The sequence below is a fragment of the Neovison vison genome, chromosome 10, assembly GCF_020171115.1.
Source record: "Neovison vison isolate M4711 chromosome 10, ASM_NN_V1, whole genome shotgun sequence".
In the NCBI taxonomy this organism is placed as follows: Eukaryota; Metazoa; Chordata; class Mammalia; order Carnivora; family Mustelidae; genus Neogale; species Neogale vison.
Genome location: NC_058100.1, coordinates 70,146,493 through 70,278,517, shown reverse-complemented (window position 1 = coordinate 70,278,517; position 132,025 = coordinate 70,146,493). Strand labels below are relative to the sequence as shown.

General features: G+C 53.7%; 3 protein-coding genes across 5 annotated transcripts; all 3 read left to right on the top strand.

The window, feature by feature from the left end:
* The first annotated feature begins 23,456 nt into the window (after positions 1-23,456).
* Positions 23,457-42,883, top strand: TMEM9 (transmembrane protein 9). 3 transcript variants are annotated; one of them, XM_044267576.1, is made up of 6 exons: positions 23,457-23,487; positions 24,000-24,110; positions 25,209-25,300; positions 30,842-30,950; positions 33,298-33,429; positions 41,832-42,883. In XM_044267576.1, the coding sequence occupies exons 2-6, from the start codon at positions 24,036-24,038 to the stop codon at positions 41,982-41,984; spliced, it is 561 nt and encodes a 186-aa protein (XP_044123511.1). In that variant the 5' UTR covers positions 23,457-23,487; positions 24,000-24,035; the 3' UTR covers positions 41,985-42,883. The 3 variants fall into 3 exon arrangements, with proteins under 3 accessions (XP_044123511.1, XP_044123512.1, XP_044123510.1); XM_044267577.1 differs by lacking the exon at positions 23,457-23,487 and adding an exon at positions 23,499-23,571 and having other exon boundaries at positions 24,000-24,101; XM_044267575.1 differs by lacking the exon at positions 23,457-23,487 and adding an exon at positions 23,499-23,571.
* Positions 42,884-60,138: 17,255 nt separating this feature from the next.
* ASCL5 (achaete-scute family bHLH transcription factor 5) lies at positions 60,139-60,711 on the top strand. The gene has a single exon (XM_044266325.1). The coding sequence runs from the start codon at positions 60,139-60,141 to the stop codon at positions 60,709-60,711; it is 573 nt and encodes a 190-aa protein (XP_044122260.1).
* A 1,796-nt stretch (positions 60,712-62,507) lies between these two features.
* Positions 62,508-130,772, top strand: CACNA1S (calcium voltage-gated channel subunit alpha1 S). The gene is made up of 44 exons (XM_044267574.1): positions 62,508-62,659; positions 64,561-64,666; positions 79,862-80,001; positions 81,630-81,772; positions 81,954-82,106; positions 84,745-84,950; positions 86,341-86,444; positions 88,293-88,438; positions 88,874-88,955; positions 90,808-90,968; positions 94,098-94,323; positions 95,067-95,274; positions 96,012-96,132; positions 96,993-97,107; positions 98,079-98,172; positions 98,829-98,898; positions 101,147-101,279; positions 101,919-102,048; positions 103,247-103,306; positions 104,911-105,017; positions 105,460-105,547; positions 105,795-105,902; positions 108,460-108,512; positions 108,799-108,945; positions 109,414-109,615; positions 110,094-110,252; positions 111,569-111,679; positions 112,401-112,484; positions 118,235-118,291; positions 119,138-119,266; positions 119,462-119,527; positions 120,101-120,192; positions 120,919-121,078; positions 122,011-122,138; positions 123,142-123,238; positions 123,568-123,670; positions 124,635-124,736; positions 125,035-125,159; positions 126,279-126,407; positions 127,208-127,458; positions 128,714-128,799; positions 129,577-129,668; positions 129,875-130,018; positions 130,143-130,772. The coding sequence occupies exons 1-44, from the start codon at positions 62,508-62,510 to the stop codon at positions 130,392-130,394; spliced, it is 5,622 nt and encodes a 1,873-aa protein (XP_044123509.1). The 3' UTR covers positions 130,395-130,772.
* The last annotated feature ends 1,253 nt before the right edge of the window (positions 130,773-132,025 follow it).

The following is a 132,025-nucleotide window of genomic DNA, read 5'->3' as shown; positions in this document are numbered from 1 at the left end:
AGCTCTTGGATGTTGTGTATTGGTTAGATTGGAATTCGGAATTCCAATGTAATTCTGAAGCCAGGACCTATCTCCCCCATTAGACTGACATTCCCCAAAAACAATCCCACACCAGACTAGGGGCTTCTGGGGGCAGGGACAGAGACTCCCAATCCCTGCGCCTAAGCCTGGACACATACCCAGGGAAAGCTTTGTCTTGTGGACTGGTTTGCCTAAGATGGAAATTGAGGTCCAGATGGGGTATAACTTGACCCTGGAACCTCCACTCCCACTGGCTGGCTGAGACCGGTACCATGGGGATAAGACCCTATGACGCAATCCCCCGCCCCAGGTTCCAAGGGCGGTATGGCGCCTGCCCTGAGATCAGCTGTCCTCACTCTGGCATCAGCTTCCCAAGTTCCCAGCAGCCTGGACACATACAGATCGTGGCAAAGTTCAGGATGAAACCCCATCCCTGACCAGTGTCTTGGCCCTGGGGCCGCATGCCAAAGCAGAACACCATGGACAGGGGCCGGGCGGAGGGCTGGGGGGGGAGCTAGCCCGGGGCCTGCTGGACACTTCAAGTCCTTGCAAGATGCAGCCATGGGGAGGAAAGGTGCCCGTCAGTCTCCTGCTCAAGAAGCCCCCAGGACAGGACCCTCCCCTGAGGACTGGAGGGGAGACCATTCCTGCCCACATGGGGTTCATTTTCTGATGGGGTGGTAGCCCCCGCCTTCCCCACATGGTGGCAGAGCCACAGGCCCAGCTCAGAGACTCTCATCTGATCGGAGAGACTAGTCTCTACTGTTAGATCACCAATAAATGGTGTTTGTCATTGTTGCGGTTGGTTCTGACAGCAGCTCTCTGTGGCAGAGATGAAAACTGGCACGTACGAAGCATCCGCAGAGGGTGACTGAGCTAGGCACTTATTACACCATTGAATCATTTCTTTGACTTTGTTTCCACTGTGGATCACAGTGATATAAGCTGTTGTCTCTGTCCAGTCGACTCCTTGTCACTGGTTCAAACTTCTCTGATCATCCGGTGCCCAGAGCTAGCGTTTACTGATACTAAATTGATCCAATCTACATATTTGTTTATTGGCTCTTCAGTTTGAGATAGAAACCCCATGAGAGAGATTCTGTTTTGTTTACTAAGTCGAGAACAGTGCTTGGCGTTTGTTTGTTGAATGAATGCCCCCCAGTGCTGCCAGAGAATGCATGGATCACTTACCTGACTCTAACTGGGGAGTGACAAGCAACTTCCCACCACTATTCGATTTTAAGTGGGCGTGTTTGGAGACTCCCATGTAACGGAGATGATTAAAAGACAGGGAGAAGATTGTTCTATGTAATAACACTGCATGGTGGAGAAGGGAGAGGTCCCAAACAAAAGGGGGAACGGTGAGATTCAAAACAGAATGGAACTCACTAGGCATGACACCACCAACAGAGGAGCAGGCTGTTAGAAACGTGGTAGGTCATAGCCTCAAAGTTAGATGCTGACGGCCGAGTGTCAGGATGTGGGATTAATGGAGTGACTTGTCCTAAGGTCAGCCCTTACCACATCATTACCAAACTCTTACAGTCGCCAAAGCCAAACTCCTGCGCAGCTCCAGATAGAGATGAAGAATTGGTTAATGTTTGAAGACACAGAAGAGCCACATTCAGTAGTCGAAACTAACTTCTCTTTATCGATTTTGGTTCAAAAAGAACAATCGGGACGCCTGGGTGGCTCAGTGGGTTAAAGCCTCTGCCTTCGGCTCAGGTCATGATCCCAGGGTCCTGGGATCGAGCCCCATGTTGGGCTCTCTGCTCCGCGGGGAGCATGCTTCCTCCCCCCTCTCTCTCTGCCTGCCTCTCTGCCTACTTGTGATTTCTCTCTCTCTGTCAAATAAATAAAATCTTTAAAAAGAAAAAAAAGAACAATCAGGGACTCAGCTACCCAACTTGAATTTGAGATGTAAATTGTGAAAATTCCATCAAATTATTAAATATTCTCAAAGAGTAGAACAGCAGATAACCATTGAGTACAGAAGGATGTCAGTCACTTAATATAAAGGCAGGACAAGAATTCTTAGCTTACAAGAATTTGTCCTTACAAGGCATTTGTCCCCACACAGGGTGGAAAAGCCAGCCTTGTGAGTAAGATCTTACTGTTTTAGATAAACATCAAATTTTTGACTTGCTCCATACGTTTTCCCCACAATTGATCCCCCCTCATTTAATTTCCCAAACATGGCTCCGATACACGTTTGATTTCTTTTCCAAAGATGAAATCCAACATTCCAGGAGCTGTGAGCTGCTGTCAGAGTCCAGTGACTGACGGAGTAATCAGATGGATGCGAAGACATTCACCAGGCTAATGACCAAGAGCCTTGACTTAGTGACCCTGGACTCTTCCACCAATGGGCACCTTTAATCCCACAACTGTCTTATCCCCATTTTACCTGGAGGAGACCTGAAACATTGAGAAGGGAGTGAGTTGAGGTCACAGAGCAATAGTTAAGTGACGCAGTGGCAGAGCTGGGAAGGCAGCCAGGCAGGCAAGCCTATTTGCCCCTCAAAACTTGGGCTGCACCATTTCTAAAACAAGAGAGAGATCTAGATCTGACTGCAACCCTGTCCAGTTTGCTCTGTGGAGCTTCCATGGAGAACCTGAAAAGACAAAAAGGAAAGAGAGCAGGAGGGAGGGAGGGAGGGATAAAGGAAGACAGATAAGAGAGAAAAAGAGAAAGAGAAAAGGGAATTCCACCAGAGAAATTCTGTTATATCCATCACAAGGGAAGGTGACAGACCCTTTTGGTTTTGCTCAGTGTCACACTTTGGTGCTGTTCCTTCTAAAAGCTCAGGCTGCCTCGAGAGACTTCGGGACACAGAGTGTGTGCCTCCCCATCCTGTCTCCACTTTCCTTTTCCTGAAGCTCTCATGCCTCCCACCCTCCCTGCAGTTAATTCTGGAAAATGCCCCGGGGAAGTCCCTGGTCTCTACTGTAGACCATATCCCAGGGGCCACCTGTCAGCCTAGGTTGTTAGATGCTTGCTCCTGGGAGATTGACAGGAGCCGGCTGGATCTCATTAATGCCTAAAGCGGAAGAGGGATTTATTGCCTGGTGACTGACTTGTGCCCCTGGAGGAACTCAATCAGGAACCACTTGACAGAGCACTAGCATCGTGGCTTCATGGACCCAAGAACCTGAAGACCTGAGGTCCCTTCTGGGTCCAGTCTCGTGTCCATCCTGGAGATAGCAATGCTGGTGTTCATCTCTGTGCTGGAGAAAGCTCTCTGGGACCCTCTGGTCTGTTTCCTCTCTTTGCACAGTTGCGATCTGACCCACAGGTGGGGAAGACGGTGCCCTGAGCTTCTTGGTTGTCCCCAGGGCTACCTTGTCTGATAGGATTTCCTCTGTTCTTCCACAGCAGTTTCACTGTCCATACAGTGAAGGGGTTCACTGGTTTCTCCTGAACCTGGCCCTGAGGACCTCTCCAAAGGAGTCTCTGGAGGGGAAGATAGGATCTCAGACTTCCTGGGTGCTGCCCTCAGCTTTATTTACAATAATTACGGGGGTGAAAAATTATCCCTATGTTGTGGGTAGCATGAGAATTTAAAGGAAGAAAACTTTTCATTTCCTGGCTGACTTTCTGAGATAAATTTAATGATTTTTAGGCTTAAAGGACCAAGAGCATAGCTCAGTAGAACTAAAAGTTGAGGGGAATTTGGTATGGTGGAAGTGACTTGAATTGGCAACAGTATTATTTCCCAGTCTACACTGGCGGACACTTATGACCTCCCATGAGAAGTGCTAGGAGGGTCTGTCCTGGATTCGCCATTATGCAGATAATTACAGATTCAATTTGCAGTAATAGTCACATTTCTTAGTCACGTGACTCCAGCCTCGTCTTAAACTTCTAGCACGTCTGTTTCCTCATTTGCAAAAAAGGGATGATAACGTTGTTAATGGAGGGGACATGGACTCTTGAATTCAACGGACGCAGGTTTCAATATCCCTTCTGCTGTCTGGAGGCTGTTGGCCTGGGGTGGCTGGAGCAGAGGGAGAGTGGGAGATTTCGTCAAAGAGGCAAGGGGTCATCAATCCCACAGGGCCATCAGCCATGATAGTGACTTGCCTTTTACCCTCAGATGGGCGGCTGCTGTGGTGTTCTCAGCAGAAACTTCACAAGATCTGGCTCACGTGGGGAAAGGACCACTCTAGCTGCTGGGTTGGAAACGGACTACAGGGAGATAAGAGTGGAAGGAGGAAGACCAGACAAGCGGCCCCCACCATGACCTAGGGAGAAGAAGATTCCTTGGAGCCTCTTGGAGCCATGGGGCTGTGCGCAGTGGTCAGATTCTGGATGACTCTGCAGGGGGCCACGGTAGGATCTCCTGACTTGTCCTGGTTTATCATTATATATTCGAACAGTTATTTCTAAGTATTGTTGCACTAGACTGAAGTCTCTATGGGGCACGAATCATACGTGTATTTTCTTTATTGATGAATTTCCCGGGTTGAGCCCAGTTTGGCAACATCTGAGGGAGGAATGGAGGATCTGGGGCCTCTCCTTGATGGCGTTTGCCTATGGTACCCCCAAGCAGATGACCTGTTGCCCACCATTCCTACTCCTGCCAGCAGTCCTCTGAGGCCGGGGAGGGGTTGCAGGCATCAGCCGAAGGGACTGGAGATGATGGAGCCCATGGGAAGGGATGGGAGAAGGATGCCTGAAGAATCACAAGGCCGAAGAGGAGTGGGCGATGGGAGAATGAGTCAGGAGGAAGGAGGAGAGAGATGGACCTTTCCCAGAGAGTCGCTTGTCTGGGCACACGCTCCTCTGAGATGGGCCCACCAGCGACATGGGGTTGGGGGCAAGGTGGGGATGGACTTCACAGCAGGAATTCTGCAAGCCATGGGGCTGGGGGCTGTGCTCCTCCCCCAGCGCCAAGGTCAAAGGTCTGCCCCTTCTGTAGCCTGGTGGCTCTTGGGTGGGATGGAAGGGGATGTGGGTGGCTGGAGATGTGGCAGGGGCCAAGGTGAGGGAGATGGGAGGTACCAGCAGAAGTGCAAGGAGGACAAGGGAGGGAGCCGTGGTGGGAATCTGAAGAAGGCAGGAAATCGGTCTGCAGGTCAGGGACCTGGAGGTCCAGCACTGCCCCTCTCCTGGCTGACTTTCCATGCTGTCTTATTTTAAATTCGTGATCCTTCCGCGTGGTGCCAGGGTCATCACTCCTGGTCGCTGCCCTCCATGGCCATTCCAACAAGCTCACGAGCTCGCTCTCCCCTCATTCTTCCCACCCAGCTCACCTGTAGCACGCATGTGCACCTGACTTGCTTCTTCCACTGCCCCACAGAAGAATCCATACACTGGATTGTCCAACATGCATGAGTGCCCGTGCACGTGCGCACGTACACACACATACACACACATACACACACACACACACACACACACACACACACACCCTGGGCTCCAGGTCAGCGGGCACCAGGCAAATTAATCTCATGATCCTAAGTCCTTCCCTGAGATGTGAAGTCTTTCTGGATCATTCTTCTAGCTCTGATCTAGAGAGGAAAAACTTTTGTGGTTCTTTAATTTTATCCTAGCCCCTATACATACTCCAAGGACTTGACTTTACTGGTCCTCCCCATCAAAGGCCCCCTCTGCTGCCTCTGAGCCTTGTGTGGAGGTCACTTGATCTGGCCTGACTCTGGATCTCTTTCTTTCTTTCAAGCATTGTTCAAAGCTGGTTGAAAGCCCTTCTCTGCCAGAAACTTTCCCTGCTTAATTCCTCTTGACTCTTTCCCTCCTGCCCTCCCCTGTCATCTGCTGCCATCCTAGCATCCCGCAAACGCAAGCAAGTTTGCCAAGGACTGGGCCCGTGTGTCTTTCTTGTGCCCCCTTCTCTCCCTCTAGATTGTGTATTTATACACAATCTCTGTGAACTCCCTGAGGAGAGGACGACGTCTCCTTTTCCCTCTGGTTATCCCCGTACCACCCCATCCTGGGCTCTGCCCAGGAATTACTCAGCCTTGGGTGTTCTGCCAAGAGACGGGAGCCTTAAAGCGGAGACCTGAGCAGGCTCAGCATATGGCATGTTCACAAGTGACTGCCCGAGGCATGGGGAGGCCGGGGTATGGGGGCGGGAGGGTAAGAGGCTGACTCGTTCAGGACTGTAGGTGCTGGGGTTAAGCTCCCCACCCAGCAAGGCCAGTCTCTGTACTTGAAAGAGATCTTTCCTATTGAACGACCTACAGGTTGCCCTTGACAAGTTGGAGAAAATTTAGCACCTCTCAGCTCTAGCATTTAATGAGCTGCCCAGGCTGTTAATTGCTTTGTCAGCTTTCCTGCCAGAGACATGCTCCCTGGTGAGGAGAGAAGGTGAGAAGAACCTAGAACAACCTGGAACAGGGAGGGCAGGTGTCGTAAGGCAGGGGGTTGGGGAGTCCAAGGAAATCTGGGCAAATCAAGTCTCAAGAGCCCCCCTCCCCCCAGAGGTGTGAGAGCAGAGGCGAAAAGACCAAGAGTAGAAAGAGTAATCCATTTGCTTGCAATCTATTTTTAATAACACACAAACACGACTTGCTTGTAACCAAGGCCCAGCTAAGCCAGGCAGGCTCATTCCAGTTGCCCCCCAAGAATACCTCAGAAGTTATCCCTTCGAAGGCACAAAATCCTGAAATCAAGAGAGGTAGCAAGTCCCCAGTCACAGGCCTGGCACGGCCCAAGGGCTGTGTCTCTGGCCGTTTACAGCTAGCTCTAAAGCAAAGGGGGAAAGAGCAGAATGGGTTTTCTAAAGAGTTGGGGAGAGCTGGGCACGGACATGAGAAAACCATTAGGATGGAAACAAAGCTCTCCTCCCCTCCCCATTGTTCCCTTCTGCCTCTTTCTCTGCAGGGACCTGCGCTGGTCTGTCCAGCTGGGCAAGGGATGGGGGGTGGGAGGTGGGGGCTGCTGTTTGGTTTCAGATTCTCTCTGGCTTTCTGACCTGATCTTCCTCCACCTGGGTCCTGGTTTCCCTGGCTTTACAACACCCATTTCTGTCTTTTCCCTCCAGCTGGAGGGAATGGGGAAGATTGGTATGGTGATATCTGGGAAGATCTTCTTGTTCTTTGGGAGCTAGTTGCTGGGCCCAAGGGGTATTATCACAACCTTAGACTGCAAATTTGGCCTGTGTTCCCCTAGCTGGCAGGTAGGAGGGGGTTTGCTGTTAATTTTCAGTTTTGTGAAAATCCCAATCCCAATTACAGTTGGAGTGTTCTGAAGAAAATGTGAGCTCAGAAACTCCCCTTTCCAAAGAAAGCCCCTCAACTGCTCTAGAGGTAAACATTCACTCTCTCAAGGGTTCCTACCCTCATTTACCCCTCCCTCCCACAAACATGACACCCTCCTATTTTTAAAAAGTCATAGAAAAGTAATAGGGTACATTATTTTAGCGCATTATTTTATATTTAGCACATTTATTTTATATTTATTTTAGTACATTATTATAGCATTAGTACATTTATTTTATATTTATTTTAGTACATTATTATAGGAAGACAGGAAGTCCCCCTTCCAGAGACCAGGGAAATAGTCTTCCTGTCACTTCCCTCCCCAGACGAAGGCTCACTAAGACAAGATGTCTGCCTCTGTTCAAACAACCCTTGGAATTTATGATGCACAAATGTTCAGACTTAATTAACGGAAACAGAATCTCAGGGGGTAAGACCGTTTCAATGACCACAGGAAAGGACCTCGGCTCCCTCAATCTTCCTGGGAAGTTTATAGAGAATGTGATGGGCACATGTATTCCCACAATAGTTAAGGGAAAGCCTGGCCCAGTGACATGGGAGATATTATTCCTTTGATAAATATTTAATTGACCAGCTACTGTATGAATTTTAACTGGGCAGCAGATCTCACGCCAGGTGCTGCGGGCCCTCTAACAGAGGATTCAGGCAAGCCAGTGGTCACGATGAAACACAATAAAGGCTGTGCTAGGGGACTGTTGGCATTTAACAGGAGCACAGGTGGTGAACCCAACCCAGAGCTGGGGAACAGGAGCAATCGGAGGAGGCTTCCTGGAGAAGGCGGGCAGGATGAGCAGGCTAAGTGAAGAAGATGGAGGAAGAGCATTCTGGGTAGAGAGAACAGCGCATGTAGAGGTGCAGAGGGGGAAAAGAGAGAGGTGCCCGAGAGGCAGTGAAATAATTCTTTGACATCTGAGATGATTCCTCAAGGCCCATCCCCATCAAGGACTTCTCAAAGGCCATTGAGCACCAAGTCCCAGACAGAAAGCACTTTACCAGCCATACACAGCTGTATGGGTTTGGGTTTTCTCCTAAGTGCATCAGCCTTGGGCCTCTGTAACTCCAGCTGGAGAAGACAGAGGTGTTAATCAATGAGAAGGCTTGTGGGAACCCCTCTCTTAGGAAAACACTGTCTGCGCAGGTCATAAGGTCTGAATACATTGGTTAGAAGGCCAAGCGCGGGTGGGAGGGCTCTTCCCCCTTAAGACAGGATCCCAGCACCCCATTCCAGGCCGCTGCCGCGACAGCAGTCCTGACCCTTGGTCAGTGCTCTCCATTGGCCTGTGTCTACAGATGGCCTCGGTGGGGTGGGTGAGGTAGGTGTCCCTGCTCGTGCATGTCAAGGGTGCTCCCAAGCCAGTGGGAGGTATGACACAGAAGCTGCCCACTGCTGCCTTCTCTCGGGGATCAGCAAACCCTAGCTCATAGCCTGCTTTTGTAAATAAAGTTTTATTGGTAAGAGCCACACCTATTCATTTACTTATCCCCTTGAGGTGCTTTTGTGTTAAGACATCGAAATTGAGAAGCTGCAACGGAATTTGTAGGGTCTGCATAAAAGGCATTCACCACCTGGCCCTTTGTGCATCCCTGGGCTAGAAGAACTGAATACTTTAAATCTTTGTGTGTGCCCCCAACAAATTCCTGGAAGCTTGCCCCCAGAAATTCCATTTCACCAAATGCCTTGGCCTCACAACTTTGTCAGTGCTGGGACATGTTGACAAAGAACATGAAGCATTTCCTCCCACAGAGATTTGGTTATCTCCGTGGGAGATTTGGGATACTGTCAGGTGGGTACGGAGAAGGACGTAGGCTGCCGAGAAGCAGGACGTGCCCTTCTGAACCTTCCAGCCTCCTCTGGGAGCTGAGACCGGAGGACAGAGGCATGGCTTTGAGGGTCTAACAAAAAATGACAAAAATAGCAGCTGTGAGAGAAGGGGGGGATGGCAACCAGAAGGGCTGGGTCACAGGGAGGCCAGGGTGACCTGAGGAGCAGGAAGAGGGCTCCAGGCTCGGCCCTTGTGACTGCTGACAGAGAGAGGGCTGTCAAGTGATGCTGTTCTCTGGTGGCTGCCTCATCGGCACCCCTAATCCTGCAGGGGTTTGCACGCTGCTTCCCTGGTCCCACGGCGACAGCTGAACTCAATCAGGAGACCTAGACCAGCCTGCTGGACTGGCCAGAAAGAAAAGCAAGTGAAGACCAAGAGGGAGGAATTCTCCAGGGAGAGCTGGAGGCCCGTTTGTGTGACAGGACCTCCAGGGGTCATCTCGCTCTTCCCCTTCTCCAGGGAGGGCTGCGCACACTGGGCTGGAGGGGGAGTCTTGCGAGGGCATGACATCTGGGTCTGACAAGCACACCTGCAAGGTTCTTCCTAGGTCCCTCCTTTCTAGGTGGTTAAGAGCATAGACTCCGGAGCCTGATGGCCTGGGTGTGAAACCCAGCTCCGTCACTTCCTTGCTCTGTGACGTTGGTCAAATAATTTAACCTCTCTGTACCTCTGCTTCCACACTTGCAAAATGGGGATAAAACCATATCTGCTTCACAGGGTTGTTGGGAGTTCTAAGTGAGGTAATATTTGAATAATGTGTAATGCATAGGTCAGTTCCACATACATGGTAGCCATTAGACTCAATCAAGTTATTAAATCCTTCCCCTCACTTACATTCACTTGGTCTTATTCTAGGCTCAAGCTTTAAGTAATTGACAAAAGACACTTTTGTCTTTCCTCTGATACTTCCTCTGATTTAGACCTCAAGAGGCCTAACAGTAGGTTGGGTCCTGATGATTCAGTGTTTGGCACCAGGGCACAATCTGAAACTGGGATAGAACATTCTGGAACGTGACAGCTGGCTTTTCTATCTCCTCAGCACTGAGCACCGAGAACTCTGTTAGGAGGCCTGCCTAGAATAGTCCACCAGAATTCTGGTCTTGACCCTGAGTAAATCCAAGAGGGTCTAGAGTCTCCAGGTAGAGATGTTAGGGATGTCTGAGACTCCCAGCAGTGTGAGCCCCACCAGAGGCCACAGAAAGATAAGCAAGCTCTGAGACCTGAAGCTCACATCTTGAGCCCACTGACCGGGCTAGTGCCCCATCCCACTGCTCCCTTGCAAGGAAAACTCTGTCCCCAAGCTACAGACCCAGCAGCAGCATCTACTGCCCTGGAGACTAAGCAGCAGGCTTCTGCTAACCCAGATGGCAGTGGACACAACTTAAAGTTCTCCCTCCCTCTGTCCTGCTGTTTTGGGGCAAGGCCTCCCAAACACCAGACTCTTTCAAAGTACTCATGAAGTACCTAATATGTGCCAGACACCGGGTCAGGGATTTGACTTGGGTTGGGCATTTGGGAAACTCAGCTGGAAAGAGCAAGTCACCGAAGCTATGTGCCAGGGTCGCCACGGTGGGAGCCCTTAGTCCACTGCCTCCTTCCTGGGACAGATTTCTGGGCCTCAGGGGTAAGTGAAGGAGGCCCTGCCTGTGTCCTCCCACCTACCTGCCCCACCCGGGCAGGGTGAGCCCTCCCTATCCCAGGCGGAGCCAGCTGCACTTGGCTGTGATTAATGGCATCTATTAACAGCAAGTTGTAAACTGAGCGACTGCCTGTGAACATCTCACCCCGGCTGAATCCCACACCGGGGAATGCTCTTTAACCCCTGTCACCTCCTGCCTCTTGCAGGTTGAGAGAGAGGATCCGAAAAACGGCTCCACGGGGGCAGTTTAAGATGCTTTGGATCCCTTTGGGGAAAAGGCCCACATCCTAAAACCTGAAGATAGGGGGAGGCAAGACTGAGGTCTGGGTCACAGAAGCTAGTTTTAAGAAGCTGCAAAGAAATTCCAGAACCGACTCTGGTCAATTGCCAGCTGCTCTTGGGCAAGTCACTTCCCCTTGTCTGTACCTCAGTTTCTTTATCTGTTCTGTGAGGAGTTTCCTGCTCTCATCAGCGGACTCGGAAGCATCTCTGATTACAGGAATCTTTACAGAAATCACAAGGCAGGCTTTCCTTTGGTTCCTTCATTCCTTGAGAGAATCCCTACAAATGAAGCAGCCCTTCCCACACTGTCACCCTCCAAGCCATCTCCTGGCCTCATCTGGCCAAGCTATTAGGCTAATTTCCTTCAAGTCAATTAGAGATCCTTCCCCCCAAATTCATGTTCTATGGTGACCAAACACACATGCCAGAGAGAGGGCTGTGAGATTCATAGACTTCTGTCATGTTTTAATTTTCAAACACTCTTTGTTTGGATCCTCTCTTTTGTTCTTAAAAGGCAGTAAGATGCATCAGGCTTAGTTTAAACAGGAGAGAAAACTGAGGTCCAGGGAGATGTTGTGAGTGAGCAGCAGTTTTGGGATCAGAGACGGGGCCCCTGGTCCCTCCCTGGAAAGCTCTGGCCCACAGGGCCCCTGAGAACATGAGCCAAAACCTCTGAAACCACTAGTCCTTCCAGCTGTGAGTGCAATTTGAGGTACAGGTACTTAATCTTTCCTGTCTGAAGTGATTATGTGTAAAAACTGAGGATTAGTGTCTCCCGTGCTGCCATGCCTCCTGGGATCCGCAGGACACAGCTCCCACCCCCCAACCTCTGCAACCCCTCCCGTCCTGGGCGAGAACTCAGAGACCTGACCTCAGAGCTCAGTACATGCCGCTGGCGCCGGGCACACCACCCCCCGCTGTGGTCCAGGCTCACTTTCTTTGACCTAAGCCTCGTGCTTCTACCTCGCCACCTGCTCCCGCACCCGAGAAAGGGTAGGGTCTGCTCCTCCTCCCACTGGATTGCTCCCTGAAAGCTTCCAGGCTCCCGACCTGTCTAGGAGAGGTTGGAGGGAGCGACCAACCCACCAACCGACCAACCGACCAACCGGCTGGAGGGCGGCTGCACCAGAGATTTGTCACATTCCCCCCCCCCCCGCCCCCAGGGTTAATTACTTCGGGGAGGCAATCTGAGCTGTGCCTGTCTCTCGGCTACAGCAAGCCTCGTCACCTGGTGGGCGGATCTCAATCTTTTCTCAGGTGACAGCTGCTGGCCCTGACCGAAATGTCCTCACTCTGGGGGTGTCACCTCCTCCGGAGGGCTGCGGACGCCAGGGGCTGGCCAGACGGGGTGGGGTCCCTGGTGATTGGACTGACGGCGGGAGCGGGAGGTCCCTGGTGGGTGGGGCGAGCGCGGGCCACCTCGTGAGGGGACCAAAGGACTCCCTCCCTGGCCAGCCCCACACCGTTGAGCCCCAGCGCATGGCCCTCCTCCCCCTGTGCATTGACACAGGGCAAATATTTAACCTTTCCATTTTTGCACTGGCTTACTAAGTGTTGGTGTCTAGTACAGGGATTGACACATCGTAGGCATCTGATACCTGTTTGTTGATGCGCAAGCCCACATCAGCGTGTCTGTCTCCCTGGGAGAGTCGGGTTCGTAGGCTTCTAGCTTTTCACTACACAGTTAAAGCATGTGTCACATCTGCTCCTAGTAAAAAACGTACGCATCCAGATGGGTGCATGTTTCCCTTTTAAAGATAAAGCCGAGTATGTCGAAGATTGTTTTTCTCCTAACGTATCAAATACTCACTCTCTTGAGCTCTTGATGTACGAATCTGAGTAGGAGAGAAAGGGGTGATGTATACAGGGGACACCGTTGTTTGCCCCTTCTGATAATAGCTTCTGATTTCATCTTGGGAGATGACCTTGGGGTGACAACCCATGTGTCCTGAGTTTTCTTGCCAAGGGGCAGGTGTAAGACCTCATTAGAAGTCCATGGCACTCTCCCTCTCCTGGACTTGGAATACAAAGTAATGGCTGGGAATGGGGCTAGCAGAGACCATGCGTTGCCATTTCAGCCCCGTGGCGAAGCTCTGTGAGGATGCACCAGTTTTCTGCTCCTTTATGCTGCATTCTTCAGCTCCCTCTTACAGTCTATAGATTTTCCCCTTCTTTCCAACAAATTCCCTTTTTTCCTTAGGTTAGCCAATCAGTTAACGTTGCTAACAACCAAAGACCTCTAACTGCCAGAGTCGCAGCTGATGATGTGGGAGCGTGTATCATTCACCCGCTAGTGCTTGTGGGAAGCAGCTCACAAGGAAACGTGTTTGGTGTTGAAGAACCCTTAACCCATCCCCAGTTTTATAAAGACCTGGGGTTCCAGGAAATCCAAAGTCACATAGCCAGACTCATGGGATCTCAGAGCCAAAAGGGAACTTAGAGTCATATGTCAAACTTTTCATCAGATGCTTAAATTCCCTTTGAGGTAGCTTCTGCAAGTCGCTGACCAAAAGATACGTGAACACCGCCAGTGCTAGAACCGTCTCCGCGGGCAATACATTCCTTCCTTAGCCAACCTTGGTAAACATCCTTCCTGCTGCCATACTAAAAGTTTTCTCTGTTAGTGCTGACCTTTTGGAGTCATGCACTGTGAATTCTATTCCTCTTCCACGTGACATTCCTTCAGATGGCCAAAGACAGCTGTCATACCTCTGCGGCTTCTCTTTCCCAGAACAATGTCCCATTTCCTACAGCTGTTCCTTGCATGGCAGGGTTTCGAGGTCTCCAGCGTGCCAGCCACTGTGCTCTGAATGCCTCCTGTCTGTGCTCCTCGTAAGCGTGTATCTCCAAAATGGAACAGAACACCCCAGAAGTGGGCTTCTGGTAGAGAGCAGAGCAAAGATAAAATGCTCTGTTCTAATCAAAAGGATTTCGTAGGTCTGCTGCAAATTCAGCCTGAGTCAAATGAGTTTGCCGGTCACTTTACACTGCATTAGTGTACAGTGCTAACATATCTTTGGCTACATTATATCTCTCTCCCATCCTGTATTTGTGTAAGCGGGGAAACCTATCCAGCTTTCATTGCAGTGTTACAAGACCTTTTAGACCCTGACTCACATCACCAAAATGTTGCTTTTTCTTGGACCATCTTCCCTACTCCACCTCTACACAAACACACAGTTTTGTGGCCTCTACATTTTGCTAAGCATATGCTCTTTCTTCAAGTTCTTTACCCGTATATGTCCTCTGTAAATTCCTCCTTCTTGGGCTGTGTTTACCAGGACACTAAACACCCCCCCTTGAGTCAGAAGATCCCCGCAAAAATCTTAAAAGTTTTGAGATTGTCTCTGTTTCCCCCTCCATCCACGACCACTGTGCCTCCTCAGATTCACACAAGATATTATGTAATAACACTGAGTGTTGGCGACAATGCAGGTCACCTAAAACTCTCATCCGTTGATGGAGTGGACACTGGTACGTCCAGTTCGGAAAACAAAAGTACTCTATCACTCAGCAATTTCACTCCTAGGAACATACCCAAGAGAGATGAGGACATACAGCCACCGAAAGACATCTACAATAAGAGCAGCTTTGTTCACAATAGCCCCAAATTAGAAATAATTCGAATAACCAGCTGCCGTGATATAAATAATAAATATACATATATATAATATAATATAATATAAATAAGTATATAAATATATATAATATAATATATAAATATATATATATAAATAACATAAATAAATTGTGATATATTCATCCAAGGGGATACTCTTTGGCAATGCAAAGGAATGAACTACCACTACACGCAACAATGTGGGTGGTTTTCACAGACACAGTGGTGAGCAAACAGCTAGGTAGAGATGAAGAGTAGATACTGTGTGATTTAATTACGTGATGTTCAAGGACAGTCAAAACCCGGTTAATATTGCTAGAACTCAGCATGCTGGTTACCTTGGGAGCCAGGGATGCATGCTGACCGGGGCGGGGGCACAGAGAGCTTTCTGAGGAGCTGAGAGTGGTTTATATGCATTATTTGTTGTATACCTAGGTAATCCACAAAGCTGTTCAATAAAAATTTTATGCATTTTCTTGTAAGTGAAGTATAACTTCATAGGGAAGTTTAAAAAAGAAACTGCATACCTAGCAAAGCAAAAAAAAAAAAAAACTATTCTTCTAGGTATACTTTGAATCATCTTGCCTATACACATCACACTTTGGGAAACACTGATCTAGTTTTTTGTTGTTGTTTTTTTTTAAAGATTCTATTTATTTTTGACAGACAGAGATCACAAGTAGGAAGAGAGGCAGGCAGAGAGAGGGGAAGGGAAGCAGGCTCCCTGCTGAGCAGAGAGCCCTATGTGGGGCTCAATTGCAGGACCCTGGGATCATGACCTGAGCCAAGGCAGAGGCTTAACCCACTGAGCCACCCAGGTGCCCCAACACTGATCTAGTTTAACACTGTTGCCTTATAGTTGGGGCAACTGGAATTTAGAGGAAGGGACATGACCCCTTCAATCATGCAGAGATTTAACAGAAGAGCTGGGGACAGGACCAGGACCCCTGACTCCCAGGCCTGAGTCTGACATAGTAAAAATTGAGATGAACCCTTTACATATTTTACTATAGATTTGTTTTACCCCTGGGGCACCTGGGTGGCTCAGTGGGTTAAGACGCTGCCTTCGGCTCGGGTCATGATCTCAGGGTCCTGGGATCGAGTCCCGCATCGGGCTTTCTGCTCAGCAGGGAGCCTGCTTCCCTCTCTCTCTCTGCCTGCCTCTCCATCTATTTGTGATTTCTCTCTGTCAAATAAATAAATAAAATCTAAAAAAAAAAAGTTAAAGAAAAAAACAAAATATTTGTCAGGATAAGGTTTTCTTTTCTCCCTTAATGAGTGCTTCTGTGAACTAAGGTATTCCCTATTAGACTGACTGATATGATTTTTCTACATCAAATTTTTCTAGGTCAAAACCAGTCCTACAAAAAAAAAAAATATATATATATATATATATGAACGTATCACTATTAATATAATTGGTAACATTCTTCCTACTTAATTTTCAGCAACTTATCTAGAGGCCAAATTTTAGCAACCTGTGGTTCTCTAAGCCCTCGACATGACTATCATAAAGTATCTGTATTAAAAGAATCAAAAGGTGTGCATACAGAATTTTGTTTAGAGAAAATGGATTCCAGATGGTAGAATCTGATCTGTTAATACTCAGAACAAGTATCCAGGAGTCGCAGGAGCAGCCTTTCCCAAATTATGTTCCCTGTTACACTAGTCTTTAAAGATGCTTCTCAAAAAAAAGAGTTTCTGGCTGAAACCATAGGGAAATCCTATACACAGTAGTATTTTTAAAAGAGATTCATAATGTGTATTACCATATCGAAGCATCTAAAAAGTCTGCAGTAAAATCCATCCAGATAATTTACTTACCTTTTAAAGATTTTATTTATTTCTTTGATAGAAAGAGAAAGCACAAGTAGGCAGAGCAGCAGACAGAGGCAAAGGGAGAAGCAGGCTTCCCTCCGACCAAGGAACCTGACATGAGGCTCCATCCCGGGCTCCATCCCAGGCCCCTGAATCATGACCCAAGCTGAAGGCAGACGCTTAACTGACTGAGTTCCCCAGGCGCCCCCAACATAATTTACTTTAAACCAAGCCTTCTCAAACTAATTTACTCACAGAAACCACAGTTCCCTACATAGGGTAACATCCCATGAAATTATTCCTGGGAGTGGGATCCTCAAAATATATTCTGAAAAACACTACCACAGAGCGTTCTCAGAAAGACCACAGAATGTCAGATCTCGCAGACGTGTTAGGGTCTCTAGGACAGCAGTTTTCAAAGTGCGGTCTGAGGACCAAGTGGGCCCCCAAGACTCAGGGCAATCATGAGGCCAAACGATTTTCCTCATCACCTTTTCCACTCTCGTTTTCTTCCAGGCATACGGGGCGGGGTGGTGGGGGGCCGGTTTCCGGAGGCACGTAATTCACAACTGTCTGAGTGCAGAAGCAGATGTGAGAACCCAGCTGTCGTCTATAAAACCAGACAATAAGGCGATCGAACAAAAAATGAAAAACAATACCGATTTCTTTCTCTTTTCTTTTTGACAATACCACTCTTCTCACTGTTCTTTTGAAAAATACAGGCTTTTTTAATCAAAAGATATTTATGCACCCCCATGAGTTTATTATTGTTATTTTAAAACAAATTGCTTTTAAATGTCTCTTTTAATTTTAATACTGTAAATAATGATGGAAATGATAACGTAAAGTGCTTCGGGGGTCCTCAATAACCTTAAATGTAAAGGGGACATGAAAATAGGGGGAAACTCCTGTTTCCCCTTCTCTGCTCACACTCACACATCAACGCTTCGGATGCCAGAAGTGTGGGCCTTGCTCACGCCCAACAATTCCATGACAATTCTATTCGATGCTGACGCTAATCAGTATTAGCGCAGACCCCACAGGCTGTGAACTCAGTCCCTCAAGACTGTCCCTTTTGTCCTGCTTCAGATGCCAGTTGCAAGTCGCCTGATGTCCCTCGTGTTTCCGGCCAGCCAACTGTAAATCGGGGTTCCCATGACCCCCTCCTCAGGTTCAATAATTTGTTCCCAGAACTCAGGAAAGCACTTACATTATTAGAGGACCGGTTTATTATAAAAGGACACAAGTGAGGAACAGCCAGATAGAAGAGATGCAGGAGGCCGGGTGTGGAGACATGGGCAGAGTTTTCTGGTCTTTTCAGGCATGCGTCCTTCACCAGTACCTCTATGGGTTCAGGAGCTCCGAAGCTTTCTGAACCTTATACTTTGAGATTTTTATGGAGGCGTCATCATGCTGGCATGACCAATTATTAACTCATTTTCCAGCCCCTCTTCCCTAGGCAGATGGTAGGGGATGAGGCCGAAAGTTCCAGGCTTCTAATCCTGGTTTGGTCCCCTAGTGATCATCCCTCACCCAGGAGTCCACCAAGAGTCCCTTCATTAGAACAAAAGATGCTCCTATCGGCCAGGAATCCCCAAGAGTTTAGTAATATATATGCCAGAGGTTGCTGACCTTCAGAAAACGAAAAGATTTGAAGAATTTTGTGCCAGGAACCATGGCAAAGACCAATATATATATTTCCTGTTATTTCCCAGGGCGTGAGACCAGAAAGATTTAAAGCTGCTATTCCAAACAAATCCAAACAAATTCCAAGCTGAGACCCTGGCGGACTAGTGCTTGGACAGGAGTGAGTTCAAATTAGAATCCAGATCTTGTGATTTCCGGTCCAAGGGACTTACCTGCAATCCCATCCTGCCTCATGTCCTTTTGGGAGCTGATCAAATAGAACCCAAGATACTTGATGTGGTTAAGAACATTGAAACCCCAAGTGAACTACCATTCCATACTTCCGTGATGCTGTCAGGCCTGTGTCCAGAAGAGGATGTACAGTGGCAGAAGCTGAGCCAAGAAAGGTAAGACAGAGCGAGAGGGACACACAGAACCGTGCCTCATTAATGACTTCTGGTAGAACTACTGGCATAAAGTGAATCAAGAATTTAAATTTTACATTTAAATATTTGTGTACTACATACGTGTGTGTGTATATGTGTGTATGAATGGACAAAGTTTGCATCATATATTACACTTTAGATGGAATCGTATTTTCATTCAGAGTTTTTTTTTTAAGATTTTATTTATTTATTTGACAGACAGAAATCACAAGTAGGCAGAGAGGCAGGCAGAGAGAGAGAGAGGGAAGCAGGCTCCCCGCTGAGCAGAGAGCCCGATGCGGGGCTCGATTCCAGGACCCTGAGATCATGACCCGAGCCGAAGGCAGAGGCTTAACCCACCAAGCCACCCAGGCGCCCCTCATTCAGAGTTTTACTCAATTAAATATAATTCCTCTTTGACGAGCTGTCTTAATCAGTTGGTTTCCAGACAGCAGCCTGACCGCGACTCCGGGGGCCCAGACAAAACAGAGTACACACGTTCAGGATGCCGCCAAGCTGGGAGAGTCTGCTACACAGCGTGGCACCCTCCACCCTCAGCCCTGGGCCCCCTGCCACCTGAGGAATCCTGCTGTGGTCAGAGAGAGCAGACCCCACTCAGGGTGTGTGAGGATGGTTCCCACCCAGTCTCAAGGACATCCCTGGGCCCCTGACCTGCCAACTAGCGGCGGAGGGATGACTTCCCATTAGAGAGGGATCTAGGGCTTCTCTGTACTTCAAATCGCCAATCACTGCCCCTTGGAGCCTGTTACAAGTGTCTGAATTCTAGCCCTTGAGCTTTATTCTCTGCTTGGGTTGGATGACACCTTAGTGTAGCTATTCCCTGGGGGGACTAAAACATGGGTGTTGGTTCACAAATGAGGAAGTTAATCTTCTCACGGAGCTGGAGGCCATAAGGCACTGGACAGACAAGCTGGGGGGTAGAGGAAGAGCAGGGGCACATCTCCAGTGCCAAGGACAGTAGGCACAGTTTGGGGGTGATGACAACAGTCCACTTCCTCTCCAGGAGAACCAAGAGTGGGGCAGGGAGTGAGGAGGACAGCAGACCTTCAGCTCTGGCACAGATGTCAAGACCTGGCTCTTTCAGGTCAACTAATATTAGGGTTCTTGGGGTAAAGGCAGGTACCAGAGAGGGGAAACCAAGGCACTGGGCTGTGGTCTAAGTTCCAGAGCTCCAAATCTAAGAGTAGGGAGCAAAGATTCCAGGATGGAGACCAAGATTCCCAGGAAGAAGCAGCAGGAAGCTCGAAGTTACCTTCAGCTTCATTCTGCTGGAAGCAGCACATTCCTGAGGTTGCCTAAGGTCCTATAGCCCTGTCTGAGGACCCCCCACCCCTCCGAGCCAGGAGTCTAGGCTCATTCCCTGGCTCACATCAACCCTCTGCTGTCATGAGGTTCTGGCCCCAGTTTATCTTTCTGCTCTCCCTTCCCATTCATCTGCCCTGGGTTTGAGGCAAACTGAACTATTCACTCTTCTCCTCCTGTGTCTTCCCAGGGCCATCTCTTTTCTCCTCCTACCCCTGAGCTACTCAGAATGTCCTTCCCCACCTTCACTGGGCTCCTGAATTCTGTTCCAATCTTGTCCATCCTCCTGGCCGTATTTGTTTTCTGTCTTTGTTATAACAAATTACCATGAACTTAGTGGCTTCAAACTACACAAATTTATTAGCCTACAGTTCTGTAGGCCAGAAGTCCACACAGATATCCCTGAATTAAAGTGAAGTTCTTTCTGGAGGCTCTGGGAGTGGGGAGGCGGGCAGAGGGAGGAATCCGATCCTTGTCCTTACCAGCTTTAAATGTCATCCTCATTCCTTGGCTTACTGCCCCTTCCATCTTCAACGTCTCCTTCACTGTGTCATCTCCTTCTTGGACCACAACCAGAAAAGTCTTCTGATGTGGTCCTCTGACCAGATTCGGCTCATCTGGGTAATCCCAGCTGCTTTCCTCAGCCCAACAAACTTCATTTAACTACATCTGCAAAATCCCTTTTGCCATGGGAGATACCGTAGTCACAGGTTCTAGGGATTGGATGTGGACACTTTGGGCAAGGCCACTCTTCAGCCTTCCACTCTGGCCCAGCCCCAGCAGATGTTCCCCACCATAGCTCAGATCACCTGGAATCGTAATTATGTGTGGACTTGTCATTTTCCTGCGATAAGCTTCAAGGTCCATGAGAGCAGGGACAGGGTGGTCTTGCCTGCTGACACATCCTTGGCCACTATCACACAGGCTGGCGCACGGTGCTCAACAGTATTCGGAGGGGAAAACTCTCCTGTGACACCTCACTTTCTTTTTTTTTTTTTTTTAAAGACTTTTCTTTTTCTTTTTCTTTTTTTTTTTAAGATTTTATTTATTTATCAGAGAGAGAGAGGGAGAGAGAGAGAGCATAGGCAGACAGAATGGCAGGCAGAGGCAGAGGGAGAAGCAGGCTCCCCGCTGAGCAAGGAGCCCGATGTGGGACTCGATCCCAGGACGCTGGGATCATGACCTGAGCCGAAGGCAGCTGCTTAACCAACTGAGCCACCCAGGCGTCCCGACACCTCACTTTCTATTTTAAGTTATATCCTGACCATATGATTTCTCCTCTATGAGACTACTCACTTCTTGAAAGCAGGGTTCACATGTGGCTTATCTCTTGCATCTTGACATGCTTGGCACATCTTTGTGGAATTGCATCGAATAAATAGGTTCAGACTCATGTCAACGGTCTGGTTCTTGAGCAAAGGGCATGGGGAGGAATGGGTGGGGATGGGGTACCCTGGGTCAACTTAAAGTTTCTGGAAGAGAAACGCTTGGGACAATGGTTGGACAGAAATGAAGGGTAAGGATGGGCAGGGCTGAGGGGATGAGGACATCCTATGGAAGGACAGGTGTAAGCCAAGTCAGATATGGGAAAGATGGCCGGTGGTGGGGGAGTAACCAGAGATGAGATGGGGGGGGGCAGAAATGGCGGCCAGGGCTTTGATGCCAGGTGGCAAGATTTGGATTTGATACGACAGTGTGGTACTGGGGATTACTGAGCAATGAGTGTTGTGCTGAAAACAGGGTTGGAGGAAGACAGGATGGAAGCAGGAGGACAAATGAGGGGGGTGTATTTCAGGGAGTGAAGTGCTGGCTGTGGCAGGATGTAGGCAGGGGAATGTAGCTGTCCCACGGGGACACCTAGATAGGCTAGATGTGGAGACAGGAGATTGTGAAGTTAAAGATAATTTGACACCACAGCCTGAGAAAAGCAGGATGATGGAGACCTGGCTTCCAGTAGGTGAGCAAGACGGTGAACTCAGCATTGGGCACCTTTCGTGCTGGATATCGGAAGGGCAGGCCTCAGAGGTGACTGAGACTCAGCCCCATTGCTTTTGTCCCTGTGGTGAAGACCCTCACCTCCACAGAGCAGATGAATCGGGAGAAGGAGGGTATTTTTCCAGGGCCTGAACTGTCCTTTCTGCTCCCATGTGGCAGGCACCCTGCCTTTGCCCCAGTCCATTCACCAAAGCAGACATTCTGACCCCCACAACGAGCTCTCATTTCCATTTATAGATCCCTCTCCCATCTGGGGCTAGCCACTGTTCTGGGGCTTTGCCAATATTGATTCATTATACTCTTATAACGACCCTGGAAGGTAGGTAATATTAGCCCCATTTTATGGATGTGGAAACTGAAGCTCCCCTAGAGGAGAAGCAAATCACCCAAATCTTTACAACTCGGAAGGAGTGGGGGGAACCAGGATTCATGCCCTAGTCACTGAGCTCACTGAGCTCTGACTTTGTCACACCATTTTGACTCCTGCCTGCTGTCCAGTGAGGTTTAATTTAATTCTATTCAATTCTGTTTAGTACACTTTTCCTGAGCGCCCATGAAGAGTACGGTGGTCTGCCAGGTGGTGAGGAATTAAAGAGGCGTGAGACATGAGTAGGAGAAACAAATATAAACCCAACTACGTCCACACAAGGAGCCCACCACAGTCCACAGTGGCTGAGAGGTGTTTAAATCTGCCCTGCTGGCACCCACCCCATATGCCGGTTCTAGCCCCCAACAGCCGGTGTGGGCCGCTCCCAGGAATCCCCACATAGAAGAGACCTTCTATCCAACTGATTGTTTTTACAGATAAGGAAACTGAGGCCCAGAAAGGGGCGGTGGCTTTTCCAAGCTCACATAGCTGCTCAGTGGCCAAACCAGGGCCAAAGCCTGGGTGGCCTCATTCCACATCTGGTACCCTGGACTCGGATGGCTCCTCTGTCCTCACAGCTGGCAAGAAGTTCACATCTGCCCCTCAGCACCGCAGACTTCCCTCCCTCCCTCCCCACCAGCTTCCCACTCCCCACTCCCCATGCTGGCTTTGCACACCTCGCCCCAGTCCTCCAGGTCCAGATAGCACTCAGGGGCAGAGAGACCAGGTAAGCAGCAGCTGAACCCGCTCCTAGCAGGCCCAGCCCACCACCTCACTGCCACCCCTGGTTTCCTTCTCCTCAGGGCGCTAAGTGAGGGGAGAGCAGAGGTGGGGCCTAGTTAAAGTCCTCTGCAGCAAAGATCTGCATCCCTGACTAACATTTCCAAATTGGGAGCGAGGACAAAGCCCTTTACTGGGTTTTTAAGGTTATCGCTTTTGTTACTAGCTTATAAAGTGCTTTCTCTTTATAAAACAACACGATGAAACACACTTAGCCCCTCTCCGGACCCCCGAGTTGTGTAATACGAGAAGAGGCGAAGCACTGCTGTGGGGGTTTTACACGCCACACAAAGGCAAGACCCTTCCTTGTTTCCGTCTGGAAGGTTGACGCTCCCTTTTCTTGTTTGGTCGGGTTTGAGAAATGCCTTCCTCTCCCTTGCGCGGGAGCCTCCAAGCCCAGGCGAAGGTGGGCCTTGTTACCTTGGCGATAGTGAGGTTGGGCTGAGAGGCTGCTCCGGCAGCCAATAGAGGCCGGGAGGGGGCGGGACCAGCTGGATCTTCTGCGGCGGCGGCGGGTCCCGCAGGTTAGCGGACTGGGCGTTGGGGGTGGGGTACGGGGTCCCGGGGGCACGCGGGGGGTCCCAGGCCGGCCCGAGACCCCTGATTAGGTGGGCATTGGCCTTGGCGGTCGGATCAAGGCTCCCAGCCTGTACCCCGAAAGTTTTCATCGGGCCTTGAGTGGGGAGGAGCTGCTGAGCGAGCGGGCGGGCGGAGGCGGAGATGGCGGAGGGCGGTGGAACGCGCCGCGAGGGTCAGAGCAGGGCCTGGTCCTAGGAACTCCTGGCCCCCGGCGGCCGAGGTCCCGGGAGGAGGCCCCCTCTTCCCGGGCGCTCCAGGGAGGAGCTGAGGTGGACGATGGAGAACCGGAGACTTGGGGAGGGAAGGCAGTATTTGGCCACAGGGTTTTAGGAGGCCCTGGAACGCTGAATCCAGCCCCTCACTCCATTTCTACGTCCCCGCGGGAGGATTCAAGGGCCGAGAGTGCCGGCTATGGTGTGGCCGCTTTCCCCTTCCCGACTTCCTGTCTCCTATGCAGGTGTCCGGTCTAGCTGGCCTCCCAAGCCCGATCAGCATGAAGCTCCTATGTTTGGTGGCCGTGGTCGGGTGCTTGCTGTTGCCCCCAGCACAAGCCAACAAGGTGAGGGAGGTGAGCCAGCAGCACCTCGTGCTCGACCACCGTGCCTGAGGACAGGGCCTCCGCCCCCTCACCCCCCACCCCGCCCCGAGAGGGGGCTGCTGCTCCGTCCCTGTCCCTCAGTCATCAGAGAGGACCATAGGTTCGGGAGTGTTCTCGCGGGTGCCACACCGCAGGCCTTTGTAAGGGTGGAGTGAGGGGAGAGGGCTGGAGCCCAGAGCACGGGTTCTGCATCAGAGCAAACCTAGGTGGGATCCTAGCGAGGGAGTTTGTGTTTGGAGGAATTACCTAAGTTCCCCACACCTTCCTTTGTCCCTGGATAAAATCGGGGGTGGTTATAATGTCTACTGGTCTACTTAAGGAGAACCAAGTAATATAGTTTGTGGAAATGCTCCTTCAGTGTGAAGTCCTATACAGCTGGGAGTTTCTGTTACCCAACCTAAGTGCTGGGACTCCTGAGAAATTTCCATTCTTTAGGGGTAAATGACCCGGAACTGGCCTTGGGTAGCTCTGTGGAATGGAATTTAAAATTCTGAAGGTCACCAAGGTTTTGAATAAGGTTGAGTCTGAGGGTTTGCTTCCAGCCCCTCTGGGGAATTCCTGATTGGTATGAAAGTATTTGTTGTGGTGTCTTATACCCATTTCAGAGAGGAGGAACTTTCTAAGGGGTTGCTTGGGTATTCCCATGGAAGTGATCCACTTTTTGTGTACCCCTGACCTCTACCTACCCCCTAGTCCTAAGCTCCGTAGTTGGAGATGGGATGGTGGTTGGGAAGGGGCTCACCTTTGCTGGACCAAGATGCACACAGCAGGTGTGGGGCCCAGTATAGAGGGCTATCACTTCCCTTGTCACATGCACACCCCCTGCTCTCAAGCACCCTACTAGGGCATGCAGCTTTCTGTGAGTCTCATTTGCCACCTGGACAGTTTCTGTCTTGAGGTTCCTAGGATATTAGCATCCTTTTTGCAGAAGTCCTTTCTTTATGAACTTGGAGATGGGAGAGGTCAAGAGCATTTACATATGGAACAGGGAACTCAAAGTTGAAAGTCTTGCTAGAACCTGAAGCCAGGGACCCTGCCTACCTGCCTACCATGCACTTTCTCTTCCAGAGCTCTGAAGACATCCGTTGCAAATGCATCTGTCCACCATACAGAAACATCAGTGGGCACATTTACAACCAGAATGTGTCACAGAAGGACTGGTAAGGCGCCATATAGGCTGACTCATGGTTGCTACCACTAGTTGAAGTTAAAAGTGTTTAGTGGGATTCTTGGATCCCTGGAGGATAAGCTTGCTCCTTCATTCCCACTAGAGCGTACAAGGGACTGTTTTGTCCATGGTCACACAGCCATTTGGGAACAGGACCCAGGTGTCTTGAATTCTAGCTGAGAGGTTCCTGGTCAGAGAAGTGGATTTTGTTATTTTGCTTTGATTTGGGTGTTTCTTAGAAATGCAAAATGGTAACAGAAATTGGGCGAGGTAGATAGCATGCCCACATACAGAGGACCTTTGGTGTACTTTTTGCAAAGCTCTGTTACGTGTGTTATTCCGTACCGGTGTCATTAATGCCTTGTTAGGTAGATGGGGTAGATTGGGATAGGTAGTGTTTCCTTTTTATAATTGCAGAGACTACAACTCAAAGAGGATATTTCAGTTATACTTCTGGAGTCCTGAATTCATTTCTGGATGCTTCCCTTTAAAAAGGAGAAAAAGAAGCTCAGATTCATTCGGAGAAAAGAGACCAGCTTGGGGAAGGGAAGTTTTAGCACCGTATCCTAGAAGGAGTGATGCAAGGGAGGCTTGAAGAGGAAAGGGCTTGGAGACATCTGGTGGCTGGCAAAGATGAGGAGCAGTGCTGGCATGCTCTGGGAAGTGGGGCACATGGCAGTGGGCATCAGTTATATTCAATGTGGTTTTTTAGTGTAGAATTGGAGACAGTAGAAACAGCTTCAGGAGTAGCTTCAGGGAAACCGATGTCAGTGTGAGGTGAGGAAGCGTTTCTAATCCAGGCTATTTTAAGAGCTGGGAAGCCCCATCCTTGGAGGGATCTGAGCACAGATGGGGTGATTCTTTGCTAAGGGCGCTGTGGAAAGGATTCGCATCACAGAGAGGGGGTGTCCCAGTCAGGTTCCCTGCTTGGTTGTGTGTTAATATCAGGTTAATATCAATTTCCTCAATACAGATTCCCAGCACTACCTGCTCTCAAGATTTGGGGTTTCGTTGTTTTCTTTCTTCTCAGGTTTAATGAGATCCATTAGACATAGCATTGTAAGTTTAAGGTGTACAACCTGATGGTCTGATGGACATACGTTTGGTGAAATGTTACTATGGTAAGGTTAGTGATTACCTCCGTCACCTCCAATAATTACCGCGTGCGTGTGTGCGTGTGCACGTGTGGTAAGAACATTTAAGATCTGCTCTTTTCACTTTCAAGTGTTAACTATAGTTTCCCTGCTGTACATTCGATCCCCTCCCACTACGATTTGAATTCAGGAAATATCAGGGAGCAGGAGTAACATTTTCTTAAAGTTCCTTTGGTGGTTATGGGGTTGGTTCAGCACAGCCTTTGGGAAATTGGAATTTCTCCAGTTCCGAGATAGTGATTTTCCGAGAGGCAGACTGGCTAGACATGTGGACTTGGGATCTGGCCTGCCTGGCTTCAAATCCAGGTTGGCCCCTTGTTCATTGTGTGACAAGTGATTTCTTGATGTCCAGTGTACCTCAGTTTCCTCATCTGTAAGATGGATGGCAGTATTTTGAGTATTGAGAGTGTGTGTGTGTGTGTGTGTGTGTGCGCGCGCGTGTGCATGCGTGCTTGTAAATGCCTGTGTCATTAGAGCGCTTAGGACAATGTCTGGCACGTAGAAGTGCTGTATAAATGTTAGCTAGTATTAATATATATTATCAGGCCTTGTTAGAGGTCACATAGATACTCATCATAAGACAGCCCAGCCCCAGAAAACTGGAGCTGCTTGCACAGCAGACTGTTTGCGTCTTGTTTCGCCTGTCCTGATGGATTCACAAAGCCCTAAGACGTGAAGTCTTCGAAGGAGCCCCTGTGATCTCCTTGTACATTGCAGTTATAGCTCAGATGACATGAGTAAATAAACTGAGAGACTGTCTGAGCCCCACAGCAGATAGTAAGGCTGCCTCCCAGAGGCAGCAGCAGATTTTAGTAGCCCTGTCTCTGGCCCCGGGGGATAGTATGGCCTGCAAACCCAGGCTTGGATGCACGAGAGAAGGGAGTGCTGTCCAGACCTCTCAGGCTAGAATTTATTTTCTTCTCCTTACAAGTCAGAATTAGGGGATCCCCCAAAGAACAATCTTAAATTGAGAACTTGGAGACAGTTCCGTTAAGGATAGTAGGTGGAAACTGAGGCTGGGCAGGATTCTAGGACCCAGTGACAACATTGGTGACATCCCTGTAGCGGTGGGGTAGGGCTTGACCTGTGGTCTTCCAGCCCCCTGGCATGGGCCAGAAGAGACCAGTCTTCAGGTCTCTGCCACTGTCACTGCTCTGCTTCACCTGGGTCCATGGCTGCGAGAATACGTGCGCCCTGTGTTGTGGGGAGCAAAGCCAGAACTGTCTGAGCTGCGGGCTTCACAGGTGACCTCATTTATGTTCCCACGTTGCTCGTGTTCTACCGTCTAGTCCTGGGAGTTTATAACCACCCCTGCAGGAGGGCAGAAACCCTAACAGCGATGCTCTGTTGATGGGTCTGCCCAGGAGAGACATGGCAGAGGCATCCCAGAGTGGGAAGAAACCAAGTAGGTTAGTTCAGTGTCTTTCTGACTTCTAGAGATCAAACCTTTCTAAAGACAATCTGCATTGGAAACAGAATATGTGAAACAAAATCAGACCTGGCGCCGAGAGAGACCGGTCCCTCAGCCCCTCCATCCACTGCCTTCTTGCCCAGTGGCTCCTGGGGTACCTAAGGGAACACAGCCTGAAAGGCACTGATGAGTCCAGCCTCTGTTTGTAAAGGAGGAAATGGGGACCCAGAGGGTATAAGTAAATTATTTGCCATCACAGAAGACGTGGCGGAGCAGAGAATTAAACCCAGTTTATCTTTCTCTGTAGACCTTGCCCTTAATGTCCTCTGACCAGTCCTTGAAGTCTTTCGGTACCACAGGTCCCCTGGAAGGTAAATGAAATCCTTAGAGAGCAAGATCATGTTTAGGGTTTTACTGACTCGCAGGAGGCCAGAAACAGCAGAAAGATTTCAGCTTTCCATTTACTGTTCCCCGAACCCTTTTACAGCCTATTCCCGTAACAGGATTCCAGTTGAAGAACCTGGGTTCACTCCTCCCAGCTGCCACTGCCACCCCACCTGGCTTGCCCTTGGTGGGGAGTGCACATATCCCACTGCAGCACTGGAGTGGCCTTCTAGACCAGAACCCCGTGTGGCTCAGAAAGGGAGGCATCTGGTCCTCAGAAGGCTTATAGGGACTTCCTGGAGAACAGAAGGTCCCAGCAGTGATCATCAGTGCTGTGCATGAACCTGGCCTTGTCCATCAGCTCCTCCCAGAGGGGCAGCGTGTAGGGTCTAGAAATGGTGCAGTTAGTTACATAGGAGACCCACTCACGCAGCAGGGAGTGATGTAGTGAAGTTGTTACCCAGGGGTGGAACTGGAATCATCAGGGGTTTAGAGGAAATCACGGGTGCTACGTACTGGATTTTTAAGGGGAACAGAGGCTTTTAGAGGACATCTCATTTTTATTTCCACACCTGATCTTCACATCATGATACTTCTGCCAGCAACCCAGCCCGAGTCTGGAAGGACCCTGGGATAGCTCAGAACAGGCCTGGTTGTTTGCAGAGACCTGAAGGACCTATTATGCGGTGCTGTTAATTATAGTCACCCGGCTGTACATTCGACCTACTGACCACAGGTCAAGGCCCCTGACCACCACCAACTACAGGGGTGTTGCCAGTGTTGTCCCTGGGACCTAGAATCCTGCCCAGCCTCAGTTTCCACCTACTACCCTTAATGGAACCATCTCCAGGTTCTCCCCATTGACCCTTGCAGGGTTCCTGTCAGAGCTGGAAGGGCCTTAAAGGTCATCTGGTGCAACCCCTGCAGCCCGGAGAGGAGGACATAAGCGCAGAGCCCCAGACCTGGCTGTCCTTTGCAGTGTGATGCCTGGTTTGCCTCTGCGAACCTCTAAGAGTGTGGTTGACTTGCCCCAGTGGTAATGATCAAGGTGCATTCTCGAGGTCATTTGTTCACTGTGGTCTTGAACCGAACCTGTTGAAACCCACTAATCTGAAGAAGGCCGGGACCGATTGAGAGGCCCAGCTAAAGAGCTGAGCACAGGCACAGACCCCTGAGACGGAGCGTCACATGAAGGATGAGCCGAGGATCGGGATTTGGGTCCTGACCACATTGTGGTGGCAGTGCCACTTTGCCCTCCTGAGCTCACTTCCCTCTTTCTGAATGTGGGGCCTGTGATCTCTAGCTCACCTGGGTCGGGAGTAGTGTTCGGTAAAGGCGGGCTAAGTGGCTGCGCCCTCAGAACACCCTTGGCAGTAGCTTGCTCACTGGGCCTCCTCCCCGAGCCCTGCTCTGCCAGCCCTGCGCTGGGTACTGAGGCCTCTGTCCTTAAGGAACTTAGCATCTCCCCAGGGAGACCGTACAAATACAGGTGGGATGACAGCACGGTTCGGTCAGTGCTGTGACAGGATGCGCATGGGGAGCTGGCTGCTGTGCGGAGAGGTCAGATCTCTGGGCTGGAGATCCCTATACGAAGGACGTATAGGGATTCAGAGCATGGGAAGGGGAGGTGGCAAAGCCACGGATTCCAGCAGGAGGCAGGAGACGTGTCAAGGAGAGGAGCATGGCTCATTCAGAGAAGAGCCCAGATCAGCAGAGCTGGAGGAGGGGGTGTGGGGCGAGGAGTGGCAGGGATGGTAGGGAGGGAGGAGATGGAGCCGTGGGCACCCCAGGGGCAGCAGCTCAGTTGGCCTCAGCCTAGAGGCCCTGTGGAGGCCTTGACCAGCTTTAGACTTTAAGTGGGGGGTGAAGTGACGGGAGTTTCGTTCGCTCACACCGCTCAGCTGCCGGGTGAAGAAGGTGATACAGGCGCAGGCCAGGTGAGAGGCGTGAGGGCAATGGGGAGTCTGGGGCATTGGTCCGAGGACAGAACCATGAGATCTTGAGCTAAGACAGGACAGTGGGAGCCAATAGAGAAGGTGGGTCTTCGGAACTTTTAAGGAGGTAAAATCTCGGGCCTTTGGTGGCTTCATAGGTGAGGGGAGAACGGAGCGTCAGAGGTGGTTGCTGGTTTGGGCTTGGTCAGCGGAGTGGATGGTCGGGGTTCTCTGTGCCATTGGGGACATAGCCCCGGGAGCTGGGGCGGAGCGATGGAAGGGTGACTGGGGAGCGTGAGACCCCTGTGGGCTGTCTCTGTGGTGCCTGGTGGGCAGCTGGATGGAAGGGTGCCAGAGGGTGGTCCTGACTAGGGATTCCAGTCTCCAGCTCCACTCGAGGCCTCCCCAGCTCTGACTTGGAGATCTTGGGACTGGGTGAGCCCCCATGGAGGGGGCAGAGCACACCATGGGACACAAAGGCAGCTGAGGGCGGCGGTCCGCATGTAAGTGCACTTCTGAGAGCTGGTTCCGGTGGGCTGGTGGGTTGGGAAGGGGGTTGGGAAGGGGATTTTCACCTCCGCCTCCCCTCCCGCCCTGGCTGCCGGCTGCTGGTGGCCCTGCTCCCACCACCCCCGTCTGTCTCTTTCCAGCAACTGCCTGCACGTGGTGGAGCCCATGCCGGTGCCCGGCCACGACGTGGAGGCCTACTGCCTGCTGTGTGAGTGCAAGTACGAGGAGCGGAGCACCACCACCATCAAGGTAGCCCGGGGCTCGGGGCATGGGCCCATCCCACTCCCTAGCTGCCCAGCACCCTCAGTCTTTTCCTGTATCCTAGAACGTTCCAGTTGGCTGTGGGTCTGGCTTCTGGACTGGCTTGTCACAGACACAGGGGCCTGCTTCCCATATCTGCTTGGAGCCAGCTCTGTCCTCAGACATCTGTCCAGTGGCTCCTGTTACATGGGGGGCTGGGAACCTGAGAGCGACGCTTCATGTCACTTTTTTCCTCCTGTTCTTTCCAATTTCCCCCGTTCTCTCTTGCATTCATTCAGTAAGCCTCTTTCAGTGCCTTTATGTTCCAGGCAACATGCCAGATGCCGCTAACAGAGCAGTAAGGCTGCCCTCCCAGAACACCCCATCTAAGTGAGCTTCCAGAATGGCCTCAGTCTCCTGAAAAGCCCCCCGAGAGCTGTGCACCAGGACGAGGTGTCCACGTGGTGGGACCTGGGCAGGAAGGGCTTCGGCCCCGAACCTCATTCTTGCAGGCTATTGGGTGAATTTGGGAGAGAAGCAGTAGACCTGACCACAGTAGCAAGTGAGGGCGGGGAGCTTGTCCTTTCCTCTGCCCCTGGGTGGGCTCCGCGGGAGCACCGCAAATGCTAGCAGACGCTCATCCACCCAGAGCCTCCTCCGGTGTCTCCTAGTCTGGGCTCTAACTCCTGAGCCGGGCCCCGTGTACTGATTTCTAACTTGAGCTCTTCCTGGCCAGGTTTTCAATTTACTTCTGCCGGTCCTATCCTATGGAGAGTTTAAAAATAGCATCCAGAAGGGAATTGAGGAGTTTAACGGCACTGCCTAATCCCTCAGGTTTCTCCTTCTGAGGCTCAGGAAGGGAGGTGGTGCTCCCTGCTACTGTCCTGCCCAGACCAGGGAGCTGGCAGCTCCTTCCCTGTCCTGCAGTCCTCTGTGTTCTTGCCTTTCTAATGGGAAGCACCTGCCTGTCCCCCACCTCTCAGTCTTCACCTCATCGAGCTGTGCAGACTCAACTTCTTTTATCTTTCCTCCTGAGCCAGCCCCTACGGGAGCGTCTTTCTCCTGCTCTGAACATGCTCCAGGGCCCACCCTCTGGGGACCAGATGGCTGAGACTGAATGCTGAGCCAAGTGTCGCCTCTCCCTGTTTGGCAGAAAGGGACTTCCCAGTACAGGGACCTCATCAGACACACCTCCTAATCCCCCAGGTTTCCCTCCAGTCCTCCTCCCTACGGGCCCCACCATCCCCCAGCTTCGGCCTGCTAGAGACTCAGCCTCCCTTCCCCTTGCCCTTCTCGGGGTATTGGCAAGAGGTCTGACCTCGCCTTATTTAAAGAGTTGTGAACACGGAAGCCCCAGTCAGGAAGGAAGCTGGTGTAGTTGACCTTGACCTTTGAGCTGAGCTTTGACCTGAAAGTCCCAGGGTTTTTCTCTTCCTTTTATCGCTCATCACAGTCCCTTTGGGGCCAAGGCTGAAGTCACAGGCCAGTGATGGCCAGGCGTTGTGGAAGTAGAGAAAGCATATGAGCCAGAGTTAGTAAATCTGAGTTCAGGTTTAAAAACCTCTACCATTTGCTGACCTTGGGACCTAGGCTCCTGGTTCTCAGTGAGCAGTGGCTGCCCAATGGGCACTTGGACACGAGCAAAGGTGCTTCTTTGGTCTCAGTAACAGGTGTATTCGTGATGCCACTGTAGGGGCTGTGGCGCTGAATGTCTTGGAGAGTTCTGTCTTAAGTGCCCAGAGCACCGCACTGGGAGGCACTGAATTCGCCTCACTGAATCTGTCATTTCTGTGAAATGGAAGTTACTCCAGCCTGTGGGACTCTGCACGTACCTAAGAGGTTTGCCACTCTGCCACTGGCTGTCACCTCCATGCAGGACCTCCAGCCTTCAGGGCACACCTTCCCCCTCCGCCCATGGGTGTGCCCTCTCAGGACTGGAGCTCCCCACCCCATCCTGCTCTTGGCAGTGGGGAGTGAGCCCCCATGCCCTGGGGCTTGGCCTCAGGCCTCTCTCCCAGCGGGTTCTTTCCTGTTCTTACTTTGTGTCCCTTTGCTTTCCCCCCTTCCTTAGAGATAGCCAGGTAGGCCCCATTTCCGTACTCCCCACCCCAGGAGCATCATGCCTTCCTTCACGATCTATTCTTATGTCCGCTGTTCTTGTGGGGTCCCCTCGGTTTAGGGCAGAGCTGATATATATGTGAAATAGGGCACCCTGTCCCTTCTTTCTTTGCCTCCAAGCCTGCAGCCTCCAGGCCCTTCCCCAGTGTGGCACTCAAGACAGCCACTGTCCCTGAATGCGTGTGGCCACCCTGGCCTGGGGTGTTAGTTCACAGGGCAAGCTGTCTCTCTCTCTTAGGTCATCATTGTCATCTACCTGTCAGTGGTGGGGGCCCTCTTGCTCTACATGGCCTTCCTGATGCTGGTGGACCCTCTCATTCGGAAGCCGGATGCTTACACTGAGCAGCTGCACAATGAGGAAGAGAATGAGGTAACTGGGTTTCTGGGTGCTGGGGCCCTACCAGTCCCTCTGCCCACACACATGGGGGTCCTGGGCTCCAAGCCTGTAGGTCCCCAGGGCAGAACCACAGTAGCATCGTGGAGGCCCAGGCGGGGATCCGTGGCCCTCACCGCCCCCATGCTCCAGTTGGCTCTTCTCCTGTTCAGTGTCCTACACGTCATCCAGACTCCAGAATTTTCCTCAGCAGGGAATGGATGAAGCAGGACGTGGCCCTGCAGTGTTGCTGATGTCTGGCATCAGCCTCCATGTATACGTTGGCGGAGCCCTCTGTCCCCGTCATGCTGCCTTTCCAGGCTGAGGGGAGACGGACCGAGCTGGGCCAGTCACGCGTAGACAACCATGTCCTGGGCGCTCAGATGCTGGTGTTGAGTCGGTAGACATGGAGAGAGCAGGTTTGTCCTGTAGGGACTGTGGACGTCTGTTGAGTGCCTGCTTGAGGCAGAGTGCAACCTGGGTACCTTAAGGGAAAAGCCAGACTTTAAGGGCCAACGAGGAGTAAGGTCGACAGCGGTGCTGAGGTGTTTGAGGAATCTGGAGCATTTCGAGGCTAAGGTAGGCATGTAGGAGTAGCGTCCAACAGAGCCGGCCAGATTAGGCCAGATTATTATTGGCCTCGAATGTCAGGCTAAGGAATTTCAGTGCGATTAGATAAAGAAGATGGGGACCCATTGACTCTAGGCCACCTGCAAATGCCTCAGGTCAAGGTTGCTGGGGGTCAGGCCAGGCCCAGCTAGCAGCCACTGTCACCCTCCTCCATCTGTCCCCATGCTGAAGGGTTACAGGTGCCCTGCACAGGAAGCCCTCGGTGGGACAGAGGAGGGTGGTGGTGAACGGCTCTTGCTGGGAGTGAGAGGCCGTGTGCGTGCACAGCTGGCCCGGCAGGGCTGTGTGCTGAGTCCTCACCCTTGTGCCCGGAGCTGTCCCCTTCTGGGACCACACAGCCCCCACAGTGGCCTCAGAGCAGAGGTACCCAGAGGCAGGGCAGGCCTCACTGCCCCGCTGCCCTGAGGACGGGCTGTGGGCAGTTGGGGAAAGCACAGAGCAGTCTGTCAGCACCGACCTTAGTGCCTGCCTGCTGCGAGAGGATGCTGTGTGTCTCCAGGCTGAGGGTGGAGCGCGCGAACCCGCACACGTACAGCGGGGCTGATAAGGTGATGCATCTCAGCCACGTCCTGGGAGAATAAGTTGAAGCAACTGAGGCATGTTTAACTTGAAAAAAAAACCAAACCAAACTCGAGGAGGTTCACGAGAGCAGCCTTCCGATGTTGGTGGAAGAGAGCTTAGTCTTACCTCAGTAAAGCCAAGGGTACAAGGACCCACAGTTGGGAGTTAAGAGGGAGATTTAACAAGAGTCTTAGTGACTCCTTCTTAGTGACACAGTTAGCTTAGTGTCCCTTAGTGACACAGTTGATAATGGGTTGGGTGGGCGAGTGTTTGGGGTCACTAGAAATCACCAGGCATCAGCTGAACTCACAGTTTAGACCAGTCAAGCACGGGATTGGAGATGGGAAAGGTCGGGTCTCCCACGGAGCGGGTCCTAGGCTCAGATCTCTGTGTGCAGCCACTGGGTGTCGTGGGTCTGGGCCGGCGCAAGCACGAGAACGAGGCTGGCGAGAGGCCGGGCCATCTCACGGGCTCTGTCGCTTGTCCTGGGTGTGTGGCTGGACTGTTCCTGGCCTGCCCCCAGTCTCCTGCTGATGTGAGTCCAGCCCGAGCGGGAGCAGGGAGGATGGGCCTCGCCCCTTGGAGCTGGGGCCTGGGGGGTTGGCGCTGGCAGTTGGGTGGTCTGTGTTCAAGAGGAAACCTTGCGTGCCTACCTGGTTATTAACGTGCGGTAATAGCAGCTCTGATGGGGAGGAGCTTCGCTAATAACACTCGGCGATTAGGGGTAAGGTGGTAATTGCAGTCCTGGCTGGGGGAGTAATTGAGAGATGTGGCCCGTGATTACACAGCCCATGCTGCGATTGTTCTGGAATGCATGGCTCTTGGGCATGGCCTTGTTGTGTCTCCTGCCGTCCTGGATGTGTTGCCAGAGGGGAGGGCAGCCTGCCGTCTCTGGGTCTGGGCCCAGGCCCCTCTCTCCCAGGAGACTCCGAGGCTTAAGCCAGAGCTGCTTCTATTTGTGTGAGGGGGCACTCAGGGGAGAGGAAGGGTTGGATGTGGCCATCCGGTTCTGAGAGTAGATCCCAAATCCAAGGGTGTCCATTCCCTGGGTGCAGACTTTGGCTGAGTAAGGAGGATTGTCCTACCAGGAAGTGCTGTCAGGCCATATATCCTCAGGGCCTGCAGGGGTGGTGGGGGCACCGTAGGCAGCTCAAGCCGAAGCTGGCAAGCCCATGCTACCCACTGTGGGGGAGACTCCCGCCCTGGGAGTGGGGGGCGATGACACCCCCTCACCTGCTACCCCGATGTTCTAGAAGGAAATAAAAGGTGTTGAGTTCTGATGCCCCTGACCTGAGGCGCAGCCATCTCTGCACAAATACGCAGTGGATGGGGCAGAGCGCAGCTCCCCGGTACCTGGAGGTGATTAAGGGACCCCCTCGGGGCAGCTGTGAGTGGGGTCTGCCTACCAGCTTAGCACCCTTAGCAAGCGTTCCCCCCAGCACTTGGCCCAGCTCTCCATCCCCTCACGTCATGATTCCGTGCAGGGCCCCCACCTTGGGCATCCCTAAGTCATCCCTCCCGGGGGTTCAGCAGATCCATTTTTCTCCCATGCATGGGGCTTCTCCTCTTCCCGCTGGCCCCTCAACTCCACTATGTGGGTTTACGGAGCTCAGGTCTGCCCTGGGTTGTTGAGGCCCCAAGACAGAGCCCAAGCCAAGTGAATGAGCCGGGACGCGACGGGCAAGATCAGGAGTCCAGCCATGGTGGTTGGGGAGAAAGCGAGGGGCTTGGGAGGCTTTTACTAGACAGGGACTGGGGACTTCTTCTCTTCCGGTTAGTCTGGGAGGGAAGGCTTCCCTGCAGGGGGTCTTCCGAGCCAGCTCAGGGAGGGCATAAGGAGAGTGACAGCTCTGCTGCTCTGGGGACACTAGGATCAATAGATCTCATCTCTGCAGAGACCCAGTGTCCCTAACCTTGGATGGTCGGGGGTGGGGGGCCTCTGGTGACCCACCTGTCTTGGTGCACATGGGGCAGTGGGGTGGGGTGGCGGGCAAGGAGAGCAGGTCCCAAGGCCACCTGGCCAAACAGTGGTAGAGCCAGGGCTGAAGCTGTGTCTTTGGGGTTTTAGTGTTCTGCACAGTGTTTCCCTTAAGAAGGAAGTGAGAAGGATGGGGTCTACCCTGGAGTGTAAGGGATCTAGCGTTCACTCCAAAAAGAAGGAAGTTGGAATGGGACCTCTCAGGTTCTTTGGAAGTTTGCCCAGGCCCGTGTAGTGTAACTCAGTGACCTTGAGGAGGAAACTGTCCAGGCTCCCTTGCCCCTGCCCCACCCCCTACCCCAAGTCTGGGATCCAATCAGACATGAGATCTGGGGATTGGACCACTTCCCAGGTTTGGGGGCCCTTGGCTCCATTCCCCCAAATCCTGTAGCCAAGAGCTCTCCTGCCCTGGGGCGAGAGGTCTGGAAGAGGAAGGGAGGCCTCCCCCACAGCCCCAGCCCCAGCGCCGAGGAGGGAGATGAAAGCCTGTCGTGTTCCCTTTGAAAGTGCTGGCAGGCCTCAGTGGGCCCTGATTGCTGAGCGCTGCCTCCCCTGGGATTCCGGCAGCATTAGGCTTAATCCCCAGGCTCAGACACCCTTTGAAAGGAGGAAGCAAGCGTGTTTGCTGGGACAGAAACGGCAAACAGAGCTTTTTAGATGTACGGGTTTGGCCCTCTTTGAAGAGCGAGAAATAAGGTTTTCCATGAGGCTCTCGATGTCTCTGCTACTTGCAGCGTTGGGCCCCCTGAGCTCTCGGGTCCTCAGAGCGCTCAGCTCTCGGGGGCTGGGTACGGTTCTGCCGCCACCCCCCCCGCTGGGGTGAGAGGGACGTGTGGAGAGCCCAGAGAATGGTGGTGGTAACCTGGGGTCGTGATGGAGCCGGGGGGACGAGAAGGGACGGCCTCCCTTCCTGTCCAGGGCTGGTCGGGCAGCACTGTGTGCCGAGGGCCCTCGCCCCGGGAGGCTGGCAGAGAACCCTGAAGGGGACACTGATGGGGACAGTTCTCTGGGGACGGACGGAAGAGTGTGTGATTCAGTAGCCATTTCTAGAACGTCCGGTGGGAGGCTCCCAGCACCATTGTCAGGAGAGGACTTGAGAACCACAGCTCTGGGTCCGACTCCGACTCTGCCGTTACTGGCCGTGGCCTGTAATCTCTGAGTGTGCCTTTCCCCTGTGGATTGGCTGTAGTCGTTCTCACCGCGCCTCACCGTGAGGATGTGCCGGCCAGCTTGACGGGTGTTTGTTCGTCCTTAACCATGAGAGACTCGGTAGGGTCTGAACACATCAGCAGCGCGGTGGTTACTGGCCGGGAGGCCTGGCGCAGCTTGAGCAAAGGCTGGGCGGTGAGGGGCTGCCGTGTGGACCGGAGGCGCTGCGGAGCTGGGGCCGCGGGAGCATCAAGGCCGGGGGTATGTGCTTCAGCCAGAGCTGGGGCCAGGGTGCTGTGCCCACACGGGTTCTATCTGTGGTCGTCAAGTCAGCAAGCAGGATGTCTGCGGGTCCATGGCATTGTGGGCTCTCTTCGGAGGGTGGCTGGCAGCTGTGGGAGTCAGAGCTCTGCAGCAGAGAAGCAGTGGGGTTTGGCTGCAGTAGGAAGGATTTGGATTAAACTTGGAAAACTGAGGGAGGCCATGTAGTCCCCTTTCGGGAGGGCTTTGTGCCCGGGCCATTCTGAGCTGTGTGAGCAGGTGAGTGACGGTGCTTCCTGTCCTGCCCCCACTCCCGGGTCTGGGGAGGGCTGGGGGAGTGCAGCTCTAAGTGGCGGTTCTTTCCCTCCATCCCCTTGTCCTCAGCCCGGTGCTGGGTGCTGACTCGGAGGCAGTGCTCCTGCGGGGGAAGGCCAGCTTTCCTCCGGGCTGTGTTGATGGTGTTCATCAACTCTGGCCTGTGCACACTAGGATTTGGGGCCTCCCAGGCCCAGAGAGAAGGGTCCCCGATCCCCGGTGCCTTTACCAGCACTGTGTGCTTATTCTGACCTCGTGGAAAGTTACTGGCTTGCTTCTTTGTTTTTCCATGTTGGCTCCCTCCTAGGAGCCACCAGCCAAAGAAGCAGCCAGCACAGTGCTGGGGCGAGAGAACACAGACATGAGTTCCAGCTCCCACTCAGCTGCCACAGGGCCGTGTGACTGGGGCCGTGAGGGGACTCCTCTCCCGTGGCCTCAGCTTCCTTGTCTGCAGACGGGAGTAGTGCCACCCAGTCCCCCCTCGCCTGGGCGTAACCCACGTCAAGTACTTAACAGAGCCCCTGGCACACAGTGACACTTGTCATCACCATGCTATTCTGGTCCCTTTGGGCATCCCTTGACACCCTGTCAGGACTCAGGTGCCTTCCTCCCCTCTGAACGGCCCTCCTGCTGCCCTGTGTTCCCCAGAGCCCCCGCCTCAGAGGGAAGGGGCTCGACGTGGTGCAATTTCTCTCTGGCCTCCAGCTGCCGTTCTGCAGCAGAACAGGCACAGATGAGGCCCCACTCTGGGCTTCTCTCGAACAGACGTGGAAGCTCTAATACCTTTTAATCAGACTATTAGCAATGGAAACACGGAGCCTCTCAGCGGCAGCTTTCCCCCACTTAGGAGCTGTTTGTTAAGACTTTACATGAAGGGGAAACAAATGACGCTGTGGTCATGCGGTGAGTTTCAGCGTGTTCCCTAATGCTCTGCTCTTGGCTTCCCCTGCCTTCCCCTCCTCAAGACGTTCTCTGGAGCTGTAGAGCCGACAAGGAGGAGCTGGGCTGGAGTCGGCCCATCCCCCGGCCTGCCTCCTGGGCTCACACCCCGGCGCTGCTCATGGGACCCGGAGGGACAGGGATGAGAGGTGGGGAGGGAGAGAAGCCCCTTGGGCCCCCGAGGCCAGGACAGCAGGGAAGGGGGCCAGCTGGCCAGCACAGCCAGGTCCCGGTGGGCTCACAGGTTCCCCGGGGGACTGCAGTGCCCACCTTCCCTCCCTGGGCACCCAGAGGCTTGTCCTTGACCCCCCGTAGCTCCCAGCTGGTGCATCCGAACCAGGGAGGGACGGGATTGACAAGTGGCGCGGGGCCGTGGTCCTTCTTCAAAGGCAGCTCCCTCGAGCCGTGGTCTGCGAGCATCTTCCCCTTCCTCGCGCCTCGGAGACCCCAGAGCTGGCGTGTGGCGGGAGGAGCTGCCGCTGGGAACTGAGCGCGTGCTGTGTGCCGGGTCGCGAGACACTCCTTGCACGGCCTGCTGGAGAGGCAGCCCCGGCTGTCCCTATCCCACCGACAGGGAAACCGCTCTGAGAATGAGCTAGCTCGCCCGGGGTCCTGTTCCGGCGGCTGTGAGACCAAGATTCAGAGCCGGGTTTGTTGGATTCCACAGTGTTAGCCCCTGAACTGAAGTGCAGGGAGGAAGAAAACAAAACTTTTCTTGAGCTCCTGCTCCGCGACCGCCAGCATCCTGAGAACTTGATGTATATGATTTTATTTAATCTTGTCGTACCCATCTTCTCATCCTATACCGTGTTTTCAAAGTACGGGTTGCAAGCCGTTAGGTCATGAGATCAGTTGTGAGTCATAACAGGCGTTTTTTTAAAAACGAAGGAGAGCGGAGCAGGGAATATCAGAATGCCTCATACTAATTGTCTCATAAAACTTCTCTATCCTGTGTGCGTATGTGTGTGCACACCCACGGGGTCATCGGGTGCATGTCATGCCTGCGGACAGTGCAGTCAGAAAAGTCTGGAAGGACTGGCTGTATTAAATTGAAGCTTGGAGAAACAGTCACTTGTCCAGGGACCCAAAGCCGCCAGGTGGCTAAGGCTATCCTTCTGAGATGGGCCCCCAGGGGGGCTAGGGTGGGCTGGGATCTGAGGCCGGGAGAGGTTGGCCCCTGGGAGCCCAGCCCTAGAACACAGGAGTCCCGACTCTGGGCTCAGCGCGCCCCCTGCCTGACGCTGTGGGCACCTGCGTGCTTCGTGTTGCTGGGCTCCTCAGCTCTGCGGGGCCCAGGAAGCCTTCCTCCAGGCCCTGGACCTGGGCCGCCAGGGAGGCAGTGTCCCTCACGAGACAGTGACTCAGAGCTCTACGGCAATAGTGAACTGTCTCCCAGCCTCACCCCTAGCTGGCCACCTCTGCAAGTGCCAGCTCTCTCTGCCTTCCCTACCTCTGCCTACCTCCCCCACAATTCTCCCCAGCCTGGCAGCTGCAGGGTGACAGAAGCTGTGCCAGCGCGGGGCATCAGAAGCAGAGTTGCATTTACTGGGCGGCTCTGGGCTTAGAGAGGTGTGCTAATCCCTTAAGAGATGTGTGGCAGGAGATGAGAGGCAGGGAGAGCGAGGGAGGAAATCCCCACGGGGGTGTGGGCCTGGCCCTCGGCTCTAATTCCCCCCAAAGATCAGGTTGGGGTCCTGCAGGAAATGCACAGGCTCTGGAGCTTCAGAGGCAGGGAGGTGGTAATTAGGGGAGCCGCTGCTTTTTACAGTGGGAGAGGTTCCGAGAGCAGAGGAGAAGGGGCTCAGCAGGGCACACACAGAAGGAGCTGAGCCACCCTAACCCCTCTCAGAGGAGAGGGGCCAGGGCAGGCTCTGGAATGGGAGTGCTGGGGTTGAGTCCCAACCCTGTCCGACTCCTTGAGTGAGTGACATCCTTTCTTTCAGCCGGGTGAAAGTCAGGGGCAGTCAGCTGGCTGCCACAGCCACTGGCAGAGCAGGTCCCATGCAGACTCCTCGGTGGGCCCGTCTTCCCTGCTGGCACGCATGTGCTCCCTACCCAGGGCAGCTGGGCCCAAGCCCCTTGGCCTCCCAACTGTCCCTGGGCCATGGCTGGCAGGACGGGGGAGTTCCGCACCCTGCTGCCCGCGCTGGGGCACACTGGTGCATTTCCTGGAGCCACAAAGGGCATCAGGCTTCTGCGCTGACCCAGTGAGGTCCCGGTCCCAACAGTCAGTGTTCCTCCTGAGGGTCAGAGCCAGTGGGGTGCAGCCGGGGACCCAGCTTGACCTACAGCCGTGTGGTAACTGGAGCCCCAGATCATACTCCTCCCAGAGCGCCCCTGTTTCCCAGGGCCTGCCCTGCACATTCTCCAGATGCCGAGCCTGCCACTGCCTGGTGTGTGGGGCAAGGCCCTCCGGCAGCGCGAAGCTGGCGAGAAGGTCCAGCCTCCCATTCTGGGGGGCTCAGCCTCTGGGATTGCTCTAAAGACATTTTTTTCCGCATCAGGCTTCCGAGACCCGCCCTGGCTCACAGAGCTGACTCTTCTGTCCTTTTTCTTCCCGCTGCAGGATGCCCGCTCTGCGGCGGCTGCCACTGCCTCCCTGGGGGGCCCTCGCGCCAACACCGTCCTGGAGCGCGTGGAAGGCGCGCAGCAGCGGTGGAAGCTGCAGGTGCAGGAGCAGCGCAAGACAGTCTTCGATCGGCACAAGATGCTCAGCTAGGCGGGCCGCCGAGCTTGGGCCAAGGACGGGAGGCCACGGCCAGCTTCCCACGCTGGACGGAGCCAGAGTTCCCTTCCCCACCCCTTGGTGCTGCCCTTCCCGGGATTTCTCTTTAGAAGCCCGTGGCCTTTTTCCTTCTCCTCCCTCTCTTTAGAAAAGGTACAGTCAGCTGGTTGAATCTGGGAAGAGTGCTGGGGTCCCTGCTCTTGGCTTTGCTGGCTCCAGCGCTTGAGCCTGAGGGGACGGGGGTGGCAGGCCCGGAGGGAGCAGCGACGTGTCAGCTGGCCTCAGGATTGGAACAGTCTGTATCTCCTTACTTCCCCCACTGCTTCTCCTCCAGCTCCAAATCTTGGGAATGTCCTTACCCTTTGCCGGATGGAGCTGGGTCCTCACGAGCTCAGTGTGCGGGAGGAAAGCAGTCAGCATGTGCTCCGTCTCTGCCACGGGTCTTCTGGCCACCTTCCTCCCAACCCCGATACCTCAGCCCCAGCTCAGCCTGGTTCTAGCCCTCAGGACGGCTCTGATGGGACAGCTGACGCCACTGAGCTGCACTGTCTTCAGGGCACACCCAGACATTTGTCCCCAGCCCCCCACACACACGCTGTTCCACCAACACATGGCAGTGCCGCTGCGCCTTGTTCCCCGTGGCTCCTGGCCCCTCACTCCCCACCCAGGAGGCCGGGCCAGCCCGCATGTCCCCGGGTCTGTGGTTGTTGGGCCAGACAGTTGGTGGGACCATGCGACCAGGAGGTGGAGCAGTGGCTCTGAACACCACGGCTCCCGTCCTGGGACTGCCACTCCTCTCTGAATTTCATTGTACCAGTGCATGGAGAGAAACGTTTGTCCTTCCATTGTCTGTAAACCAAGGAAGCCATCATTAAATTGTCTTATTTCTCTCACTTCCTGGATTTCAAGAGATCTAGAGAGCTGGGAGTGTTTCGCAGGTCATCTGATACATGCTGTGTCCCGGAGAGGGGACAGAGAACCTGGTTCTTACTAGGTCTGGGCAGAGAAGCAGAGCCTAGATAGTCCTGGGACAGCGGAAGGGCCCACAGTGGGCTCCTGCAGAGGCCCAGGGCTCACCAGGATTCCCGCTTGCTTGTGGGGTGGGGACTGCTCCTCCCAAGCTCGCTCCACTGACCCTGGGGAGCTGCCCTGAGAGCTGACTTGTGTTTCACCATTGTGGGAGATTCCCCCTTAAACTCTGAACAGTGCCTGCTGTCACTGTCTTACAGGCCCAGTAAAAAGGGCTCCCTGCAAAATCCATGCATGTTCCCTAATGAGAGCCCATGGCTCTTCAGAGGAGCAGGGCAGTCAGGAAAACAAAACTGCCCGGGAGCAGCAAGTGTGCGCACCATCAGGGTCCCCCCATCCCCTCCTGGCAGGTGCAGCGTGGGCTGCGTCCAAGACACCAGCAGAAACCGTGCACCTTGAGGGACCAGGCGGGTGTACCCGAAGTTTCTGCCCTTAGGTTGTGCGAGCAGACGGGTATGGAGAAGCTCTGTGTGTGAGGCCCTGTGCTGGGTTCTTGGTGGGGGCGGGGGGGAGAAGAGTGTGAGGTGGGGATTTTAGTTTGTCAAGATTTGCCCAAGTTTAAAGTCCAGTACAAGTACTAATGGGGGTGGGAGGGGGTGACCTGCAGATGGGGCTTCCGGGAAGAGCAGACACTTGGGAGGTGGCCTTGGAAGTAAGCAAGGGACATAGCCGAGAAGGGCCAGAACGACTGTGGGATCCTGAGCAGAGAGGCTGAGCGAGCGTGAGGTTTACGGGGGTGCTGGCAGGAGCTCCGTGTGCCTCGGGTGGGACGCCAGGCAGAGGAGCCAGCCCTCGTTCCATTTCCACCCTCTTTGCGTGCCTGGCAGAGACCAGCGCTCGCCAGGGCCACCCTCTGCTCCAGAAGCCCAGTGGGGGGCGTTGTGATGCTTGCCAAGAGGGGCAGCGCGGTTTCAAGAGGCAGACAAAAGTGGGCAGATGGGTATGTTAACCCGTGGAGGATAACCAGTCCAGAAGTGGGTATCTGACACTGCCAGGTCCCCGCTAAACGGCACCGCCAAGGGAGACCCTGAGTTCTGCATGTGTCTGAGTTTTGGTTCAGTCCTACGGCAGACCCAGCCAGTCCTTGGTGGTTTTAAGGATTTGATAGGAAGCAAGCAGCTGTCACCATGAATAAGCTAAATCTCTGAAGATAAATTAATATGAAAAATGAGAATGTTCACTTTCCATAAGAATTCCTGGTAGCCAAATACCTAAATATACTTCACATGCATGAACTCGATTTTTAGACAACTCGTGCAGAGCGGGCCTCTTTCTGTGGATGATGGTCGAACGGGGAGCCCAGCAAAGGAGAGTTTACTGCTTTGCTGGTAACCCAGAACAGAGGTTAGGATCCCTTCTTTTGGGACAGGAAAGATCAGAAGTGACACCCTGTCCTGTCATGCGGTGCGACATGAATGTTAGTGTTGTACTCGGAAATCCTATGTCCCCGGACATAGGACCTACGCGGAAGACACTGGGCGGGTTTGGCCCTGGGGACTAGAGCCTTAGAACTGGTTGCCATGCTTTGACAAGGCTAGCACCTCCTCGTGTGGTGCAGGGAATGGACAGGGAGAGGCCAGCACGCTTCCTGGTGGATTCGCCTCCATCCCTTCCTCAGACCCACTCCCTCTCGCCTGTATTCTTGTTTCCATGCCCCCACCATACTCATCACCAGCAAAACCCCAGCCGTAGATCCACAGCCCAGCCTGACTGCTCCTCCCTGCAGCTCTGCCCTGCTTTTGAGAGACTAGAAGTCTGTGGTTTCCACCCACCACCTCCTCTCTACCTTTGGAGGGGCAGCATTAGTCCTTTACGGCGGGAGTCCTTTCTCATGACCCACTCCTTCTGGAGGTCACTAGGCCACCTTCCTGTATTTCCCCTTCTCCATACCCCAGGAGATCTTAACCTTGCTACTTCAAGAAAATCAAGACCAGTAGGTGTGATCTCAACTTCCTCACTCCCCCTGAAAGTTTTTCTTCATACTTATCTTGGCCTCCTTTCCTGTGGTCTTGAGGGTAGTATGTCCTTCCTGTTCAAAGCCAATACACCCATCCCCTTCTTCCTGGGGCCTCTGTCAGCTCTCCAACCTCACCCGATTTCCTGGTCCTTCTCAGCCTATTAACAGGTGTGGGTCTTCTGCTCTTCAAAGAAACTTCCATGGGCTCCACATCCACCTCTGACTACCGTGGAGTCTACTGTCTCTCTCCACGCCCTCCACTTTCCCTTTCGGTCCTTCACCCTGAGCCCTCTGGAGGCCAGGTCATTGATGACTAGTTGCCAGGCTCAGAGGATGTTCTTGGTTCTTCTCTGTCTGCCCCCCTCTACTATATTTGATACCATGATCCTTCTTCCTTCATGAATTTCTCACTTGGCTTCTGGGACCTTGCCTCTTTGGTCCACCTTGCCCCTTCTGACCATCCCTTCACTTCTCCCTAGATACTTGCTATATTCTCAGGCTTCCGGTCCCAGCTTACGTGACTCAATGTAATATTTAATGTCGGGGTGCTCTCTCTGAAAGTCTGTTCTTCTTTGTGATTCTCTGGTATTGACTCTAGAATCTGTCTAGCCCAGACCTGAGGCTTGAGCTCCAGGTGCATCTACCTGACTCTCTGCTGGACCCTCCAACGGGTGCGTCAAGCCTGTCAAAAGGCGCATGTCCAAGATTAAGCTTGTCTTTAATTGGCTTTTTACTAGTTATCTGAATCGGTTGTACCCCCACCCACGAACTTGTTCAGACCAGAGACCTAGAGATCATTCAGGTCTTGATTCTTCCCTTTTTCTGTGGTGCTCAAACGCCCAGTCATTCAGAGTCCCACCAACTTGACCTTCAGGTACATTGACTCTTGAACAGTTTGAACTGCTGTTGGGCCCACCTATATGTGGGTTTTTTACAGCTTGGTACCTACTGTAAATGTATTTTCCTTATGATTTTCTTAATTCTTTCTCCATCTTTACAGATAAGAATATAGTATATAATACATATAACATACCAAGTATGTGTTATCGATGGTTTATGTTACTAGTAAGGCTTCCAGTCAAAGGTAGGTGATTAGCAGCTAAGTTTTGGGGGAGTCGAAAGTTATATGCAGATTTTCAACTGTGCAGGGGGTCAGCGCCGGTAACCCCCACGTTGCACAAGGGTCAACTGTAGTTCAGGAATCTGTCCCCTTCCTCCACCCCCACTGCCACTCCCCAGTTCACACCGTCCTTTCTCTCAGAATCATGCTGCTTCCCTACCTCAGAACCATAAAGGGCTCCCCCGTCTCCTAAGGCTTGAGGCCACGATCTGCCAGTGCCTTGGCCTTTAGCTCCAAAACAAACTGGTGCAGTTGCCGGGTGGGGCCGTTGGTTGGGAGGAATTGCAGGGCCCTCCACCGACGGGCTCACGCAAGGGGGTGTGGGCCGCAGGGGCCAGGAACACAGCTCATCCTGAGCCCCCTGCGAGGCTCTGCATTTTGGGCGGGAGGCACTGGCAGAAGCTCCCACCACAGGCCCCGGGGGTCTGAGGCCAAAGCAGAGCTTGAAGTGGTTGAAGAGCTCGAAGGGGCATGACGAGACCTTTGCTTCCCCGCCAGGTCCCAAGCTTTGGCTTTCCAGGCGCGGGCGTCTCGGCCGGGCTCCGGGAGCCAGCAGGTGGGGTGGTCCGAGTGCAGACCTTAGAAGCTGGAATGCCGCTGGCTGCTTTGGCCACCCCCTCTCCCCTCTGAGCCAGTCCTGTCATCTGCATTGCCGCCATGGCCCTGGGCCTCGCCCGCGATAAGCGCTCATCAGGAGGTGGCCACCATTCTGAGGGGCGGGACCCAACTCGCCTCCTAAGATCTGGCCTCCCCATAAGCAAGCGGGCGGTTAAGAGCACGAACTCAGCCAGTAGCCTGGGTGCAGGTGCCGACTCCGCCACCCGCTGGCGAGGCGACTGAGCACGTTTTAAAGCCTTGCATGCCTTTGTTTCCTCACTGTGAGATGTGGGGAATGACCTCCTTCCTTGGGTTACCGTGAGGAATAACTTGTTAATGTAAAACACTTTAAGTGTTTTACATTATATTTACATTATGAGCCTCGCACATAAATAAGCACCTGGTATTGACTCTTCTTACTTCATTGTCATTACTAGTACAACATAACCTGCCCATGGGGTCAAGTTCTGTAGATTCAACAGGGAACTCACACTTAGGGTGACAGGGTCCCCTAGGGCTAAGAAGCCCTGGCCCCTCAGCTAACCCCATTCTTGAAGTTCTGCTCAGAACTCTCTGGGGTGATTATTTGGTGGCTCCCTTGGCCAGTGACCTCTCTGCTCCCTAGGCACTGAGTCAAGGCCAGAGACAGGCCGACCCTGACTGCCGCGGCTCCTCTGATGACTGCATCCGGGCAGACACGGAGGGCAAGACTCCAGGCTGGGAGTCCAGAGCCCTGGTCCCACCCTGGCTCTGCTGCTACTTGCTGGGTCACCTCCAACAGCAGGCCTCCTGCCTGAGCATCTCCCAATGGAGTGAGGACTCCCAGCCCATTGTCGCCCGAAGGGCGGTTCACGTGAGCAGGGCGATTGTAGGGGTGCCCCGAAGAAAACTTTTCATTCTAGTAGTTATGTAATTATTTTAATGAGCATTAGGGGGAAAAAAAAACCCACCATCAGCACATACACTTGTGATTTCAGGGAAACTGGTGCTAAGGACAGGTGAGAAGAGGGAAGCAAGTGCATATGAAGAAAATATTAGCAAAACAGTCTGAATGGCAGAAACTTGGAAGAAGCTGGGTGCTGACGATGCTGGTTTGGGACCCCTGAAGTGGTCGCTCTCACAAGTACCGTCAGACCTGACATCTGTAAACCACCCAGCCTCCCTAGATTTCGGTCTCCCACTGGCTGAAGGGGGTGCAGTGGGGTGGATGCGTAGTAAGGGAGCAGCGGGGCCGGGGGAGCTCAGAGCAGGCACCAAGGGAACCCACACCCGAAACTCTGGACCCGGCCCCCACCAAAGGACACTATAGTACAGTGGTCAGGGACATAGACACCGGAGCCAGGCCCCCCCGGTCCCAGTCCCCGCGCTGGCTCTTCCAAGCTCTGTGAATTTGGGCAAATTAATCTGTCTTTGTTTCTTCCACTGAGCAGTGGGAATAGTGGCTTATCTCCCGGGGCGTGGAAGGGATCGGGGTGCGTGTGTGAGCGGAACAGAGCCTGGCAAGAAGTAAGTGCTCTGTGGTGTAGTCTGTAACCACGTAAGGGAAAAGAGTGTCTTCCCCAGCTGCTGAGAGGGGTCCGTGGGGTCCCCAGTCACTTTGTGCAAGGAAACAGTGTAGAATTCACCGCAGGGGTGAGGGGGACGAGGCAGAGGTCCCCTCACAGAACACAGGTCCCCTCACTTCTACCTCGTCTAAGTCAGTAAGCTTTGCCAGAGCAGGGCTCTTGCTTTGCAGAAGGCTAAACCAGCTGGCCGTGTGTCTCGGGTAAACCCTGCTGTCTCTGGGTGCCAGTTTCTGTGGCCTGGGTGGCCTCCAAGGGCCCCCTCCAGCTCTGGCACTAGGCAGTTGTGTGGAACAGCCCTCTGCTGGTCCCCAGCGGACACACGGCAGCCCTGAGCCCAGCGGTGGGAGTAGGCGCCCTGCCCAGCCCTGGAACCGTGTCCCTGGAGGGCCACTGCACCCCGCTTGGTCCCCCATTCATCCCCAGGAGTGCCCAGTGATCACAACAGCTCCCAACACCCAAACTGGGGTCATAAAGCCGCTGGGAAGAGCGGGTTGTCTTCCCGTAAGCATAAGGACTGCCCCCACAAGAAGAGACTCCCTGTACCTTCCTGGGCTTTGCACCCTGCACATTCAGGAGGCATTTCCTAAGCTCTAATCAAGTCCCTCCTGTGGCACCGATTTCCATTTTAGAGCCTCTTGGAGCCTCCTGGCCAGCCCAGGCCAGGTGTGCCGCTCCCCACCTTGGCCCCCAGCTGGGCAGCCGCCCACGAGGACAGCAGCATCCCCACTCGCCCTTGGCTCCAGCTGGAGCTGCATTTCTCTTGCTTGGACTCCGGTCAGCCAATCACAGGAGGCCAAGAGTGGCCCTCTCTCCTCCTTGGGAGAGGATCCCAGATCAGAGGAGCCCCCCACCCCCACCGCCCTCCTCCCTCCCCTTCTGGGTGTGTCGCCGTTTGAAGCTTAATCAGGAAAGTGTACCTGGCTCCTGGTGCTGTGGCAGGGAAGCTGGGCCAGAGGCTGCTCAAGGCACCACAGGGCAGGTGGTGCAGCACCGGAGATCCCTCTGTCCCCCGAAGGCCCACAAGCCACAGATCGCTGTGAGCGGCAGCAGCCGTGCTGGCGGAGTGCTCCTGGGAGAGGTAACTGTGCAGGTCTGGGCTGAGGGATGTGTTTGAGTTTTGTCCTGAAACAGTGCTGGCCCCACCCGGCCTGGAGGAGTGAAGCTGGGAACAGTTTACTCAGGGCTTAGTCACCCCTGAGGGCTTTCCTCCCCAAAGGACAGGAACGCCTGCTGGGGGCATTATGGCAACCATCTCTAAGGGGAGCAGGCAGGATTAGCTGTGCTGCCAAGGGCTTTGCTACCAACTGGGAATTTTTTCTGTGGACTTGGTCATGGGAGAGTCCACCGCCGCTGGGTTTAGCCCAATGCCTGATGCCTGCCAGTGTCCAGAGACTAAAGTATGGGTTTTCTGGATGGAAATCAGCTGGGGGAAAGGTCTTCTGGAAAGTAGCTAAAAATGGGAAGGGTCTGGGCAGGGGAGAGCTTGGTTCTGTTTCTGAACATGGGAACAGACAGGAGGGCTGTGGTTGGAGGCACAGCCTCTGGAGCAGAATCAAATCCCAGCTGCATCACTTAGTAACTGGGTGACCACAGGCCATTTGCTTCTCTGGGTCTCTGTCCCAACCCCTGTGAAGTGAATCAATAATACCTACCTCAGAGCACTGCTGTGAGAATCAAACGAGAGAAGTACTTAGACCAGCGCTTAGCACAGAGTAAGTTCTGTTTAAGTATTTCGTTGCTTTTTTTCATCCTGCTATTTCCTAGGAACATGATCTTACTGAAGCGCTCCCAGCCTCAGTTCCTGCATCTGCAACACAGGGAAGAAAAGTTAGTACGAGAGGCTTAAATACACTGCTAGCCCATGGTAGGTGTGTTGCAATAAATTGCAGCCCCCTTCCCTGTGAAGTGAGCCAAGATCCTGTCCCCGTGAAAACACTGTCTTTCCTTCTATTCGTTCGTATGCTTTTTACGCTGCTGTGAGAGGAAGTTTGGAATGAAAAGTTTTGTACCCTCAGGCCGGGAAGGTCTGTATAGCTGCTCCACCACGGGCATGAGACAAACTAGATGTGGCTTGTGAGTGTCTGCGACCCCGCTGCGTTCTGCGGATCACGTGGATGGGGCTCACGTAGGACCTTGCACTTGGCCACAGAATCGCCCCTCCACCTTTGGGCTCCATCCGGGCACCTCCTGGGTGTCAGGGGCAGCACTGGCCCTGCAGGATGCTCAGGGCATGAGGCACCATCCCGCCTGGCTCCTTGAGAGACCAAGATGCAAACATGTAACAAAGTCATTGGCAAGATCATTGGCAAGCCGAGAGAGAAAGGTCCCCAAACCAGTGATGGCCAATGCAAAGGCTTTAGGATTCAGGGGAGACAAAGAATAGAACAGAATGGGAGGGGCAGAGAAGTCTCCACGGACAAGGACAGACTCCAGCTGGTTCCAGAGGGGGAGCTGAGTTTGGATGTGTGGAAAGGCAGGGGCTGAGGCACTGGGAGGGGAGTGACCTGGGCGTCATGGGGAGAAGGCAGAGGCTGGTGTGGAGAGACCCTGGAGGTAAGGGCTGATTTGGCGACGTGCTGAGAGAGAAGGTCAGAGGCTGCGGAGGGCGGCATCCCGCAGAGGACCTTCAGGGCCGGCCAAGAAGGTGGACAGTTACAAGAAGAGTTATAAATTGTCTCGGTGGGGGGAAACACGATGGAAGTCACACTGTAGCGGACGAGCCAGTTCTGCGCAGCTGGAGGATTTGCGTGGGGCAGTTCTAGAGCCTGGAGAGCGGGGCCTCCCACCCGACAGCTGCCGATGTTGGCGGGGCCTCCCGGACCCACACAGTGACCTTCGGGAGTAAGTGCCACTGCTGTCCCCCACCTACAGAAGAGAAAATAGAACAGGATGGCTCGGGCTGCTTGAGCTGGGAGGTGGCAAAGCCAGGATCCCAAGCCACAGTTGGCCGGGAAGGGCCTCAGGGAAACTCAGACTTCTGTTCAGTGGCCCGGAGGGACTTTTTACCATGAAATACCCATCGCCTATGCGGGCCACTTTCTTCTGTGACAAAGGGGCGAGAGTCTCTTTTTCCACTGTTCCCCGATTTGGCAATGATATGGGCCCCCAAACGCAGGTCTCTGCCTGAGATGGGAGCTGGGCTCAGGGCAGGAGCCTCAGGGAGGCAACTGCCTTACTCATGGCTGAGGGGGTGGTTCATGAGAGCAGCACCCACAGGGTCATGTCCCGTGGTGCCCCCCAGCCCGCGTACCCCACCTGTAGCCGACTGTTCCCCATCGGGGGAAGGTCAGGCCCAGCTCGAGTTTCCTGGTCCGAGCTTGCCTGCGGAACTTCTGGCTGGACCTCCCCATGCCTTTAAGGCACCTGTAGGATGATTTTCCTTCCTCGTTTCTGTGGTTGAGACGAACACAGATTCCTCACAGGAGTTCAGAGATGCCCTCGCGTGGCACCGGTCTGCACAGGCTCCGGTCCTGGCGGGCACCAGAGCAACTTGCGCTGGCAAGCTGTTGGTACCCCTTTGGCCAGGAGAATCGGGTGAAACACTGCACTCCCATCAGAATGTCGACCAGGTCCCTTCCCTTTGCCTTTCATTCGCCAGCCGCCCTCCTGCAACCCTAGCACCCCCCGCCCTACCGTGAGGTCGTCGGGCTCCTGTGAGCTGTTTCTACTCACACGGCCTCTGAAGGCTGGGGAAGGAGCAGCCTTGTCTGACGCTGAGATCCGTCCACCAATCCCAGTAGTACTTACTGGTGGCTTTGGATCCAGAGGAGTCCAGATGTCCTCCTGGCTTCTAGATTATAGCATCGTTCCTCCCCCTTGGGATGTCACTGACCACAGGGGCAAGGGTGGGAGTATGGGTAGAAAGAGCAGCGGCTGGAATGGTCTTTCTTTTGAATTTCGGTTTTACTCGTTCTCTTAGTCTGTTAAAAAAGACTCACCCTTGGATGAAATGATGATGCCTAACGGGTCCCAAGGTGTATGCCAGTTTCTCTTAAATGCCAAGTTTGATACTTATCAGCTCTGTGACCTTAAGAAAGTTACTTTACCTCTCTGTGCTTCAGTTTCCTATATGCAAAATAAGGGTAATGAGAATACCAACCTTGTAGTAAGGATTAAATTACTGGCCGTGTGTGTGTGTGTGTGTGTGTGTGTGTGTGTGTAAGCACACCTATCTGTGTCACTTACAATAGTGGCCAAGATGGAGGAAATCTTATATACAAGTTAGCTATTGTCCTCTGGTCTCTGAATTCCAAGCTCTTAATGGCCCTGAGCCAGCGGGTCACTGTTTCTGAAGGTAGATCTAGCGAGTCCCTTGGTGGTAAATGCAAGAATGAGTTTTTTTCCCCAAAGTTCATTACAGGCCTGAAGGGATATTTGAGAAATCTTCCTGAACCCTTAGCTGTCGCCCTTCCAACATGTATGTAGAGATGGCCCCCATTTGTGGCTCCTGCTTTTAAAAGGGTGATCACAAAATTAATAACTACAATCCTTTTACATTTGTCTGGAACTTTATAGTTCACAAAGTGATTTTACGAACTTACCCATTTGATCACCAAACAGATGAGGCATGTGTTCCTGTCCCCCCATCCCAGTTGTGGGACATCAGGAACAGAACTGAGATAGTAGCACAGTGCTTCCTCCTTCACATCCTGCTGGGGGTCTTTTCCTTCTCTCAACTCCTTACAGGTTTCTCCCTGTAAGTACTATAGTGAGCAGTGCTTACTCCGGAGCCCAAATACCTGGGTATGAATCTTAGCTCTGGCCTGAACCGGCTGTGTTACCTTGGGCAGGTTGCTTAACCTCTCTGAGCCTTCTCGTCCTGCCTGTAACACAGGATACTGTCGGTGCTGTCCCCCATCCCCGACCCCCCGGGCTGTAAGGAGAGCACACTGAGAACCGTGTCCGGCGCATAAGAGGGCACTAGGTATGTGATGGGCACTGCTACCCACATGCAGTCCTTCCTTCCTTCGTCAAGCTGGGGACAGTGGTTGCAGCTGTCCTGTGCTGGGCCCCAGCTCACAGCAGTATCCTGGAAGGAGCTCAGGAGATGTCCGGTGGGTGACCTGACCGGCAGTGGGACCCCTGCCATACCAACCTGACCCGACCCTGGTAAATTGCACCCAAGCTGTGTGACACCGAGCAGCGTTCTTCACCTCTCTGAGCCCCAGTTTCCTCTTCTGGAAACAGAAGTGCGTGGGGCTGGTGAGGGTTGCACGAGACAGGGAGAGCAGAGCAGCAAGCGAAGCATCTGACATCAGAAGGCTCCTAATCCCCATAAGGTTCCTTTCTCCGCTCCCTTCCTCTTCTTGGAGATGCTCAGCAGAGCGGCGCATGCTCCCGCTCGTGGCTCCACCAGCCTGCACCAAAACTCTGCAGCGCTGTTCTCTTGCTGGAAGTGCCACAAACAGGCTGCTCGGCAGCCACCAGAGCTTTCCAGAACCTGAGGCGGGAAGGATGGCATGGTGGGCAGTGTGAGGCCAGGCGGCTCTGGGGCCGAGGCCACTGCAGCTCTGCCTGGTCCAGTGCAGGCGTGGGGGGTGGGGAGAGGACGAGGGGCTGAAATCAACCTGCACAGGCCCCGTTTCTACCCAGAGGCTAAGGTCGTTTCCAACCCTCCAGAGGCACTCTGTGGGCGTGGGGCCCCTGGGCCTGGCACCCCTTCTCCTTGGTCAGATCCAGCGTGATATCCCTGAGATTCTGAGATGATTATGTATGTTACACATGCGTTTGGGGGTGTTGCATATGCCTATGGTGGGAGTGGTGAGGTTATCCTTCTAGAAAGAGTTCCAGGCTACAAGACAGACTCCCAAGGGGGCTATGACATTTCTTACTTTAAAAAGTCAGTGTACATGTTTATTATGAACATTTAAGGTACAGCTCCCTGGAATGTATTCTATTTGATGTTAGCAGTCTTAAGGGAAAAAGAAGTGTTCTGAGGTCCATTGGGAACTTCTGAGTTAGCCCAAAACATCTTTCTTTACTCCAGGGCTTTCTCTGGGATGCGAATGGACCCTGTGAATCTCGCAGAAAGGGAGTAAAAGGGGCTGCACTTCTCAAAGTATTTGACCACGGAGCTTTTGGGGAACAGTTTTATTGACCACCTTGCTGGAGGCCAGGGGATGTCCAAGATGACAGCACAAAGCCAATGAGTTCTGTCATTAGAAACATTTTTTAAAAAGTAACTAATCTCTACACCCAAAGTGGGGCTTGAACTCACAACCTCAAGATCGAGAGTTGCATGCTCCACCGACTGTGGAGCCCCCCACTCTGTCATTTTGAGTGCTTGGTTTCCTTATAAATCCTCCCAGGTTTTGGCAGCGGGGGATGGCGCGACTGTGCAGCTGTGCAAAGCCCCACCTTGCATCTGTCCCCTGCGGGAATCTCTCAGAGAGGCAGGAGAAGCAGAGGATCATGAAGTCCCTTTCCCCAAAGCCACTGCTGAAGCCATGCGGTCCATGTTCAGCCAGTTGCTGACCTCAGACACCCCCCTCCAGCTCCAGTCCCAGTGAAGACAGTGAGAGAAGATACGAAAGTCGAAAATTATGTTACCTGTTCCTTAAGTGGTCCAGGCTGTTGGAAGTTCACGTCTCCATTTGTTTGATAAATAATGGTTCAGCCCTCCCCAAGGACTCCCAGTGTCAATCAACAAGCATTTATTGAGCACATACCGTTGTCTAAAAAACGAAGCCTAAGACAGGCATTCTTTCACTTAAAGCTGACAACCTGGTTAGGAGTCCGTGTCAGGAGATGCTCTGGGGAGAGCATCTGCTGGCCACCTGGGGGCCACCAAGAGTATAGCAGGAGGCAAAGTGGGGAGACGGGGCTGAGTAGCCACTGGACACTTGGGAGAGGGCTGGGCCAGGGATCGGCAGGCTGTGCTCACGAAACCGTCAGCAAGAAGTTACTATCCTGTGCTCTCCCGGGGGTTGTGATGTTAGCGACTCTGGCAGCATGCGACAACGAGGAGCTGGTATGGGTGGGCAATTGCTTCACACTGCCCATTAGGAGCAGCAAGGCTTTGGGAAGGAAGCCCAGGACGCCCCCACGGACAACTTACTCTCTCTGTTGCAAGTTGTACTGGGGGTTCATGGAATCCTTTGTATAATACTTTGATGACAGTCGGCCCTTCACAAAGCAGCTGTACGGGGTATCACAATCCTAAAAGGGGAAGTGTCATGACATGAGCTTCATGGAAGAACATCAGGTGCCTCTCGCTGAGCACATCTACTCTGCCATGCCAGGGTGAAATTAAACCCACGGGGGGCAGAACGGTGAGGAGTGGGGGGATGCCATGGGCAAGGAGAGGAGCCAGGCCCCCTTTGGAAAGTGGACAGTGTTGCCCACGGGTGCTATTTGGTGGCTACTTAAAGCAATCTGTGGGTTGGTTGAACTTGACCCAGTCCGTAGCCACCACCACTGCTAACGTGTGTGGGAGTGGGGTGGGAGGAGAGGGGAAATCCTACACCTACTTCCGAACCACACTTCTCTCTAGTGAGTTGCCTAATACTGACACAATGTGCTATTTTCTGTTCAAAACAAATAACAAAATATGCTTGATTATACATACTTTATGTATCTGTATAATGAAAGTTTAAGGGACATGAATCGATTCACAAACTCAGGAAGAGAATTCGTGCATGTTAACAGAAAACTGAGTGACTCTTCATTGAGGAGGGTCTTCTTTTCCCCCCAGATTTCCAAAAGATCTGGAAACACGGTTCCCAGGGGGAGTTATAACAGGAAGTTTGTTTAAACTTCCACACTCATGAGGTCCCAACCTGGAATTTCATTCATCAACTACTGCCATTGCCTCTCATCGCCACACGGTGGCACTGTTAGCAAATGGTTCTGCCCAGTCCCCTGACCTGGGCAGGAGATTTGGCAATTCTTGGTTGCTGATCAGATGCGGCTCAGGCTGCAGATCTTTGAGTGAGGACCATGCCACGATACAGGGTGTCTGACCTCAGGCAAGGGGGCTCTTTCTCAGGTTCCCTGGGGTACAGATCTTGGTGCTTAACTCAGCCTGATTACATCCCAATTCTTGCCCTCCCACCAGCAGAGCTCCGTGGACACCCTCCTGAGACTATGCTCAAAAGGGCGTTCCCTTCCCAAGGTTGACCAAGGTGACCTGCGGAACCTCTCACCAGATCGATGCTCAATCAAAGCACGATTATTCGAATCTGCAGGGGGACATCCCTTCCAACGAGAATCATAATTTAATAAGATTCTTGTGTTAGGCCAGAACAAGCCCCTCTGATCCTTGGTTCAGGTGTGAAGCTGCAGGGAGACATCCTGGGGGAAGGGGTGGGGGAGAGGGTTCGAGGAGGATATGGCTCTTTAGGTTTGTTGCCTTTTTTTTTTTTTAAATGACCCTCAGGTTCCTCATCTATAAAACCGGGTAATCTTAGCACCGACCTCATGAGAATGGCATGGAAGTAAAATGGGGGTGATCCATAGAAAGCATGGAGCACAGTGCCTCCCACACCATAAATAATAACTAACAGCTAGGATTATCTTTCCTATTATTTCACTGCAGTGTTTCATTCACTGCTCTATCCCACTGCCCAGATCAACCCCTCGTGTACACAAGGCCCCCAGTTAATAAGTGCTGAGTGAACGGTTCTCTTGCCTCTTGTTGATAACCTAGTGCACCGTGGCCCTAGGCTTCCGGTCTGGGTTGGGGGATTCGATGGCAGAAGAAGGAACCCAAGGCAGCTGCGGGTGTGTCTTCCCCTGGGCTCCCGGCCAGGTTATCAGCTCTTTCCTCCCAGTAAAGAGAGAAGTGACTTGAGAGTCTGAAGGCTGTTTGTCCCTTGTCTGAATAGTTTGATGAAAATAAATGGAAACAGTAAGTCTGGACCGTAAATAAGTATTGAATATTGAGTCAACACAAATAGATATTAAATTACTTTTGTAAAATTGTCACTAAGCTTCTGACTGTTGTCAAATTAAATTTGAATAATGAAATCAAATTTGAATAGACAGGGGTCACCCGGGAGAGGACAGGCTAGATCCCATGTTTTACCAAAACAGGGCACTGCTAGCGAATAATCCTCGGCAGAGTTATGTACCCCACACTGGGCAAGGGGCAGCAGGCATTACCTGAGAATGAAGGACCAAGCCCTGGCCTCTGGTGGCTTACAATCTGGCTGAAGATTCAGAAGACGCTGGAAGTGCATGGTGGGAGCTGCAGAGCTCAGGCAGTCAGCAGGGGCGGGAACTCTCTCAAATGTTGGCAGAAGTGGGGAAAAGAAAACTATGTAAAGGGTCCCAGGGCTTGTCAGTAGAAGCCAAGGAGAGAGGTCAGCAGGGAGTGACTGGAGGAGAATGCTCCTGATAGAGCTGGGAGTCTGTTAGAAAGAGATTTTCTAGAACCTTCCCTCCAAAGCAGCAGGGAGCCCTGAAAGGCTGCTGAGCAGGCGGGGGTGGGGGGGGCGGTTATGTGAATTTGTCCCGATGTCTGGCACATTTGCTTCCGCTCTTGAGACCAGACGCAAGTCTCCGTGACACTTAGACTCACTGTTGATTGTTCCCGGTTTTCATTCAGCATGGAGGGCAGAGCTAGCTGGTGCCAGAGTTGGGACCCAGTTAAGGACAAAGATGAGAAAGTGCAGAAGGAGACGCCCCCCGAGAATCTGAGTCACTGACCTTCCCCTGCCAGGGAGAGAGCTCACCCCTTTCTGTCTCACAGAAAGGCCTTCCCCAGTGTCCAAGGCCTCCTGCCGCCCCCTCTTGCCCCCTCGCGCCCCCTGTGGGTGCAGCTTGCTCCGTCACTCCCTCTTCCATGAGGAGGACGATGCTAGAGTAGCGTGACAGGTGCTAAGATTGCTTTTGGAGGACACGAGAGACACACACACGTGGGGAGAACAGGGCCTGAGAGGATTTCTGGAGGAAACGAGACCCAGGCTGAATCTGTTCACCACATGTAATGAGGGTTGGTGGCACTTAAATTCAGTGTGGGCCACTTAATTTCTGAGATAACAGCTTCCTAGAGCCTGGGAGAGGCTGTGTGTAACTGAACCCGACCCCGACAAACCCAACCTTCTGCCCGGACTTCTGGCCCGTTCAACAGACATTTGCGCAGCAGCGTCTGCTACAGGCCAGGAGCTGGGCCGGCCTCTGCGCACACAGAGGTGAGAGAATAGACACTTTCGTTAAGTGCCACAAAGGAGAAGCCCAGGCCGGGGTGGGAGGGCACAGCTGGGATCCACGGGCACTGGGGCAAGGAAGGCTTTGGTGTTGCTGCTCCGCCAGGCAGAGGCCTGGGAAAGTGTCAGTAAGACCCGAGTCTCTCAGAATCGGATTCATTTCCTTCAGGAAAGAGTTTCCCCCCTTGGTGGACTCATGGTGGCCACTGTGCTAGTTCAATAAGCAGTCTTTGATGGAAGACTTTGGATGGAAGGCCCTAGAAGGTATCCATCATAAGACCTAATGATCCCCACTCTCAAAGGAAACAACATCATCAGGCACTTTTTATTTGTTTGTTTTACTTTAAATTCCAGTAAGTGAACATACAGCGTAATTACTAGTTTCAGGTGTCGGATCTAGAAATCCAACACTTCCATATGATACAAGGTGTTCATCACATGTGCTCTCCTTAATCCCCATCCCCGCTTCCCCATCCCCCACCCCCTCCCCCCTGGTCACCAGCAATTCATTCTCTATAGTTAAGAGTCTCTTTCTTGGTTTGCCTCTTTCTCTCTCTCTTCCTTCCCCCTTTGCTCATTTGTTTTGTTTCTTCAATTCTATGAGTGAAATCCTACGGTATTTGTCTTTCTTTGATTGGCTTATTTCGCTTGGCATCATACTCTCAGCTGCATCCTTGTTGTTGCAAATGGCAAGATTTCCTCCTTTTTAATGGCTGAATAATACTCCATTGTAGATATATACCGCCTCTTCTTTATCCATTCACCTATCAAAGGAAAGACACTTGGGCAGGTTCCAGAATTTGGCTATGGTAGAGAATGTCGCTATAAACTTTGGTACATATATCCCTTTGGATTAGTATTTTTGTATTCTTAGGTAAATACCTAGTAGTTTGATTGTTAAATCGTAGGGTCACTGGGCACTTTTTATAAGCCGGGCCCAGGAGGTGTTTTTTAGTATACTTTTTCTCATTTGATTCTCACATATTATTATTAATGTCCTGTGAGGGAGTTGAATTACCTCCCTTTGTGGAAACCAGGACACAGAGGGGTCCCCCAGACATGAAAGGATAAACACAGGTTTGAACCCGGCTCTGTCCCTGTCCTCCTCAGCGGCCACAGGTGCCTCCCCTCAGGTGCCTACAATCCCCTTGGAGGGTCGGGGTGGGGTGACACAGAAGAGCCCCTAATACAATTCCTAATTGATACGTTCACTCTCCCCTTTTTTAGAAACATTTCCCTGAGCCCAGCGGGCACACTCCTCACAACAGCCAGCGGTCTGTGGCCCAGCAGCAGGGGGGGGATCCCCAAGGCGGTAAGGAGCAAGAACGGGATGCCCATGGCCCCAAGTATGAAGTCCCAGGGTTAGTGCCCGTGGGAGATGCCCATGCTGGGCTCAGGAGGAGGTGGGGTGCCGAGGCCTGCTGCCCTGTCCATGGGCGCCGCGGAAGAAGGCAGGGGTCCCGGGAGCCCTGCGGCACAACGGCTGGATCGGCTGGATCGGAGAGGGTGCCGCTGAGCCTCTGCCAGGAGCCACACTGGGCCACAGCGATGACTCTCATCAGGGAGACCTCGGAGGCCATCCCAAAGGGCGAAGAGGAGTGCTGATCCATCCTGGTATCCCAGGGCTGCTGCTGGCGATGTGACTCGTCCCTGCGGTGGTCGGGACCGTGCAGACCCCAAGCAGGGGCGATTCGGGGAGGGTCTCACTCTGGGTCCAGCTCCACGCGGCACCATGAACAATAACTTCTGCCGGGCCCTGGTGGACCGGCGGCCCCTGGCACCCCCTAGCTGCATGCAGCTGGGCGTCGTGCCCCCTCCGCGCCGGGCGCCCTTGCCCCCCGCCGAGCCCCTGGGCAACGTGCCCTTACTGCTGTACCCGGGCCCGGCGGAGCCACAGTACTATGACGCCTATGCGGGCGTGTTCCCCTACGTGCCCTTCCCCGGGGCCTTCGGGGTATACGACTACCCCTTCGAGCCCGCCTTCATCCAGAAGCGCAACGAGCGGGAGCGGCAGCGGGTCAAGTGCGTCAACGAGGGCTACGCGCGCCTCCGCGGCCACCTCCCGGGCGCGCTGGCCGAGAAGCGGCTCAGCAAGGTGGAGACCCTGCGCGCCGCCATCCGCTACATCAAGTACCTGCAGGGGCTGCTGAGCGCAGCCCCCGACGGCGCGCCGCCCGCCGCCTCCCCGCCCGACTGCCCCCGCGACGGCGAGGCCCGGGCGCCCGCCTCCCTGGTGCCCGAGTCGTCCGAGTCCTCCTGCTTCTCCTCCTCGCCGTTCTTTGAGTCGGAGGAATCCAGCCACTGATCCGGACCGTGGCCGGGGGGGTGCGGGGGCGGGGAGCGGAGTCCGCCAGGGCAGTCCCACTCCTGAGAGCAGCCCGGGACTGCCAGGTCACACATGGTGCGGCGCAGGTCCCCGGCATTTGCGGGGCCGCCGCGCTCGCGTGTCTGCGACTCAGTCCCTCCGCCACAGTCACCACCGACCCCGTTCCTTCCAGCCAGGGGCAGAGGGGCAGGGAGGGGGATAGAGGGGCACTGTAGAGACCTGAGGAGCCCCGGCGGGGCAGTGAGGGCGCAGGGCCTGGGGAAGTTCCGGGCGCGCGCCGCGCGCGCACCAGGCCGCAGCGGGGCAACCCAGGAGGGCCATCCCTGAGCCGGCCTCCGGCTCTGCTTCAGCCCCGCGCTGCGGAAAGTCGGAGCTCAGCTCCGGGTTGTGCACCACCCGCTGTGGTGGCCCTCTCCGACTCTGTCGCCACGGGTGCCCCCCACCCCCGTGTCTGCCACTCCCCAGGAGGCTGGCCGGTCTTTGGTTGGGATGAGCCATGCCCTTGCTGTCCACGAGATGGCCTCACATCGTAGCGTCCACTCGGGGAACTTGTTTGCCACCGCCTCCCCCGCGACCACCACCGGCCCCCCTCCCCAACCCTGAGGCCGGGACAGAAGGCCAGACCGAAGCTTGCACTCGCTGGGCCAGATCAGGCTTGGGAAGAGGCCACGTGAGTGCCTTGGTGGCGCCCCCTGGCTTCCTTGCTGGAGGGCGATTACCCACCCGCAACCCTACTCCGGATCCGCAGTGTAACTTTTTCATCCCCTTTTCCCCCAGGTTGCTTGAGAACTGCGTTTTCCCCCTCTTAGACCGTATCCCTCTGTGGGTAATGGGGCCATATGGCACTGTCTTTGTACCAAGAGGTCAAATAAAAGATTTGTCAGGTTTTGTGATTCCAGATCGTTGTCTACCTCAGTTGTCACTGCTACCTGCGGCTCAGAGCACTTCCTGCTGGCGCTGTGGAGTGTTCTGTTAGCTCTGCGTTCAGTTAACGTTTCCAGGGAGCTTAGTGTACAGCATGGACCGTTGTGGGGCAGGGGCGGGAGTCCCAGGCAGGAGACAGGAGCTTTGTGCAGTTAGGTGCTGGAGGGGTTGAGGGAGGAGAGTACATGCCTGAAGTGTGCACGTTCAAGGTTCTTCTGAGGGAGGCTTTCACCCCAGCGTGAAGAAGTTAGCTTTCCCTGACAGGGCTGCTCCTGGGTGGGAATGTTTGGCCTGGGAGCTGACCGCAGGCTCTGAGATGGATGGAGGTGTGGTGTGGTTGTGCTGAACCAGGCCACCCGGCACCTTTTCTGGAGGGTGCCATAGGGCTAGGGACCAGCGGAAGCTCATCCTGGCATGAGGGAGCCCGTCCGCAGTTCAAGACTCCATATCATAGATCACCCCCCTTCCTGAACTCTCTATGGCCCCAGCCTTGAAGCCTTCCATCCTGCCTCCCACCGCCCCCACCCAGGCCCATGTGAAATTTCCTTCCTCCATCCCCCTACCAACCTCCTCAGGGACATATTGGGATGTCACAGGCTGGGCTGGGAAGGAATGACAGCTGCCTGGCCTCAGGAGCTCAGGCCAGGCAGCAGGGAGCCAGTGGAGGCTAATTTTACTTGCTGGGAGCAGGGAAAGTAATCCTCCTGCCCCCGCCCCTGGGCTGGCTCAGCAGGGCACGCGTAGCCCAGCAGGCTCAGCCGGCCCAGTCCCCAAGGTGGGGGCACTGGGGACGCAGGGAGAAGAGGGCAGTGGGGTGGGGGACAGGAGACAGCGAGACTGCCAGGAAAGCCATGGAGCCGTCCTCACCCCAGGATGAGGGCCTGAGGAAGAAACAGCCCAAGAAGCCGGTTCCGGAGATTCTGCCAAGGCCGCCCCGGGCCTTGTTCTGCTTGACCCTCCAGAACCCCCTGAGGAAGGCCTGCATCAACATCGTGGAATGGAAGTATCCTTTGGGACCCCTGGGCTGTCGGGGAGAGCCTCTGTCATGTGGGAGAGGGAGGCAGGGCATGGTCACAGAACCAGACTTTGGGGGCCCAGGGGCCCGGGGACCTGGAGATGGGGTGCACTGCCTCAGAAGAGGATAAGGAGCCTCTGGAAAGGAAAGCTTCAGCTGAGAGGGAGGGGAGCAGCAGGAGGACCTGGCGGGGCCGCTGCAGCCTGAGTGCTCAGTCCCAGGCCTGGTGACAACCATCTGCGGAAGGGACCCGGATGTCCCACGAGGGTGGTTCACACGTGTGCCCAAACCCTGTTACCGTGGGGCTCCACTGAGGGGTGTGAGGCAACGGCCTCATTCTGATACAGGATAGGAGAGAAAGAAGTAGGGGCCTCTGCAAGAAAGTTCCCTCCACCCTTGGTGGGAGGGTGTGAAGGCACAGAGACTGCAGAACGAGGGGGTCCAGCTAAGGATGGAGTCAAGGGAGAAATGGCCTTGAACAAAGGACTGCTGCAGGGGGCTTGGGGAGCAGGCCGAGATGCCTGGCGGTTATAGCTCAGACATACCACGCTGGGGGCAGGGACTCGCCAACCCTTTCTTTGTTTGCATTAGCTCTGAGAGAAAGACCGATGAAAATATCTGGGTTATTTGGAGAAGGAGATTGGGGGGAAGGGCTGGTCAAGTGCCTTCTCAGAAAGAGAGGTCAGGAATATTTGAAATATTTCTGTAAGGTTCTGGAAGACTGGGCACCCACCAGCTGTTCCTTAGAAGAAGGGCTAACGGGAAGGATAAGAAAAACTTGGGACCAGTTGGAAAGGCTGGGGTCGGAGTTGCCCCCCCCCCACCTGGTGACGTGCAGCACCCAGGGGATCGAGTTTCTCCTGGTGGGTTCTCTCTCCTCCATCCTCTGTACCTCTGCGCCTTCTCCTCTGCAGCTTCCGTCCCTGCGGCCCACCTCTTTTCAAACCCTGGCAGGAAGAGAAGCCGGTGGTTGGTCCAGACCTTCTGTGCACTGTGCCTCCCATCCCCCAACCGGTACCCCCCTCCACCACCCGCTTTCCAGTGGCTCAGCCTATGGGATGGGTTGTGGGGCTGGCCCACAAAGGAATGGGCCCCAGGGGTGCCCCCTGGGAAATGACTGTGAAGGGGACAGGTGTGTCTGGGAGGGAGGCATGAGTGGGTGTGGGATGCGCACCCCAGCGTGTGAGCGTGGCTGGGGAGGGGGCGGGGTGGGCTGCTGACCCAGTCGGCTTAGCGGGTCTTTCCTCAGGTTGGGGGGTAGGGCGTTGATTCAGGTAGACCTCTGCAGGTTCCCCTTTCCCGTCCTGTCCTCTGGATATTCAACCCCCAGCAGCCCTTGCCAGTTCTCTGAGTGAGTCCCCATATTGTCTGGCCAGAATCTCAGAAAATCATGGCATCTCAGGAGAGGGGACAGGTAGGGTTGGGGGGTGATGGGCAGGAGCTTGCTGGGGAGCATTGAGTCTTCCTGCCCTTGAAGTTGAGTAGCCCGCAGCCAGGAACCGGCACTTCAAGTTGCCGTCACGGCTAAGTAGAAATTACCTGTTCCCAAGGAGAACCTGGCCATTTCTTTTTTTTTTTTTTTAAAGATTCTATTTATTTATTTGTCAGAGAGAGTGAGCACAGGCAGACAGAGTGGCAGGCAGAGGCAGGGAAGAAGCAGGCTCCCCACTGAGCAGGGAGCCCGATGATGTGGGACTCCATCCCAGGACGCTGGGATCATGACCTGAGCCGAAGGCAGCTGCTTAACCAACTAAGCCACCCAGGTGTCCCGGGCCATTTCTGTAACCTGCAGGAGAGCAGGGAAGGAGCAACAGGGGCCAGTACCATACCATACCACTCCCCTTAACACTACCGATCCCACACCCCACTCTCCTTAACCCTGACACCAGACCCTTTGAGACCATCATCTTGCTCACCATCTTTGCCAACTGTGTGGCGCTGGCTGTGTACCTGCCCATGCCGGAAGATGACAACAACACTCTGAACCTTGGTCTGGTAAGAGAGGTCCTGGAGCCCCAGGCTGAGGGAGGCCCCCTTGGTGGACTGCCTGCTGGGGGGGTGCTGGAGCTCCTGTCTCCTGAGGAGACAGACCCCACCCGCCCAGCCACCTGCACGGCTGAGCCACGCGACAGCTTTGCAGGGCAAGCCTGCTAACTCTGGATTCTGGAATATTGGCCAGCACTGAGCAAGGACTCCCTGTGCCCAAGCACTGTGCTGAGCATTTGATGAGGGGAAAATCCACACAACAACCCCTTAAAGCGGTGCCATCTGACGGATGTGGAAACTGAGGCTTAGTAAGGTCAGCCACAGAGCGATGGAGGCCGAGGGCTACTTTCCCTTTCCTGGACTTCATCCAGAAGGAGCTTGCCTCCTGGGAGAGTGGGATCTAGGGATTCCGAGAGAGCATGTGTTCTAGAGCTCTAGACTACATTCTTCTCGCCCCTTCACCGATAACATGGACACAGAAATGCCGGATCTGGAAGGGGTTTTCCAGGATCCCATTGTCCTATCTCCTCCCCACCTCACTGGTTTACAGATGAGAAGACAGAGCCCTGTGGAGGTGAAGCGCTGACTTGATGTAACGGCTAGACAGAAGTAAACATGGTTACCATTTATGCTGTGCTTACTGGATGCCTCTGTGCTGAATATTTTACGTTATTGTCTTACTTAATTCTCTTAACTACCCCTTGTGAGGCAACACTGTTAAATCCACATAAAAGACAAGGAAATCTAGGCTCTGAGAGTTTGGGTAACTTGCCCAGGGTCACCCCACGTGCAAATCCTGCCACAGGGTCTCAAACCCAGGCCTCTCTGACTTTAGGACCTGCTCTCACTATCACTGTGTTGCCCATGTAGTGACAGCAGGAGGACTTCTAGGGGAAGCCCTTATAAGAAACTGAGCTCTCAGGCATTTACAGTCTGCCCCCCCGCCCCCAGGAGACAGGACAATGAGCCCACCATCTCGACAGGCTTTGTCCTGCATTTGTACCACAGGGATGGGAGGGAGGAGGCCAATTAACATGCATCCGGGGCCTGAAAGAAAGATATTTATCTTTGCCTCTCTTTTCTGCCCGGTTTCCATGGGAATCTATCTTGAGCTGGTAAGAAGCTGGGATTTTAAGTGTGTGCTTGGCTATAAACAGAAAAAACTCTGAGCTCCTGAGTATGGAAGGAGAGTGAGATGAACTGTAGGCAGGACCCATACGACCAAGCCCGGGAGGGGGCTCTGAGCCTTCCACAAGACTGGCTTTTTATTCAGTGTCCCTGAATCCAGGAGGGCTCTAGGTTCCCCCCCTCTTCAGGATTTCATATTTTGGGGCCTTCGTTCCATTTCAACTCCTTAAGAAGTTGACTACTTTCAAAAGAAGTTGCTCTCTGGAGGGGGTTAAGTTACTGGGTCTGTCATCTTCCATCTTGAAACAAAATGGCTGCCCTAAAAATTTCACAAGGTCCTGTGCACTTTCTTTTAACCTGTGGGCTGGAGTTACAAAGCCTTGGGCAAGGTCTAGAGCTCACAGACACAAGGTGATGAGTTTCTGGAAGAGGGAAACCTTACCAGAAACCTTTCCAAAGCAGTGAATATCACTTCAAATGTCAAGGTGGGACAGACTATTAACAGTCAATGAGGGATCCTAATCTGATCCCTTTGGGGTGAAGCCCAGAGAGGGTAGGTGATACTTAGGGTCACAGAGCCAGCTTCCAGCTGTGGACTCTTTTTATTTATTTTATTTTTTTTTTAAAAGATTTTATTTATTTATTTGAGAGAGAGAGCATGAGCAAGGAGAAGGTCAGAGAGCGAAGCAGACTCCCCATGGAGCTGGGAGCCTGATGTGGGACTCGATCCCGGGACTCCAGGATCACGCCCTGAGCCGAAGGCAGTCGTCCAACCAACTGCGCCACCCAGGCGTCCCTCTTTTTATTTATTTATTTATTTTTATAGATTTTATTTATTCATTTGACAGACAGAAATCACAAGTAGGCAGAGAGGCAGGCAGAGAGAGAGGAGGAAACAGGTTTCCTGCTGAGCAGAGAGCCCAATGCAGGGCTCAATCCCAGGACCCTGGGATCATGAACTGAGTTGAAGGCAGAAGCTATAACCCACTGAGCCAGCCCCTAGCTGTGGACTCTTAATTCCCACTTGTCAATTATATGTTCATCTCCACACAATCCAGCAGGAGGAAAATTAGAGGAATTAGACCAGAAGGAAGGGAAATCAGATATTTATCTCTCTCTTATTCTATTGGCTGATTTGTAGGTATCTGAGAAAGGTTAGGGACTTTCAGGTCATTCAAAACAACCGGTAGTTTTTAAGAAGGGAGGCCCAAGGACCAATCCTTCATTAACTTTCTCATTCATTTAATAAATTTTTATGTAGTGCCTATTATATCCCTGGCCCATGCTGTGGCCAGTAGACATAGTTCTAATCTTCCCAGGGCTTAATTAATTAAATCAATTAAACATAATATAATTAAACCAACTACACTTAAATTAAAGATAAAATGAGATGGGAAGTGTATAAGATTTGGGACACTATGAATACTGGAGGAGGACCTAGTCCTTCCCAGAGGATGAGATGTTTATCCTGAGATGCTAAGGATGAGGAAGGGGCCAACTTCATGGGGATGTGACCTATGTAGTCGCTCTGGGGCCCACACTCAGAAGAGTCCCATGCTTGGGGTTTAATGATCTGTGGTTACAGTACAGGAAATTAAAACGATTTCATCTCTGAATCCTTATTTTGTGAGTGAAGACCAATGAGACAATGGTATATGGAGGTACATGGACCAGTGGCTTGGAGCCATGGCCCACTCCCAGCTCCCCTCCCCCTCCCCCCCACCCCGCCACCTCCTACCAGCTTCCCACCTCAACGGACAGACACTGCTCAGTCTCTCCCTGCTGGTGTCCTGGGCCAGGGTCAGGGTTGGGTACCCGAGGGTCTTGGGTGTCTCAAGATAGGGTATGGCAAGGGATGTCCCCACCCTAGGTTGACAAGGTCATAGCCCATTCTGTGAATGACTGCCAGGTGGAGCCAACGGCTCGTCCCCCAACCAGATACTCCGTGTTTCCTGGAGCAGAGGCCACCATACCCCTGTGCTGGCTATCGCTTTGGGTGGAGGCAGCAAGGCTGTGGGAAGGGAGAGGCCTGCCTCTAGTTCCCCACCTCTAGCCAAGAGACAGGCTGTCTGGCTGCTGGATGGTGAGTGGGTCATGGAGGAGGATGGGGAGTGCCTGCGAGGTCCACACTCGCCGCCCCCCCCAGCAGTAAATAGGCAATTAAAAGCCCCATGACAGGTTGAAAAGGAAACCATGGAAGGAAGCTCTCCCCTGGTGTTAAAATGCTTTATATTTTAACACTGGGGGAGAGCTTGTGGATGCCTCTGCAGGGAGCCCCATGAGCGAGGTGCTGGAAGCAAGAGGTTGAGGGATGAGTTTGGAACCTGGAAAAAATCTCTCGGACCACCGCGTAGAGGGTGGACTGGGGGAGGGGGGCGATAAGAAGGGGAAGCAGGGAGAGGAGGGAGGAGGCTATGAAGTTGTCCAGGCAGGAAGTGGGGGAGACTGGAACTGAGGCATGATGGGAGAGAGGATGACATGGAGAGATAGCGAGGCGATGGCTCAGCTGGTCTGGGTGCCTGAGGGATGTGGGGAGGTGTGGGGGGAGGGGAACAAGAGGCAAGGATGACATTGGGGTTTCAGAGTAGGTGACAGAGCAGGTGGCGGTATCGCTTTACGAGACGAGATGGGTAGCACCCAGGGAGGAGCAGGCTGAGGTGGGAGGAGGGACAGTGATTTTTGGTTTCTGTCATGTTGACATTCAGGTGCCAGCACTTGCCAGGCGACTGGCTTTGCAGGGCTGAGCATTGGATGGGAGAGAGGTAGGGGGCAGGGCTGGTCAGGAGGCAAGGAAGGCTTCCCACAGTGGCTTTGTGTGCGAACAGAGTCAGGAGGTGGCCGGCTCCCTCCACTGTGGGAAAGACGCCCTGACACCCGTCTGTGGGTCAGGCTCCCCTGCACAGTCTGGGTGCCCCCCACCCCCACCAGGAGCTTTCTCCTGCTGCCCATCTCCTTCCCTCCCCACCAGTAAGCTTTTGCTGCAGGTGATGGACGGTGCTGAGGCTCCCCCCTGCGCCCCAGTTCTCCCTGTTCTGTGTCAGTGGGGGGAAAACGGGGTCTTTCCTGAACAGAAGAGACACTGAGGTTCAGGGAGGGCAGGGGAGTTCTGGGGAGACGTGGTGGGTCAGAGGATGGCAAGAAGAGGGTCGGGGACGCTAGCGTCCTGGCCAGCTGTGTATCCTCATGGCAGAGTGGGAGAGGAGCTCTGAAATCAGCCAGGTTGGGGAAAAGTGGGTCCTGGAGCTACCGATGTATGCTTTTGAGTCCAGGACCATTGATATCCTAGCTGTGTGATCTTGGACATGTTATTTGACTTCTCTGTGCCCTCAGTCCCCTCGCTGGTAAGATGGGGGTAACGTCATATACTTGAGAGAAGTTACTGGATGAATCAAGACCAGGTGTGCTGTGGCTTCCCTTCTCTCAACATAAGGAACTTTATTATACAGAAATCACAGTGTCTCAGAGCAGGCTCCCTAGTCACAAAGCCTTAATCACAGAGACCCCTGGGTTGTCCTAGATTCAAAGGCTATGCCCAAAGGATTATATATTTTAAAAAAAAAAAATTCCTCTTTACCCCACCCGCTATCTGTCCCTGATTTCTCTTAGATTTTTCATTTTCACCCCTTGAAACCTCCAACCTCTCTGAATGGCTTTCCTGGCCACCCCAACCCCCTTCTCCAGCAAATTATTCTCCTCCCCTTCCTCACCACCAACAGCACCCAGTGTTTGCTGAGCACCCACGATTGTGCAGGACCTGTTCTAATGCTGTATATGCATGATCTCATTTATTGCCCACAACACTCCACAAGGCAGGTAGTATTATTTTTCTCATTTTTACAGAAGAGTAAACTGAGGCATTGGGAGGTTAAATCACTGCACATGCCCAGTAGGCTGTGTGGGCAGGCCTGTACCTGTGTTGGGCATCTTGACGTGGTTTTCTTGATTTGAGGAGAGGACGACCGTCCCTGCTTCCCTGGCGAGCAGCACAGGAAGGAGTCCCACGAGAGCAGGCCCCAGTCCCTTGCCATAACCCTGTTTTCTCCTGATTGGAAAACTGCTGCCTGCCCAGGCCAGAATGGGTGCTCAGAGCACCCAGCCCCAGCCTCTCTCTGGACCAGACTCCACGTGCCCAAGAGAGAAGCCTGCCGTAAGCTTGGGAAGCCGGCGTCGAACACAGCCCTGTCCTGGAATTCTCCCAAGAAAGTGAAGGCTGCGGTTGTAGGTCACAAAAGGCACCATTTGTCGGAGAAGCAGGAGGAGGGAACAGACACAGAGTCACCATGGGGGCCAGCAAAAGGGCAGTGAGATGTCCAGGGGCAGTTGGAAGCCAAGACCGGAACTCAGGGCCCTAGCCCCCAACCTAGACCAAGACGCTCCCAAGCCAGCTCTGGTCCTGGAAGGCCCATTTGCTCCCTGAAGTCTGAAGGAATGCTGCTCCTAGGGGAGACCCCTGACTGAGTTAAAGGGGACTTTGGAAGCATCACAACTCCAGCCTTGAGGAGCCCGAGGACACTCGTGTGGAAAAGCAACAAGGATCAGAGTTACTAATTATTGGGCACAGACTGCGAATTGATTGCGTTTGCTGCATTATCTCGCTTCATCCTCAAAATAGCCCTGTGGCTGAGTATGCTTTTCAAACAGTGCAAACACGACTCTGATTAAAATAAAGAAGGAACGCAGCTCAAAGATTAATTCAACCTAGAAGAGAACAAACAGGAGGGTAAAGCTGTTTCTAAGAGACTTCGAGGAACAGAAGTGTATGATATTGGAGAAAGAAATGATGGAAGAAGATTCCCAGGTTAGACACCTGATGTCCCACGGGGCAAAGAAACAGTCACCCATTGGGGTTATGTTTTCTAGCAGGCAGAAATCATTTGCATCTCTACAGGACAGAACTGTGACAGTTGGACAGGTACCTTCCCCCAGCTCAGTGGTTTTCAAGGGGAGGGGAAGGAAAGGAAATTTGGCAATGCTGGGAAACTGGTGGGGACCATTCCCACACTACTGGGATCTAGCAGGTAGAGGCCGGGCATGCTGCTAACATCCCACGATGCCGAGGAGGACGTCCTTCCACCAGAAAATTCTCCGGCTTACAATGTGAATAAGGCCGGGGCTGATAGACTTCGTCCTAGATGAAATAGTCCTTGGCCAGGCCTGTTACAAAATGCTCCAGCATGACCTTATAAGGACATGATGACCTCCCTTTGTCTAACTTCTAAGTTCTGGATGATTTTTGGCATATCAGTTAGGTGGGCCTTGGTGGTCCCCGGGGGCAGGGCCAGGCTAGCGGGATTCAGCCTTTCAGCTTGTCCCTGGCCCCCACCTCCCCGGCTTCCCTAGTCCCGGCCCTCGGAGAGCCGAGTGGGCCCACCCCTGCCAGCCCGCCCATGTCAGCAGACTCGGCCATGCCCCAGTACATTCCTGGGGTTCAGGTTCCTGTGCAGTCCTCTGCGTAAGGCTGCAGCCTAAGCCTCTGGCATCCAGCGCACTTGTCTTTTTATAGAGTCTGGAATGTGCCTGCGGACTCCTGCGGCCCACAGCCCACTCCACCTCACCATCTGGGGAGCCTCCGGTCTCGGATGGACCCCAGCTCTGGCCTTTTCTTTGGAGATCCGGGCGGGACCTGCCGGGCCCAGGTGATCGAGTCTGGGTCACCGTACAGGGTCTGGCAAAGTGAAATGAAAGCTGCCTACCGGCCCCACCTTGAAGCCTGCCCTCTTTCACTGCAGGGACTCAGCTCCCCTTCTGGGGGCTTAGCGTTCCCCACCCCCACTCTGTGCCTCTCGCACAGGGCACAGCTGCAGACCGGCGGGGGGGGGGGGGAGGAGGGGGAGTGAACAACGGAAACCTGGAAGAACCCCTGGGCGCCCTGTCCAAGTTGTGCAGACTTTGGGGGAGTCGGAGGGGCGGGGAACACAGGGCTTGCACATCAGACAACCTGCCTCCAACCTGGATTTCTGGCAGCTTCCTGAACGCTCTGAGCCTCAGTCACCTCACAGGGGACCACGATAGCGACCCTTGCAGAACTCTTACAACAATCAGGGCAATGACGTCACATCGCACCTGGCACACAGGGGTTGTGCCGTTTTCGTTCTTTTCCTTCCCTGTCGGACCAGCACTCTCAGACCACAGCCACGGGGCCATGGCAGACACGGGCAAGACCCGACAAAGCCCTCCAGGCGTCCCAGGCTTGCTGTTTTTCTCTCCCTTCCTGGCATGGCCTGTTGACTGAGACCACCGACCCTGGAAGGAAACCGTCTAGGTTCACGTTATTGTTCTATTGCATAATAGCTGTGTGTTCCCAGAGAAATCACTTAACCCCTCTGTGCTTCAGTTTCCTCTTCTGTAAGATGAGGGTAGGAGTACCTCCCTTACACGGTTCCATGAGGATTAAATGCATGTATGCGGCTCGAGTAAAGCCTAGTACGTAAGTGGGTGCTGAATATATCTTAGCTAGCACTAGGATTACCTAAGACGTACTGGTCTCCCATGCCCTCCCAGCCTGGGCACCCCAGTCTCCCCTCTTCCCACCTTTCACCACCACCGCAAGTATGCAGACGCCTCCTGCTACTCTCCGCTCCACGGTCTTGCTTGGGTAGAAAGCCCTGGCATGTCTGACCTACCAAGACCTGAGAGAGTGCAGTTCTGTGTGGGAAGGGAAGAGGAAGCAGGATGGCAGGAGAGGCCCACTCAGATCACATCTATTTGGGTAAAAGTCCATCAGGCTAAATATAGCTACATTCCTCATGTCTGAATGGGTCATTTTCCAAACCTGGAGGCTGAGGTGATCATGGAGATAGACGCCAGGACCCTGGTCACCCTGTGAATGGTGTGGTCACCGGACACCAGGCTGATTTAGTAGAAAATTCTTTGTCTCGGTCACGGCAGGTGGGACAAACCCTCTTGGCCTCAGGCACCCTGGTTCCCTCTCTAAGCCCCACTTTCCTTAGCTGGGAAGTAGGAAAAGCAGTGTAGCAGGGCTGAACATTTGTCTAGAATTGAGGTGCTCAGGAAATACCATTTTTCCTAGAAATCAGCATTCTCTGGATTCTGAGCTGGATCCCTCTGGATGGGGAGAACCTGAACATCGGTTATTCTCGCCGCTCTCCGTTAGCCTGCCTGCCCTGGGCTTGGGCCGGGCCCTGCGTCTCAGGCAGTGTTAAGGGTCACAGGTGCTCTGTCCATCCCACATGAGGCCTTATTGTTCCAGTCCCCTGGCCCCCTCAGGCCGCCCGCCACTGTCTCCATGCGAAGCTGAAGGGGCAGGAATCCTTGGTAAGAAGGGACCCTGCTTTCTTGGGGGACCCCGAGGCCTCCTCCCAGACCCTGCTACATCTTTCGGGCATGATAAGGAAGAAGACCCCCAACCCGATCTATCCCAGAGGCTTCTCAACCCTGGGGTCATCTCTGTTTTGCTTGTGAGATAGACCCTTCTCTTCAACCCGTTCTCACATGGTGGGTTCAAGCTTCAGAAATTGAAGGCCTGGGGCCCTGGCACAAACTCTCCTGGGGCAGGAGACCCAGCCTTGCTGTCTGCTTATGGGAGCAAGACAGGAGATGAATCAGGAGGAAAACAATCATTAATGTTAGCAAAGTATCTTATAATAGCAGCACCCAGCCAGCCTGCTTCGAGTACTTGCTGTGAGGCCCACGAGCATGAAGGGCTGTGGGGGGATACCCATACGGAGCCCCCCACCAGCCAGCCTGAGCCCTCTCCATGCACCTGGGTTCCCCCTCCCTCAGCCAAACTCACTTTGGCTCCTTGAAACAAATGTGCCTTCAAAAGTTAACAACAAATATGAAAGAATGCCCTTCCACCAGGAGGATTTGTGTGCTAACAGATCACAAGGGGTTGACCCTAAGGAAGGAGACCCAGGCCCAGGTGGTGGGGAGGGCACGGTGATGGCAAACTTCCTTCCCAGGGAGCCCGTTGGCTGAGCCATGCCGGCTCCTTTCTTAGCCCTGCTCTAGGCTCTTATGGTTCTTCCTGAGCCCTAAAGGGGGCTGCTGGGGGCCTGAGAGATGGGAGTCCAGTCCAGTCTTCCTGCAGGCTGCAGTGTGGGGGTGGGGATGAGGAGAAAGAGGATGTGGTAACAGCTGCCTCTCTGGTCCCAGACAGGGAGCAGCCAGCTCCCACCATCTTCCCTCAGGGCCAGTACAGGCCGAGGAGAGGGGGGAGCAGACGGCAGGACTGACTGACCCTTATGGCTGGAAGGCAGCCGGAAAATAGAGGCAGTAGGAGGGTGAGGGGAATGCAGTCTGAGCCTTGCCTTTTTCAGCCCAGGACTTTGGGAGTGTCCAGCTTTAACACCCCCAGGAGCTGGGGCAAGGCCTGTGGGTCAGCGCCATACACCAGGCCTACCTCTGGCCAAGAGGTGCCCCTGGAAGCCCCGGTTAGAGGTCTGTTTGTGGAGAGAAAAGAACTCCCTGAAGGGGACACGTGGCAGCGAAGGCCCTTGAAGGAAGCTGGCTTCTCCCAAAGCCGGACTTCTCCCAAAGCTTCTCCCAAAGCACGGTCCTCCCAGGAGGTCAGGAGGGCCAGGGGATCAGAACTGTCTCCACCTTTCAGAGCCTGCAGTGTAGTGTCCCTTCTTAGGAATAGAGACCCTGAGGCTACTCCTGTGTTGATTCTGCACCCAGTTCTAGGGTCTATGGGGGGATTTCCCCCACACCACCAAGCAACGCTCTCACGCCAGCTGGGTGTCTGACAACTGGAACAAATTATGACATTGCCTATCTAGACGGAACACCAGATCTCACAGGTTCAAGGCTCAGCCCTCCCGGATTGACAGCACCCCCAACTTCAGAAGCCAGTAGCAAGTTCTGAAGCAAGGTTGTTATCTCTGCTTCTGACTGACAGGCTAAGTATGGGAGGTTCCTATGACCCTCCCCTTAGGTTTGATTCCTTTGCTAGAGAGGCTCACAGAACTCAGAGAAACATTATACCGGCTCCATCACTGGCTCACTATAAAAGGGTATAACTCAGGAACAGCCAGATGGAAGAGATGCATACCTTGACCTCAGGGTATGGGGGAAAAGGGCATGAAACTTCCATGCTTTCTGAGTGTTCCACACTCCATGTATCTCCACTGTTCATTGACTCAGAAACTCTCTGAACCCTGTCCTTTTGGCTTTTCATGGAGGCTTTATTACATAGGCACGATGGGTTAAATCATTGCCCATTGGTGATGGAGTCAACCTTCAGCCCCTTTCCTCTCCCTGGAGGATAAGGGGATGGGACTGTAAGTTCTAACCTTCTAATTCCATGGTTGGTTCCTCTGAAAGCCATTATCCCATTAAAATAACAAAAGACACCTTTGTCACTCTCATCACTTAGGAAATTCCAGGTGTTTTAGAAGCTCTGTGCCATTAGCAGGGTGAAGCCCATAATCTGTATTTCACAATATAAATGCAGTATCAGCCCCCCCCCTTTAAATTATTTTGCAGGAGAGATGATGATTTTCGACTGTATTTTATTATTCATTCAACAAACATTTCTTGAGCACTTGCTCTGTGCCAGGCTGCCCAATATGCTCTAAACAGAGATTCTCAGACAATTTGTGGGGAAGGCCAGTCTGTTGTTTCCAATTTATAGTCCATTGTGGATGGGTAGGGGGTCCTGCCCACTTCATGGGACGCGCACCCCGTGAGACTCACGAAGCCCAGACTGAGCCTGTAGTCTGCCCACGTGCTGAGAACTTGTGGCAAGTCGCTGTCACGATTTCCAAATGCTTATTCTCCGTGGCTGCCCTTGTCTCAGAGCGGTAACTACGGTTTGTGGACAGCCCCACTCTCCAGTCTGAACCTGGAGAAGCAGCGCGTTAAGGACACTGGCTCACTTCCTCTGATCACAGAGATTGGTGTCGGTGGGGGACTGTTCTAGATGTGGGTGACAGAGCCCTGGACAAAGCCAAGGCCTTGTTCTCCTGGACCTTATATTCAGGCCAAGGGAAAGAGTTGAAAGAAAGAAAGAATTGTGTGGTACACTACGTGGTGATCACTGCTAAAGATGAAAACAAAGGAGGATAAGGAGATGGAGAGGGGCGAGGGGACAGGGAGTGACAGGTGCACCTCGGTGATAAGGTGGCATTTGAATTGGGATCCAAAAGAAAGCAGACAGTGAGCCAAGAGGTTATCTGGGAAGAACGTTTCAGACAGAAGGAACAGCAGGGGCAAAAGCTCTGAGCTCAGCACATTTTCATCTAGGCCTGGGGTGGGCGGAAGACTCTTGTGGGGGCAGGGAATCAGAAACACCCGTGGGGGTGGGGGTCAGGCCACAAAATCTCCCCCAACCACCTCCACCAGAGAGTCTGAGCAGCGTTCAGTGCAGGGAGACCCTTGACCACCCCCCAAATATCACCCCTGAGGGGGAAAGGTATGTCTCCCTTATCCATGAAGCAGAAAAACCGTGGAGAATCCAGAGCTGAGAACACACACGGTCTCAAGAAGGCTGCAGTTTGGTGAAAGGCACAGTATTAGAGGAGAAGGTGAGGACACCCAGGACTTCCACTCCCTGTGCAGGGCCAGAAGGACCTTCTTAGGTGACAGGTCTTACTTGGGTGACAGGCCACAGGTATGTTCTGAGCTGAGGGGCCACTGTGAGCTAAGCTGGGGAGAGCTGGGGGACCCGAACGTCATTCCATGTGACTGGTGGGGAGCCAGCAGGCCATGGGGAGATCAGGGGTGGCAGCAGGAGTTGAGTCATAGTGGGCCTTAGGGTGCCATGGGAAGGCATTTGGATTTTTCTGGTAAGCTGTCTGGAGCCATTGGAGAAAGCAGGCCAGCAGATGGTTGGATTCCTATAACAGGGGACAATGGTGGCAGTGAGGGCAGCAGGGGTGGATTCGGGAGCATCAGAGAATTAAAAGTCTGAACTTGATGGGCGGGGTCCAGGGGAAAGTGATGGGAAGAGCCCAGAAGGACCCTGGGCTCCTGGCTTGGGCAGCTGGGTGCCACTGACTGAGACAGGGACAAAGGAGGAAGTTCAGCTTTAAGCATGTTGGATTCAGGGCAGGACTGAGCCGAGACCCTGTGAGCCACCCACAAATGCGATCTCAGACCACAGCCCTGAGGAAACCAAGAGAACAGGGCGCGAGCAGAAAACAGACTTGCACTAGGGCACCCAGGTCTGTCTCCCTCATCAGAATGGCTTGATTTACTGAGCATTTGGAACATGTGAGGCCGTTTGCTGGCACTCCCTTACAGGAGGCCGTTTACTCCTCACGATGACTCTTCTGGGTAGTGGGCGGGTCTCAGTTTTACAAGCGAGGAAGCCGAGATGCAAGAGGTTAGGAGGTTGTCCAAAAGAACAGAACAGATGAGACACTGCACGCCGATCCCCCATGGCCTCCCGCCTGCTGATGGCGGCCTCTTAAGCGGGTGCTGAAGGGAACTGGGGTGGTTTAGGGAAGGCTGGTAACTTTGATCTTAGGGAGAGAGAGCCGGGTCTTGCCTGCCACCTCCAGCCCTGCATTTAATAAACATCTGTGGCATGGATGTGCCTTATTCCTTGTGAAAGATGGAGCCCTGGTTGTCGGGGCTGCGGGGCAACCCAGTGTGACATGGACAGCACTGTCCCAAAACTCAAGAAGGGACATAACCCGCCCCCATCTCCTCCTGGCTGAGCGCCCATGTTGTGTGCACACACAGGCCTCCTTCGGCAGCACGTTAGAGCTCCAGGAGCCCCCGTTCCAGTGCTCGCAGGGGTGCTGCAGGGAGAGGTAACAGCCTGTGGAAGCCGAGTGACCCCATGTGAGGCTGGGGGCCCTCGGCCAGCATCCTTGGCTGGTCGTGGCTAGACAGGCAGTGGCAGGTGCGGGCGGCTCTCCCGTGGATGTGGCTGGCCGCCCCGCCTGTGAGCGCTGTGACTATTTTGGGTCCTGTTTTCCCTCCCCCTCATCCCCACTTCAACCATCTTGCCCCTGGGGCTGCAGCCACTTAAATACGTAAATGCTGACTTGACTTCACCCTCCTCCTTACTCTTGTCCCTCACGCTGTGCCTGACTCCCAGGAAGCCCGCTCAGCACAGGAACGGAAGGAGCCAGCCCATCCCAAGGACCCTTTGTGGTTGCCCCCCACTCCACCTTGGCAGGGCGTGGCCCAGACAGCCCTTTGTCGCTCTTCGTGGAGCAAGGCGTCCCGTGATTCCCCAGCTCATGTCGAGTTGAGCACAATTTCTATGAACAGGCCTGTCAGGGGCGCCGGGGTGGCTCAGTCGTTCAAGTGTCTGATTCTTGGCTTCAGCCCAGGTCACGATCTTGGGTCTTGGGATCACGCCCCATGGCAGGCTCCTTCCTCAGTGGGAGTCTGCTTGAGGGCTCTCTCCCTCTCCCTCTGTCCCTCTCCCAGCTCATGCTCTCTCTCTCTCTCAAATAAATAAGTCTTCAAACAAACAAATGAACATGAACAAACAAAGCCTGTTAGTAGAAATGCATTCCAGAAAAAGACTAGAAGAGAAAGGGATTCCAGAAAAAGACTAGAAGATCTGGGATTACAAACTGGTGGGGCGAATTAGGGGTGAAGTTAAGGAAAGTAGCTCAGTCCGTACGCGACTCAATTTTCCTCTCTGTGTAGAAGGGGTAATTGTGCTCTCAGGAAAATTCTCTGACTGACAAGTTGGAAGGTTTCTAGGACCGTATCCATATCAATGGGCCATTGGGCGACTTGTTCCCTTGCTTCCCACACTTGCCACTCGGAAGTAAAAATAACTTATCTTCCAGATTATTAATAGGGTGATCTGTTTCCTGACCTGGCTCCATCCAGAATGAAGAAACTATGAATTCATAGTATGAGTTGTGCCTCCATAGTGTGCTGATGGAGAGGCCCTGTTGGGGGGGCTTTCTTGGGGTGGGTGTTGGTGACTAAGGGTAAGAGCGGGCTTGGGGTGAGGCAGAGCCCCCTTGGTGGTCAGATCCAGAGGACCAGCCAGTCTCTCTCTATGTGCCTCCTGGGGTTGTGCAGTGCTCCGGTCCTGCCGGCAGCAGGCTGGGCGGATGCCCCCTCAGAAGACTGGGCTTGTCTGGGGAGATCTGGAGGGGTAGGGCGCCGGACTCTTGGAAGTCCCCAAGCCAAGGTTTGGACGGCTGCAAGTAGAGCAGATTCAGCCCAGAGTCTTGGCAGAGGGGACTCTGCCTTGTTGTCTAGAAATAACTCTCTTGGGCTCAAAGAAGGGGGAAGGGTGACTGGGCCCAGGAGGGGGTAACTGGGAGGATCAGAGGATTGGGCTCCAGGGTCAGAACCTGGAGGGGTCTGCAAGGCCTTCTGCAGGGCAGGGCTGAGCTGAAGCCATTGGCACTTACCTGGAGGGTCTCCTCCATTCCCAGTGTGCCCTGATTCCCTTCACCCTGAGTGCGAGCACCGTGCCCTTTATGTGGCCGCCTGCAGGCAGCTGGTGTGGGGCGGAAGGACATGCAGGGGAGGGCACAGGGTAATTAGTTAAAGGTCAGACCCTGGTAACATCAGCCAGAGAGGGCCATCCAGGGTTCTAACAAACACTCCCCTTCTCTGCCACCACTCCCACCATCAGTCCTCAGGATGGTGCCAGAAGAAAGAGGTCCAAACTGGAAACGACCGAGACCTTCCCTTTGAGGTCTGCCCAGACCATTCATTGATCCATCTGAGTCTAGGCCCAGGAAGAGGCATAATGAAGGAAATGAACAAAAATCCACACACTTTATGGAGTTTGTGTTCAAGGGGGGTGAGATAGGAAATGAACAAGATAAAAATATATATGGTATTTTTAGCTAGGAGTAAGTGCTAATAAGACAAACGAAAACAGACCAGAGGAATAGAAAATGTCAGAGATCCCTCAAGTTGTACTTGTCAGTCCAGGCAAGGTCCAGATGAGGGATGGGTTTTGAGTAAAGACCTGTAGGAAGGGAGGGAGCTGGTGATGTGGGGGTGTGTGGTCATGATGTGGGGGATCAGGGTAGAGGAATTCCAGGCAGACACCACAGTCAGTGCAAATGTCCTGAGGCAGGCGCATTGAAAGAACATTGCCTGGAGGGGAAGTCAGGGCGACTCAAGGGTGCACTCAGGATGCACAGAAGAGTGGTGTGACTGTGCTTGCTTCCACAGGAGAAGCTGGAGTATTTCTTCCTCATTGTTTTCTCGATCGAAGCCGCCATGAAGATCATTGCCTACGGCTTCCTATTCCATCAGGATGCCTACCTGCGCAGTGGCTGGAACGTGCTAGACTTCATCATTGTCTTCCTAGGGTGAGGCCCCAGTGTGGGGGGTGGGTGGGTTGGAAGTCAGAGGGGATCTCTGAGATCACTGTGCCCACCACCACCAGCAGCCTCCCAGAGCAAGATGGAACCCCAGCACTGTGCCAGGGGTAGCCTCTGGAAGGACCAGCTCCCGCACAGATGTAGCCAGTGCTGGGGGAGAGTGAAGCACTCCCAGCTCACACACCCCTTCCCCAGCGAGACACTCCGCGTTCCTTTGTTCTCACACCACACACAGTTGGAAATGATGGACGTGGTTTCAGCGGCCAGCAATTTCTGGACGTTTATAAATTTTTCAACCTTTGTCATCTATTCATGTCTTCCATGGTCTTGTACTAAGCACCTGCTATCTGGGTTCGCAAAGATGGACATTTAGGAATCCATATTTGTCAGCTAGGGTTGCCGTAACAAAGTCCCACCAACAGGGGTCCAGGGGGCCTCTAACAACAGCATTTGTCTTCCCCCCCACACCCGGTTCTGGAGCCCAGAGGTCCAGCGCACGGTCCCCACTGGGGCTTCTTTGCGCCTCCAAATCCCCTCTTCTTCCAATGACACCAGTCGACTGGCTTGGCATCGACCCTCACAGCCTCACTTCAGTCTTTAAAAAATCCCTTGTCTCCAAATACAGCCACATTCTGAGGGACTGAGGGTCAGGGCTTCGACATATGAATGTGAGGGGCACACGGTTCAGTCCATAACATAATAATCCCCATTATAACAGGAGCATTTACCAAGCACTTACTATGTGTTTTACATGTAACATCTCATTGAGGATCTTCAACCATCTCAGTTTTCCCATTTAAGGAGACTAAGGCTCAGAGAGGTCAAGCAACCAGCCCTCGGTCACAGAGCCAGCCAGCTGCAGTGCCAGGACTCGAACCAGGAGATCTTGGTTCCAGAGTTTGCTATTCAACCACGACGCTGCCCTTTGGCACCCTGGGGAAAACAGAAGTCTGTGAATCAGCCTCCGCTCTTAATGAGCTGCCTTGGTGGGAGGCCAAGACCAATGTACACAGAATAATGGAGTGTCAGAAGACACTACCACACAGTGCCTCATTGTACTGACACAGGAGAGTGTCCCAGGGGTTCGGTCGTCAAAGGAAGGATTCATAAAGAAGGGTTGGAGATGGCCTTCAAACGATAATGGGACTTGGAGTAAATTGAGAGGAGGAGCAGATGAGCAGGGAAGGAAAAAAAAAGGGCATTGTTGGAAAGCACAGCACGAGGAACCCTCACAGAGAGACCTCGCTTCCGGCTTTCTGCTCTGGGTCCCCACTGAGGGCACCGCTGCTGGTGACCTTCAGCCCACCATGGGATATACTCAGCTCCCCAGCCGGGGACCGTGAGTCCCTGTGGCATGTGGACCTCAGCTCCCCTCGGCACCCAGACATCTCAGCTGGATCCAGTATTCTTTTCCCTGCGTCTGAACTTGGCCTCAGAATCTTTTCTAATGAAATTTTCCAGACAGGCATGACCAAATCTGAGTTAGTGGTCGATGAAAGTTATCACTCCCCGCTAGGCTTTTCCACAGTGTCCCCTGAGCACAGATGGGACATGGGTCCCAGACCCACAGAACAGGGGCTTATCTGACCCTCCTCTCTCCCTCTTCTCCACTCTAGGGTTTTCACCGTGATTCTGGAACAGGTTAACGTCATCCAAAGCAACACAGCCCCGATGAGCAGCAAAGGGGCTGGTCTGGACGTCAAGGCCCTGAGAGCCTTCCGCGTGCTCAGACCCCTCCGGCTGGTGTCCGGGGTGCCGAGTGGGTGACAGTGCCCCTCAGATGCCCTTCCTCCTTTCCCAGCCCATTCCCTTGCCCAGCCCTAGACCCCCCCCTCCCACCTTGCTGTCCCCGAGGCTTCCCAGGATATAGAGAGAGGGAGGGCCAGGAGCCCAAGAGAGGTGATGACTCTCCTTTCCTCCTCCCTGCTCCCCCTCTGCAGGCCTGCAGGTGGTCCTCAACTCCATCTTCAAGGCCATGCTGCCCCTGTTCCACATCGCCCTGCTCGTCCTCTTCATGGTCATCATCTATGCCATCATCGGGCTGGAGCTCTTCAAAGGCAAGATGCATAAGACCTGCTACTTCATCGGGACAGGTGAGCTTGCAGGGCTGTGGGGAGGAGGGAGTGGCCCTAGGGCAACTCAAAAGGCACAGCCACCTCAGCCGTGAAGGACCCCGCAACTAGGTCATTTCTTCCCACACCTGTTGTCCTGAGGAATGGGTTGCTCTTGGACAAGGACAGATCTGCCAAGGTCAATGATCAAGGGAAGTGGGCCAAGGACTGGGCCACGGTTTAATCTGCAGCGCACCCAGCCCGGACCAACACGGTATCTTTGGGCTTTCCAGGCCAGCTGTGGACTGAGATGCAGACTTGGGACAAGCCTGAATTTCTATTTGTACTTTTCTTGCAGCACTTGTTTTTGCTTTGATCTGAGCGGCCCCTCCAAGCAGGGACCCACAGATTGGTGTCTAAAGGGGATCCAAAGAAAGCACCCAAGAGCCGAAGGGTCATTTGTAGGGTCATCAGAGAGAACATACCTTGAAGGCTCAAATGAACTTGAGCCAAGCCTTCCAAAGCAGCCGTTCTCAAACTGTTTGCCCCAGGACTCCTTACACTCTTAAAAATTATTAAGGACCCCAAAGAGCCTTTGTGGATATGAACTTTAGTCTCTGATATCCATTGATATCCATAGATAGGAAAACTGAGGAAAATGTCATAATATTAATTTATGAATTCATTTTCAAAGAACAGTGATAAGCCTGTTACTTAGGAACATAGATATCTTATGAAAAATAACTATATTTTTCCAAACCAAGAATTTGGTTAATACTTAAATTTCTTTAATACTTAAAGAAAGGTACTGTCTTACATTTTGTCTTAATCTCTTTAATGAGTTGGCTTGATAGAATCTTCTGGATTCACACAGCTGCTTCTGTGTTCTGTCTGTTGTGAAATCGCACATCATGTAGGCTCTAGAAAACTCCACTCTGCATTCATTGAAAGACTGGGAGATGAAATAATGTCTTGGCATTCTTATAAAAATAATTTTGTCCAGGGGCACCTGGGTGGCTCAGTCGGTTAAGTGTTTGCCTTCAACTCAGGTCATGATTCCAGGGTCCTGGGGTCGAGCCTGATGTCTGGCTCCCTGTTCAGTGAGGCGTCTGCTTCTCCCTTGGCCTGGAGCTCCCCCTGCTTGTGCTTTCTCTCCGTCAAATAAATACATAAAATCTTTCTTTAAAAATTAAAAAGAAAATTATTTTGCCCAGGTAGGTGCCCTGAAAAGGTGTGGGTCCCCCACTCCAAGACTCAGTGCTGCCAGCTGGCAGTGTCCGTCTGTCTCAGTTAGGAGCCTAACTTCTACTGGGGTCTACAGGAACGGAACATGGCACCAGAAAGAGGTGACTTCTATTAGGACAATTCCTCCCAGACTCGAACTCACCAGAATAACCCAGGATGGACAAGATAGCCAAGATCCACAGTGTCGCAGGATACTCCTCACATCCCCAGACCCACTGACAAGGGGACAGGCAGCCCGAGGTCCAAATCCAAGACAAGGCAGTGAACTCTGATAGAACTTTTGGTGGTTCCATTCCTAGTTCTCTCCCAGCTCAGCCCCTTCCTGTTCCTGTAACAATCTAAGTCCTATAATGAGCCTTATCCAAACAGAGAGAAGGAGACTTTTTTAAAAAGATTTTTATTTATTTGACAGACAGAGATCGCAAGTAGGCAGAGGGGCAGGCAGAGAGAGAGGAGGAAGCAGGCTCCCTGCTGAGCAGAAAGCCCGATGCGGGGCTCGATCCCAGGATTCTGGGATCATGACCTGAGCCGAAGGCAGAGGTTTTAACCCACTGAGCCACCCAGGTGCCCCGAGGAGACTTTTTATCACAACCTTCCATATCTGAGACCCGGAGGTCTCACCTGGTGTCCTCATGCATTCTTGACCAGTGCTGGCCAGTGGTGCTCCAAAACCTTTCTGGGATGGGAGTTACCTGACTTGAGGGGTCAGGGACCCACTCAGAGCTCAGAATTCATCAATGTTCTCCTCTCCCATCTCTAGAAGACTGAGCCAACCTGGTAAATATGGGTGAGGTAGGGCATTCCAGCTCTGATGAGCTCATCGATTCTCTGAACACAATAGGAGACAAAAATGTCCTAAGATAAAAGGGGACCCAGGATGTCATCGACACTGAAGGATTTTAGAGACAATATGAGCACCATCTAGTGACACAGAGGGGACTGCAGCCGGTTGGGAACACCTACTAGGAGCAGACCCTTGCCCCTAAAACTTCATGTCGAAGGGCAGCTCATCTCAGTCCCACTGGGACATCTCCATGTGGCTCCCAGAAAGAACACAAGTCAGAACACGGGTGGCCCCACCCTCATACCTCCGCCCCAGCCACAACGCTGCCTCCTTTTTTAAAGTTCTGTGGGCAGGCATGACATTCACGTTACCCTTGCTACACAAGTGGTACTTCATAGGAAACTGATCCTTGAAGACGACCCTCTCATGAGGCCATAAGGCCCAAGATACCATCGCGGCTGCCCGTAGACACCCACCGCCGGCCGGGGCCCCAGCAGTCCTCCTCCAGCTCCGTGTGCTCCTGGGGAGCACTCCTTTACATTTCCGGCTGAGTGAGCTCTAGACCTAGTCCTCAGTCATCACAGATGACTCTTCCTCCATTCTTGTCCATCCACACTTCCAATCTGATGCCTGCACTGCCTCTGCCTCCAGATATCGTGGCCACGGTGGAGAACGAGAAGCCCTCACCCTGCGCCAGGACGGGATCGGGGCGCCCGTGCACCATCAACGGCAGTGAGTGTCGGGGTGGCTGGCCGGGGCCCAACCATGGCATCACCCACTTCGACAACTTTGGCTTCTCCATGCTCACCGTGTACCAGTGCATCACCATGGAGGGCTGGACCGACGTTCTCTACTGGGTGGGTCTGGCCCCTGCGGCTGCAGAGCCCCCTACCTTCATCCCCAGGTTCTAGGGACCGGGTAGGGGGAGGGGGAGAGGTGGTGCTGTTGGTCTGACTCTAATGTCCACTGCTCCTTCTAACCCCTCCCTGGGAAACCTACATAGGGTGCATGTCCCCCTTCTTGTCCCCAAGTATGTGTGTCCCAGTATCCTCTGGGCAGTTCCCAAGGTACAGCCTGTCTGTGCAGGACCTAAGAGGTGGGTGAGGAGTGGAGACCAGGAATCCAGGGGTTCTGGTCTCAACTTTTCTAACTTTTCCCGAAACCTGCCCATGGGTGACTCATTCCTGATGACCTCGAATCTCAGATTTCCTGAGGGATGAAGAGCCCTTTGAGTCCTGTTTTGCCCCAGAGCAAGACTGCTTTCTGATATAATATCACTAGGTATCACTTTCCTTGCTTATAAAATAAAAATACCAATACCTCATAGGGTAGTTGCAGGTTACTAGGCAGATTAGCTAAACTGTAGCAGTGCCAACAACATGGTCAATGCTACATTAGTTTCCTTGTTGGAGTATATTATTTGCTGGGTGTTATCCGGAGCTAGTTTGCATTTCTTATTTAATCCTCCCACCACGGAAGGCATTGTTCCCACTTTACAGATGAATAAACTGAGGCTCAGAGAGGTTCAACAGTTATGGAGCTAGCGAGCAGTAGATCCAAGAATTGAACTCATCCATCTGGCTCTGAGCCCAGAACTCTTAACCACACGTGACACTGCCTGTTGAAGCAAAGGTTGTCAAACTGTCAGATGCTTTGCAAATAGAAAGGATTAGTACGAATAGTTCTTGTAAGCTCATATTATGGGAGCATATTATCAAACATTTCAAAGGCCTGTCACATGTGTTATTTCACCTCTGCTACAAGTCTGTGAGGGGCAAGCACAGAGCATCATCCCCGTGGACAGATGGGATAATGCTCAGAGATGTTAAGTGACTTGTCTAGGGTCACAGAGCTTGTTCATGAACGAGCTGGCCACGCTCAGTCCAAGAATTCTTTGTGCTTCTTCTACTTTGAAAAGTCTTAGCTGTCAAGAAACCACCTGGGGGGAGGGGAGTGTATCAGAGAGCTGACCCAGGGACGTGGATGGCTGGAGGGAGAAATGGGTGAATCGTGTCTGGGCCAAGTGGACAATCAGCAAGGCTCCTTTTGAAAAGCCCTTCTAACTCCAGGCCCCAGGGCTTTGCGGGGAGGAGTGTCCCCTCACTGGGCCCAGATGGCCGGCCTCTCTCCTTCTCCTCCAGGGTCAGGTGGAGACTGAGAATCCGGAGTCTGGAAGGGGACGTGAGTCCTCGGGTCAGGATGTGCGTGCTCAGGTGTGAATGGGACTCACACCTCTGTCTGGACCAGGTCAATGATGCCATCGGGAACGAGTGGCCCTGGATCTACTTTGTCACCCTCATTCTGCTGGGATCCTTCTTCATTCTCAACCTGGTCCTGGGTGTCCTGAGTGGGTAAGGAAGCTCACAGGCGGCTGGGAGGAGAGGGGGGGATGGGAGAGGAGAAGAGGGAGGGAAGGTAGGAGGGAGAAGGGACAGCAGGGTGGCGGGAGGAGGGGAGAGAAGGAGGAAAAGAGCCAGAGGGACAAAGAGAGTCGAGGGTAGAGAAGGAAGAGGAGTGAGAGGAGGAGGAGGACCAGGGCAGGGAGATGCGGGTTAGAACCCCCACTCATCCCTGTTGCTAGGAGCCTGCTCCCAGGTTAGCAAGGGGGATATTGAAGATAAAGGTAGGAGCCCCTTAATTTTTAACTTTTTCCTTCTCCTCCAGCCTTCTCCCGTCCTTTCTTCCTTGGTCCCTCTGCACCCCCACTCCCTCTGAGGGAAGCCCCTGAGACCCCAGCCTCCTGCCCCTGGAGGCAGCTAATGCTTTGGCATCACGGGTCAGTGTAGCCTTCTAGTGAGGCCCCGGGCCCTGAAGCTTAAATCCTTACACTACTGCTTGAGGGCTGTGTGACCTTTAGCTAATTACCTAACCTCTCTGTGCCTCGGTCCACATCCTTCCAATGGGAATAATCTCATAGGGTCGTTGGGAGGAGAAAATGAGCTAATACATGCAAAGCACTTAGAATTGAGCACATAATGAGCACTAAGTACTGAGAGTCATTATTAATGAGAGAGGTTCTCTTTGTGAGGGCTCCCCGCCTCCCGCCCGCCAGCCACAGCGGACAGTCTGGAAGTGACCATGCACCTACTTCCCCACTGCCATCATCCCACCCCAGAAGCTTCCCCCCAGGCATTGTGTAGGCAGAATTCAGGGGGTTCCATGAACTTGAATAAGAAGAACTTGTCTTTGCTTTTTATTAACTCTAATTGAAGTTCAGCGTTTCCTTTTAACAGGCGTGGAGACCACACGCCATAGTAGTGTTACTAGCAGTGACTCTGACTTGTCCCAGTAGAAACCACGTGTCCCATTACAAATGTTGCAAAGAGTGCTTCCACTCCCTACTATTTTGAAACTGTAATGGTTGTTAGGTTGGCAACCAGACCTTGCCAGTTAATGAGTTAATAAAGAAACATATGTGGTATTTTATCACAATTTCCTTATAGTTCAGTAACTGTATTTTAATATAATCGATTCCTTTTGCAGTGAGAGAGTTTTATGTTGTGTATTTCACAACATTATTCTGAGGAGGGACCCATACATTTTGTGGAACTACTCAAGGATCCACAGCATGGAAAGGTCCAGAACCCATGCCTGGGCCCATCCCCTGGGGGCCGGTGCTGAGGGCTGAGGTGCTCACATCACAAGCCCAGCACCGTGCTCTTGTCTCCCCCTCCCCCGACCCTGCTTAGAGGCCAAGGGTTGCCTCTGCTGGTCGGAAGACTGCTCGCTGGCCCTCAGGTCCCTTCCTTCTGCCACATGGTTTCTTCTAGACTCAGGAGAATTCCCTCCAGGTTTTGGGTCTATAAGCCCAGCTACATTTCTCAGGTAGCTTCAAGGTTGGGCAGCATGGAGAATGTGAAGATCCGTGGCTGATTCTGTGAGGGCAATGGGCTGTCATGTCGTTAACCCTTAATATCCAAGGAAACCCCAAGATGAGATACGATGACAGATGGGAGGAGCAGAAAGCAATGAGAAAGGCAGGCTGTCTGGTGGGGGGGGAGGGGGATGGTGAGGGGGTGGGAGAGTGGCTGCCCCTCCACCACCTGGAAGGACACCTGGACCCCAGGTGACCCCCTGGACCAGAAGGTGGGGCCACACCCAGCCACAGAATGTGCTTTCTCTGTTTTTGGGATGCTCAGTCCTCCTCCAGCCCCTTTCCCTTTTCTCCTCCCTCCCCCATCTCCCCTGTTCCACTTTAGGGAATTCACCAAGGAGCGGGAGAAGGCCAAGTCCAGGGGAACCTTCCAAAAGCTCCGGGAGAAGCAGCAGCTGGAGGAGGACCTGCGGGGCTACATGAGCTGGATCACGCAGGGCGAGGTCATGGACGTTGAGGACTTGAGAGAAGGTTTGGGCCCAAAGGCATGGTCAGCCTGCCCTCCCCACCCCTAAGCTGCCCTATGCAGTCAGTGCCCACTGGGAGCGCTGAGTCAGGGAAAGTCCTGCAAGCCTGGGAGGCCCACGGAGCTGTATAACGTTGCCATGCTGCTGGTAAGAGAACTCAGGCCCTTAAAGGGCGAGTGACTTGCCTAAAGCCTTACACCTGGAAATGATGGCATCCGGGTGTGCCGGGGGCTCTTCCTAGAGTACAAAGCACCGTGCTACCTGTCCATAACCACCCCCTGCCCAGGTGTGGGCTCTTTCTTGGGCCCCAAACACACAGGGATCCAGGCCTGCCTAGGGCCCATTTTCACAGATGTCTCCAGTCAATGGCCCCTTTTCCAGGTGTGTCTAGCGCAGAGGGGCCCAGAAGACTGGTCCACTCTTTCTCTCTTGTTCCCAGGGAAGCTGTCTTTGGATGAAGGAGGCTCTGACACAGAGAGCTTGTATGAAATCGAGGGCTTGAACAAAATCATTCAGTTCGTGTGAGTATCCTCTTCTCCCCAGAGTCTTCCCAGCCTCAGAACTCCCAGAGATAGGGAGTTAGAACCCATTTACTGGTCCCCATTTACTGGACCTTAGAGTCACGTTCGCCATCCTTTAGGGCACTCAGCAGATGACCTAATTATATACTACATCGGGAAGAAAGTGGGAGCCTGCCAGGGGGCAAGGGAGAGAATCTGGCTGCTACCCTGTGATCAGAGTGGCGTTGGTGGGACAATTAGTCCTGGAAAGCTCTGCTCAGGAAGAGGGAAGGTGTGTGCTGCAAAGAAGTAGCACAGAGAGGTGTGCGGGAAGGACGCTGGCCTCCCCAGGAATCTGGAGACAGGGGAGGCTCCAACCTCGCGTCTTTGTCTCAAGAGGAAGGTGTGTTTGGTTGGTTGGCTGCTTCCTCTTCCAAATCCATACCCACTTGTGAGTTTGGAAGATCAAACAGAGAAATACATCAAAGAAAAGATGAAGGTCCCCACTGCCCTTCAAAGAGGTAACCATGGTAACAGATGCGTATCCCTTCAAGACCTTTGCTATGCTTTTCTCTCTCTACACACACACACACACACACACACACACACACACACCAGGTTTTTTTGTTTGGCCTGGCTTTTTACATGCAGGGTTCCTTATGCTAACTACCCTGGCTACTGAGCCTAGAACAGTGCCCAGCATACAGGAGGTCCTGGCAAACACCTGATGAAGAAGATATACATAGTATCAAGTAACATATTTTTAACTTAAAAAATATCTAGGGCAACTTTATACATACGCACGTGTCTTTTTTTTTTTTTTAAGACTTTAATTTTTTTAGAGCAGTTTTAGGTTCATGGCAGAATGGAACAGAAGGTACAGAGATTTCTCATATCCACCCCCAGCACACAGGCACCGCCCATTAATTAACATCCCCCACCAGAAAGCTGAGGTGTACCTTGGGGCTCCCTCTTGGTGCTGTCCCCTCTGTGGGTTTGGGCAAATGTGTAATGACATGGATTCATCATTCTAATATCATTCAGAGTATTTTCCCTCCTCCCCCGACCTGGCAACTAACAACTGATGTTGTTATCGTTTCTGTAGTTTTGCTTTTTCCAGAATGTCATATATTTGGAATCACACAGCACATAGCCTGTTCAGACTGGCTTCATTCTGCTAGTGATAGACCTTTGAGTTTCCTTCATGCCTGTCCATGGCTGGATGGCTCAACTTTGTCTGGTGTATCTTTGAGTGTTAGTCCACAGGATGAATATACCACAAAATATTAATCTTTGCTGGTTTTGGCAATGCCGATAGCGCTGTAGGAACAGTCCTGCATAAGTCCACCAGTCAGATTCCTAGAAATGGAATTTCTGGATCAAAGCATATATATTTTTAAACCTTGGTCAGTGCTGCCAAATTGTTCTCCAAAAAATGTTGCAGTGATTGTGGCAGTGCCCTTTCCACACACCCTCACCAACACCAGGTATGACTAATCCATTACACAATTGTTTTTCTAATGAACAAAACACATCCCCCCCCCCCAGTGTGTTTTAATTAAAATGGAAGTGTGTGGGGCCCCTGTTGTATGGCAGGCACTGTGCTAAGCATTCTGCTTGCATTATCTCTAATTCCTGGGATCATTATTTTTCTCCTTTGAAAGAGGAAGAGCTTCACAAGTAGGAGGCAAGATTTTAAATCAGTCTGGCCCTGCGGCTCACGCCCTTAACGTCTCCCGTGTGGCCAGAGGAGAGAGTGGGCGATCAGATGGAGTCAGGCTGGAGCCTGTCGGAAAGCAATTCCAGAAAGGGGGGTGGGGAGCTCAGAGGAAAGCAGCTCTTTGCCTCCCCCCTCCCGTGTCTCCTCACCCAGTCGCCACTGGAGGCAGTGGAACCGCATCTTTCGCTGGAAGTGCCATGACGTGATCAAGTCCAAAGTCTTCTACTGGCTGGTGATCCTGGTCGTTGCCCTCAATACCCTGTCGATTGCCTCCGAGCACCACAACCAGCCTCTGTGGCTGACCCACTTGCAAGGTGAGACACAACAGAGTGAAGCCAGAAAGGGGACAGATGTGGCCAATGGCCAAAGCCAGTCAGTAGCACCTCAGGTTTGGCAGAAGACGTCATGGAGATATTGACATCGTTTTCTAGAAATCAGAGGCTGGTAATACTATTTTCCTCATGGCATCACTAGGGGCAATAACAGCAGCCGGTTGGGAAGCCCAGGTATCTGGGTAAATGATTACAATTTCAGATACTGAGCATAAGGATTACCAGCAATCTAGAACTCCAAGCATCCAAGTTCAAATCCTACTGCCAAAACAGCAGTCTTTCACCAACTGTTTATTGCATGCATGGTATATGTAAGGCATAGACAGTGAATTCAGATGCAGAGAGAATTAATAGGCTCCTGCCTTCCAGGAGTGTATTTAGAGGAGAAGATAGATGCTCATGAAGAATGTCAAGTCCACATAGGGAGGGCAACCATACAGGCAAATAGGGGGCAGCAAGAGAAGGATTATAGGGGAGGAATGTTGGAGCTCCGTGGACCTTAAAGAATCAGTAGATGACAGTCAAAAGGAAGGGAGGATTCCCCCAGAACGAACAGCATAAGCAAAGATGTGAGGATATAGAATAGTACGGTGAATTCAGGGAGCTGTAAGAACTTCGTATGTGACTGAGAGCAGCGGGAGGGGTGTTTGCATGTCGAGGCCCTTAAGTACTTGAGCCAAATATTGGGACTTTTAACCTTTGGGAGATGGGAAGCTAATGAAAAGTTGTCAGCAGACATATAACACGATCAGACCAGCATTTCCGAAGGATCAGTTTTGGTGGAAGTCAAGTCAGCCTCACCCCCAAGATGGATGTTCCTCTGCCTGTGGAGCTCTGAACTGCGAAAAGGCGGAGACTAAGAGAACAAGGAGACCAGTCCCAGCATGGCGGAACAAGCTACGTGCCCTCCCCACTGTAGACATGTGGTAGTGCCGCCTGAGTCATAACAACAATACTTCCAGGAAAGACAAGGAAGTATCTAGATGGCAGAAATGAAGAAACCACTGAAAGCCAGAGGCAATGAGCTCATGAATTGATTTCCAGGAACATTCTAAACCTAGAGCTAAACCCTAAAGAATGGCAGTTGGGTTCTTAATGACCGGGCAGGGACAAGAGACGGGGGCCCAGAGCCTGGGTCAGGTAAGGAACAGAACTGACCCCCTGGATAGAGCCAGAGCTTAGGGTTACCCCTTTGTGAGGGAAGCAAAAATCTCACCACATTGGGCTGGGGAAAGAAGGTGGAAGTTTATCCATGCTGGAGGTTCTGGGAATAAGAAAAAATGTCTCAGGTGAAAAAATTGAAATCCAATCTGTGCCCTGTATGTATGGGCTCCAATTTGCACTGTTCCAGATGGTGTAGGGATCCTAAGCTAAGACAGTAATATAAAAAACTAGTCAGAGGCAAGGGAAAACCCTGTGGTGCCCAGCAGAAGCAAACATAAGCCACCCTTTAGGGATGCTTCTCAAACCAAGGCAAACAGAATTCCTGCAGGGAAAAAGCATTTCCCAAAGAAGAGCTTACAACAAAACAATTGCGAAACAGGTAAGGAAGAGGGACACCCGGAGGAAGAAATATCAAGCCCAACCAACAGGAATGAGCAACCCTGGGAGCCTGAGGTAGTAGGACAATACAAAAGACACTATGTTTAAAATGATAAAAAAAATTAAAGAAGGAATATAAGTAGAAAAGAAGACTGTGTTTTTCTATGGGAAGGAGGTAGGGAAAATGCATGCATGCATTGCCACCAGTCTTCTTGAGAGCTCCTTGAATGTGTCAAGCATTGCCGATGCATTGTCTGAGTACCACCCACCCAAAGGAGTCAGAAACTTGAGGTTCCTGGCCTCTGCAGATAAATGGATGGTAGTGCCACTTACTGAGATGGGGAAGGCAATCAATGGCTGAGTTGGGGGTGGAGGAGGATGGGTACTACTCCAGTACTCATCAGCTTAGTCTTAGGCATGTTGAGTTTCAGGTACCTTTGAGATATCCCAATGGAAATGTCAAGGAGGTAGATGGCAAAATAGGTCTGGAACTCAATGGAGGGGTCTATGTTGAAGAATTAAAATCTGGGAGTCATTGGCAGGGATGACCACTGAAGCTACAGTCTTAGAAGACATCCCCAGATCATCAGAGGATATATATACTAAATGTACAGTTCAAGGCCAGCATCAATGGTTAGGTAGAGAATTACAACCGCAGAGGAAGCTTGGGAAAAGCAGGAGAAGTAGAAGAAATCCAGAAGGATATAGGGTTACAGAAGCTAAGGAAAGAGAATATTTGAAAAAGCAAGAGTGGTCAACAGTGCCTAGGGCTTCTGTAAGACCAGGAAAAATGAGGGTTAAAGTGCTCCTTGGATTTGGTGACCTGGAAGTCATTGGTGACCTTGAGAGAGCCTGTTTGTGGAGTGATCAGGTAGACCCAGTTAGACCCAGTTAGGTATGACTTAAAGAGCAAATGGAGCAGGGCAGGGTGGGAAGAAATGAAGGGATCCAAGCCAATAGCTCTCTAGGAAGTCTGGCCGTGATAGGGAGGAGAGAGCTGGGGCAGGAGCTACAGGGACAATCGGAAAGACTTCGGCATTTAAAAATGGTGATGGGAGAATCCAGTTGAAAGGAAAAGTTAAACACATAGGAAAGAGAAGTGATCATTGGCAGTGGATTTCGTGAGGGAGGGGTCGGGGGGGAGCTGGTGAGCAAAGAACAGGTAGACAGGCTGGCTTTGATAGGAGGAGGCCCCCCTCCTCCAAAAGGAGAGAAGGACATGTACAGTAATGAGACTATGGCAGGGCTTAATTAACTTTTTTTTTAGGGCTTAATTAACTTAAGCCAAATTGAATGTAATGAAACTCCCTTATGATAAACATGGTATGGCTCAGCCATGGTATAGCTATGGTATGGCTTAGCATCTGAGAAACTTACATCAGCATTCCCTCAATGGGCAAACATTCACCAGGTTTTACGGATTTTGAGAGTGGAAAAGGGATGATGCTTTTGGAAACTCAGCGAGGGGGGTTGGGGCGGAGGGCTCAGTGAAGGTCGTGGCCTGGAGACAGGGCAAGGAGAGAGAGAGCAAGCGATGCTGAGGCTGCCCCCCCCACCCCTACCCCGCAGACGTAGCCAACCGCGTGCTGCTGGCCCTCTTCACCATCGAGATGCTGATGAAGATGTATGGGCTGGGTCTGCGCCAGTACTTCATGTCCATCTTCAACCGCTTCGACTGCTTCGTGGTGTGCAGCGGCATCCTGGAGATCCTGCTGGTGGAATCGGGCGCCATGAGCCCCCTGGGCATCTCCGTGCTGCGCTGTATCCGCCTCCTCAGGATCTTCAAGATCACCAAGTGAGCGCCGGGAGGGTGGGTGCGGCTCCAGCGGCCCCACACCCATAGCGTGCCTGGTCTGCTCCACAGGGGCTCCGTCCCCCGTGGTCTGGGGTCTGGGCAAGTTCACGGGTGGCCTCTTGCCCAGGACGTCCCTCTTTCCCTAAAAGAAATGGCTTTCCCCTTTTGACCTCTTTCCTTAATTTTTTTTCCCTCTTACCTCTTACCATCTGGGCAGGGATACGGGGCGGGGGTGCAGTGAGTGGCGTGGAGGGAAGGAAGAGGACAAGAAGAGTATGGGAGAAGGAGGAAGGGGAGAAAGATGAGAGGAAAGGAGAGGTGGGGAAAGGGGGTGGAAATGAGGAGGGAGAATAAAGAATAAAGAGGGAGGGAGCAGAGACGGGCTCATTGGCTTCCCAGGATTTATGGAGCAGCGGCCTGAGCTGGGGACTGTGCTAGGCACAGGGGGTGCAGGGGTGCAAGGGAGAGAGGTGGCCCTTACTCTCCTGGGGTCCACAGTCTGGTGGGGTGGCCGGAAGTTAGCCGGCAGTCGCACAAAGGAACACGAAACGACAAACCATGAGAAGTGCTAGGACAGGCAGAAAGACTCCGCCTCCCGGAGGCCCAGAGGCTGCCCCTTCTCCCTCTGTGTCCCCTCAGGCCTGAGCCTTTGCCTTGGCCTGGCCAGACCTCAGGGGCTCCGCGGAGGCGGGGGCGTGGGGAGGGGGCGTGTCTCCTCTGCACCTGTGACCCTCTGCCCTCAGGTACTGGACGTCTCTGAGCAATCTGGTGGCGTCCCTGCTCAACTCCATCCGCTCCATCGCCTCGCTGCTGCTGCTGCTCTTCCTCTTCATCATCATCTTTGCGCTGCTGGGCATGCAGCTCTTCGGGGGCAGGTACGACTTCGAGGACACGGAGGTGCGGCGCAGCAACTTCGACAACTTCCCGCAGGCCCTCATCAGCGTCTTCCAGGTATTCAAGATTCAGGATTCCAGGATTCAATACTGCAGGTTCTGAATCCCACTTGTCCTCCAAGAGCGGGGTGGGGGGGCGGGGGGGAGCATCACTTCCTCCAGGAAGCCTTCTCAGATCTGCTGGCACGAGTTCGGGGTCCCTCTGCAGGCTCTCCTCTTCCTCTGTGCTCCTCTCCATTGTAATAGCTGCTGTTGGTCTCCTGCACCCTCTGGAGGCTGGGAGTTCTGCCTGGTTTGTCCTATTTGCTTTGTCCCTGGTACCTAGCAGGGCGCGGGCCCATGGCAGGGGCACTGATACTGACTGAGTGGAGTCTAGGGGCCCGCTTTCTCTCCCATGCCCTACTCCTGTCTCTGAGCACAGAGTCAGCCAGTGAGCTCTCCCCCAACAAGACTGAAAAAGCCCCAGAGAAATGCCAACCATTTCTCACCGCAAAGATATGGCTCAGTTCATGTTCGCCAGAAGCCGCCCAGAGGAGCGTGGCTGGGATGTACCTGAGGCCTTCAGAGCCATGGGCCTCCCGGAGGAGCTTCTTCAATGTAGAGCCGAGAAACGCTCCTCTGTGCGGGGCCGGCACTCACCGGGGAACCTCAGTCCATACCCGTGAGAAGGGCCGTGTGTGGCCATCGGCGGGTCTTCCTGGTGACTCTACCCTCTCTTCCATTCACCCCGTGGCTGGTCGGGCATCACGTGTGATGAGACACCTGACATTTCACGCTAGCTCCCTCTCCCCCTAGGTCCTAACCGGTGAAGACTGGAACTCCATGATGTACAATGGGATCATGGCCTACGGCGGACCGTCCTATCCCGGGGTGCTTGTGTGTATTTATTTCATCATCCTTTTCGTCTGTGGCAATTGTATCCCTTTGGAAGCAGGGCACAGAAAAGAGCTGTGGGAGGGGGTGGGCGAGGGCCTGAAAACGGGTCCTGGCCACACACATGCCAAGCAACAAGCCCTCCAGCTGGAGGGCAGCCCCCAGACTCATGGGGCAGGGTGGGCGGGCTAGGACATGGCAAATAGCAATTGCAGGGAGAGCTATAGGAGAGTTCCCCCCCTCCCCCCAGGAATGTTCAAGAATCACAGAGGTGACTGGTTACGGGTGGGCAGATTTCATCCTAGAGAGGCTGGTGAGCCTGGAGCAGGCAGGAGGAAGAACAAGGTTTGGCTGCAGGGCCATGAGGTTGGTAGGCAGCCTGGTCCGAAGGTTTGGGAGGCAGGCAGGGAAGAAAGAGGGAAGAGGCAGTTGGAAAATGAGACAAGCAGATGGAAGAGTGGGTGGTTGGGGCAGAGAGAGCCAGCAGGCCCCGGGGGTTCTGAGGTCTGTACACGACATTTGGTAGGTATTATGAGTAGGGGGCTGGGGAGGGAAGGAACCAGTGTTCCTGGAGCTCATGGGTGCCGAGCCTGACTCTCTCGGACAGTGCCTCACAGGCTCCCCACTTAGCCCTGTGTGGAAGCTGGGATCAGTCATGGATGGGAAATGGGGGGCACTCAAGGCCCATCATGGGTAGCCCCCTGCAGCCAGGCCGCCCTGCAGATGCTCATCCATGTCCTCGGGCCCATGCTACCCCGTGTGGTAACTCTGGCAAGAGGCCCTCTGACAAGCCCACCAAGGCAGTGGGGTTAAGCCCTGCCAACCGCTGGGCAGGGTGGGACTCTGGCCCCAGAATCTTCCTTTTCATCCACAACCCAAGACTCCTTAGCAGGATGACCTCAGATATCCTGCTCAATGTCTTCCTGGCCATCGCTGTGGACAACCTGGCTGAGGCCGAGAGCCTGACTTGTGCCCAGAAGGCCAAAGCTGAGGAGAGAAAGCGCAGAAAGATGTCCAAGTGAGTGCTGCCTCCCCAGCAGGGAGGGGCCTGGCGTGCTTGGCGGTGGCCTCCCCGCGCTGGAGCCCAATGAGCAAGGGCTGTGCCATGGTGACCCCCGTCCCAGTGGGCAGGCTTCTGCACCCACACGTTTAGGGATGACTGACGTCCTCTGAGCTGTCCCTGGGCGCAGAATTGTCCCAGGAAATGGGACAGCAGAGCCAGGCAGGATCCCACCAGGGAATCCTGGTGGGGAGTTCTGGGAACTTGCTTTCTTGAAAGGAGTCCTTTCCCTCTGCTGAGCCGTGCACGTCCTAGTGGTGGTTGGTTTCTCGGGGCTGTACTGTTCTCTCCGTCAGTCAGTTTGGCATGTAACTCTCCATAGCCTGAGACCCTCTTCTAGGAGCAGAAGCAGGACTGGTCTTCCAGTCTGACTGGAAACAAGTCACTGCAAATGAGTCACCTGGGGATCTTGTTAAAATACTGGTTCTGATTCAGAAAGTCTGGGCTGGGGTTGATGGTCGACAGGTCTAAGAAGCCCCCAGGGGGTGCCAATGCTGCTGGCTGGAGAACAAAAGCCTAGACAAAAGCCTGCTTCCTTCAACGCCCGTGTCTGCAGGAATGGTATGCCCATCCCTGGGAGGCAGGATGGGAGGAGAAAGACAGAAAGACCAGCAATGAAATCCAGATACTTCCAAAGAGTTGAGTCCCATCTTGGACCAAACCATGTTCCCACCCTCTGAATTCTTGATGAACAGGTGCAAAGACCCTTTCCACCCATCTACCTGTCAATGAACACTGAGTGTGGTTGACCAGTGAGCCATGTTTAGCCACGCGCCCAAGGTGGGCATCATGCCCTCTCGTCAGAGACTCAGGCCTATAGCCCTTCCTTCTTGGCAGCCTGCACTGTTCCATTGTCCACAGAGCTCCCTGAGCTCTGAGAACTGTCTGATTGGGCTTCTACCGTGGGCTTCCTTGGTTTTTTAACTCAGGGGTCTCCCAGACAAGTCGGAGGAGGAGAAGTCAGTGATGGCCAAGAAGCTGGAACAGAAACCCAAGGGCGAGGGCATCCCTACCACCGCCAAGGTGAGCATATCACGTGGGGTGTTTTCAGAGGCAGGATGGGGAGGGATTCTGCAAGTCCTTTGGGTCAGCCCCATGACTTAGGGTGCTGGGGGTGGGTAGGGAGGTGGAGAGGGGCTATCTGCCTGGTTATCAGCCAGGTGAGGGCTTCTGTCTCCACTCTCCTGGGGAGAAAGTCGATGGCTACACTCGCACAAGGAATCCTTTGTACTGAGAGGCACAGATACCCCAGTCTGGGAACCAGACTTCCTTAGAGTCCCAGCTTCCTACCCCAGTCAGGTGTCTCCCACCCCATTTGACACCCCCATCCCATTGCGAGGCCCAGACTGGTTCCCCCCCACTTCCTGCTTGTTCCAGCCTGGCCCTGCTCAACCCTTCTGGAAGCTGAGGAAGCGGAGGTCAAAGGGTTCGGGAGTTGGGCCCCAGACAACTAAGCCGGGGTTGCCTTGCACAGGCTCAGACAGGCTGAGGTCTTGGCAACTCGTCTGACCTTTCTGTGCCTGGCTTCTCGTTCGTAAAAAAAAAAAGAATGATCCTACTATTACCTACCCCCAGGTTGGAGGGAGGATTGAGCTAACGCCTACCCTACCCCTCCCGTAAGTGCTCAGTAAGTAGAAACTGCAGCTTTTGCTTTCCTCATCTTCATCGTATTCCTACAGCTGAAAATTGATGAGTTTGAATCTAACGTCAATGAAATAAAGGATCCTTACCCTTCGGCTGACTTCCCAGGTGAGGGTCTTGGGACTGTTGGGGTGTATGCTGGGGAGTTGATTTCTCCCCAGGGACAATCTCTTGCACGTCCCCTACCTGGATCCTTCCTCGAGTGGATCACGACACAGAGACATCCCTTCTGACCTAGTCCCGCGTATGAGCCACCGCAAGCCTGCCTCTCCCTACAATACACACGATAGAAAAAATCACACATTCTGTTTTCATTTAATTCAGCTAGTATTTACTGAGTACCCGTTACGTACTTCAGTGCTGAGGACTCCGTTTTCAAGTTTTCCATTCTGGCCACGCGGAGCAGACCACAGACATCTGTCTGTGTGGTGTAGGAGACGGACAGGTTGCTCACCCCTCAGTGTCCATCAGGTCTGGGGGCTGGACTGAAACAGGAATAAATAGAACCTTGACTTGCACTGTGGGAAAAATCGAAATGAAAGAGACAAGGGTAGGGCGGCCAAGAGGGTGATACACAGCCACAGAGAAACCGTGAACGTCTCGCAAATGGTGGTTCCCGCAGAGAGCCATTCATCTGTGCCAAGGAGAGAACACCGTGGAGAGAGCGGGGCCAGGCTGGGTTCCTGTGAACAAGCCACCTGCAAGAGGCTGGAGCCCCAGAGCTCTGAGGTTCCCTGTTAGCTCCCTCACGGGTCCTGGGAGCACAGGGTCGCTGGTGCAACTTCATGGCTCTTTGTGGGATCCGCTGATTAGCATCTGTCTACCTCAGCGACTCAAGTTCCAGGGGGACTTTCTGTGCCCCAAATGGCATAGCGTAGGCCCTCAATAAATAGATTGAATGAACACATGAAACGATTTTGCCTAGTGATGTGTGGGGAGCACAGAGCTGATAGAGACAGGACTAATAATATTTCTTCAAACATCTGCCAGTAATGAATATTTGGGTTTTAAAGTAATTCATCTCAAGCTGTTTCATCTGACGACCATGGCCTAGCAGATGAGTGTGGCTGGTATGCCGGGGAAGGTGGCTAACCCAGGAAATGGGAGGTTAAGGAAAGGGTAAGGGTTGGAAAGAAGTGGGGAGGGTAGAGGGTTGAGGGGTTGTGAGGTGGGCAGTTGGAAGGGAGTTCTTACTAAGGAGGTTGAATATGTTTATCCTGCTTCTTTCCAAAAGACAATTTGAAATGCCTTAGGCTTAGGACAAAAGATACATACAATGAAATGAACAAAATGGGCACAAACAGGGAAAAAAAGAAAGCAGATATGCTAACTTTAAGAATTAACAGTTTCTTCCATTAAGCATAAGATGTGTTTTGGGGTCCTTGGCAGCCAGGGCAAGATGGGCAGTGTCACATTAGGACGCTCGTTGTGAGGCCGGAGAAAGGGGGTGAAGCTGAGAGCCGGTGCAGAGAGCAGAATCGAGTGGAGAGAGCAGAATATAGTGGCTCTTTCCGGTCTTCCCCAAAAGGCCAGGAGGAGTAGCGGTGAGGTGGCTATGGGGTGAGGTCAACAGGAGACTGGGCAGGACCTGGACAGGGAGGGGCACCCCGACTTTGACAGCGCCCTCCAGTCTGATCACTGGATCCTCACCTCCCCGCTCACCCCAGCTGAGGAGCTCAGGGAGTGTGCTGTCTCGTGAGGCCGTGAGACTTAGCCAATAAACAGAGAGGGTCCGTCTCTTCTTCCTCTACCCCTCCCACCCCAGGATCTGCCTCAGTATACTGGCGACTGGCTGAAACTTAAGGATATTGATTTTTTTTTCCCATGCTGGCAGTTCCTCTCTGAAATGATTATTTTTAGAATCCTAGCCCAAGAGAGGAACTTAGAGTCTATTTCAATAAGCCTCCTGCCCCTAATCAATTTCACAAATTGGGAAGCTGAAACCCAAGAAGGATAGGGTCTTGCCTAGTCAGCACAGCAAGTTAGGGGCAGAGCCTGGACCACAACTCACGTCTCCTCTGGAGCACGGTCCCCCCCTCTACTTCCCAACTGCGAGCATTTGAGATGGTGTGAGTCCAGCCCTGAGACAGAAGATGAAACAGCAAGACTCCTTGACTTTGGTCCTGGCCCTGCTTCTGGAGGGTTCTGGGACCGACAGTTTTCCCTGACCTATTTCCCAAGGGGAAAGGGAGATGCCTGGGCTGGACTCTGCTGACACCCTTGTGGCCTGCACTGGCCTGCTCCCACCCTCACTTGTTTGTGGTTGGGGGTTCGTGGTTGCATTCAGAGCACAGAACCTGGGGAACAGGAAAGTATGTAAAGATGCCTCCAACTTCTCTCTCTCCCCTCCGCACAGGCGATGATGAAGAAGATGAGCCTGAGATCCCCGTGAGCCCCCGACCACGCCCCCTGGCTGAGCTGCAGCTGAAAGAGAAAGCGGTACCCATTCCAGAAGCCAGCTCCTTCTTCATCTTCAGCCCCACCAACAAGTGGGTGGCCCTTCGGCTGCTGTGCAGGGTGCTTGTTGGGACTCTCAGAAGGGGCTGGTTTCTGCTCTAAAAGGCCCCCCTTCTCCTGATTCTCTGGTCCTACCATGACACTGTGAGAAACTGACGCCCTTATCTTCAGATCTTGTGCCCTGCTTAAAATGCTAGTATCTCTGGGAGAAGGAGTGCTGGAAACCTTAGCGGTTACTCATAGCTAAGAGGGTTTGTATATTTTGCTTCCTTGTTGAGGGCGATTTTAGACAGGACGGGGGATGAGAACTGGGTGAAGCTGTAGTTCTTACTGGCTTCACAGTCTTAAACCTTTAACATATGCACAGACTATAGTCTTCACGGAGTTTCATCTGTCTGCTTCCGGGATGGGGATCAGCCTGCCCTGTTCGCTTGGCTGGAAACCACAGGGTGGTGGGGGAGTGCTGGGGTGGGTGGGGGCAGGGATTTGGCTGGGGAAAGGGACTGAGGCCGCAGAAACAGCAAGAGGGGTGGGGTGGACCAGCCCTGGCATGTTCAGCCAGAGGGCCTTTCAGATGCAGGTTCCAGGGTCTCTCTGCCCTACAGAGGCTGGAGAGGCCTGAGTGCCCAAGGGCTCACAGTTCTCCTGGTCCCCTCACTGTCCCTCTACAGGATCCGTGTCCTGTGTCACCGCATTGTCAATGCCACCTGGTTCACCAACTTCATCCTGCTCTTCATCCTGCTCAGCAGTGCCGCCCTGGCTGCCGAGGACCCCATCCGGGCTGAGTCTGTGAGGAATCAGGTGATGGCGGATCCCCGCTTTCTACCAGCTTAGCACCCCTCCCCACCTGGCTTCAGCCACCTGCACACCTCCCTGCTGCTCAGAGCTCAGTGTATGCTCTATGTGGCTGCAGGCATCAGAGTCTCTTAAAGTTCAAGTCCCAGGAGGACCAAGATGCCCGAGCCACTCCTTCGGAACAGTATTGCCACAGTACACAGCACAGACAGGCTCTTGGTGCCTAGTTTTAATGATGAGGGGGATGGTGGCAATGGTGGTAGTCGTGGTGGTAGTGGTGAGGGGGATGGTGGTGATGTTGGTGATAGTGATGATGATGGGGTGATTGTGGTGGTGAGGATGATGGTGATGGTGGTGATGGTAGTGATGATGGTGATATTGATGGAGGTAGTGATGGTGGTGGTGGTGATGGTGGAGATGATGGTGGTGGTGGTAATGGTAGTGATGATGGTGATATTGATGGAGGTAGTGATGGTGGTGGTGGTGATGGTGGAGATGATGGTGGTGGTGGTAATGGTAGTGATGATGGTGATATTGATGGAGGTAGTGATGGTGGTGGTGGTGATGGTAGTGATGTTAATGGCAATGATGATGGTGGTGGTAGTAATGATGTTAATGGCGATGATGGTGGTGGTGGTGATAATGACAGTGATGATGATGGTGTGATGGTGCTGATGGTAATAGCAGTGATGGTAGTGGTGGTGGACATGATGGTTATGGTAGATGGTGATGGTAATGGTCATGATGGTGATGATGATGGTGATGGTGGTGATGGTAGTGATGATGGTGATATTGATGGAGGTAGTGATGGTGGTGATGGTAGTGATGGTGGAGATGATGGTGGTGGTGGTGATGATGGTGATGGTAGATGGTGATGGTGATGGTCATTATGGTGATGATGATGGTGACGGTGATGATAGTAATGGGCATGACAGCAGTGGTGGTAGTGATGAAGATAGTGGTAATGGTGGTGATAATAATGCCGATGATGGCAGTGGTGATGATGATGGTGATGATGATGGTGGTAGTGGTGGTGATAGTTATGGTGGTGATGGTAGGGGTGATGGTGACAACCATGATGATAGTAGTGGTGATGGTGCTGGTGGTGGTGACGATGATGGTGGTGATTGTATTGAAGATAATAATGATATCATTGTTCAGCACTTCCTTTCACTGACTCCTGTCCCCTCTGCCCTATCCCCAGATCCTTGGATATTTTGACATTGCATTTACCTCTGTCTTCACTGTGGAGATTGTCCTCAAGGTGAGTGAAGGCTGTAGGACAGCCTGGGTCTGTCTACAGAGCGATGTCTGCAGGCCAGGACCTCAGACCTAGTGTGGCTCCGACTTACATACTGCACCCACTCAGAGGCTGGGATGCAGGGATGCGGGAAAAGCAAGAGGAGAGCAGAGAACATCAGGGAAGGACTCACCAGATCCAGGAGAGCAGATGGGGTTGCTGCTCATAAGCTGGGCAAACAGGTGAGCAGGTGGCCAGGTGGGGATGTGAAGTCCAACCAGCCCACAGGCTGTGTGTCTCTCTCTGCACCTCTCAGTGAGCACAACCCTTCTTTCTGGAGCCTTGGGGGTTTTTCCTGCAGAAGGAAGGCTCCGTTAGCCTAAGAATAGACCCAGGGAGCTATGATTTGTTCCTAGACCTTCGTGACACATGACTGAAAGACCTCTCTCCGGAGGTCCTCAGAGAAGTGACCTCTGCCCTGGATGGATTTCCGGCAGCTCTGCCCCATCGTGGCACGCCCCCTCCTTACCCACAGCACATCACTACTCTCCCCTTCTCAGGCCGACCCATGGAGTTCACACCATCACCATCCCTGTGGAGGGTCTGAGAGGCAGATGGAGGCCTGAGAGGCCCGTCTATAACGAGACCCAGCAGCCCCAGCCTTCACTTTCATGAATAAGGAGGGGAGAGAAATAGCCCAGAGCAGGTTGCAATAAGAATTCAGGACAATTCCTTATATCAGGGCCCTTGACTACTAAAGGAGTTGAGCAGAGGGACGGTGGCTTCCCTGACATCCCAGAGGGCTTCCTGGAGGTGATAGCTTAGAGTTAACCGTTGAGGTTGGATAGGACTTCATTAGGGAGAGATAGCAAGGTCAGTCCAGGAGGACAAAACAACAGCACATGCATTGTGAGAAGGTGTTTGGGATGTGCTCAGAGGGGAGGAAGTGGTCCCTTTGGGCTGGGACATAGCACAGAACAAACAGGAGGCCTGGCTTCAGAAGCCAGGAAGGTGAGTTGAGACGAAGTCACCGTCAATGCCAGGAAAGGCTTCAAGCCCATCAGACTTAAAGCGTGTTTGTGCAAAGGGCCTCGGAGATTATCACAGAGCACAGGAAAGAAGCCGAGAGACCGGCAAGAAGATGGGGCAACAGGGAGGGGAAGAGTCGGGGGCCTGGTGAGGTTCTTCCCGTCCTCCGCGGGCTGTTCAGCCGGACTCAGCAATCCTCAAGGCAGGGCCGACTTCTGAAGAAGCCCTCCGGGAGGAGGAAGATGAGTTTTCTCAAGTTTTGTCAGGGAGAGGAGGCCGGGGCTTCCCCAGTCTGTGGCCTCAGGGGAAAGGAGACTGGGGCGCCCTGGGGCATGTGAGCAGAGATGAGCTCAGAGAGCAAAGCACAGCGTAGCGGCCTGTGAGAAGTCCTGTTTCCAGAGCTGGGAACAGAGGATGGGGGAACCGCACTGAGGACCCAGCAAGGCACAGAGTGAAGGATAGAGCCTCTGGCAGCTCTCTGCCTCAGCGAGTGCCTTGCGATCAGACTGAGGTGAATCTTGCCTAGAAAAGCCCTACTTCATGGGGACAGGTGTGTTCCCAAACCCCACCCCCACCCAGGATGCTGCGTCTCCCCGCAGATGACAACCTACGGTGCCTTCCTGCACAAGGGCTCCTTCTGCCGCAACTACTTCAACATCCTGGACCTGCTGGTGGTGGCCGTGTCCCTCATCTCCATGGGACTTGAGTGAGCAATGACAGGGGTGATCCCCCGAGCCTCACCCACTGTGTGTTGATAGACACCAAGCTGCAAGGGGAGGGATTCTTGGGGCTGTGGACCAGGGTCCAAGGTCCCCTGGGGTGTCACTAACTAGACCAAAGAGACCATGCTTAAGTGGCCAGAGCAGTGTCCTGGAAAGTAGGAGGGGATGTGGAGAGGAGAAGGCAGTCCTCCAGCTACACTGAGGGAGCACAACTCCTAGCTTTGGGTCACCCCCTTACTGTGCTGCACGGTTCAGCACCCGTTAGCAGGAGGTGGTTTTATCCTGGGTTAGAGCACACACACTGCTTACGGGAGCAGGGAAAGACTGGAGGGCTTCCAGGCAGAGAGGTGGCAGATGCATCAGGCTAGCGGCAGGAGGCCGGAGCAGGCGGCCGGCAGTGCCCACTCCTCAACTGCCCTCCCCCAGGTCCAGCGCCATCTCCGTGGTGAAAATCCTGAGGGTGCTGAGGGTGCTTCGACCCCTCCGGGCCATCAACAGAGCCAAAGGGCTGAAGGTGAGAGGGCGTGTGCAGGACCCCAGGAGCAGGAAAGAGGGGCTGCAGGGGCCTGACGCCAGAGACCTCAGCCCAGCCATTGCGGGGACGTGTGTTCTGTCCCCTTTGCCAAACGGGGTGGGGGGCACAGGAAGGATGAGGCTGGGCAGCCCTGCGTCCCCCGTGGACGTCTCCCTCCCTCCTGCTAGCGGTGAGGCAGCAAGGGATGGTGAGGGCAGACTGGGGCCGACCAGCTCTCCCTCCCCAGCATGTGGTGCAGTGCGTGTTTGTGGCCATCCGCACCATCGGGAATATCGTCCTGGTCACCACGCTCCTGCAGTTCATGTTCGCCTGCATCGGCGTCCAGCTCTTCAAGGTGAGCCCCGCCCGTCTGGGCAGTCTGCCTCCTCTCCCTAGCTCCCGGGCCAGCTGTCAGGCCAAGGCTGGAGCCGGTCTGTTCCCTGCCTCTAAGCCCAGGGAACCCCAAAGTGTGCAAACGATGTCCTTGGGTGCGCTGGCCTGTGAGGCTCAGCCGTCTGGAGTCTGGATGTGGTTTCCTGATGCCCCTCCCTGGCCCCTTTGGCTCTGCTGGCCGCCGTGGCCGTGGCACCTGCTGTCTTCCTGGCTCTCCGCGGCTTCTCCTTAAGGCTGGAGGTCCCTCCCCCTCCTGCTGGCCTGTGAGCACCGCCCCCACCTCTCCCATCCAGCCAGGCTTGTCTAAACATGCTCCCCACTCCACCCCGCCCACTCCATTTGCTTCAGGGCGCTGCACCCCACGCTCCCCATCATTCACATCTACCAGGAGCCTTCTAGTCCGGGAGCTGTCTCATTCTGGTCTCACCTTCCTGGGAGGACACAGCTCTGCAGTTCTTCTCTAGAAAGTACCCGGCAAGGTGTCCCCTCCCACCCAGCTGATTTCTGGATGCCTCTGCCCATCACACAGAAATCGGCATCGAAGTGTATCCCCCAACACCCTTGACACTGCCTCTCACGACCCAATCTGTTCCTGACCCCCAGTGTGACAATCACGGTGACATCACCGCAGTCAGACTTAGGCAATGGCGTCATCTTACAGACATTTGTTCATTCAACAATATTTATGGAGCATTTTCTCTGGGCCAGGGCCTCTGCTAAGGCAGAGGAGAAGGGGTCATGAAGCAAGCCCAAGTCTCTCCTAGTGGGCAGGGAGCAGGCTTTGGGGAGAGCAGACAGGGTGGAGAGCAGCAGTCCAGGTGATGTGAAGGAAGATGGGTCCTGTTGGTTACTGTCCTGGGCAGTGTGGCGGGGGGCGCAGGGCGGGCATCACCTAGGAGACCGCATCAAGATTGTGATAGCTTAGCCTCAAAACAGGGCTCACTGTGATCTGCATGGGACCTTTTCCTGGCACCAGCGGAGGGCTGCCCCCTTCCCTCTCCCCTTGCCCCCTCCGCTGCCAGGCCAGGGGCGCTGGGGCCTCCTGAGGGCAGAGTCTGTATCTGACTCATCCCTGACTCTGGCATGCAGCCTGGGTCTGGAGTGTGTTTGGCCCACACAACATGCTGTTTGCAAGAATGAATGAGCAACCCCTTCCTTTGGCTCCTGTGTCCCTGCCAAGCAAGAGCAGCTGTCCCACAACCCCAAACTCTCCGGTGCTTTAGTCTTTTAGCAAAAGGCTGACCATTCTGGGTGGCTCAGTCGGTTAAGCGGCTGCCTTCAGCTCAGGTCATGATCCCAGGGTCCTGGGATCAAGCCCCACACTGGGCTTCCTGCTTGGCAGAGAGCCTGCCTCTCCCTCTCCCTCTGCCTGCTGCTCTGCCTACTTGTGCTCTCTACCTCTCTGGCAAAGTTACAAAAAAAAAAAAAATTAAAAAAAAAAAAAAAAGACTGCCCATTCCGATAATGGTCAGACATCAGTGACAAGTGGCAATTTACCTCTCGTTCTACACAGTGGACACTTGTGCATACATTCCATATTACATCAAGAGTTTGCTTTCTCTATTAAATTGAGTGTTTGATTTCAAGTCCCCACAAAACTGCCCAGTGGCAGCTGTGTCCTCTCCCCTCTTCTCCCCCGATGTCACCCGCCTCCCCACGCCCCTCTGCTCTGGCAACTGGAAAAGGGGGTGTGTCTGGAACAGCAAGCACCTGCAGTGGGTAGGACGGTTGTGCCTTCGACTAGCCCCATATCCGGGACTGAAGCAGTTCCCTCTGGGGGCCTTTGAGGGAACCCAACCAGATTCCGTGGATTTCAACTTAATTTAGCCACATGAAGACCTAGCAATCAACTTCTTTTCTCCAAACAAACTCTTCCGTAGGTGCCCAGTCTGTGATGTAGATTAAAAAAAGAAACGGATCTGCCTGAAATCAGTCTGGGGGGCACAGTGCTGGGACCTGTTCAGGCCCTCAGGATCCCATGCTGGGATCCCTGTTCCACTTTGAGACAATGTGTACCTTCACAGCCCCGCTGGGCTCCATTCCTGTGGCTTTTATTCCCACGGCAGCCCTGTGGCCACACCACCTGCAGGAGAAGGAAAGTGGGAGGTGGGGCAATACTTCTTTTTGATCTGTAATAGGGAGACCCAAGAGAGTGTCCTATAGCGGTAGATTGAAGGGGGCTGCCTGAGGGAGGAGCCGGGCCAAGCGTGTTTGTATTTCCTTCTGCTCAGGCCCAGCCTGGGGCTTGCAGCAAAGGCTCCTGCTAAGGAACCGGCTTCTCAGCCTTGGCCAGCCTCAGGCCTGGTGGGAAAGCCCACAGGGTCGCTGAGGGAATGGATGTTGGGGAAGGAGAAGGACCCTTCTGGGGTCCTGCCGCCTCTTTAAGGAACAGACTGGCTCCTCCTTCCCCATGCCCTGCCTTCCCCTCTCACTCCTACTATTTACCTCCATTGCCCACTGAATGCTGTTTCTGTGACAACGTTTGCCTCTCTCTCCCTCCTTCCTCCTCGGGGACACAGGGGAAGTTCTTCAGCTGCAATGACTTATCCAAGATGACAGAGAAGGAGTGCAGGTGGGCGGATCGCTGCTGGCTGAGGACACACGGGTGGGACGGCCACTGGACAGGGGACCTTGTGTGAGAGGGACCTGGGGAACCCGAGCCCCTAGGCCCAGTAGGAATGTTCTAAAGTGCCTTTCCTTGGGTAGCTGCAGGGAGCGAGGATCCAGCAGTGTCTCCTTTGGTCCCCGGTCTGGGCCTTTTTTCTCCGGTGTGCTCACTGCCCAGGGCCCAGAGGATTCGGGTGGGAAGGAGGAAGCCAGGCCTTGCCCAGGGGAGTAACTGAGCCTCCCCCCCACAGAGGCTATTACTACGTGTACAAGGACGGGGACCCCACGCAGATGGAGCTGCGCCCACGCCAGTGGGTACACAGTGATTTCCACTTTGACAACGTGCTCTCGGCCATGATGTCACTCTTCACAGTCTCCACCTTTGAGGGATGGCCTCAGTGAGTGAGAGTTGGGGCCCGGGTCCCACACGGGCACAGTGGGGGCAGGGCTGGGGAGCCATCTCGGCCTGCTGCAGCCCTCGCTGCTCTGTGCCAGGCCCATGGTAAGGGCTCAACAGACCCACCACCTTGGAGGGTTTGAAGGACTTGTGTGTTGACTGGCCCTCCGAAGATATCCTGACCTGGGGATGCTGACAAAGTGTCGCTAGTCCCCCAGCAGGTGTGGGCTTCTCAGCCCGCATGGGGAACCCTAGTGATTGATCTGGGTAGAAGAGCCATCCCACGGAAAAACGGGCCCTTTCCAGGACCTGCTCCAGCATTTTCTGGCATGGTTGCTTTTCTGTCGCTTGATGGTTCAGAAAGCTCCCTTGGCTCCCCATGGCCAGTGGGAGAAAACCCACCCTTCCTGGCCTAACCCTCTGCCTCATCGCCCCAGTCCAGCCCAGGCTTTTCTCTGCCCTTCCCAAGGCTACTTTACCAGGCCATAGACTCATACAAGGAGGACACGGGCCCCATCTACAACAACAGAGTGGAGATGGCCATCTTCTTCATCATCTACATCATCCTCATTGCCTTCTTTATGATGAACATCTTTGTGGGCTTCGTCATTGTCACCTTCCAGGAGCAGGGAGAGACTGAGTACAAGAACTGTGAGCTGGACAAGAACCAGGTGCCTGGGCTGAGGTGGGGAGCAGAGCCCCAGCCGGCCTTCTGCCGGCCTGAGCCCTAGGCTCTGGCCAGTGAAAGTCCCAGGGCTAAGGATGACCCTAGAATTTCCATTTCATGCCCAGACCCAGCTGCCACGCACTCTACCCCGTCTCTGACCCATTCCCTAACATGAAGCAACACGAGTTGGTGGTGTGGGAGTCTGCTCATGGAACCCTAACTATGCCCAGAGGAGACACTTCAGAACCCTGGTTGGGACGAGAGCCATGTTTGAAATAGGCTGGGGAAGTGCAGGGGGAGCCCACGGGCCCACTGGACCCCTTCCCCTCAACAGGCCTGCAGAGCCCATCCGCCAGGAGCTCCTGGCCTCAGCGGCTCCTGGCTGACCATAAGGCAGGGTGCCCTCGAGCCCATGCATGAGAACGTGAGAACAAGGCGGGGGGGCCCTCCTCGCTCACCCACCCTGTGGCATTGTGTCCCAGCGCCAGTGTGTGCAGTACGCCCTGAAGGCCCGCCCGCTGAGGTGCTATATCCCCAAGAACCCGTACCAGTATCAGGTGTGGTATGTCGTCACCTCGTCCTACTTCGAGTATCTGATGTTTGCCCTCATCATGCTCAACACCATCTGCCTGGGCATGCAGGTAAGGGCCCCCTGGGAGACAAGGGCCTGAGGGACAGGTGCCGGGGCAGGGCAGGTGGGGAGGGCAGGGTTCCTGGCTCCTGCCCCCGCCCCATACTTTTCCCGGCACCTGCCAGGTACTGGGCATGGTGCAGTGAGGTACGAAGGGGGACAGAGGAGTGCCCTGGGCCCAGGCCTTGTTGCCGGGCACCCACCGGTTTATTAAGAGGAATTCACATATATAAATAGCTACAGAGTCAGTCAACAGGAGATGGCTAAGCAGAAGCACAAGGCTGCGTAGGAAGGAGAAAGCACCTTCTCGGTTTATGTTCCGCTGTTGCAAATGTGGCTGATGGAGTTGGTTGGAATTTTGGCTCCAGTCTCAAGAAAAATGGCTGTAATATTCACAGAACAGGTGTCTCTTGGGGGTTGAGCATACTTTATAGACACTCTCCTAATCAGCAGCATCATTAGCAAACTTTAAAGAAGCCTCAGCTCCCGTCAGGCCTGTATGAATAGAATGGTACCGCCAGGCAGCCCGAGACACCCGCAGCCGCAGGACCCCGCGTGGCCGGGTGATGAGGACATGGAAGAGGAGTCCCGGGGCCGGCAGGCCCAGGTCCTACTGAGGGCCGTGAGCAGTGGCTCAAGTTTGAGTCTGAACTGGGCCCAGACTTAGGCCGTCCTGCAAGACCAGGTAGGGCAGGGGCCAGCAGATCCTTCTGAACTAACTACCCGGCAAGGTTTTGTTGGAAAAGTAGGATTTCGTCAGCTTTCCAAAAAGAGTAAGAGATTCCCAGCAAATGTTATAAGGAAATAGATTGAAGGAGGATCACAGGGGTGGAGCAAGGGGGCTAAGTTTCCTGCTTCAATCATCTCACCGTCACGGGGTGGGGGGCCGGGGGGGCAGTGTGAATACAGTCTGCCTGGTGAGCTCGGTGGCCCACCAGTACACCTGTGGCTGCTGATCATACCAGCGCTAGAGCCAGCGATCTTCTCTCCTGGTCCTGTGCTCCAGTGACTAGGTGGGACTTGTCCCCGAGCCCTGCTGGGGGGCTCCCCTCCCGGTCATCCCGTAACTGATCTGGAAGTAAGCTCTGGCCTTGTAGCCCACAGGGGGACCAGCAGAACCCTCACCTCCTCCTTTCACCATCAGACTTGGTAGAGTTCAGGGGATAGCAAAACAGGCACCCAGTCTTCTGAGATTTAAAAGAAAATGGGCAGGAAACCCAACGAAGAGGACTGGGGTGGTCTGGGAAGAGCACAGAGCTCTGGGATGCCCCCTGCAGGGCAGGGAAGCCGGGCCCTCCCAGCCCCCTCTCCTGTGCCTCTCCATAGCACTACAACCAGTCGGAGGAGATGAACCACATCTCAGACATCCTCAATGTGGCCTTCACCATCATCTTCACCCTGGAGATGGTCCTCAAGCTCATGGCGTTCAAGGCCAGGGTGAGTGCGGGGATACAGGGGGCAGGTGGAGCCTGGAGGGAAGGGGACCTTCTCATGGAGCACCGCCACACCGGTCTCGTTCTACTGAAGGGCCCCCTCGTCCAGCACTTCTGCTCCCACCCTGCTCACTCTTCGGCCCATTTCCTCCGTCGGACACAGGGCACGCGAGATATTCAGGCTGCTGGAACTGGCGATGGCCATAAGTGTTGGCTGCCTCTTCCCAGCACCCTTTTTTGAGGGTTTCTTATGTTCCCTGCCTCCCCTTAAGCTTCTGAAGAGGAAGCCCAGGGCTGGGGGAGTATTTTGCTGTGTCTTTGGTTCCCCAGTCCACTCCCACCGTGCCCAGCCCTGCCCGGCCACCCCCTACCCCACCTGCAGTTCTGCACTATGGAGCCCCAGACAGGACTTCGATCTGGGGCAGATGAAAAAGAGTCCCCCATCCGGACCAGGAACCCAGATTCTGAGTTCTCAAGCATTCTCTCTCTCCCCTCCAACCGTGTTGTGCTCTGGAGGAGGAGAAATACAGAGCCAGAGGGAGAAGGAGTAGTGGGTTGTGTGGTCACACAGGAGCCTTAGTGGAAAGTAGAGCCACGGGCACCCCGCCTTGGCCCGGCTTGGCCGTTCTGCATTACCTTGGCTGGGGGCCACCACCGCGTGCTGGCCACCCAAACTCCTTCCCGCTAAAGCTCACCCTCGGATTCTCCCATGCTGTCCTTCCCAGGGCTATTTTGGTGACCCCTGGAATGTGTTCAACTTCTTGATTGTCATCGGCAGCATCATCGACGTCATCCTCAGTGAAATCGACGTAAGTATCGGGCACACAGAGCCATCACCGGGGTGGGGTGTGAGCACTTGTTTGCTCCCTGGAAATGTGTGGGATACCCGGTGTGTGTGTGTAGCATGGCACCCTGGGGATTTACAAAGATGGAAATGCCAGGAGCCACAAGCCCACAGGGCGGACAGATAACTCAGATTCCAGGCAGACATAATCCATGTGTCAGGCTGCCCAGGGCTAGAGCTATTGTGGATGGGAAAGGTGGAGTGGTCAGGGAAGGCTTCATGGAGGTGGCGCAAACTGAAGTGGGTCCTGAGGAAAGGGAAGCTCGTGATTAGAGGCGGAGGGACAAGCAAGCCACACAGGCAGGCTGCAGTAGGAGAGACACGGAGAAGGAGACAAATGATAGAAGATTCAGGGCACTGAGGTCTGGTTTAGCAGATCACGTGAGCATATGGAGGAGGCCCGGTGGAGGTGGGGGGTACGGCAAGAAAGGGAAGGGGGGTGAGGAAGGCCTTGAATTTTACATAGCAGAGAAGTCACAGGAGGTTTCTAAAGAGAGCAGTAGAAGAATTAAAGCTGTTCTTCTAGAAAGTTGATCTGGAGGCGAGGGGTGAGAGGTGAGAATGACTAAAATGAGCCCAGTTAGGGAGTAGGTCATTTCTTTACTTAGTACAAAATGCTCGTTGAGTACCTCCCGCCCGAGCTAGGGATACAGCAGGGAACAGGAGCACGGGGGCAAGCGGACAGTAATCCTCCAGCAGGGCAGGTAGGCCCGGTGGGTATTACAAAGACAGATAAAGCAAGATGAAAGCTTAGAAGGGAAGGGAGTGAAGGGTTGGTGTCAGGGTACCTGACACCAGGTGAGTGACGACCCGAATAAAAGGAGGGAGCCATGCGGGTGTTGGGAGAGTTGGAACGGAAAAACGGGTGAGTGCAAAGGCTCTGAGTTGGAGGGATAGTAGGAGGCCCTCGTGGTTGGAATGAAGGATGGTGGAAATGAGGTCAGAGAGAGAAGGCCAAGGGCTAGATCCCTGGAAGGCCATGGTTACGATCTTGCTTTTTATTCTGAGAGAGATGAGAGCTGCTTGGAGGGCTTAAACCTGGTCTGACTTTAGTTCTAAAAGGATCCCCTTAGCGGCTGTGTTGAGAGCAAGCTGTGGGGGACACAGGCCGGCCGAGGGAGTGCAGTCAGGAGGTTGCCGTAATCACGAGAGCTGATGGTGGCGAGGGGCGTAGCTGTGGATGTAGCAAGAATTAGACACATCTAATCTGTTCGCGAGAGTGAGCTGACAGAATTTGCACATGGCCTTGACTTAGAGGAAGAGAGAAAAGACAGACTGAAGGTGACTACAAAGATTTTTGTCCAAGGAACTGAGCTTCTGTTTACAAGATACGGAAGCTGCTAGAAAAGTGGGCTGGTGTGGGGTAGAAACCGAGATTTCTGTGGTAGACGTGGTAATGTAGGGTGCTCACGAGGCACCTGGATGGAGACACCAAGTAGGCTGGGATGTATGAGTCTGGATGGAGCTCCGAGTTTGGCGGGGGGGGGGGAGCATCTAAATTTGAAGATGGTATTTAAAGTTGCGGGGGAGGGACGGCAACGGCTGAGAAGGGAGGAGGTATCTACAGAGAAAGGGTCTGAAGGCTGAGCCCTGGAATGCTCCCCTGTTTAGTGACTGGAGAGAGGAGGAGGAACCAGTGAACTGACTGAGGAAGGCTTGGCCCCTGAGGCAGGGGAACCAGAAGACAGCGGTGTCCTGAGACACCACCAGGAGAACAAAACAGTTGAAAAAGATGAGAGCTGAGTGTTGACTTGACTTTGGCAATGGGGAGATCAGCGGGGGCCTTGGCAGGAACAGTTTCATTGGAATTATGGGGAAGAATCCCTGCTTACAGTGGACCAGAGAGGGAGAACAAAGAAAGCAAGGAGGGGCAATTCCTTTCAGGTGTTTTACTACAGAGAGAAACAGGGTAGAGGCTGGGCGGAGAAGGTGGAGCCATGGAGGGTTTCCTTCAAAGTGGGAGCGATGACAGCCTAGCCTCAGGCTCCGCAAACTGTAGGAGCAAAGACTGTGAATAAATGAAAGGGCTTAAGACCCAGTGTCCCAGGGGAGAAGCTGGATTTTTTTTTTTTTTAAGATTTTCTTTATTTATTTGTCAGAGAAAGAGGGAGAGAGAGCGAGCACCGGCAGACAGAGAGGCAGGCAGAGGCAGAGGGAGAAGCAGGCTCCCTGCCGAGCAAGGAGCCTGATGTGGGACTCAATCCCAGGACGCTGGGATCATGACCTGAGCCGAAGGCAGCTGCTTAACCAACTGAGCCACCCAGGAGTCCCGGGAGAAGCTGGATTTAAGAAAGCCCCAGTATAGCCCTGTTAGCAAGAGGGGACAGAAAGCGAATGGGCATGAAGCCATGAGAGTCAGGGCTCAGAGCAGGAGAGGAACAGAAAGGCTCAGAGGCAACAGAATTTGGTGACTTGGGGCCTCAGGAATCCAGAGAGACTCAGCACCGCCCAAAAAGAAAGACTCGGGGGGACGCACTCACCATGATTCTGTTCTGGGGCTGTGGGCTTGGGTGCCGGGTGCTCAAGTGGAAATGGGTAGCGAGTCGTTGGAAACGCAGGCGAGGAACCGCGGGTCACTCTGTATCTGGGGGAGTAGCAGCTCCATCGACACGAGCTGGACCCTGATGCGCAGAGGTGATGGTCGAAGCCTTGGGTGGGACAAGCCGGCTGCCAAGGAGTTGAGATCCCGCAGAGTTGGAGCCAGCAGAGCCACTGGGTTTGCGATGAGGAAGTTGTCTGTTGAGCAGGGTAGACTGTGGGCCTGAGCCAACGATAAGCAGGGAGCAGTGACCAGAAAGTGAGAAAAAATGTCCAAGCGTACAGGAAACAGTCTGGAGCTTGCAAGGAGTTCAGTAGAGGTAGTGGCTGGAAAGTGGTGGGTGCTGAGTTTAGGGCAAGGGAGACTACAGGCGGAGCTGGTGCATGGGAGAAATTCACAGCATGAGGGGAGACTGCTGAGGAAGGGATTATTTTCAGAGGTGACAGCCAAGGACACGAGTCAGACCACAGGAAGAGGAAGAGTGTAAGCAGAGGTCATGAGAATTGTGAAGGATGCAAGGGAGCCGGGGCATGGGGAGGAGGGAAGCGGGCGTTCATCGTGGATAGCCACGGGAGTGTCCGAGGCAGTAGGCAGAAACTTCCACTGGGAGGGAGGACAGGACATTTGGCATGAGGGTGGGAACTGACTCTTGAGGACTAGCCGATGTGATGAGTCCACCTGCAGGAAAAATGACGGGGCTGGGGTGGGCTTAGTGAGCTCAGATGCACCCTGGAGTCAGGCTCTGCTCCGTGCCCCGGGAGATTGGGGAAAGGGACTGGACCCCAGGTGTGGTCTGGAGGGCTGGCACGTTGGGTGGAGTGTCTCAGTGCAAGCAAGGGGGTTGTCGAAATGACAATACAAGGGTCCAGGCTGAGCGGAGAGGTGTATGGCCCCAGGAGCTGGACCAACAGAAGTGGGGGGAGGGGATGCAGGGTGGAGTGAGAAAGAACACGGGGACAGGCCGGAGGCTTCAGCGAGAGAGATCCATGTTTGAGATCTTCAAAGTTGAGAGCTCTCTAGGCTGGCCTCTCTGTGGATTTAAAGCTGGGGATGGCGTGGCGGTGGGGGGGGTGTCACTGCAGGGTGGAAGAGGGGAACAGGGGACAGGGAAGAGAGGCTGAAATCAAGAGACAACTGTCCTCTGGGCAGAGTGCCTACCGAGCTGTATCACGGGAGGGGCGTAGAGAAGAGCCTTCTGAGCCCCCTAACCATGGTCATGCTGGGCTTCTGTTCAGGGGCTGCTGTGGACTAGCCCCAAAGCCAGAGGCCTCCCTCATGTGCAGGGCTTCCTCCTGAACTTCCTGCTGCCCGTCGATCAGCCCTTTAGACTCTGCCAGCCCAGGGCTGAATTTTATGCTGGGGGTGGAGAGGTGGAGAAGAGGACTGGCCCTAGAGACACCTCGGAGGTGGGCAGCTGAGGAAAAGTCTGGAGCCTGTGAGGAAGGAGTTCTCAGCCTGAGATTCCCTGAGGCCCAGCCCTGGCAGGCAGCACCTTCTGGAGACTTGGCTGCCTCACAGACTGTCTGGGGGAGGGCTTGGCCTGGGAATCCTGTTCACCCCCATATACTGAAAGACAATGACAGAATTCTGTCTGCTCAGATCCCAAGAGGGTGGGGGCAGACGAAGGGCAGGTTGGGTCCTGGGCAAAACCGGTGTGCACGTGTACACGTGTGGGTGTGTGGGTGTTGTATATTTCCATCTATGTTCAGTTTCCACTGGGGAACAACACCCCAAAGGCCCCAGGGTTTGAAAGCCAAGTTAGAAGAGAGAACTCTAAAGAGCCTAAATAAACAGCCCCAAATAAAAGTAATTACTTCTGGAGGTTTGGGGTCTATGTAGAGGAAGCCTGGATAAGTCAAGAGAATTCTTCGGTGGCAGAGGACCCAGAGGGTGTCGGTCATTATTTGATTTTTAGGAGCAGAGTTACCAAGAATGAATGTTTTCTTGGAGTCATGTTAAGGCTTTACATTTAGTATATGTGCTGCCGAAGCGAGCACAAGGCTTTACATTTAAATATCGATTTCTATTCCTGACATACAAACCAGGGAGCGGACCAGGGCAACACTGTCTGTTAGAACTTTTGGCAATGATAGAAATCTTCTGCCCCATGTGGTACAGTTGACGCTAGGCCCTTGTGTCTATTGGTCACCTGAAATGTGGCTGGTGCAAATGAGGAAATAAATTTCTCTCTTGATTTAATCGTCACTGTAACTCAGAGAGCTGCATGGGCCTGGAAGCTCCCATAAGGGCCGCGCAGGTCTGGAACACTGGTGGTCATCCTTAGCTGCGTATTAAAATCCCCTGGGATGCACTGAAACGTCTGAAGCCAGGCCCACCCCCTAGAAGCTGACTTCCTTGGCCTGGGTGGGGAACCCAGGGAAGGAATCTATTCAGTTCTCCATGGGATCCAATATGGCGGCAGTCTTGAGAACCAGTGGCCCAAGGGAAAGGGAATGTTGCCTGGTGGGGAAACTGGTGTACTGGGAACCAGTTCACCCACAAATAATGGGAAGACTCAACAATGACTCCCCCCTGTCCCGTGACTCCAGGACAAGGGTTTCTCGTGAAAGGTGGCCTAAGGGAGATGCTGAACAATAGGAAAAACTTAAGAACCTGGCCGCTGGGGTGGAAGCCTTGGTCGTGCTCATGGGCTGAGGGGCAGAGAGACGTCTGCTGTGGGCGGCTCAGACCCCCCCACAGAGGGCCTTTGCCCGCAGAGGGTGGGACTTCCATAAGGGCCTCGGTGGCCCAAGGGAGCTGGGGAGATACAGGGGTGGAAGTCCACTCGGAGTGAACTGCTGACACTGCAATGTGTCCCCTCAGGGATGTCCCCAGCATGTCATAACCCAGACACACAGGAAGAACCTGGGCCCCTTGTCAGCTGTAGGCACGTCCCGGAGATGGGCAGGGACCCGTCCCCGTCTGGTCTTCCCTCTTCTTCTTGCTCCCTTGTCCCCAGCCTGTTGCCTCACTGTCCCCACAGCTTCGTCCTCACACCCACCCACCCCACCCCTGATTGGCAGCCACTTGGGGTCTTCATCCCCTGCCGCTCTTTTTCTCTCTTTAACTCTTCTGTGTGTCCTTTCTGATGCCTCTCCTCACCTGCCCCCTCCCCCTGTGTCCCTCCTCCTTTCTCTTTCCTCCCCTGCCCTTCCCCTGGTGTCTTCTCTCCACAGACTTTCCTGGCCTCCAGCGGAGGACTGTATTGCCTGGGTGGAGGCTGCGGGAACGTTGTAATTCCGGGCTGCATGAGCCTGCCCAGCACGCCCGCCAGCTCTCCGCCCCGCAGCTTGCATGCTCGGGCCTGGCTGTGGCTTTGCATGGGGTGGATCCGGCCCCAAGGGCTTCCTTCCCTAAGAGCAGGCGCCCTGGAGGGTCAGGGGTGGGGGTGGGGGTGCGCGGGCTCTGCAGCAGAAGGCGCATGGCTGCAGTGGCTTTCCTCAGAGCCCCGGGAAACAGGGTAAGGGGTCTCTCTGGCGCCCTCCATCCAGACGGCAGCATCCAGAGAGGACTGTGACTGCTAGCTGGCGCAGGACCTTAGTGACAGCTCGCTGGCACAAGGTCTCTAGGGACACAGGAAGCCTGGCAGGGCTCTCCCCTTCCAGAGTTGTCCGGGTGTCTGAGGCTAGCCTGGCTTAGGACAGCCTTGTGCTTGGTGGGGTGGTGAAGTGGCCGTGGTGAGTGGATGGGGACAGAGCAGCCGTGCTCTAGGAAACACGCACTGAGAGAGTCCTCGGCTCAGTGGCAGCTTGAGGAGAAGGCGTGATGAGGCAGGAGGCCCCAGGAGGACGGGCAGTGCGCCCAAGTGCAGCCTCCCAGGGCCCAGGGCTGAGTCCCCACTGCCTTTCCTGAGAATGGGCTTAGTGCCCTGCAGGGGCCACCTCCCTCCCCAAGCCCAGAGCCCTAAGCCTGAGGAGGATCGGGTGCTAGGGTCTGGCAGGGGACACGAGCTGGGGCTGGAACTCCTGTCTGCTGTGGATGTCTCCCCAGCACACACACATTGCCCCTCCCGCCCCGCCTGCTCCTTCCTCGGCTGAGGTGCCACCTCCAGACTGACCTCTGGGGCTGCTGGCCCGCAGGACCCGGACGAGAGCGCCCGTATCTCCAGCGCCTTCTTTCGCCTGTTCCGAGTCATGAGGCTGATCAAGCTGCTGAGCCGGGCGGAGGGAGTTCGCACTCTGCTGTGGACCTTCATCAAATCCTTCCAGGTGTGCTTGCCCAGCCCACCTGAGGGGGGCCCAGCCAGGTGGACACGGGGGACTTGGAGAGGCTGTGATGGGCATCTGTGTGGCCCGGGTAGAGCCCCAGCGTAACCATGGGGTGCGCAGTAGAGCTCGGGGAGGGGCAGGGCTGCAGAGCAGGTGCATGGAGCCCTGCGCCCTGACCCCTCTCCTCACCCCCAGGCCCTGCCCTATGTGGCCCTCCTCATTGTCATGCTCTTCTTCATCTACGCGGTCATCGGCATGCAGGTGAGGGCAGGAGGGCCCTGCTCAAAGTGGGGATCTGGGCCACGTGGTGGGGGGGCATCTGTGGACCCTTGAGGGAGGCCGAATCAGCACGGAATCTGGACCCTCCACCCTCCCTGCGTCTTCTGTCCCGGCCACCATGGGGTCAGATGCAGGACCGAGGAAGGACGCTGGGCACCTTACCCCCGGTGGCTGCAGGACTGGTAGGCTGGGAGCCATCCAGGAGGAGCCTTGGCACATGGGTGGACAGCAGGGGTCACCTGAGGAGGGAATCCGGTGTCTCAGTCTACCTCCCTGCGAACCCTGCCCCCCCATTCCCCACATGGAGTCCCTAAGTTGTGCTGGGAAAACGTGGTCCTCTCTCCCGCTTCCCTTTGGCTCCGTGGGAAGAACTTCTCCCAATCTTGAAAATAATCTGATTAATCTGGCTTCAGGTCTGCTGTGGCTTGTGGTGAAGAGGATTTGGAGGAGATAGGGGTGAAGGAGGGGAGTAGTGAGGTGGGAGAGGCCAGCAGGGCCTGGGCTGAGGGGAGGCTGCGATCTAGGTCACAGGTGGGGGCCTCTTGTGATTTGCAGATGTTTGGTAAGATCGCCATGGTGGATGGGACCCAGATAAACCGCAACAACAACTTCCAGACCTTCCCGCAAGCTGTGCTGCTGCTCTTCAGGTGTGAGGCTCCCGCTGCCCCGTACCCCTACCTCCCCCTCCCCACCCCTGCCCTTGGCCTTTGCTTTGCTCTACTCTGCCCCTTGGCAGGACCTGGTCTTCCTGGCCCTGGGCCCTGTGCTCTGACGAGATGAGGCTCTCCTAACCTGGTCTTGAAATGTTTAATCCTTTTAGAAGTCAGCTCTGCTCCCCATGGCATGACCTGCGCCATTTTAAAAATCCATTTTGAACAAATGGCCCCACATGCTCATTTTCCACTGGGCCTCCAAAATGACGTAGCTGGTCCCGAGTGGGACCTCATCCCAGTGCAGCAGGAGACAGGCCAGATGTCCCTACACAGGAGTGGTGGGGCCTCAGTGGCCTGTGACCTTGCCCCACCTCAGTCAGCACGGTCAGCACGGCGCTCTCCCTTGCGGTCCCCCACCAGCGACTTGAATCATGAATTGACTTTGCCCCTGCTGCCAAGAGACCCCTTTTCTTTAGTTTACCTCCTGCTCATAGTACCCCATAAGGAGCAGTGGAGCCCCAGCACAGAGGGGAAACTGAGGCCCGCCTCGCACTGAGCTACTTGGTGAACCTAGGGGTCTAAACTGCCTCTTTTGGTGATGTGGGGGTGAGGGGGAAGCCCCAGTCTGCCCACCTGTCTACACCCTGCACCCCCCAGAATGCTGGCCTCCTGAGGGGCCACCCACGAGCAGACAGGCCAACGGGACCCCGTCTCTTCCAGGTGTGCAACAGGCGAGGCATGGCAGGAGATCCTGTTGGCCTGCAGCTACGGCAAGTTGTGCGACCCCGAGTCAGATTATGCCCCGGGTGAGGAGTACACGTGTGGCACCAACTTCGCCTACTACTACTTCATCAGCTTCTACATGCTCTGTGCCTTCCTGGTGAGATGCCCGGAGACGAGCCTGCCCTCCCCTTCCCCGGCAGTTTCTGTCCATCGGGGGTGGGCTTCAGGGACATAAGACACAGGAGACTCTGGTTAGATGGCCCCTTGTTCCACTCAGCCTGGGGGGGACTTGATTTTCTGAGTGCTTTATCATGTCCAGAGGGGTTGCTAAAAAGTTTTACCCTTTTTGGTTAGCAATTAGTGATCAAAAGAAGAACTTAAAGGGGTTCTGTCCTGCATAGATAGGGGTCCCGAATGAAGCCACTTGGCCTCCCTATTCCTGTGAAGAGAAAGTTGCCCCATGGCTGAAGCTCTGGAAACAGGGTCCCAGAGGAAGCCTTATGGGGTTAGAAACAGTGCAGATTGTTCTGGAATCCCAGGTCTGCTGTCTGTTCATGTGGAAGGTGAAGAGCCAGCGCCGTCCGTGGGCTGTCGTTCCTTCACTCTTTCTTCTTTCCTATATTCAGTCCAAAACTGTTGTATGAGCATCCTGGGCTCAGTGCAGAGGGTAGAAACATGCTAAGACCCAGTCTGGCCCCGAAGGGGCTCCCTGCGTACCCAGGAACCCATGTGGGAGCAAGTCTTGCCATTCAAAGGGACGGTCACGATACACAGACAAGGCAGGAGCAGTAATAGGGCATGGTCCGGTGAGGACACTGACGGGGTCATCTCTTTGGGCTGGGGGCAAGTGGCTGAGATCGGAGGAGCTTGACCTGGGCTTTTAAGGACGAGCACAAAGACCCCCATCAGGGGACACTACCCATGCGGGAGCACGAGGGTGTGACACAGGTTGCTCGTGTCGGGGAGGTAGGTCATTCAGAAGGTCTGCAAGGAAGGACCCCCTTACCCACTGGATGCCCCCCAGCCCCCACCCCTCTCCCCATTATCACCTGCCTTTCCAGGTGGGAACCCTCTGTTCTCCCCTTACAGATCATCAACCTCTTTGTTGCTGTCATCATGGACAACTTTGACTACCTCACGCGGGACTGGTCCATTCTGGGCCCTCATCACCTGGATGAGTTCAAGGCCATTTGGGCAGAGTATGACCCAGAGGCTAAGTGAGTCCTATCTGTAGGCTCTGGGCGGGACCATCCCTCAGCTGTCCCCCCTTCCATCCTAGACCCCGTCCTGGTGTCCCTACAGGGAGTCACTCTCCAGTTTTATAAGAATGAGTGGCCTCCCTCTCCCTTCATTATCTGATGTTCCAGATCAGAAAATTGGAGTTTCTTAGGGTTGGAAGGGATCCCACGGCCTCCCAGGGCAGAAAACCCCTTGACTTTATCGGGAAATGGTCATCCAGCTTTTGCTTGGACACATCCAGGAGCAAGGAACTCAGTGCCTCAGCGGGCCCTGGCTAGGCAGAATTGTAGTCCCAGGACCAACAGCATCCTAGCGTCATTAAAATGCAGAGCTCTGGCTCCCTGCCCCCCTACCAGGCCGACTTACTGAATCAGAACCCTCAATTATTAGCCTCATCCTCAGGGCGTTTGTGTGCTTGTTAACCCTTGGGAAGTACTACTGCTTTACATTCTTTCTAGAAAGATAATAAGCTCATATTTGATTAATGTTGCCCAGGCATCAGGCCCTGTGCTAACCACTGCAAGCATCATCTCATTTAATCCTTACCACAACAACCTGTGACACGGCTCTCCAGCTCTCAACAAGTCTCGGGAAGCGGGCTTCCACCTCCAGTGATCCACACCCTCTACATCTATTAATATAACCCAAGAGCCCCCAGTCAGCTCAAACAGAGCCCAAGGAAAGCTCTGCCGTGGTACAAATGAAGTCCAGGTTCCAGACCTGGAGATCCCACATCTGAGAGTATTTTCTGTTCTCAAAAGGACATCTGCCCCCCAACAAAGGACAGCCCATTCCTGGTGGTGGGCAATAGTGAAACCAAACATTGTTTCTTCTTTAAAGAGGGAGCACAGCTTCTACTTCCTTGGACAATAGGAAGCATTGCCCTGTGGCCTGGCTCTCTTGCCCTTGGCCCCTTGTCCGAGCAGGGAGGGAGCTTCTGGGTGGGGCTTCGGGGAGACAAGTCCATGTGTCCTCCTGCAGGGGCAGAATCAAACACCTGGATGTGGTGACCCTGTTGAGACGGATCCAGCCCCCTCTGGGCTTTGGGAAGTTCTGTCCCCACCGGGTGGCCTGTAAGGTAACCAGCGCTGCTAGGGAGGGGCAGCCTCCAGGAAAGAAAGAGGCTCAGGCACCTTGGGACAGGGAAGCTGGTGAGGGAGGGCCTGATTGGATGAGTCATTTCACAGCAGTCATCTCCTGCATCCCCAAGTTCCTCCCTGAGGACCTCAGGTCTCAGCAGTGTCCCCCCAACTCATCTTTCCATTCCCTTGTGAAGGGTGTCCTGAATCACCCACACCCCCAGCCTTCATGATCCCCCCCTCCCCCGGTCCACAGACCAGGCTGGAATGACCTGCCACGCCTGGCCTGGTCCCAGCTCGGCAGTCAGCCACTGCCCTCCCCTCACAGCGGCTGGTGGGCATGAACATGCCCTTGAACAGCGATGGCACGGTCACCTTCAACGCCACCCTCTTTGCCCTGGTCCGCACGGCACTGAAGATCAAGACGGAAGGTGAGGGCTTTCTGGCGTGCGGCCCCCCTCCCTTCTCTCAGAGGATGAGTTTTCTGGTGCAGATTCTGCCAGATTGTCAGAGATAAAAGTTGGAGCGAAGAGCCATGCGGAAAAGTAGGAGGAGGACCCCTGACCATGACCACAACATTCTCATGCCTTTCAGGGCTTAGATAGAGCTCGAAAATTCTCTACAGGCCAAGGTCACTAAGATCTATTCCCACACAGCTATGTTTGATCAGGGCTGGAGAAGTGGCAGTGTTAGCACAGAGGGGAGGGCCACCTGAGGTTTGGCTCTGGGCAGGAGCAGAGGAGCTCCTCAGGTCACAGTGGGTGGGCAGTCCACACTCAGCTCCACTAACCCCACAGGTTCCCCCCAAACTCCACCAGGAAGGCAGACATGGAGGGAGCTGGGAAAGGAGTCGGGGTTGGGGAGCTTAGTATTATTCCTGAGCCCTCTCTTAGGGCTCAGCTCTATCAGATCCATCCCCCAAGGGCATCAGAACCTCTGCCAGCATCTAGGACAGCCCCAGGGAACGTTTTCTCAGAGGGCAAGGAGAAAAGGGCCAAGAGTCAAGAATTGGAGAAAGGAAGTTAGGGCAGCAGGAAGGCTGCGGGACCACAGGGCATGGGGATTTGGGGGCTTTCAAGGGAAAAGGGAAAAGAGTAGGAGATGTCAGACAGCTTTCAAAGGCAGCCCCTTTGACCACTGGAAGCCAAGGCTTGTGGGGAGTAAATACATGACCCAAGGTCTGGGCTGCCCCGGGGGATGGTGATGTCTTCCCACCATGCCCAGTGCTCAGCCCAATAGCTGCCAAAACCAATCAACCAACCAAACGAACAAACAAACAAAACCTCAGCCAACATTTGTTGACTGAGGTGTTCGGAGAATCCTAGGTGATTTGTCAAGTGCCGTTGACTTGGGCCGGGTGACTTTAGGACTGCCTTTGCCTGTCCCTTGCCCCAGGTAACTTTGAGCAGGCCAACGAGGAGCTGAGGGCCATCATCAAGAAGATCTGGAAGAGAACCAGCATGAAGCTCCTGGACCAGGTCATTCCTCCAATAGGAGGTGCGTGCTGCTTTGGGAGACCAGAGTCCAGAAGCAGCTGAGGAAAGGGGACAAGGGACTTCTCCAGGAAGCCCTGTGAGAATCTGAAAATGGCCCAGACACTTTGTAAATACCTTGGATAGACCCCGTGGTGGCCATCAGGACCGGTGCTAGACTTAGGATGGGAATTGCCCATGTCCAAGTCAGCAAGGAGAGGAATGTCCTGAATGGCCAGGTCCTGGCTACCCCCGGCTCCCACTCTGAACCTGGATCAGATTCTTACCCACCTTCGGGACATCCCTTTTTGGCTCCTCTGCAGATGATGAGGTGACTGTGGGGAAGTTCTACGCCACGTTTCTGATCCAGGAGCACTTCCGGAAGTTCATGAAGCGCCAGGAAGAGTATTATGGGTATCGGCCCAAGAAGGACACCATACAGATCCAGGTAAGGCCAACCTGAAGTCCCAGGGACTCCAGTGAGCCAATTCTCCAGACTCCAGCTCCCTCTTCAGTCCTTGAAGGCTAGTGATGGAGGCCCAGAGGGAAGGATGATGAGACCAAAAGAAATGGGATTTTTTTCAAAAGAGAGATTTGAGTGCTTAAAATGATCCGCTGGTAGGCAAAGAAATTTAAAACTTTGTTTCATCTCATCTGTTTTTTATTTCTATTTTTTGGTGTTAACCAGACACACAATTTACAAATTCAAAAAGGTGCATGCCTTTGGGCCGCGTGCTCGAAAACATTTCAGTTGCAATTTTTACTTTAAAACAATTTTAAAATTTTAGAAGTTGCATGTACAACTTTTTCCTGAACCATTTGAGAGTAATTCCCAACATAATGTTCTGAAACCCAGAACGTTTTCACATGCAGCAAGGGCATTCTCCGTAATTCTCCTACATGATCACAATGTAACCACTAGAATCAAGAAATTAACACTGAGACTTTATGATCATCAAATCCTCAGGCCTCATGCCAATTTCACCAGTTGTCCCAGTGATGTCCTTTATAGTAAAAGGATCCACTCCAGAATTGTACACAGCATTTAGTTTCTATCTCTCTTTAGACTCTCCTACCCAGAACAGTTCCCCGGTCTTTTCCTGACTGACCTTGACACTTTGGAAGATTGCCAGGATATCCTTCAGTTTGAGTTCATGTGTTGTTTCTTCACGATAGGGTTGAGATACACTGGTCCTGGACAAGAATGTCACATAAATGATGCTGTGTTCTCGTTGCAAGCTATCAGATGATACCAATCTTGGTTCGTCCCATTGCGTTGATCAACTCAAAAAATGATACAGATGATATGTTCATTCAAAAGAGATCATTTGTCTAGGAGATTGTACTGAGTAAAAAGATTTTTCCACCTGGAGGCCTGGGAGGGTATGAAATCACCCATTAAGATTTGGGTCATCCCAGCGGTCAGAGCAGGGCCTCTTGGAGCCCTGGGATGTTGAATGTCCAGGAAAGGGTGGGGCTGGAGTTGGGGGTAGAAATGAGCGAGGCCGTGGGAAGCAGTCTGGTCTCTCTCACTAGACTGGAGAGGTCACTGAGCTTCTGTCCCCAGGCTGGACTGCGGACCATTGAGGAAGAGGCTGCTCCAGAGATCCGCCGTACCATCTCAGGAGACCTGACGGCAGAAGAGGAGCTGGAGAGAGCCATGGTGGAGGCTGCGATGGAGGAAGGGATATTCCGGGTAAGTGAAGACTGTGGTCACCCCATGTGTTCTAGGCATGGGGAGCAGCAACATACCATAGCGATGAGGGCCAGGAACCCCACCATACAGGAGGGGAATTTGGAAGGTGAAGACACCCACAGCCCACATCTCTTGGGACTCAGAATCCTACTGGACCCAACCTACTGAAGTTGTCAAATATGACACATACTCTTAGTTTCCTCTACCAAACCTCACTCCTGTCCTCACCTCCCCAAGAGCCCTAGTTGACGTTCATCTCTTCAAATCCCTTCATTATCAAATGGCGTGCCTACTTGTTTCCAGTTACACTGGTCCTCAATCCTTAGCCCTCTAGAATTTTTTATGACACTATAGAATTAAAAGGTCCTTAATGACCACCTAGTTAAAACATTTTTGGGTTATTCCTGAGGAAATTGTGACCCAAAAAGATGATAAGGGATAGCCAATATCACTTCAGCAAGTTAGTTTTAGACATGGGACTAGAACCAGTTCTCCAGACTCCCAATCCAGTGCTCTTTCCATGACAATGTATTTCCCCATCTGGATGTCTGTGTCTCCTACATAGTTCCTTAGTTGTGTCCTGTCTACCCCCATTTAATTGAAAACTCTCTGAAGAGGGAGATTGTGAACTCTTCTCTGCCCTCACAGCCCAGCCCATCCTCCTCTGGCCTTACAGGATTTGTCTTCCAATGCCATCACTTGTTCCCAGGACGTCATTCCAGGATGGCAGTCCCCATGCACTCTCAGCTCCCATCCCCCATCACAGCTCCCAGCCCTTACACTCTTCTCCTTGACCCTAGAGGACTGGAGGCCTCTTTGGACAGGTGGACAACTTCCTGGAAAGGACCAACTCCCTGCCCCCTGTCATGGCCAACCAGAGACCCCTCCAGTTTGCTGAGATAGAGATGGAAGAGCTGGAATCACCTGTCTTCTTGGAGGATTTCCCTCAAGATCCACGCACCAACCCTCTGGCTCATGCCAATACCAACAATGCCAACGCCAACATTGCCTATGGCAACAGCAACCATAGCAACAGGCAGGTGTTTTCAAAGTAGTGGCAGCAACTGCCAGCTTTGGATGTAGGGGTCCTGGGGTAGGGCTAGGAAGACATATTTAGTGGGTTCCAGGTCCTTTAGGAGGAGGACATACTGAAATGTATAGATTGTCTTTTGCTTGCCTCTGTGTCCTTTGGGATCCCACTCCACCTTAAAGCAAGAGGCGGGCCTGGACTGCAGAGACTCCTCTGGCCAGTAGAGGGCAGCATTGGCACAAATGCCCTGTGGTTCCTTCATTCTGTCCTCTGGTCTAAGGTCTAAGGAGCTGCGACCTCTGGAACATAGCAGGTTAGGAAGAGAGAGAGTTACTACAAAAAGTTGCAGAAAATTAAAGTTAAACTGTTGGATTTAGGTTCTGGGAGATGTCATTGCTAAGTGGGTCTTCTCTCTCCCACCCTGAGCTGCAGACTAAATATAACAGACAATTACATAAGTGTCACGAAAAACAGCAGGATGAGGGGGAGAGCTTCTCGGAAATCGTCACCTGTGGGCTGAGGTCCAAGCAGAGCTTCTGTTCTAGGTAGGGGGACCTGGCAAGACTGTCACACACCGTCAGAAATGGGCAGCAGAGGGCAGATGCCCAGTGAGCAGCTACTCCCGCCGGGGCTAGGGCTGCCTACAGCCACTTCCATTCAGAGCCCCACAGGCCCAAAAGTTGCCTGGGTCACCATGGTGCTGGCTGTTCCGGGGCTACAGAAGCATGAGACCTGGGCCTTGACCTGAAAAGACTGTAGTCTCCTTGGGACATGTGTCCTGTGTGCCCTGAGAATGCAGGCGTCCTGATCACCAGGGGCTGGAAAGGCCTAGAACAGAGCTAAGCAATGTTTCTCAGCCTCCATGTGCCAGCCTTCGCTCCACCACTGTCTCTCAGTCTTCCAAAATGGCGGAGCCGGGGGCCTCACCACAGACTCCGGGGATGGGACACGGCCACTACTAGTTGATCCAGTGTGCCACCGAGGTTGAGAACCAGTGTCCTAGAGGGTGTGAGGCTGGGGCTGGGCCTCAAAAGATGAACAGAATGTGGAAAGGGTAGAAGAACGGCAACCCTTGGGCAAAGGAGAGGAGGTGGGGACGCATTTGGCTTCTTTCTCTTAGCTGGCCTGGACTGGCCGGCCAGGGAGCGGTGTGAGCCCCAGCCCTAGAGTCAGGACACCACCAGTGATGGGTCCAGACCCTGAGGGGCCACGGAGGGGCGGGATGGCGGGAGGACCAGCAGCCTGCTCTCATTCAGCAGCCTTGCTTCCATTTCAGCCTCCACTATGAAAGGGAGTTCCCTGAAGAGACAGAGACGCCTGCTGCCAGAGGAGGAGCTTTTGGTCAACCCCGAAGGGTCCTGGGTCAGTCTTTTCTGGGTGCCCTAGAAGCTGAGCAATTTGCCAGAGAGGGCTGGGGAGCCTGGCTATCTCCTTACACTAGGAGAATCTGGCTGGGAGCCTGTCGCTATGGGAGCCAGCTGGGCCTGGGGTGGACGAGCTGTCAGCTCCTCATCCGGGTGGGGGAGAAGGGTGCCAAGTAGGTAACTGAGCGAGGTGGGAAGGGGGCAGGCCAGGAAACTCACACCCTCGGTACTCCCCTCTCTGAAGGACAGCCCCTGGCTGCATTGACCCCTTGGCCCTGGGGTCCTTCAGGAGATAGTCTGGCGATCTCCCAGCAGGTCCTAGACCACTGTGTGTGACATCAGGAGCCTTGAGGATGCCCAAGTTCGATGGAGATGAGGGCACTCGCCCTGCTCCCCAGGGCACGCGCACACACACACACACACACAAACACAAACGCATACACACACTTTTATATGCAAACACACATGGAAACACCGAAGAAGATCTTGGCCAGATCTGGTCAAACTCTGGCCCTCATCCCTCCCCTTTCTCAAACCCACAAGGACAGAGACCAGGGCAAGTAGAGGAGAAAGGGGACAACACAGGGTCCTACCCAGCCTGGACTTGGTTGGATCTTAGCATGTGCACCCCCCCAACACAGGACACCCTCCACAGCCCCAAGGCTCTCAGGGAGCTCTCAGGGTCTGGTCGCCTGGCTGAGCGGAGCTCCCCTGACTCCGGGGCCCTGGCAGGAGTCAGCAGCCTCTCTTGCCCTTGGTCTGTCTTGCCCCACAGGACCCCACAGCAAATCCTGTGTGGAAAAGCTAAAAGAACAGCTGACCCAGAGAGAAATGCCCAGATCCCAAGCATCTCCTGCCCCTTGCCAGGTAATGGGGCAGAGGTCTGGGAAGAAACTCTATACAGAGGAGGGGGCCACTATTATTTGCCCATTAATAACAGAAAGGGTCGGCCTCCTGGGTCCTTCCCTCTCTGTGGGTCTTGGCTGAGGCTTCCTCGGAAGAGCTGAAGTTTCACCGGATCCCAGGGGCTCCAGCATCCCCATTGGGGTCTCTGCTGTTTGCACTTGGAACAGGGTGCCAGCGCCGAGCCTCCCCTGTCTGAGGAGAGGAGGAGGCACAATCCGGGGTCTCTGCCCGAGCAAGCATCCCACAGCAGTAGGACCAAGGACAGTAGTTCCCAGTGCCAGACTCCAGCGACAGCCCAGCTGATTCAAGAGGTGAGGTGGTGGCGGGCCCAGAGCAGTGGGCAGCATTCAGGGGTGGCCCTGGGCTGGCCAATAGAGGCAGACCCCTGAGGCAGCGCCCCAGGAGAACCCACCCGGCCTTCTGTCCTCCCTGCAGGCTCTGGTTCGAGGCGGCCTGGACACCTTGGCGGCTGATGCTAACTTTGTCATGGCGACCGGCCAGGCCCTGGCAGATGCCTGCCAGATGGCAGCAGAGGACATGGAGGTGGCAGCCACAGAACTGCTGAAAAGACAAGAGTCCCCAGAGGGCCTGGCCAGGGCCCGGGGACACTGGAGCCTCAGGTCCTCGCTGGGCAGCCTTGATCAGCATCAGGGCTCCCAGGAGACCCTGATCCCCCCCAGGCTGTGAAGACCCTCACAGCATGGGCTTAGAGCTAGCATCCCCCACGGTGAGGGCGGGGTGGTTGGGGCAGAGAAGGGTTAGCCCCCTGCAGAGACCCCTCTCTCTCTCTCCGAATCTCAGTGGATGGGCTGAGTAGGGGTAGTCAGGTACCACTGAAAAAAGATCAGGAAGAAATTGACTGACGGGCCGTCCTCACCAGCAAAAGGCACGGTTGGATGGAGCTTCCAACGTCATTCAAATAGCCCCACCAGTGCCAGTGTCTGGCTGGCAGAAGGCCACTCCGCCCAGCAGGACATTAAAGTCTCAGGCCTGTGACATTGGCACCTGGCGCCTGCTTGTCTCCTTTTTTGGAAACGTTTCCTTCTCTTCTCCTCACCCTTCCCTCTTCCCTGTTCCATTTCCCAGGATCCCCGCTCAAGGGCTTGGGAGCATGGGCCTGGGAGGACAGAGTCCCCAGAGGGCCTGGCTAGGGCCTGGGGATGCTGGAGCCTCAGGTCCTCGCAGGGCAGCCTCTGGCTGCAGAGCTGTGGTCCCAGGCCATCTCAGTGCTCCTCCCCTCCCACCTCAAGCCCAGTGGCCTCCCCCACACCTCCCCTCAACAGCCTGCTGTCCTCCTCCTCAGAGAAACAGGCCACCCCAGGGTCCCTCCCCCAGCTCCTCTCACCAAGCTGATGGACTTGTCTGCCTTTGGCTTTTGCTCCCCTCCCTCCCTCCTGACCCCGTGGAAGCCTGGAATCTCCTCCAGCCAACTCCTGGGATTCTTCCCCAGCCAGTCTCCCATCTCCCCCTCACCCCTCCTCCCTCTGTCTGTAGGCCACATTTGCGATGTTTCCATCTTAACAATATGTCCTTGCTGCTGTTCTGGTTATTTACATGAGGTCAGTTGGGCTATCTGTCTATCTGTCTGTCTGTCTAGTGCATTCCTGAAAACCGGAGTTCTTACCTGGGTTGTCTCCTCCTCCACATTTTCATTCCTAGTTCCCATTTCTCATCCCCCATGCAGCCTGACTGCTGCCCGTCAGTCACCAGTATCTCCCACAACCTTGTTGCCAATCTAGGGGGCCCAAGCCTTTACCTTCCTTGATTTCTAGGCAGTGTTAGGAACAACTTACCTCTCTCTCCTTCCTGACATGCCTATACCCCTGGATCTCCCAAATTTCCTCCTACCCTTCAAGTGCTCCAACCCCACACCTCCCTGCGAGCTCTCATCGGGCCCACCTACCTCTCTGGTGGGGGATGGATCCCTCAGGGTTCTGTGTTCTGGATCCTTCTTTCCACTTGGGAAGGGTCCCTGGATGCTCTCAGCAACTCGCATTTCAGCTGCGATTCCCAATTCCATACGCCTAGAGCGTCCCACATCCTTCTCCCTGACAACTCATGTATGTCCTACCTGTGCCCAAAGCGTATCGTGTCCAAACTCAGCCTTGCTGTCCTTTCCCCAGAGGCTGCAGCTACTCCGGTGTTGCTGATCTCAAGGAAACCCACCCTGTTCAATCCAGAAGGCTGCGTGCTGTCTGGGCTCCCAGCTTGCCCCCACAGACTGTCTGTCTTTGTGTCCACAGTGACTTCCCTGATATGTTCAATCAAAGATTCATGCCTCTTCTTTCTTTAAGATCTTTATTTTTTTTTTTAAGAGA

Coding starts and splice junctions, on each gene's coding strand:
- ASCL5 (XM_044266325.1), top strand. CDS start 60,139: ATGAACAATAACTTCTGCCGGGCCCTGGTGGACCGGCGGCCCCTGGCA.
- TMEM9 (XM_044267576.1), top strand. CDS start 24,036: ATGAAGCTCCTATGTTTGGTGGCCGTGGTCGGGTGCTTGCTGTTGCCC. Junction 30,951..33,297: donor GGAGCACCACCACCATCAAG/GTAGCCCGGGGC, acceptor TCTCTCTCTTAG/GTCATCATTGTCATCTACCT. Junction 33,430..41,831: donor ACAATGAGGAAGAGAATGAG/GTAACTGGGTTT, acceptor TTCCCGCTGCAG/GATGCCCGCTCTGCGGCGGC.
- CACNA1S (XM_044267574.1), top strand. CDS start 62,508: ATGGAGCCGTCCTCACCCCAGGATGAGGGCCTGAGGAAGAAACAGCCC. Junction 82,107..84,744: donor CTGCTACTTCATCGGGACAG/GTGAGCTTGCAG, acceptor CTCTGCCTCCAG/ATATCGTGGCCACGGTGGAG. Junction 101,280..101,918: donor ATCTTCAGCCCCACCAACAA/GTGGGTGGCCCT, acceptor GTCCCTCTACAG/GATCCGTGTCCTGTGTCACC.